The sequence below is a fragment of the Canis lupus genome, chromosome 37 (genome assembly GCF_003254725.2).
Source record: "Canis lupus dingo isolate Sandy chromosome 37, ASM325472v2, whole genome shotgun sequence".
NCBI lineage: Eukaryota > Metazoa > Chordata > Mammalia > Carnivora > Canidae > Canis > Canis lupus.
In genome coordinates, this window is record NC_064279.1 from 1,743,155 (window position 1) to 1,860,405 (window position 117,251).

At 39.4% G+C, this 117,251-nt stretch overlaps 1 protein-coding gene across 4 annotated transcripts; it reads left to right on the forward strand.

The window, feature by feature from the left end:
* Positions 1-39,229: 39,229 nt before the first annotated feature.
* GLS (glutaminase) lies at positions 39,230-114,349 on the forward strand. Of its 4 annotated transcripts, none has more exons than XM_025442019.2 (18): positions 39,231-39,858; positions 52,079-52,175; positions 52,532-52,653; positions 56,972-57,101; positions 57,815-57,894; positions 60,403-60,566; positions 63,989-64,047; positions 71,946-71,978; positions 72,068-72,126; positions 75,184-75,250; positions 75,782-75,832; positions 78,721-78,897; positions 80,745-80,876; positions 84,348-84,440; positions 110,215-110,276; positions 111,007-111,083; positions 111,196-111,259; positions 113,991-114,349. In XM_025442019.2, the coding sequence occupies exons 1-18, from the start codon at positions 39,437-39,439 to the stop codon at positions 114,145-114,147; spliced, it is 2,046 nt and encodes a 681-aa protein (XP_025297804.1). In that variant the 5' UTR covers positions 39,231-39,436; the 3' UTR covers positions 114,148-114,349. The 4 variants fall into 4 exon arrangements, with proteins under 4 accessions (XP_048962733.1, XP_025297804.1, XP_025297805.1 ...); XM_049106777.1 differs by lacking the exon at positions 39,231-39,858 and adding an exon at positions 40,289-40,456; XM_049106776.1 differs by lacking the exons at positions 110,215-110,276; positions 111,007-111,083; positions 111,196-111,259; positions 113,991-114,349 and adding an exon at positions 85,421-88,115 and having other exon boundaries at positions 39,230-39,858.
* Positions 114,350-117,251: the final 2,902 nt, after the last annotated feature.

Genomic DNA, 117,251 nt, shown 5'->3' on the forward strand with positions numbered 1-117,251 from the left:
GCCCCCAGATATGGTTGTCTTTTTTAAAATTCCCCTGGCTATTCGGGGTCTTTTCTGATTCCACACAAATCTTAAAATAATTTGTTCTAACTCTCTGAAGAAAGTCCATGGTATTTTGATAGGGATTGCATTAAACGTGTACATTGCCCTGGGTAACATTGACATTTTCACAATATTAATTCTGCCAATCCATGCGCATGGAATATTTTTCCATCTCTTTGTGTCTTCCTCAATTTCTTTCAGAAGTGTTCTATAGTTTTTAGGCTATAGATCCTTTACCTCTTTGGTTAGGTTTATTCCTAGGTATCTTATGCTTTTGGGTGCAATTGTAAATGGGATTGACTCCTTAACTTCTCTTTCTTCAGTCTCATTGTTAGTGTATAGAAATGCCACTGATTTCTGGGCATTGATTTTGTATCCTGCCATGCTACCGAATTGCTGTATGAGTTCTAGCAATCTTGGGGTGGAGGCCTTTAGGTTTTCTATGTAGAGTATCATGTCATCGGCGAAGAGGGAGGGTTTGACTTCTTCTTTGCCAATTTGAATGCCTTTTATTTCTTTTTGTTGCCTGATTGCTGAGGCTAGGACTTCCAGTACTCTGTTGAATAGCAGTGGTGAGAGTGGACATCCCTGTCTTGTTCCTGATCTTAGGGGAAAGGCTCCCAGTGCTTCCCCATTGAGAATCATATTTGCTGTGGGCTTTTCATAGATGGCTTTCAAGATGTTGAGGAATGTTCCCTCTATCCTTACACTCTGAAGAGTTTTGATCAGGAATGGATGCTGTATTTTGTCAAATGCTTTCTCTGCATCTATTGAGAGGATCATATCGTTCTTGGTTTTTCTCTTGCTGATATGATGAATCACATTGATTGTTTTACGAGTGTTGAACCAGCCTTGTGTCCCGGGGATAAATCCTACTTGGTCATGGTGAATAATTTTCTTAATATACTGTTGTATCCTATTGGCTAGTATCTTGTTGAGAACTTTTGCATCCATTGAACAGACATTTCTCCAAAGAAGACATACACATGGTCAACAAACATATGAAAAGATGCTCAACATCACTCGTCATCAGAGAAATGCAAATTAAAACAACAATGAGATATCACTTCACACCTGTCCTCATGGCTAAAATAAAAAACTCAAGATACAATAAGTATTGGGAGGATGTAGAGAAAAAAGGAATCCTCGTGTGCTGTTAGTGGGAATGCAAACTGGTGAAGCCACCGTGGAAAACAGTATGAAGTTTCCTCAGTCCTACCCTACGGTCCAGTAACTGGGTATTTTACCCAAGAAATACAGAAACACTAATTCAAAGGGATATATGCACTCTAATGTTTATAGCAGCATTATTCACAATAGCCAAATTATGGAAGCAGTTGTGTCCATTGATAGATGAATGGATAAAAGAGAAATAGTACATATTTGTGTGTGTGTGCATATATTCATTCAGCTATAAAAAAAGAATGAAATCTTGCCATTTGCACTGACATAGATGGGGCTAGAGAATATATTAAATGAAATAAGTCAGTCAGAGAAAGACAAAAAGCATATGATTTTACTCATATGTGGAATTCAAGAAACAAAACCATCAAGCCAAGGGAAACAAAAGAAAGGAGGAAACAAACCAAGAAACAGACTCTTAACAATAGAGAACGAATAGATGCTTATCAGGGGGGAAGTGGGTGGGGAAGTGAGTGAAATAGGAAATGGGTATTAGACCGGGAACGCGCTCTTTAACCAGATCGCTACATAACCAACGTTCCAGGGCACGTCTTAGTTTCATCTTGCGATGCCACCTCTGTTGCGAGGGGCCGTTCACAGCAGGCCCGCGAGGATGCCCCGCCTCGGACCTGCTGTCTCCACACCAGGAAGCTATCCTTGGAAATTTGTGCACTGACCCCACTGACCCCACTGACCCCAATTTGATCAAATTATGTATAAAATTCTTTTTACAAGAGATGGCTCATCAACAGGGAGGAGACCGCTGTAGGCGTTTAGCTTTTTTTAATATATATGATAGGGAGGACCAGCCATCGTCGGTGTGAAGCCCGAGGACACAACGCGGCGTCCGTCGTCAGAGTCTTTTTTTTTTTTTTTTTTTGTCAGAGTCTTTTAACAATGACCTCTCTTCAGAAGTTTTGCTTCCACATCTAGAGAAGGGTTCGTTTTCTTATTTCAAACAGATGAAATACTCTGGATGAAACAAGTCACTCATTTGCCTATGACCTTTTAGAAAAGCTGTTTTGTTAAAAAAAAAAACTGTAGCTGTTATTAATCTGGATTTGCATTGACTATGTTTTAGTGTATTTATAAATGGTGAACTCAGTTTCTGAAATTAAACTTTTTATTTGCAATTTTCTAAAAAAAAAAAAAAAAGGGAAATGGGTATTAAGAAGTGTCGTCCTACTGGGCGATGTGTGGGATTGTTGAGTCACTATATTGTACACCTAAAACTAATATAACACTGTATGTTAACTATATTGGAATTAAAGTTTAAAAAAAGAAAATAATCTGTTTGGTGTTAATCTGGCAATATAGGAATGTCTAGTCATCCATCGCCTATTCTTCTAATGGTATTAGCAAATAATTTTACTCATCATCATCATCAAGCAGTTGCCTGGTCTATAAAATGGGCTTAGATAAGATCATCTTAAAGACCGCTTTAAGCTTGAATGTTATTTTATTCTCTAAAAGAGTCTAAATGTCAACTTTATTTGAATCAATCCATACCCTTTTTTCAGTTTTTTTGAAAAATAATTGACATACATAGACTGCTGTGTAAGTTTGAGGTATACAGCATGATGGATTCATTTTTATATATTGTGAAATGATTACAATAGGTTTAACATCCATCATCTCATAGAAATACAATAAAAAGAAAAGTCTTAAAAATCTCCTTATGATGAGAACTCTCAGGGTCAACTCTCATAACTTCCTCTGTATCATACGGCAGTGTGAACTACAGTCATATCGTACATTACATCTCTAGTACAGATTTACTTTGTAAGTAGATGTCTGTGTCTTTTGACCGCCTTCTTTCAATCCCTCCAAACACAAATTTGTCTCTTTTTCTATTAGTTTTTTGTTTTTGTTTGTTTTGATTCTACATATAAATGCGATCGTACAGTAGTCTGACATTTTATTCAGCATACTGCCTTCAAGGTCCATCCGTGTTGCCACAAATGGTAGGATTTTTATCATTTTTTATAGCTCAATTGTATTCCATTGGCTATTATAAATAATGCAGCTATGACCATGAGGGTGCAGATATCTCTTCCAGTTACTGTTTTCATTTCCTTTGAATATATTCCCAGAAGTGGTGTTTCTGGATCATTTAGTAGTTCTAAGTTTAATTTTTTGAGGAACTTCTATACCGTTTTCTATACTGACTGTACCAATTTGCAATCACAACGATAGTGCACAAGGGTTCTCTTTTTTCCACATCCATACAAACATTTGTTACCACTTGTTTTTTGATGATGGCCGTTCTAACAGTAAAGCCATACCTTCTTTTCGTCTGCAGTCAAAAAACAAGACTGTTGCTTCAAATGACTATTCAGACCACTTCAAATGACCACTCGGTGAGAGAGTTTCACATTTTAAGGTCATGGCACTAAACACTTGTGGCAACAACGCCAACCTCGGGAAAAATGTGAAAAGCTGCCTTTTTCGAATGTCAGCATTACAACAGATAGAGAATTTGTCAGGATTTTCCTGGAGCATTAAAAATATTTTGAAGGAAAAAGAAGGGAGAAGACTACGGAGAGATAAAATAGCTGTTCTAAGAACTTAGAGGCGCGGACCTAGACCAAAGAAAACAGACCTAGTCTCTGCAGAATTAAGAGCACTGGATGGAATTTAAGGGCAGGGAGATATCAGGCCAATGTAAAGAAGCTCTCTCTAAAATTCAAGCTGTCCAAATTGAAGCAGGCTGCTGCCTGTGAGTAAACAGCTCCCATGCCTGGAAGGGTTCCAACAGAGTCTAGTGAGCCATCATTTGGAAATGTGTGAACAAGATTCCTGTATTTAGTCAAAGGTGGGACTAAACAGTATCTAAGCCTCTTTCTATTCCAAGAGACCTGGGATCATCTTCATCTTCTTCCACATTATTAAGCTCTAACTATCATTTCACTTCTTCAACATCTCTCATATTTGAAGCTAAAAATCTGCTAGACCTTTTCATGAGCTCCGTGCTCAAGGAAAACTTTACTAGAGTCAGTGCTCATGCCTCCCTCTTTGTTGTGAATTCCATTATTTCTCATCACTCAGCTCAAAATCTCTTCCCCAGTGAGCTTTTCCTACCCCAGCCTAGCAGAATCCTTGACTACCATTTAACAGTTTACACATTTAATAGTTTACACATATCCCATTATGCACTTATCATTCTATATTACAATCTTATATTTACACAACGGGTTTCCCTACTAGATGATAACCTCCTCCAGGGCCAAGATCATGCCTTACCTTGTATTACCAGCACTTGGAAGAGTCTTTCCCCTAGAAGTTGCTCAACAAATATTTAGTAAGTAAATCAATGAATTAATAATCATTGAGATTCCATATTTCTGTTAAGAGTTCTTAAGAATGAAAATAGAATGTTTGGTAATTGAAATCAGTATTTTTATATCTAAAGTAGTACCTTTCAGCTTTAAAATTTTTATGTTCTTCATCTTTCCTTCTGAAGGAGTGAGTTTTGTTACAGATGACTAAAGGGAAGTACTGACTACAACGTTAAGAGAAAAGTGAAAAGTTATTGCCATAAACTTTTGGCTCTGACAATATCCCACCTGAAGGGTTAATTAACATTGATGAGGAAGAGGCGAACTCAGGAGGTAGAAAGAAGAAAGGAAAAGGAAAGGAAGAAAAGGAAGACAGTGAAGAACACACATGGACAGGAAAATGTCACCATTGGAGGACAGAGTGAATGAACCACAATTTTGGATTATATATATCAGTGCCATTTGTGACACTCTGCTTAAAAAGTGATGCTTGGAAGATCCTGGAAGTCCTCAGTCTGTGGTCAAGAATAGAGCAGAAAGGAGTACAACACTGCTCCTGGGAAGGTTTATGATGGCAAATGAAGATGAACCTAGAGCTATGTGCTAAAGAGTGATGTTCAGCCTCCCGATGCAGGGTCTTTCCTCCCTGTAGCATGAGAGCTGCTTGTTGGCTCTCTTGGCTAGCACCAGCCTGAGGGAAATTTGAGAAGTAGACCAAATTTGACATTTATCCACTCTCTTATTACAGTGTCTTCCTTTTTATACCCCCAGCCATTATCTCCAGTTCTCTATTTCCCCATTGCCTCTTGCTTGCATGTGCCTATCCAGCCCTCTCCCCCACCTGTGACACCCCATCAGGGCACCCCAGTTATTTCATTCTCTGGGTTTGTTCTCCCAAGGCAGCCATAATACCATGTCCATTCTCTCTGGCCAAACTGAGTGGCCAGTCTGAGCTAAACTGTTAATGGCTGACAATTGATTGACTTTGATTCCCAATATGTTGCTCTCCCCACAAATGGATTCTGTTAGAGATTTTTAGTGGCTTAATCAAAAGGTAGAGTAAATATTAAATACTAAATAAAGGAAACCATTTAAAACGAGAGCCTACACTATGCCTCAAAATGAAGTTCTCATCCTCAAGAAGCTTGAGATCCTTAAGAAATGGATTTTGTATTTCACTGAAATAAACAGGACACACAGTACTTAAGACTTTCATTTCATGCTAGCGATTTTTGATAGCAGCTGTTGTTAATAAGGGAGGAGTATATTTGTCAAAGCAGCTAAGCATCTTGTATTAAAAAAAAAAAAACAAAACAGAATGTAAGCGGAATTTGGAAATCTGCCCAGTATGCTTTCTGAAAAATGGATGGCAATGGTTGACATCTCTTTTTTGTGCATCTTACAGACTCTCCCTCACAGGGGCACACCCTGCCTATTCTTGGGGTGACTCTAAAGACAATGTTGTCTAATACTTTAATGACACAGAAATGTGTTGTCTCCAAACTACACTGAAGGAGAATCAGATGAGGCAACTATAAATTATTAATGGCTGCTCTTATCAACCTGTTCTTCAAGAATACTGGTTGCTTTTATTTGTGCCTAAAAATTCTTTCCTCTGTGTTAAAAGCAAAAGAAAAAAAAAGAAAAAGAGGAAGAGGAGGGAAACAATGAGGGAAGGAATGTCCCAGCTCTTTCCTGATGAACAGTTCTACATCTTTGAGATGTCAACATTTTTTTTTAAGATTTTATTTTTTTCAGAGAAAGAGTGAAAGAGAGAGAGAGAGAGAGAATATGAGCAGAGAGAGAGGGAGAGGGAGAAGCAGACTCCTCACTGAGCCAGATGCGGGGCCCAATCCCAGGATCCTGAGATCATGACCTGAGCTGAAGGCAGATGTTTCGCCAACTAAGCCACCCAGGCACCCAGAACTGTCAACATTTTGAAATGAAAGGTTCTTGGAATATTTATTTTTCTTCCCAAGATTTCACTAACATGGGTTTTGATTAGAAGTACATGCTTACTTTATTTCCTATATATTTTTCAATAATTATGTACATATTTCCATGTTTCATTTTATGCTTTGCAGTAACTCTGGGTTGGACATCTGAAATAACTATTTCGAGTATTTGTTTTTCCTCTCTAAAGAAGGATATTTCCAATTTTGTTTTGTTTTTGCCCACATTCTTTTGACATTAAAAAGAAGACGTGATAAAGAGCTTTTGAGGAGATGAACCTCAGAAATGGCCTAGGATTCAGGGGTCAGGATGTTATGCCCACAAACCAAAGTAGCTGGCTGCCTGTCTTACAAATAGCTTTATTGGGGGATCCCTGGGTGGCTTAGTGGTTTGGCGCCTGCCTTTGGCCCAGGTCGCGATCCTGGAGTCCCGGGATCGAGTCCCACATCGGGCTCCGGTATGGAGCCTGCTTCTCCCTCCTCCTGAGTCTCTGCCTCTCTCTCTCTCTCTCTCTCTCTCACTCTATGTATATCATAAATAAATAAATAAATCTTTAAAAAAAACAAATAACTTTATTGGAACGACCCCATTCATTTATATATCATCTACAGTGGCTTCCTTGCTCTAATGACTAAGTTGACAGAGACTATATGACCCTAAATTTTTTATTACCTGGCCCTTTACATAATAAAAGATTTGTTGACTTCTAAGCCTTAGTTCTTGCTACCAGAAGCTTGGTTCACAGCTTGAAAATGAAATCATTTTCATTTCATAATGAAACCCACATCAGGGGCTTTGAACCCCACATCAGGCACCCCCAACTTTTAAGACCTGCACCTGAGAGATGAGCCTCCAAAACATCTAGCTTTGAAAACCAACAAGGCTTGCATCCATGAGGCCCACAAGATGGTAGCCATCTGAGGAAGAGTTTTTCAAGGACTCATGTGGTGGGACTCATCTGTCCCCGGAACCAGCCCAGGGGCAGCATTCTGCTCAGACTTTAAGGGAAAGAGCCTCCTTTGCATATTTTGAAGTGTAGGCCTGAGGGGCAAGTATGTAACTTAACACACACACCTAAGAGCCTGTAGGAACACTCTGTGGGGCAGAGGTGACTGTAGCTGCCACCTTCATGCTCTCCTTGGCTTTGCTCTAGCCAAAAGGTGCCATCTCTCACTTTTTTCTTAAAATAAATTTTCCAGTGGGTGCCATCTTTAGTCCCCCTTCTTCCTTGATACAGCCAAAGGGCCTTCTCGTGCTGGCCATCTGCAGTGCTGCTCCAGGATGCCACTATCTCCCACGGGGAGCTCGTCCATGTATCTTGTATCCTGTTTTTTTTTTTTTGTCTGGTGTCCTAGTTTTTGCAGCTGCTGCTCAGGGGATATTCCTCCACCGCCTGGCTCTGATGGCCATGTGGGGCTGTGTTCTGGATCCCACAGTCCTATAACAATGGGAGAGTAGTTCTTGGTAGCTGCCACCCCCAGGGCACTGCACGGAAAGTGGATTGAAGCACTTGCCCAGTCTTTCTGTGAAAGAGGCCCATTTGCATGTGCAGGAGTTTTGGCCCAAGGGACAGGCTTTCGGATGGTGCACACCTAGGGGTCTACTGAGTTGTTCTCAGGGAATATAGGCCAACGATGCAATCCTTGGGCTCTCCTTCTACCTTACTACAGCTGGGTGTTATCTTCCAGAAAAGAGCTTATGCACTTGTCTGGAGTCCTGATTTTTGCCACCCAGGGGACACCTCCAGGTCATCTGGTTCCGGTCGCCATCAGGGCTTACGCTTGTGATTCCACAGGACTGTATACATTTGCAAACTTAAAAAACTGGTGCCTGAGGGTCTGTTTCCAGGCAACCCGAATGAGTGTAAGTGCTGACTAAGATTCTCTCCTTTGGGACACTGACAGGTCTTAGCACATCCTCAACTACTGGGAGCTATTAAAAATATCATAGGCTACTTAGACAATCACAAGGTTTAAGAGACAACCAAGAACTAGGGCAGGGTTGAATGATATGATTCATTTCCCACCCAAGCCCAACCCTTTAAGATTGGGGGAGGTAGCTGTTTCATCTAGTGCGTAGACAGGCAAAATGAAGAAACAGAGGAATATATTCCAGATGAAGGAACAGATAAAACTTTAGGAAAAAAACCTTAATGAAGTGGAGATTACTAATTTCCCTGAAAAGGAGTTTCAAGTAAAGGTCATAAAGATGTTCGCTGAACTTAGGAGAATGGATGAACACAGTGAGAACTTCAACAAAGAGACAGAAAACATAAGAAAGTACCACTCCACCCAAAGACATTCAAAAAGGTCACTCCTGATTCCCCAGATAATTATAATGTCTCTCTTTTTAAATCCTTCTTGAAGCCCGTGCATCATTTTACTCTATTGATCTTCTTTCTATAAACTTTTTCCTTCACTGGCTTCTGAGACCACTACCTCTCTGACTTCTATCCCTTGGGTTAATACTCTGACTTAATTGATTTAAAAAAGGCCAGGAGGAGGAGCAAGTCTCACCTCTATTTAAGTGTTAAAGATAAATTTACCATGGAGTGTAAGATCCCTGAAAATTTGCACAAACTTGACATATTGATAGAAAACATATTTTATTTCATTAAGGGGAAATCATCTAGGTGATATGCTTGGCTTCTTTGAGAGTAAAATTAAATATCTTAATGAGGGCATGCCAATAAATGTGATGTTTGTATTAGTCTTTGATAAAATTCTATACTAAAAACTCTTAATAAAAAATCATCACAAAAAAATTTTATGGGTAAAGAACTGCTCTAAAAGCCCTAAATAAAAGATAGGGATTAATGGCCACTTGCATTTATAATTGGTGCATCGAATAAGCCCTGCCTTATAGGATGTACTCAGAAAAACAACTTTTTCTCTTTCATTGTCCACTTATATTTACTCAATGGGTCTGGTCCTTCCCCTGCTTCTCTGAAAAAACTGAGTTTTCTTCTTACCCTTACATAAGAAAAGTTTATTTTGCTGGTTTAATTTAAGATTCACTCTTGACTTGAGATAAAGAAGGTGGGGTTGATACTTCACAACTCTCTCGAAAAGAAAAGAAGAGAAAAGAAAAGAAAAGAAAAAGAAAGAAAAAAATTAAATTCTTCAAATGCCCAGTAAAACCACCTTTATGTCCCTGACATGGGTAAGGACGCTAAGGGCATTGTAACTCTAAAATCAGTAAGTTTGCGCTTAGCTTAGGCACCTGATACCTTAGGACATCAGCTGAAACTTCGACTTAACATTCCATTCCCCTTGAATGAAGGGATTTAAACAGTGAGGTACACCAGGGATTGGCCCTAAGGTGTTCTTATGAATCAGTTTGGTAAATGATTCAGAGGTGAGCATATGTGTCAAAGCTCCAAAATGGCATATGACATGAAACTTCCAGTTAGTAAAATGCCATGTGCAGGATAACCTACAGGAAGACAGCACCAGCCTGGGCAAGTGGGCAGAGAACTGGCAGATGGATAGTCAAGGATAAGGTAGAAGACGCTTTCAGGACAAATAATTCAAGTGCCATTCTCAGGTGGTCTCCAGGGTATCAGCCATGACCCCCTGGAAGGACGGCCTTCAGAAAGGTACAAACCTGGACACAAAATGAAGCTCCTATTTACAGTTCTTAAGTTACTGCAATCATTTGCATGTTTCAACTAAGGTTTTTTTAATAATCATTAAAGTCCTTTTTTTCAGTGAAAGACAAGGTGCTTGAATTGTGAGATTGAATTTCAGACTGCATTGGATAGCAGGAATTTGCTTTGGTCTATATTTCCATATATATTTGTAATTAATATAGGGATCTAAAACCTAAATTCAATCTTCTTCATGTATAACTACATAGAAGATCTTTATTATGAATGTCCTAATAAATTTCTTTTTGTCTATGTGAAGATGTGTTTGTATATCTTTATCCACATAGTTTCTGTTGTGCTGCTGGAGGGGATTCTGTAATGCAAGTATGTAATTACTTGAATTGTAATTAAAAGTCTTTAGGAGACTCTCTCAAGATCTTTTTTTTTTCTCCACTGAGAAGTTGAGGCATTGGGTAGCTGTACAATTTCCACTATTAAAAATAAATGCCCTTCAGACAGGAATTAGATAAGCAGGTTGTTTCTGCAAGAGTTGAACAGCAGCCAGTTTCACACTAACTCATTTCATAAATATTTCTCTCTTCCAAAAAAAAAAAAATTGAGAAGATGGATGGATTCAAAATTTTCCAGGAAGGTGCTAAGGATTCTGCTCAGGATTATCTCAGGGGGAAGCTTCCATCTGTTCTCTCTAATAGGTTAACTTGCTCTGCTCTAAATTTCTTTAACAGGACTTTGGAGCTTCTGCATAAGATTAAATATTTTTCTCATTTTCCTGTTTTTATTAAAACACATTAATCTGAAAAATCATTACCCTGCTCTATTGCTTATAGTATTACCTTAGGGTAGAGAAAATATTTTGTCAAGGAGAAAGATTTCATGACATCCCTATGGCTGCATAAATACTTATGTATCTTTTTAAGTGCCTTGATTGATTTTAGGTCGTCTCAGATTCCATCACATTTCTCTGCCTCCCTAATCATCTTTCTTCAATCCCTGGATAACTTCCTATTTAATCCTGCTTGTTGGCCCACAAAGGTCATGTTCAAAATCGTAATCACCTTTATGTAATGATCACATACAAACCCTAACCTTCCCTAAATTATTTCAATATGAACATGACCATAAACCAATGTGAATAATTTTCGAAGTGAACAGGATTTTAAAATAGTTCAATAAGAGGAATTCCACAAATCCTAGCATTAGAACAAGCACAGAACTTTTTTCTGCTGAGTCCTTTGAATATATAAGTGCTGTAATGTTTATCTATAAAGTCATTCACACTGCTTATACTTTCACTTTGCATTTGGTATTAATATGCTATACTGTGCATTCTCTTCTTGCTTTAATATTCATGCTAATAGCTCTCAAAACAGAAGTGGGTAGATTTTAATTTTTAGCAGTGCTTTTTTATCTTTAATACATTCTCACATTTAAATATGAAAAAGACATGAAAGTGAATGTCTAAAGATTTTTTAATTACAGGAATTTCTTGTATTATATTTGTTTGCCAAAAAACTCTTGGATCCAATAAATTCACAGTTTTAAATTATTTGTTTGGAACCTTAGGGACTTTTCTACTGTTTCAGTCTCCCAATTAAAAAAAAAGAAGAAGAAGAAGAAGTAAGCAAAGTCCATATGAAGGCACTCACCACTCCCCTGTGAAAGGTAGTACTTTATAATAATACCTTCCTCATGGACTCCTGTAATTTTCCATCACAAATTAGTATTCAAGTTCCTTTCAAGCAGATACTACTGTAATGTGCTCTAATACATGGTTGACTTTGGGGTAGAAATGGAAACTGCCCCAAATCACATTGTACTCTCCCACTTTCTGCTCCAAACACTTTTATATGGGAACATCGGGTTAAAAGCAATTAACCTTAAAAGAGAATGAGGAAGCCCCAGAAAAGCCACACCCAGTCTGGACAGAGGGTGAACATAGAAGATAAGACAGTCTTACCTACCTGCCTTGCTGACCAAGGGTATGGCAGTAGATTGGACACTACATTCATGTATAAGAAATACCCACCCTGAAGTGTGCTGAGAACACTGAGTTTTTATAGCCCTATAAGGCAGGTAGTATTATTATCCCCATATTTTACAGATGAGAAAACTATCTTTTAGGTCATTTTTAGCACCAGTTGGGGAATTGGCTAACTGCCTGACTGAGTCATGGTCCAGATGCTCAATCCTACAACCATGAGAGCCTAAGACGATTACCCAGTGTTTTTGGCACTCTTTGCTTTAGCTATGCCCAGCACACACTCTGAATATTTGATAGTATGTGCTTAAAAAATAACTCCACATTGCACTGATGATCATTCAAATCTGTGTTAACAAATACTTATTTTCAGTATTTGAATCATCAACTCGCATTTCAATACTAATTTTCACCTTGGCCATTTGCGCCAATATAAGGGAGCATTGGCATGGATATTGGAAGTGGGCAATTTGCCCACTCAGCAGGACCACGCTCTTCACACAAATGAGCCAAACACTGATATTCACTGTCACTTCATTCCTTAAAATTAAAGCTAGAATTGAGGAAAGCTACCACCAGGGGGCAATAAATATCTTATCATGTGGTCAGAACCAGCAGCCAAAAAAAAAAAAAAAAAAAAAAAAAAAAAGAACCAGCAGCCATATTTTGTTAAAATGACATGGCAGCATCAAGGAATACAATAATTGAGCACCAATACAGAGATCAACATAATTTTAAATGACAAAATCTTAGATTTAACTAGATATATTTTTAGACTAATGCTTAACTACTTTAAATTAGCTTACTCTAACTCAGTTCTTATCATCTATCTGAAACAGAAATTTGAATATTTGTCCTAAATCCACATCCTGAAGAGATCAGGTCCTTTCTAGAGAGGCTATACATTTTGTTACTTCAAACAAATTTGGTATCCGCTCATTCTCTTCTTCTTCTTCTTATTTTTTTATTTTGCTCATTCTCTTAGTTGCAGGTACAAGCAAGAATTGTATAGCTGCCATGAGAAACTTGCTTAGATGGAGTTTCCCAACTTCTTACTCATCTTGTTCTCTCTCTAGCAGGTGCAAGAAACTGCTGGAGGGGATAAGAAAGACACCCTCCTCTTCCTTTCTTGCTTTCTCACTCTTTTGTGAGTCATTCACAATCAGAACAGGCAGAGAGAGCAACTGATGGTCCCCAAGGTCAAGGATGGCTTTGGCTGTGATGATATTTCTCACTTCAGACTCCTAGACTGTTATCATTGTTCAGGGTCAAACTTTTGGGTATTGTAGAGAAATTATTATTGCTCTCTAGAGGCAGTTGGGGGTGGCAGACAGAACTCTAGCTTTGGGAGAGAAATGCTTGATTTGAGTTATTGCTCTATCACTCACTGAGTATCCTTTACTATTTACTGTAGTCTGTGGCTCTCAATTTTCTTGACTGTAAGAGGTGGATAATATTATTTGCCCTTACAATTCCTCCCCTCATGTTTTTGTAAAGAATCAAAACAATCCACGTGATGAAAACAAAGTATAGAACACCAAATAATACAAGGTATTAAAATTTTGAAAATGCCTGCGAGGCAAACTGACCAAAGATGGCTATTTTTATAATCCTGAGGCAAGAGTCATTGGGGAAGACAGCAGAATATAAAGCATAGAAATCTGTCTCCCCACCTAGAAAACAATTGCACTTACACGATATGTCTGATGTAACTATTTTGAAATTCTAAAATCTATTGAAGGTTTACAAATTCCAGAGGAAGGCTTGGATGATAAATTGTGGTTGATTTCAGACAACTTCAGATCTTAGCACAGTCGCAGCTTCCCATCTTCCACCCTTCAGAGCTGTGGCAGGCAACTGTACACATGTTCTAGAACAGCTTGCGTGAAGCTTGCTGGAGCCAGCCTGGGGGGGAATAAAAAAAAAAAAAACCATGTCCTCCAAATATGTGGGATCTGTTGTCTGATTGCTGGTTGCTGTTTCTGATCATAGAGGCACAAGCAAAGAGGCAGTGATCTTGTTGCTACACCTCCCTCATTTTTGCAAGTCTCTCTCACTTTAGTTGAAGGGACTTCTGGGGATTTAAAGAACTGACACCCCCTTTTTCCCTTCATTTTTCTCTTTTCCCCCTTTCAGAACCATACACTAAAGACTAGGATATTCAAAAGCAGCCACATATTTAGGAGAAATTAAAAAGTCACCACACATACCTAGGCAGAGGTACAAGCTCAGAAAAGACCTGAAAAGACCGTACATTTACATGTCAGACTGATTTCCCAGCACAGACATAGCCTACAACAAACCAAAATAGCAAACCTTGCAGGAGATGAGGGACAATCTTATTTTCCAGAGTTACCAAATTATTAGATTCTAATGTCCATTTTTCAACAACAAAAAATCACAAAGTATACAAAGAAACAGGAAAGTATGGCCCATTCAAAGGAAAAATTAAACCAACAGAAGCTGTCCTTGGAAAAGAAGTGATGGTGGATCTATTAGATAAAGACTTTAAAACAACTGTCTTAATAATGCTCAAAGAACTAAAGGAAGATGTAGAGAAGGTTAAGAAAATGACATATGATAAAATGGAAATATTAATCAAGAGAAAACCTAAAAGAAACAAAAAAGAAACTCTGGAGCTGAAAAGTATAACTGAAATGGAAAATTCACTACAGGGATTCAAAGGCATTTTTGAGCAGCAGAAGAATCAGCAAACTTGAAAATAGGACAATGGAAATTATTGAGCCTGAGGTACATAAAGAAAAAGATTGAAGAAAGTGAACAGGGCGTAAGGGACCCATGAGATACCGTCAAGCAGACCAATCTACAGAGAGTGGAAGTCCCAGAAGGAGTAGAAAGAGACAAAAGGGCAGAGACAATGCTTGAAGAAACAATGTCCCCAAACTCATCAAATTTGGTGAAAGACATGACCATAAACATCCAAGAAGTTCCAAGACCCAAGCAGGATGAATTCAGAGATGAACCCTGAGACACGTTATAATTAAACTGTTGAAGGCCAAAGACATATTTTCGAAAGCAGCAAGAAAGAAGCAACTATTCAGAAACTTTGGAGACCAGAAGACAGTGGCCTGATATATTCAAAGTGCTAAAGAAAAAAAAAAAGTCAACCAAGAATACTATATTTGGCAAAACTCCTTCAAAAGTGAGAGAGAAATTAAGACATTCCTAGATAAAAGAAAGCTGAAGGAGTTCATGACCACTACACTTAACCTGCAAGAAATGTTCTAGGGAATGCTGCAAATTGAAATGAATAAACACTAGATGGTAACTTGAAGCCAAATGGGGAAATAAACATGTCAGTAAAGGTAAATACGTGGGCAGTTATGAAAACTGGTGCTATTGTTGCAATGATTTGTAACTCCACCTTTTTCTACATTGTTTAAGAGACTAATATACTTTAAAAATGTTTAAGTTTAGGTTTTAAAAACATAATGTATAAAGATATAATTTTGTGACATCAACAACTGAAAGGCGTGGAGATGGAAATGTAAAGAAGAGCCACTGTATGTTATTGAAGTTAAACTGGCATAAATCCAAATTAGAGTGTTATAACTAGAATACTAAAGGTAATCCCTATGGTAACTACAAATAAAATGATGTAGAATATATATTAAAGGAAATTAGGAAGGAATTTAAACACTTCATTACAAAAACATCAACTAAACACAAAAGAAGCTAGTAATGCAGGATATGAGGCACACACACAAAGCCATAAAGCATATAGAAGGCAAGTAGCAAAATGACACAATAAGTCCCTTATCAATCAGCCTTAAAAAAACTTCTGACACATGCTACAGCACGGATGAAACTTGGGGACACTATGCTAAGTAACATAAGCCAGTCATAAAAGGACAAACATGATTATTTTGTTCATTTTTGTTCATGATTATTTTGTTCATATATGTTTATTGATGTTTCTACCTCCGTACAGTGTAAGCTCTGTAAGAGTGGGATCTTTCTGTTTTGGTGACCGCTGTTTCTGTACCATAGAGAACATAATGGCATATGATAGAGTTCAAAGAATTATTTGTTGATGAATAAATGGAAACTTTTTTTTTTAATTTGAGAGAGAGAGAGAGAGAGAGAGAGACAGCACATGCAAGCAAGCAGGGGAGAGGCAGAGGGAGATGGAGAGAGAGAATCTCATGCAGACTCCATGTCGAGTGCAATGCCCGACATGGCTCTGTCTCAGAACCTTGGGATCATGACCTGAGCTGAACCAAGAACTGGACGCCCCACTGACTGAGCCACCCAAGCGCTCCATGAGAACAGAATTTGATGCTGTTTTTAAGATGTAATTTCTCTCAATTTCATCCAAAACTTAAAGACTGGACTCCTGGGTGGCTCAGCAGTTGAGCATCTGCCTTCAGCTCCGGGAGTGATCCCAGGGTCCCGGGATCGAGTCCAGCATCGGGCTCCCTGCCTGGAGCCTGCTTCTCCCTCTGCCTGTGTCTCTGCCTCTCTCTTTGTCTGTGCCTCTCTCTTTGTCTGTGCCTCTCTCTTTGTCTGTGCCTCTCTCTCTCATGAATAAATAAATAAAATCTTAAAAAATAAAAAAAAACACTTAAAGACCCAATGACGGACTCGTCACTTTGTTCTCTATTCTTGGTTTAGGGTTAAAAAAAAAAGTGTTTTATAACAAATCCATATTTTACCAAATCCCATATATTTTTATATTAAAATCCCTTACTTATAGTCCCAGCCTCCATATAACATTTTTAATCAACTACTGGCTCTTCCAATTTATTGATTATGAACCTATGAAATACTTGAAAGAAATATACAAAAATCATCCATATACTCTTCATATATCCATATACTCTTCAGACTATCCATATAGTCTACACTCAATACTTTTTAATATCTTGTCGTATTTGCAATCTCTCCCTGTCTCCACACACACACACACACACACACACCCCTCTAAATAAGTTATTACAGTGATAACTATAAAATGTTAACTTTCTTTTTCTATCATTCCTTGCATATTTATTACCTAGTATTTGTCATAACCAAAAACTTCTTGACACTGGATCATATGAGGGGATATTTGTATTAACAGTGAAGTAGATTCAGAAAAAATATTTTAGTGGTCTTGATGTACTTTTGAGTCAACCCCATTTAGTGTAGTCCCCAAACAGAGAAAGTATGAAATTCTGAAATATTCATTTTCCCTCTTTCAGTACAAGTGTAAAAGTGTCCTTGTATTATTGTGTTGTTATTGTCCTTGAACCATCTAATCCACAGACATTTTAAACTATTTTGCTATTAACATTAAACCAAAAGGAAATAAATTGATGATATGTGTTTGAGATGTGAGAAACATTTTGAAATTGCAAGAAAGCTCATTCTAAATGTGTATAACATTTTCAAATGGACCCAGAGAATTAGAAAGGAAAATTCAGAGCCAACATTTATTGACACTAATTCTGTGAGGCACTATTGCATTATTGCCATGATGCAGTCCAATTATTCCCAACGTAATTTCTTAAGTTTAATTATATTAAATGGAATTTTTCCTCCAGCAGTTTGATTAACTAGTTTTTATGGGTTACTATTGCAACTAGTTTGATGGAGGAGGTGGTCTGGAAGAGGAGTCAGGAAAAAGCAGTTTGGAATTTGAATCCTCTACATGTAATCTACAAGAATAGTATGGAAATTACTTATTTTCAGGGTTTTGCCACTAGTCAAATTACGTGAACCTTAACTGGTGAGATAATATTTAGTTCTAAAATGTATTCATTCATTTGCGCACTCATCAAACATTAGCAGAGTTCCTCTGAGTGCTAGATCCTGGGAATCCCTGGGTGAACACAGCTCCTGCCATCAACTGTCATCAGTCTCCTTGGGCTCTAAGGAAGTATCTCTTTGGGGAAGTAGGTGGAAGTAAGTGTAAGAAAGGATAAAAGGGGGACGGAAGGGGCCCCTGGATGACTCAGGCGGTTAAGCAATTAAGCCTCTGCTTTGGGCTCAGGTCATGATCCCAGGAGCCTCGCGTGAGGATTAACCTCAGAGGTGACCAGTCTTGAAGTGAGAGGTAAGTAGGGCTTGCCACAAACAGCTCTGTAGTCTGGGCGTCATGCAGACGCTGGATGGAGAGCCCAGGCCAACGGAAACCCAGACTCAGTTTCACTTGTCAAACTTCATGCTTGGGAAGGCGAGGCAAGGACTTGACCTGCCCCTAAAAACAGGCAACTTTTTCCAATTTACAAAGAGACACTATATAAGCTATCTAGTCCTTAGATCCAAAGTCGTGCCTTTAAAACTAAAAATATTAAAGAGAGTGACAGTTGGCAGTGCTGATGCTCTGTACTCAATCAAGCGTCTTCCTAACAATTTTCTCATGTGTACAGCATTCAACTGTATATTTTCAAGACTTCTAGCTGTACGTCTTGGGCTTATAATAAGCTCTGGTGATAGATTTCCTCACATGAAGCTTAAGTTCTTCATCTACTTTAGGAGTATAGCTTAAGAATATTTGATATGTAATATGTTAAAACAAAATACTTGTGCATGTTTACTTTTGTATTATAACATTTTAAGAATCATCTTGTTATTACTATTACTATATATAACTCAAGAAAAACTCAAGTTTCAGTGTAAACCATGGTCATTTGCTATCTGAACAAGATTATTTTCATTTATGTTACTTCAAATCTTAAAACTTGTGGTTCTATATAAAAGAAGAGGAAGTGGTCTAATCTTTTTAAATATAGAATGTTGACATGGAGTTTAAAGTCTATTTTTATCCAATTTTAATTTTCTCTGAAACACCTAGAAAAATTCCTTGTGCTTAAAGAAAATACGTACTCATGCTCTTAAAAATTGTACTGTGAACTTAAAACACAAAACAAAACATTGTGTACAAATACACAGACATTGTGTGGGTGTGTATTTTATTGGGCCTAGAATCTAATAGCTTCTAGGCAAGTCAATCTAAGACATAGTATTTTAGATTCCTTACATGTCAAAAATTATTAAGAGTTCACTGTGCAGAGCTTCATGGAATTAAGCAGATAATAAAAAAGATACTGTTTCTGCCTGTTTCTGCCTTCAAAGGGATCAGGTGAGGGATGCCTGGGTGGCTCAGCAGTTGAGCATCTGCCTTTGGCTCAGGACATGATCCCGAAGTTCCAGGATTGAGGCCCCCATCGGGCTCCTGCAGGGAGCCTGCTTCTTCCTCTGCCTGTGTCTCTGCCCCTCTCTCTCTGTCTCTCACGAATAAATGAAATCCTTAAAAAACAAAAACAAAACATAAGGATAAGGTTATTTTGGCATGAAATATTTCTTTTCAGAACAATGATAGCAGTAGCAATATGGGTCGAATATGGGCAAAATTGTGTGGGTGATGTCTCCTGTTTTGATCTCTCCTTGAGGCACCCAGTTGTTCTCTTGGTCTCTCAGAGTCCTTTGTGCTTCACCTCTGGAAATTCTCCCCTTTCCAATTCCTTCTTTTTTTAAGGCTATATCAAAATTATTTGCTTATGATCTATTTTCTTAGGAATTAGTTGCCACAGTGACAGCTAAACTCATGAACTAATCCATGCTAAGGTATGTTCTAGTTTTATCCATTTGGGTAACATATTTATGTTTTACTCTCATTTTAGAGACAATACCTTAATGCATAAAAGTGACTTTACTGGTCAGGATTTCTATACATACTATGGGTTTTTTGGTGTCTCTGAAATAAATCATTTGAGGAGCTGCCAACATCGTTTCCCTGTCCTGAGGGTGGAGGAAAAAAAATGGGCTAAGTCTTTGAATTGCTTGGAGGAGGTCCTAATGACATGCTTACCAAAACCCATGAGGGGCAGGTGGTTTCTTCCCCACCTTTGTGGGACCCTCTGTTTCAACAAGCTCGGCCCAGTTTCCCACAATTTCTATTGGAAGAAAATATATTTCTCAAAATAAGGGTGCAAGTGGCATTCCGGACAGGACAATTCTTTGTATTATAGAATGGTATTGTATGTGGCAGGAAATGTTAGCATCCCTGGTCCCAACCCACTAGCATCTCTGCCCTGCTACCCCACCTGCCCCGTCATGTGACAACAAACATGCCTCCGACATATTTCGAAATGTGTGGAAAAGCACCGGTGATGGCTTTTAGCCAACCCTCTTAGAGCCATTAGAACCTTCCCTGCAGAAGGCACAACATACTCCATCAGGCACACCCTCACGGGAGGGGAGCAGCCTTGAACCTGTACCGACCATATCTCTGTTCAGGAGTACAGTGTATGAATGGGAAAAGGCAGATGTGAACTTTCCCCTCAACATCCTCAAACTAATTCCAGTCAACTGTCTTACTGAAGTCAGGAAGTCAGACTAAAAGGATGGGATATTTTTCTGAAAGTAAAGGCTTTCTTCAGATGACAGGTTAATAAGGAATCATTTGGCGGTTTGACGTTGAGCTTTCTAATATTGTGACAGTATCCCTGAACAAAACTATTCCCTTTGGGGGTAACATAACTTAGAATTTCATTTATTTTTAGAGTCACATTTGGTCTTATGCAAAAGATAATTTTTTAAAGAATCAGTACATGAGGAAAGATGAGAACAGAAGTCTCATGTCTCAAAGCCATGGTAACACACTAAAATATTGATTTTTTTTAACAATTGCTCACTTGACACAATTGCCAGCAAGTCAATTTGTTTTTAATTTTGTTAATTATTCATAGCCTTAGGATTAAATGATTTAAAGATATAGGTAAGAATAAGAACTATATAACATCATAGCAAAACATGTTTCAGTTTATGGTGAGTAGATCAAAGTTTCCGGGGCCATAAAGAGTTTTACTGGAGGAGTAAAGTCCTTTTGTTTCTTTTAAATAAGGCACGGTAATAGTGCTGTTTTATTAAATAATGCTCAAAGAACATGACTGACAAGAAAATTACGTGAAAATAAATTTTAAGACAATTTATTTAAAAGAAAACTATGCGGGAAACAAATTTTGGAACGATTTATTTAAAAGTCTGTGGTGACTCTAAGAGGATGGAAGGTAGGGAACATGACTTTTGAAAATATGAATATGTGTTTGCAGTATTAATGGTTTTCCTCAAAGTAAGGGTTAAGATGGACTCTTGTATTTTAAATATTGAACATTTGGTACAAACTGATGTTGACTTGGTATTATACAGGTGGTTACATTATTGGCTACATTGATAAGAAAGCCAATTATATTTCATCCCTAATGGTCTATGTGTTGGTTAGATGCCAATTTAGGAAAATGGTCACTCTACCTCAAGTTCCAGGAATGCAGGGGCCTGTTAACACTGTTCTATCTCCAGCGCCTGAGCAGAATGCCTGGCACATAGAAAGCCCTCAAAGGCCTGGATGAGTTGAAAAATATTCACTCCTTTTTTTCTAGTGTAACAGAAACACCCTTGATGATTCTCTACTTGAGCCATTTTCAATACAACTTCTCATTGCTAATAGTAACTCTCCTCATTATGCATTTATTGTGTGCCCAGCAGTAATGACCATTATTTCAATTAATTATTAAACCAATTTCATGGCATAAGCATTATTGTCGACATTTTCAGATAAAGGAGCTGGATCTTAGGTCAGTAATTTGCTCAGGATTACATGGCACCAAAATGCAAATCCAGGTCTCCAAGACCTGGGTCTATTGATAGAGTCGCTGTTGTGAGTGAGACGCTGGGGTAAGAGATAGATTTTATAAGATAAGCCTCTGCCCTCTAGTGAGAAAGAGGGTCGTGTCAACAAGTCATTCCACTCACTATTAAAAGGGCTGAAATAGGGAAAGTTATAAGGCAGCAACTAATAAAATTTAAGGGGAGAAGTAATTTAAATTACCTGAATTTAAAGATGTTGCTAATCACATGATGATTGAATGACAGGATTTATATGTTGGTCTCCGATTCCGGGAGGCAAGCAAGTTATGTAAGATGAGGAAAACTATCCCAATTCTGTCCCTAGGTCCCACTTCTCTTCAGGCAGCTCTGCACCGTGGGTCAACCCATGTATGTTGACCAGAGCTGTGGTGCCTACTGATGCTTACCTCAAAGGTTCCAGTGCATTCTTACAGTTCACACCACTTGCACCAATGTGAAAGGTGTCTCCCTTTACTTCTGAGAGTTACTGAAGGGGTGCCTTACACAAAGAGACAAAGCAAGTTCTTCTTCTACTGGGGATTCTTCTTGCAATGTCCGCTGCAGCTGAAGCTTGCTTAAGAAACCTGCTGGCATCTCTGCTGAGGACGGTTCAGCAACCCGTGCCCCACGACCCACTCGTGTTCTGACTTTATCCAACGAAGCCATGGTAGGTGGAAGGATGCCCCGTCTGCAGGCCACTGGCCTCCAGGGCCCCACTGCCAGCTCCACCCCCCTCCCTGTAGCTCACAGGAGAATTTCTAACCCTCTTTATCACCTTGAAGCAAAAATTTCACCCAACAGAAAGGAGAAGCAGTTTTCTGTGTATTCCCTATGCTGTTTAAGTTCTTCCAAGAAAAATAGAATTTTCCCCGTACTACCGAAATACAAGTAAACGCACATACACGCACACTCACATAGGGTACCCGGAGACAGAAATCTAGCCCAAAGCTACACCATCAGCCATTTCCCTTACCAAACTGGAACACTTAGTACCCTGTTCAGATTAAGGGTACTTGCCTTCTATTTGTGTAGTTAATAGAAACCACTCTGGGTTCCCCCCCTAAAATGGAGGAACAGTTTACATTAAATATGAATTAATATTTACTCGTAGAGACTAAAAAAAAAAAAAACCACACAAAATTCCACAAATTTTAAATTTCAATCTCAGCCAAGACACCCTATTACATAGAGGTGAAGAGATCAGGAGTCAAGAATATGAAGTTTGAGGGTTACAATCATACAGGTAATGGCAGAGCCAGGGTTAGAATCTGGGATTTTCAATTCCCAGTCTAGTGCTCTTTCTTTGGGGAGGGAGGGAGGAGGAGGTGAAGAGAGGTGTAGTTCGATACTTTTTCCTCTCTGGGAGAAAGAAGAATGGATTTCTCTGTTCTCCCTCAGCTAGTTTTTGGTCAGTTTTTGGTCATCTGCTAGGTATGTGTCATTTCTGGCTCTTGCATTTTCAACACAGCCGACTCTTGTGTACTGAGCTCTGAGCCTCTGTGGTTTTATGGAATGCTCAACATGAGCCTCCTCCAAAGGGAGACTTGTGCAGCACTCCTCATTCTAAAAATATGCTGTTTTGGTTGAAATGGTTAAATCACTAAGGCCCATTTTATTATAGCTTGAATTGTGCCTACATTCCTTTCAGTGTTCCTTTTCAAATTCTTGTCTTATAATCTGCCTCTCCAACCTTTACATTTTTATCTTTTGAACAAGCTGATCACGACATGCTCCACATAGCCTAAAATCAGTTACTTACGTTTCCTAATAAATCGGTTTCTCTAATTGTCATTAATGTTCAGTCACTCTCCCTTAGTGCGGTTGCTAGATATACTGCTGGGGGCCTGGAACATATTTCACCAGGACCAGGTGTAGTATTAATATTTCTATTCTGACTCCCTCTCCCTGGTGCAAGGAACAGCTCCTGTTCTTCATCTTCATCAGAAAGTAGAAACCTATGCATCTGCCACGTTCATAATGCTTTTGGCTTCTCTAAGTGAGATGTGGGGGAAAAAATGTTGGGGGTGAGTTTGTAGCAGCTGTTTTACCACATTCCTGTGAAAATGCCTACAGGCACAGACTGCTCCACTCAAGCCATAAAAAGACCTTGGGCCCTGGTAAATCTGCCTTGGCTGATCTCTGTCAGAATGCAGGGTCGCAGACCTAGTGTGCATGAGAAACACCTGGGGGTGCAGGTTGCTGGAATGTACCCCAGACCCTAGGAGCCTGTCCATCTAGGGTAGAGCCCAAGGACCCTTTAGCAACATCCTGGTGATTCCGATGCAGGCTGTCTCGGAGCATTCTTTGGGTTTTAGAATTAGTCTCATTTCATCAAAACAAATCTTTTTCTTAAAATTGTGGCTGGAGAGCCAGTTTTAAGGACTGCTGTATAGAGGGGATTAACAAACAGATGGGGGAGCAGGCCAGATTTCTCAAGTCTCTTCCTTCTCACCTCTTTGATTCTATGATTCTGCATTTTTTTTGGATTATATATAATACATCTGAATCCATGGAATTTAGGCTCAGTACAGAGAGATTTCTTGGCATCTTTTTCTCCCTACTAAAGATCCTGCAAAATGAAGGGTTATGTTAAAATGTAGAAAATATGTGTGTAGACGCTTTGGTGACTTTCTGGAGTTATTCTTTGCTAACTAAATAAAACCTCAGTCCACAGTCTATGGTCTCTCCTCATTCATATCTTCTGGGCACAGTTTGCTTGGCTTTACAAGATTAGGACCAAAGTGGGTTAGTTTCTGTAAATAGGAGCAAAGGAAAAGAATGTGCCCTGAGAATTGAGGCAAGCCTTGGAACCTGAAGGGGAGGGCTTGGAACATTGGGGGACACAGCAGGCTTACTTATGGGAGGAGCACACAGACCTTTTGTGATGTGGTTTTAGAGGAGACAAGGGCAAATTTCTTTAGTGGGCTCATGGTGGCTGAAGCCAAAGCCTACACTGTGTAAAGAGGACACTTAAGGATATACCTGGAAGATATTTCCTTAAATTCACTTTATTATATATAAAGGATCTCCATGAATGTTTCCAGAAAGCTGTTTTAACACGGAGAGGGGAAACTGCCATAGAAAGTTGGAGTGAGGGAAGTCGGGGGGGGGGGTGTGGTCGGTTAAGTGTTTTGGCTTAGGTCATGATTTCAGGGTTGTGAGGTCGAGGCCCACATCAGGCTCCACACTGAGCACAGGGTCTGCTGGAGTTTCTCTCTTCCTCTCCATCTCCCTCTGCCCCTCCCATCCCCCGAGCTTGCTCTCTATCTCAAGTAAATAAATAAATCTTTAAAAAAGAAAGTCGGAGTGAGGGGAAAAAATAATGTAAATGAGGCAGACAGCATAAACATAGTTGGCACCATGACTGTTCTTATTCCATTTATCTTATTTAATAGGCAAGACACACCATAAAATTCTGGAGAAAAATACCTATGTGGCAACCTAAGCTAATGAAAGAATAGAAATTTCATGTAAGGTTAAAGCACAGAGGGCCCTGATGAAGCAATCGCCACTGTGTCCTCATACTTTAGAGGGAGGGCCTCAGGTCTGGCTATTAAATGGTAAATATACATTTAAATACCCACACAGAAACCTCTCAGAGAACTTCCCTGAGAGCTGCCTTCCACATTGGGGGTTTCCAAACAGGGATAGTGTAAAGGAGGATGTCAGACCAGCACGGAGAGAGGAATCTTAAAGAAATTCCAAGCCAAATAGGAAAGAAGACTCAAGTGGACAAGAAACTTCAGGAGAGACTGCCGATCTAGACAGATGACAAAGGTCAGATAACACAGAAGGGATGGTACCTAGCACAGTGCTTGGCACCTAGAGACATTTTGTAAATTGGAAGGAAGGGAGGAAGGGAGAGAAGACAGGGTTTCCTAGTAAAAGCTTTCTAAGTTATTGGAAGAGGTGGGGTGGGCTATGAAGTGTGCTGTCATGACTAAAAAGGGTAACTGGGTCTAAATCTCTAAACCAAACAGAAAAGGGTATTGGTACTTCCTTCCAGAGACCTATGCAGAAGCACAACTCAGGAAGCTAAAGCAGGGGACTTAGCCCATCGGTAAATGACCCGAAGATAACGTGACTCAGATTAGAAACAAAGTACGAGGATGTGCCTGGCAGGAACATTTCTGCTGAGAGCTTGGACAGGGAGGGCCTTGAGGGATGCTTGTAGTTCATCTCTTCTTTCATAGTGAGTGGGCCCTGCACTTCCTCTTTCTCAAATCCCTCTTTCTACATAAAGTTTAATTTTGCTCCAGAACCATTTGTGAATGTTGAAATGCAGCAAACAGGGTGAGAGAGAGGAAGTGAAATAAAGAGGAAGTAGGAAGAGGCCAGGATACAAAGGTCTTGGATGGATGCATTTTCTTTCTCTTGGTTCCTGCATGTGGCTCGAAGAGGACCCCCACATTTGACATCAGGTTGGCCCGAGTAAGGTTCTCCAATTTTCCATGGGCAGTGAGGATGGGGTATCCCAGATCTTTCACTGTATCTTTGGGTGGACTTTATTGGTTAATAAATCTTGAACTCCAGCAGCAAGCATTTCCTGCATATGCTTTCTCCAAGCCAGACTGTGGCCATGAGGGAAATGCCCACACTACCTGGCCCTTAGAAACTTGGAGTCTGGTAGGGCAGAAATAGTCATACAGGATTATTTATTCACTTGAAAGAAAAGAACATGGTGCTATGAGAGTTCTTAAGAAGGAAGCATATTTGAGGAGATGACATTGAAGCCGAGACCTGAAAAGTAAAGATTTTGCCAGTAATAAAGAGAAAAGGTGAGAGTTTCAGGCAGAGAGAACAGCATGTGCAGAAGCAGTGATGGTTTCCAAATTACAATATAGGAAAAGGCCTTAGAGGCAGCAATTTGAGTTGTGGGCTAGAAATTATTTTCTTTTTTACTTATTTCTTTATTTGAGAGCGAGCAAGAGAGAAAGAGAGAGAGAGAGAGAGACATAGCTCAAGCACGAGTGGGGGCAGGGACAGAGGAAGAAGCAGACTCCCCATAGAGCAGGGAGCCTGACATCCGGCTGGATCCCTGGGATCATGACCTGAGCCTAAGGCAGACACTTAACTGACCGAATCATCCAGATGCCCCCGTCTAGAAACTATTTTCACATGGCATTTTGCATAAGATTTATAAGATATCAATTGTGCATCTCAAAGGAAAGACGGGCTCATGCATATTATGAGAGAGAAAGCACCCCATATCTCCTTTTGTGCTACTACCATGCAGGAGGCCTATCTGAAGACCTGAAACAAAGCAATTGTGGCCCGAACATAAACGTCAGGTGTAGACTGACTGAAGATGGAGCTGCAATTCAGATAGAGCTAAGGACACTCGTTGGGAAGGTTACAAATTGCTAATTTTACCATAAATGTAATGGGAAGCCATTAATGGTTTTAAACTGGAGAGTAACATGATCTGATTTTAGAGTTTAAGATCATTCCAGCTTGATAGAAACGAATTGGAAGGGACAAGGAGCTAACAGTTGTTGAGTTTTTGTATGGACCTGTCCCGGAGCAAGACATAAGCATTACTCGTTTAATTCTTGCAGAGGCCTCCAGAGGCGGGGGAACTGAGGCCCATCAAAGTTACATAAATTGCCCAGCGTTAACAGTAGGAGAAGAAAAAAAAAGCGTACGATTCATTTTATTATTGTGCGGTTAATGCATGGGGCATACCAATAAAATCTCAATGATTGTTTTGTCATAAAATTCTGTAGATAGGTGATGGTCACATCCAGAATGTAGTGAAGTGAACCACAAAAGGGTTTATATGTCTTTTTGCAGCAGGAAGTCCCTGACCCTGGCTGCTCATCCAAGATATGGTGGATGTAGCCATCTATGATTAAAGCTGTTATAGGATTTTGCTCTTAAAACCTTTCTTAATCATTGTTAAATGTGCAAAAGACCTCTTTCACTGTTTTGATCTTTTTGTCAGGTTGTTTTCCAGGTAGTGGTTGCTAGGAGTGAAAGAGCTAAGTGGAGCCTAGATGTCCCATACCCTTAAAAAGTACAAAAAAAAAAAAAAAAAAAAAAAAACCTTATGGTAATTGACATGAAATTTATTTTTGCAACTCCATTTGTACTAGTCCATCTGCTTTTTATTTACTTGTGGCTATCTCTTTTTGCTAATGATTCTCTGAAAGCACACACTAAGTCCTGGAGACGGTTGGAGGAGTCTGACTGGCAGGGCTCTTCAGAGCCAACAGTTGCTTCTCGTAACAGTGAGCATGTGCGTGCTGAGTGACCACAGGCCCCCACCATAAGCCTGGGTACCAGCCACACAGGATGGCCCGATGCATGAATGACCCTTGACAGGGTTGCCTGTATAGTCTGCTAATGTTTACCACTGCGGGAAACCCCACTGAGACTGAAGTTGTTATCGACCAGCTTACAGAGACATGGCTCCACATCTGGGACCAGTTCCCCGCCAGCCCTGAGGTTCTTGGCTGGGAACCCTGTGCCCCTTCTCACATCGCCCCTTAACAGTATCTTTGATTATTAACCTAATGGCGTGTGTACCCTTTTGCTCTTGCAAAACTGCCGCGTGCAAGGCCATTAATAGCTTTTGTCTAGCTACTAAACTTAAAACATTGTTTAATCTTGTTTGATTTTTACAACGGGTCACCTGCAATTCATATAGTATCTGTTGGAAACAAACAGACATGAGACCCCCATCAGTAAACGTCTAATAATCTCCAGATAGAAGTCACAACTGCATATAGCCAGAAGCACATGCTCAGAATCACACTTCAGATCCACGTAGCACCTTTGAGGTCACTTAAGCCACGCTTCCCTTTAATTGATGAGGGAACTGAGCCATTGACAGGTCAAGGGATTTACCCAGGTCAACCAGTAGGATAATGGCCGGGCTGGAGCTAGAATTCCAGTAGCCTCATTCTCGGTTCAGAAAACCTTTAGAGATCTATATCCATTATTAAACTCTTTAATACCTAAACATAAATTTAGTCCTCAGAATTAGACTTAAAATTTATTTATTGGATCTCTTCCTGTACAGGACTTGGTTTTCCTCTCAATATTTGGGCAGATACTAGGGAGTATACACACTTCAGGCACTTCCATTGGCCCAAATCACAAATTATCGAGAGCAAACTGTAATTACAAAGGAGACTAAGTCTATCTCCAGAATGTCCACCTTTGTTTCCCATCCTTTCTCTTCTCCTCTTTCTTTGAATTCCTCCCAGTATTGCTGGTATCTTAAGATATGTATCCCAACCTATTCATCAGCCCATGGCCTTCCATGCTTACCATTTAAGGTAACCCTTCATGTCTAGACATTTCCTACCTCATTTCCTCTTCTGTCTACATAAACTTACCTGTACAGTGTATCCTACCCTCTTGGTCTCTCCTCTCAGGTATGATGTTAGCAAAGCTCGTGTGCTAATCAATATACATGCACTCCTGTCTTTGCCTATTATGAGATGTCAAGTTATCACTACTCTGTCACTCTCTTGGATTAAGATATTATTTCTAGAAAACTCGATTAAAATATAATCAATGTTAGCTTGGAGGTAAAATCCATGAAGGCAGTACTATGTGAAAGCAATATACTCGGCTAGAATTAATATCTAAGCTTGTCTCTCCCCAAGTTAAGCATTTTCATTTGTACCATGCCTCTTTCAAATGTAGAAATGTAATAGCATCTGTTGCTCAATGCAAGTGTAGCTAATATATACTGAGGCTATAGATGACTCTGAATATTTTTTCTCCATCTGGAACACATTGGTCAGTGACTATGTAACTGTAAAACTGACTTAGGATGGATTAGGAAGACTTTTTCTTTTTTTTTCTTGACTTACCAACTTTGGAGTTAGTTGTGAAAATAAGAACTGCTGGTCAGAAATGGCATTAAATTAAAAGGCATAAAATACGCTTATTTGAAGTCATGTATTCAAATATATTAGACATACACTTTTGGGTAAATGGTCATTTTATGGGCTGACCTTTATGTGTGCAGCTAATAGGATTGGCTTCTCTATGATCCAATGCTCTTTATCCCACCTTCCTCTCACCTCAAACTAGATAGAATAATTAGGATAGAATGTTTTGCTCTGGTAAAAATAGACCACAAATCACAGAAGCTTAAAATGACAAACTTTCTTTCTCTTACCCCAGAGACCAAGGTAGACAGAGGAGCCACCAGCTTTAAGTATTAACATTTATAGTGGCATAGGGAAAGAGACAGTAGAAGATCATGCATTGGCTTTTTAAGCTTATAACATTTTCCATGGCCAAAGCAAGTTGCATGGATACATCCAACTTTAAGGGAGCAGAGACATGCAATCCAACACAGGTGGATACTAGAAATATTTAGTAGAGAGTGCTAATACCACTTAGGATTACTTGTAATTCCCTGAACTTACCATTTAATGTATTTCTTTTCTGTTCTCAAAAGCATGCCCTTGTCAACCTTATGCACCTGGATTTTTGCCTAGTAAATGCCACCTCCTTTTTAGAATATTTTGTAATCTCCCTGATAGAATTCATTTCTATATCATCTTTATCCATTGAATATACACATATATGTAATGTTTATAGCATCAAATATTAGATATATACATATATATCCACATCAAATATTATATATATATATATATATATATATATATATATCCAGACTAAGATATAGATAGATGATAGATAGATAGATAGATATACGGATATATTTGACAGAGTAAGAGAAAGAGAGAGAGTGCGCATAAGCAGAGTGGCAGACAGAGGGAGAGGCAGATGCAGGCTCCCTGCTGAGCAAGGAGCCGGATATGCAGCTCCTATCCCAGGACCCAGGGATTATAACCTCTGCTGAAGGCAGATGCTTAACCAATTGAGCCACCCAGGCATCCTGGAGACTAATATATTTTAATTAGGAGTTTGTCTATCTGTCATCTACCTCTTCAAACCAAAAAACAATGCCTTCCTCATTCATCTCCATAATTTTAGCTCCCACAGTGGTGGTTGATGCAGGTACATAGTCACTAAAAAGAAGATGTCCATAAGGTCCTTCTGCAGTTTGAATTTTTTTTAAAGATTTTTATTTATTTATTCATGAAAGACACACACACACACACACACACACACACAGAGAGAGAGAGAGAGAGGCAGAGACACAGGCAGAGGGAGAAGCAGGCTCCACACAGGGAGCCCGAAGCGGGACTTGATCCTGGGTCTCCGGGACCAGGCCCTGGGCTGAAGGTGGTGTTAAACCACTGAGCCACTGGGCTGCCCTGCAGTTTGAATTTTTAATGAATTTCTTCTTCTTTGTGAAATACAATAGAGGAGTAATTTACTCAAGATTCAAATAAAATTGTGAAAGGTTCATTTTTTAAATGTATTTCCCTTATTTTCTATTTAATAAACTCCTATATTACATTAATTAACACTCAGTTCAGTTATTTAAAATGATGGTGGAAATGTTGAAAGTTAAAAGATCTATATCTTTCTGTCTAGCTGGGAGAATGATGTACACAAATAATCAGAGTAATGCAATAAATATATTACCAAGCAAGCCTTGATAATGGAAAGGAAGAACCCTTTAACTCTGCTTAGAGAGGTTGGGGCAGGCTTCCCCACAGGAGATGACATTTGAGCTGAGTTCTTAGAAAAGGCAAGGGATATCCAGATGAGACTAGTAAGGGACAATGGTGGTGTAAAACCCATATCATCAAGAAATATGTGCTACTTTTAAGGCAACTCACTGAAATATTGAACAGATTATTTAACATTTCTGTGTCAATTTTCTCATGTGCACAATAAGATCATACCTACTTGCCAATCTCAAATGGCTGTTAGGAGGGTAACAACTGTTATGGAGATAAATGTGCAGTCATATGAGAAATTAGCATCATGAAGATGTAAGACGGAGACCTTGAGGGATCAGTGGAATTTGGATGGGTTGAGGGAAAGTGGCTTAGGACATACAAGATGGTAAGAATGACGTAAGCAGACTCCAAGGAGAAAAATCGGTTAGGTGAAGGAAAACTGGTAATTTCGGCAAGAATGGATGATAAAAAGTTAAGGCACAAACCCATAAGGCACAAGTACAGAAGTCTAGTTTAGACAAAAAACAAAGCTGGTTGCTTAATATGACTCAATATTTTTTTGTTGGGAGAGAAGGGAAGCAAATCTAGAGTTGAAGAAATGTCCAAACTGTGACAAGCTTTTTAATGCTCATTGTATCTCCAACTCCATCCTTTAAATCATGCAAGGCTGTTATATGTGGCCCTCAAACAATATGCAAACAGGTTAAACATAGATATATAATTTAGTGGGGCTAAAAAAATGAAAAAAGGGGATGTGATAAATTGTAACTCAAGGCAAAGAGAAAGACACAGAAAGAATCTTCTAGAGTGTGATTTTGAATCAATCATGATGTCTTTTTTTTAAATTTTTATTTATTTATGATAGTCACACACACACAGAGAGAGAGAGAGGCAGAGACATAGGCAGAGGGAGAAGCAGGCTCCATGCACCGGGAGCCCGACGTGGGATTCGATCCCGGGTCTCCAGGATCGCGCCAAAGGCAGGTGAAAGGCAGGCGCTAAACCGCTGCGCCACCCAGGGATCCCAATCATGATGTCTTAATGGAAATCCAGATTCCAAATGATTTAAGTATAAGGAAATGTATCGTAAATGTATAATAAAGAGGGCAGGCATCAGAATTGGTTGCTCATGAATGTCAGTAGCTCACGAATGTCATAGAGACTCCAGACTCTTTCCACCTTTCCACTCTGTTGGCCTTGGTATGTTGGGTTTGTCTTATGCAAGCTCCTCTTCTCAGTAGCAAGATAGCTGCAGCAGTTTCATGGGGAATGGAATTTCCATGGCTGGCTAGGACTAATCATCTGGAGTAGGATGTGTGCTGGGGAAGGAAGTTACATTGCTATCATTGCTATCAGGACAGGGCTGGAAACATGGTGGCCCACGGGCCAAATTATTCTTGCAGATGTTTTGTTTAACTAGTATGGTGTTAAAGAAACTGAATGAGCTGCTTACTTTTATAAGTCAGAAGATTTTATTTATTTTAAAAAATCATATTTATGTATTATCTTAAAGAATCCAAAGGTCTAGCTAACTGTGCCTGCATTCCACTTAGCTAAAGCTGGCTGGAGTACATTAGTTACTTCCCCTTTAGGCAGGATATTCCAATTCTAATTTACTGGAGCCTCATCATTCTCTAATACGTTATAACATGGTCTGCTTTACTCAAGTTACCTACTAGCCTTTTACTACGGCAGGGGATTATTTTTAAGAGCTTTGTGATGCTTTTGTATCCATAAACATATCTCTCGGAGGCATTTGTCCAAAGGCTCAAGAGAGCAGAAGACAAGGACCACATCTAGCTGGAGAGTGTCTTTGCCAACTCCACTGTATTAGTTGAGTGACTTTATTAACTTATAATTTCCATAGCCATAAAATTTAGCAAGTGACAACTGTCCCCAGTAGGAATGTTATAAAGATAAATAGTTTAACTTCAGAGGAAGGAAGGATATATTTTTATTCATATTTTATTAATAGAAGAATTCCTTTCATATTTATGTTTGAGGTAGCTAAGAGCCAAAAAATTTTTTCTGTAAGGTTTTCAGTTAAATATTAGCCATTCTCATCTTTTGTAAAGCTTTAGTTCAAGGATATTGTCTGATGTTGCATTCTTCAAGTGTATTTACAGAATAGCTATATTACTTACTAGTTGTAGCGCTCATCACTGATGAGTCAAAATTAAAGTTTAAAAGGAATCATTAAAATGTGAAAAATGGATTTGTAATATTTTCTACAGTTATCATTTTAGATAAAAGAAACAGCTTTCAACATTATAATAAAACTTTTTCTCTTTAATTATAAAATATTTCAAACATAGAACAAGAGGGAGAATATAACAAACACCTGCATATCAACCGCCTGGCTACCATATTTCCTTCAAATTTTTAAAATTATTTTTTAAAAAATCAATCATTACAGATACGTGTGAAGCAGTCTGTGTACATCTCTTCAATCCCATTTCTCATTATAAATAACCAGAAATAATAGCCACTACAATGAATTTGATGTTTATCATTCCTATGCACATTTCAAACTTAAATGACACACATATAAATCTATAAATAATATATTTTTTCCATGATATACCAATTTTGCAACCATAGTATCCTAATATACATATTTGGCTGAAACTTGTTTTTTCTCAACATTGTTTTTGAGGCTTATCTTCTTTAATACATTATACTGTATTAATATTAAATAATGTATGTTACCGTTATATGTAAATATCACATTATTTTAATTCATTCTCCTACTGATACATATTTAGACTGTTTCTATAGAGAATTTTTAAAAAAGTATTAATTTGTTGTACTATTGGGGGTGCATATGAATAAGGCTCTGCCTCAGAACATATCACATGGTATTGTTACTGTGAGAAGCAGCTTAATCACAAATCAAGCTTTCTTTTGTAGGATTGCTTCTTTGGACTTATAATTAGACAGAGGGAATCACAGTAACTGTAAATGTCAGGTGCTTAAAAAGTATAAATATATTTGAAGGAATCAATGCTATATAAAAGATAAATACTGATTTCTTTTTACCCCAGAACATCAAAATACATTACTGTGGATTCTTATGGTTTAAAAAAAAAAAAGTCTGAATTTTGTATTTAGCTCCATACTTCAGTGGAATTCAGTAATTGGTTTCTGGATTAGCAATATGATTTTACCATTTGGATGAGATAAATATACAAAAATCCAGGCTCATTTTTCTTTTTCAGAACTTAGAAAATGTGGCAAATTTCAGATGTTGAATCAACATTTGATTTCATAGCATAAAACCAACATATCACAATGGATATAAAGCTCATATTTCAAACCACTAATTTTCCCTTATTAAATCCAAATATATATGACAGATTGAAATATCACTCAAACATTTCCTTTTTTTTTTTTTTTTTTTTTTTTTTTTTTTTTTAATTTTTATTTATTTACGATAGTCACAGAGAGAGAGAGAGGCAGAGACACAGGCAGAGGGAGAAGCAGGCTCCATGCACCGGGAGCCCGACGTGGGATTCGATCCCGGGTCTCCAGGATCGCGCCCTGGGCCAAAGGCAGGCGCCAAACCGCTGCGCCACCCAGGGATCCCCCACTCAAACATTTCCTACCTGAACTTTGATTTTAATCATCCTTGAAAGAGAATGCCTATTCTGATGGTCCCTTCAGTGATACTCAGCTTCCACTGCTCTAGAGATTGACTGCCTATCTTTTAGAGTTCTCAAATATTCTCTGTAATCCATATTAGTCTCATGGTGGCCAAGTTATCTTTATTCAAGTTGGATGATACATCAGTCAACCTAAGTTAAGTTATTCTATGGTAATAATCCCTAAATTGGAATTACTTACAGGAAGGTTTCTTTCTCTTCATGCTATTTGTCAATCACAGTCATCTTCAACTTTGTTTCATCATTCTGGGACAAGGTGATGGGGCGTCCCCTCTTTGGGACATGCCATTCTTGTCACACAAGGAAAAGAGAGATGTTAGAGCTAAGCGATGACTATTAAAGTTCCTGTCCAATGTAGCACATATCACTTCCTTTCATATTTCACCGAACAAGTCAAGGCAAAAGGCCAAGCCTGCCAGACAGTTGGGTTGGAGGTAAAGTCTTCCCATTGGAAGGGACATAAGTATTTGGGAACAGTAATTTGATTTACCACAGAGGTTTTTTTCATTCTCAAGAAAGTATCCTTTTGATTGACTTGGAATATTTATAAAATATTATTTTTTAGATTTTTACTGAGTATACAAGCAAAACTTTCTTATCTCTGAGATGGGATTTAGTCCAATTTCATATTCTCTATTATGTTACAAAAAATAAGAATTAAAATTACTTTGAAAAATCAATAAATATCTAGATAACCCATCCATATAATTGTGATCTAAGTATAACCAATATTAACTTTATAAATTGAACTAATTTAAATCTTTACCATATCACTACAAATGACAGAAAATAACTGATTACCACCCCACTCTTGTTCCAGCCAACAGGGGACCCACATGAGAAAAGAATTTCATGGAATTAGTATTTTGGATGAGACCATTCAAGTAGTCTCTTCAAATCTGATGAAAATCTGTCTTACCATTTTTGTGTGATATCACAAGGAAAAGAGGTTTAATTTACATAGGTGGCAAATAATAGATTTTTAGATTTAATTATATAGACACGTACATTTTCTTTTCAATCCAGCAATTCTTCTTTCTGTAGTACTTTAAAAAATTTATTTGTAAATAGCTGGTACCTTGGGCAGTGAGTCCGACTTTGCTTAATCTTATTGTCTTTGCAGCAGCCTATTTCTATGTTAAGATACTTTGGTAATTATTGGTTTGTTTTCTAAAAATGGAGCAAATGATCCCATTTCAGGGAGCTAGCTTCCTCTTAAGTGGTATTTTACGATTAGATGGTTTAAAACAACTCTGTCTGGCTTTTCAATAACAGATGTGGCAACTAATGACATTGTACAACAAAATTTATTCACTAATGGAATAATAACAAGAATATTTATAGTTAGTACTTATAAAATGCTACTGGTATTGTTCTAAGTGGTGTACATGTATTGATTTATTTAATCTTAACTACCCTGTGAGATAAAATATTAATATTATCCCCATTGTATAGGTGAAGGATCTATAATACTTCAATACAGATCTAAATTCAGCTTTAGAATATAAGTCATATTTGACAGGGTTTATCAGCAAGACTAGGAAGTTGGCCAGCTAAAGCAGGAAACCAACAGAAGAAAGGGAAGTAGTAGCAAAAGCTGTTTAGAGGTTTCCTGAATCTTACTCTATTCTCTTAATAGAAGAATTTCAAACAAACAAACAAACAAAAAACTTACTCAATTCTTTTCAGCTGTTAGGCAAAGGAGAATTATTCTCTACTTAGCTTTAGGTCAACAAATAATAACCTCTTAGATTTTGTGAAAGGCAAAATCTGGAACTTATACATAGGTTACATTATGATTTTGAAACATTAGCCTTTTTTAATCTTCAAAGGAGCACCGGAACATAGGAATTGTTCTTCTAGTTAGAACAGAAACAAAGTGCATAAATTCCAGTTTTTCCTTTGGATGGTTCATTACCTTCCCAATGGCTATGGAAGCACTACCTCTTGGGGGATGGCTGCACTTATCTAGTAGCAAAGAGGAAGTCTATGAGTAGCTCTGACAATCCAACCACCTGTTCATCTGGAGACCCATTTTCTATTTGTGGATGTTTTGGTGGACTGCTGTGTGGGTGTAAAATGTTTTTATAGGCATAGATTTTGTTTTATATAATGATATAATTTAACATGTAAATGATTAATCTAATGGAAATAATAATTAACTCCAATTCATGGTTACCCAGTTGTCTTTGATTAAAAAACATAACGAGATTAAAAACAATAAAGAATTAAAGTATGAATGAGTCACGTTTTAATTTTATTTATAGTAGTTTTAAATTGCTGTCTGTAACTTTTTCATGGTTTTCGCAAAGAGGGAATTAAATTTCATCAGACTCTAAGTTCTTCTAAATATTAGGAGTAATGTGTCCATTTTTATCAGCTCATCTCTGAAAGTAGACACTGTAGAAAACAATCAATTACTAAGTTTGCTTTCCATGTTTGTTAAGTATACTCTAAAGTGTTTAAACTTTTAAACATTAGAAAGCAATTTCATAGGAAAATTAGAGAAACTAAGAGAAAAACCAGAAGGAAAATAATAACTGGATTTGTCAACAGCTTCGAGGTGGTTGAGAGAAAGGAGACAATCAAAACGGATATATCCAGTTATAGCTAAGAGGTCACACAACATTCAGGTGTATGCCATTGGCAAGTCCGATGGAAAGGCTAGGCATGGCTGCTGTTTGTCACCTTTCCTTCAGAAGTTCGTGTTCCTTTTCCTGAATATATTATTGCTTAACACTTCAAATTTTAGTGACAGGTGACAAATAGTAATAAAAGTCCTCCAGGTAATTCCCAGTTGTTTTGACTTCTTTTCTTAAAGGTAATTAAGTAAAAAAAAATTAAAAAAAATTTTAAAAAGGTGATTAGGTGATTTATGCATCATTATTTTTTCCAGGTTCCTTCCGGTTAAAGAGCAGACCAAAAACTATAAACATGGCAAGACTGCGACACGCCAAAGGTCACATAACCTGTAGGTACAGCCAGATTTCCTACTAATTCAGTGCTGTATTTTAAGGTTCACTACACCACTGAATCCGGCGATCAGGGAAGATCAGGGAATGACACCTGCCACACACACACACACACACCCTTCCTGTCTCTTAAAAATCATCCCATCACTGTTTGGGGATCCAGGCATCTAAACGTGATTCTTTCAAGAAATCTTCCAAACACGTTTTGTCGTGGAGCCGGATGAGAGGCAGGCCCCGGGAGGGGGGAAACTCAGTTCATGACCTTCCGCAGGCCCGACGGGGTGAGTGGCGGCCTGGTAGCAGGCCGAGACGACTTAGAGACCCGGTGTTCCGAGGCTCCCTAAGAGGATGGAGCAGGGCAGCCCAGGTGGCTCAGCGGTTTAGCGCCGCCTGCAGCCCGGGGCCCTATCTTAGAGACCCAGGATCTTAGAGACGCGGGATCTTAGAGACCCAGGATCCTAGAGACGCGGGATCTTAGAGATCCGGGATCTTAGAGACCCAGGATCTTAGAGACGCGGGATCTTAGAGACCCAGGATCCTAGAGACGCGGGATCTTAGAGACCCGGGATCGAGTCCCGCGTCCGGCTCCCTGCATGGAGCCTGCTTCTCCCGCTGCCTGGGTCTCTGCCTCTCTCTCTGCATGAATAAATAAATAAAACCCTTAAAAAAAATAAAGAGGATGAAGCAGCTTTTAAGATAGAAAACTTTCTGCGATTCTGCGTCAGGGACTCATTGCCGTGCAGAAGTCTCGAGATGCCAGGGTACAGAAAAAAAAAATAATAATAATTGTTTTTAAAAGGGAAGCAGCCGCGCTGTGGCATTTCTGCCGGCCTCGCCGGATCCCCAGCCCTCCCGATGGCTAAGTCGCATAGCTCAAAGGATTTCGCTCATTTTTTCCAAAACACTTCACATCTGGGGAGGGGCCAAGCATGGAAAGTTTCAAGCAAACGTAACATTTGGGAGGGAGACGAGGCTCCCCGGCGCCGCCGTCCCGGGCCCGCGGCCACCGGAGGTGCTGCAGCCCGGCCCCGCCGCGCTCCGCCCGCCCCGCCGCCCGCGGGCCCCGCACCGCAGCCGCCGCGCCCCGCCACGGTCGCGCCCCCGGGGCCCCGGCTCCGAACGGCGCAGCCTCGCGGCCGCCGCGGCCACACCCCGCCCGGCTCCCACGCCCCGCACGTCACCAGGCCCCGCCCCCGCCCGCCTCCTGACGCAGCGGCGCCCATGGAACTTGACCGCGGCGGCAGCCAATCAGAGGCGGGGTCGAGCATCCCAGCCAATAGGAGCGGGCGGAGGGGGAGGGCGCGCGCGTCCTCCCGCCCCCCAGCGGGCGAGCGCGGAATGTCTCGGGCCCTCCCCTGCGCTTCAGCCTCAGTGCGGAGTCGGCGGCGGCGGCGGCGGCTGGAGGAGCAGCAGCGGCGGCAGGAGCGGCGGCGGCGGCGGCGGCGGCGGCGGGGACCGCGGGACCGGAACCGAGACCACACCCACGTCGCCGCTCGCGTCGTCTCCTGCGCCCTAGGCGGCCGGCGGCCCCCGAGCATCCTCCGCTGCCGAGCCGGCGGCATGATGCGGCTGCGGGGCTCGGCGATGCTGCGAGACCTGCTCCTGCGGCCTCCCGCCGCCGCCTGCGCCGCCCTCAGGCGGCCACAGCCGCTCGCCGCGCAGTGCCGGCGTGCCCGGGGCGGGGGCCCGGCGGCCGCGCGGCTGCTCCCGCGGTGGGGCGGGGGCGCGGGCGCGGGCGCGGGCGGGGGCGTCCGGCCGGCGGGGCCCCCCGCGCGGGGCCTGTCGGGCTCCCCGTCGGAGATCCTGCAGGAGCTGGGCAAGGGCGGCCCGCAGCCGCCGCAGCCCCCGCAGCCCCCGCAGCCCCCGCAGCCCGGGGCGTCGCCGCCCGCCGCGCCGTCGGCTCCCGGCCCCCAGGACGGCCCCGGGGAGGCGGACGCGTTCGGCAACAGCGAGGGCAAGGAGCTCGTGGCCTCGGGCGAAAAGTGAGTGTCCCCGCGGCGCGGACGGGGCCCCGGTCGGCGCCGCGGCGGGCGGGACGGGAGCGCGGCTTCGAGGCAGAGAAAGAAAGGGATGCCGGCGGCCTGCGCGGCGCGCGCCATGTGAGGAGCCGCCCCGCCCGCCCGGCCCCGCTTCCCTTCCCTTCCCCTCCCCTCCCCCGCCTCAGCGCGGCTGCCCGGCCGCGCCGCGTGCTCCCCCCGCCCCCCCGCGGGGATGTCGCCTGACGTGGGGGCCCGCGCTTCCTGTGGGGACGGACGGCCGGGCGGCTCGCCCCGAGCGGGAGCGCGGTGCCGCGTGGCCCGGGAGTCGCGGCGGCGGGCCCGGCTGAGGCGACGGGCTGGGTCTCGCCTCCCCGTGGGTCCCCCGGGACCGTCCCCGTCGCTGCGCCGCGAGGCTCAGGCCCGCGGAACGTCTCCCGTGATTGAAACGGGCGCCTTCCTCAAGGCTTTCCAGCCGCGGGCTTTCCCGGACTGAGCCGCGTCCCCTCGGGAGACCGCCCGGGTGCGGCGGCCGGGCCCCGGGGGCGTCGGGGCGGCTTCCCTCGGGAGACGGCGGACGCCGCGGGAGCGACACTCGCGGAAGGTGCTTCCTGTCGCCTGTCGGGGCCTGGAGCGCGCGCGCTCGGGGTCGTCGGGTCCGCGGGGCCTCAGCCCGGGGCCCCGGAGCTGCAAGACGCGACCGCCAGTGTTCAGGAGTCGCCCTCGGGCGCCCGGGGCGGGGGGGGGGGGGGGCGCTTGAGCGCCCGCCTTGGGCCCAGGGCGTGACCCCGGGATCGAGTCCCCATCGGGGTCCCCGCAGGGAGCCTGCTTCTCCCTCCGCCTGTGTCTCTGCCTCTCTCTCCGTGTCTCTCGTGAATGAATAAATAAAATCTTTAAAAAAAAAAAAAAGTCGCCCTCGAAGGGCTGTATTCTCTCGATGACGCCTTCCAGTCGGTGTCTCTGCACTGGCTTTGCCGTCCCCCCCTTTTCACTTTTTTTTTTTTTTTTTTTTTTTTATCGCATGGGAAACTAGGCCTTTGTGATTTACATGTCTCCCAGAAATTTCTAGCTCCTTTGCCCTTGAATAAGAAATCCTCTCCTATCAATCACTTTGAAATACTTGAGCTCATGCTAATAACAAGGATGTGTTAAAAAATAAAAATTTAAAAATTAAAAAAGAGGTTCTGTACTGTACCCTAACCAGCGAAGAAAACGGGTCTAGAAAAGGGCGTCCTTCAAGAAGGAGTATTTGCTCAGATGCCCTGGGCGTTTGAATGACCAATAAGCTAATGTTGTTTATACGTTCAAAGGAGTTTATTCTTCTGCCACTGAAATTTGGAGTAATAGCTACACTGGCTCAGGAGCCATCCGGGTACAGGAGAATCCTGAGGGCTCTCAGTCCACGATTTAAAGAGTGAACCCCAGCTGCCTCCGGGCCGCATAAAGTTGAAGAGCACTGGCCTCCAGATTGCCAACAAATTTTTAAGTCTTGTTAAAGATGCTATTTCCTGAGTGCTCTGGTTTCCGAATGTAGCTTTCCTCCTCTGACTCCTTTTTGTTTCTGTGCTGTAAACATTTCTCTCGTTCTGAGAGGTCGCTTCAGTTGATCCTGTTATCCTTTCTAATGCTCAGCTTCCGAAGCATAGTTCATCCCTCCGTCAGCAAGCCATCTGGAATGCCAGGACTCAGGCCTCTGCCAGGTTTTATGGAGGATTATTAAAAGAAATAACCATGTGATATAATTAAATGAATTGACCTTTTGCAAAAGGCTTAGGACAATATTTGATAATGTGTTAAACGCTACCTATCTGTTAAATAACCTGGCAACGAAATTGGTCTCTGAATTTTAGGCTCACACGTGAGAAATTTTTGTTTTTTGTTTTTTTTTCAGTCTCTAGAAAAAATTTATCTTGAGAAATTATTAGACTTATATGAAACTATTTGATTTGCACTGTTTATCTTTTTGGCGTGCTTACCAGTAGGCTCAAAGTGAATTTAATAACAATAGAAATTTTACTAATTAACGTGGCTGAGAAATTTGCTTTCCTGCTTTACTTGTTCTATTTTTTTACCCTTACCATATTATATTCTGGAAAGAACCTACGTATCTTTTTCCTGTAGTCAGATTCTTTGAACCAGCGTCATCCTAGGCTGTGCCGTCTGACTTTTTCTTTCTTTCTTCCTTTCTTTCTTCTTTTCTTCCTTCCTTTCTTCCTTTTCTTTCTTTTTCTTTCTTTCTTTTTTTTTAAAGATTTTATTTACTTATTCATGAGAGACAGAGAGGCAGAGACACAGGCTGAGGGAGAAGCAGGCTCCATGAAGGGAACCCGATGCAGGACTCGATCCCGGAACTCCAGGATCACACCCTGGGCTGAAGGCAGACGCTAAACCGCTGAGCTACTGGACTCTCCTTTTACAGTCAAGAGAGCTTGACTCTCTTCTTTTTTTAAATTGTTCTCTTTGCTTCCCTGGCTCTTTTTTAGGATTGTTCATTGAGTAAACTGTGAGGCTAAAAGCCTTAGCTTCTTTCTCACTTGTCTGCCTTCTCAACAGCATGTGCCTTCTCTCAGCTTTGACTCTTATGGTGATATTTGATCTTTTATCCAGATTCTTTTCTCATATTTATCTCTACACGTTTGATGACCCAAATTTAAAATCTGTATCCCAATAGTCATTCTTCTGTCCCATTTCAATCTATTTTGTATACTGTTTTGAAGTTAATTCTAGAGTTCAATTTCAAACTACTATTCTTCTTCCAGAATACCAATACAGATTGGAACGAGCACTATATCAAAATCACAAACCATGCTGTAGCATTCAGTATTCTTGATTAACCTTTATGCCAAGTGCTTGCCCAACATGGACATTTTATACACTTCTCCATCAAGCATGCCATGCTTTCATTTCTGTAAAGCTCAGAAATGTGTATCCTCTCTTAGTGAGTCCCTGAAAAGGACTAGCAGGTGGGGATGAGGGACATTTTTGTTACCTTTTGCTTGGGCCTAAGACAGAAAGGACTAGGCTGGGAAAACATCAGCACATGTAGGCTCTTTAGTAAGCAGGTAATTTACACAGAGTACAGTATTGACAATACAGGATACAGTATTCATTAAAACAACAAGATCATTTTTCCCCCATCAGATTGGGAGATGTTAGGTTAAATGATGCGGAGGGTGTGGGCAATAGGAACTCTTACATTGCTAGTGGGTGTATAAATTAGTTCAGCTAATTTTGGAGGGTGGTTTGATGGTATCTGTCAAAAACTGCATATCCATGATGCAGTCAGTAATTGAATGTTGGCTCATCTACACAAAGTCCTGGCACTTAAAAATATATTTTAAATTAAATGTGCATAATTAAAGATCTATCAAGGTGCGCCTGGATGGCTCAGTGGGTTAAGCGTCTGCCTTTGGCTCAGGTCATGATCTCAGAGTCCTGGGATCCAACTCAGAGCTCTCAGTCCTGAGTGGACTCCCTGCTCAGCAGGGAATCTGCTTCTCCCTCATTCGCTGCCTTTTCCCCCCTGCATGCTCTTGCTCTCTAAATAAAATGAAATCTTTAATATATATATTTATATCTAATATATTTCTATTAATCTCTAATATGTATTTATATAGATAATAATTCTTCACTATATAAATATGTATATAGTGAAAGCAAATATTTTCAGCTAGCTTCAGATTGTGTGACTTATTTTGGTAGTTCATATTTATTAAAGGGAAAGTGAGGGACAAAAGGGAAAGTGAGGGGAAAAGAATCATATTGTATGCTGTGATAATTGGATCTCAAAGTAAGATTAAATGCATTTCAGCAAACACTGAATTGGGTCTATACAACAGTACTGATAATGAAGTTGAGACACTATTTGACAGATACAGATAATTTCAAAGTGAAAGAGCCTCTGGAAATAGGTGACAAATTATCTCATCCTTTAATAATGCATTTGCTTTTAATTTGTAAAAGTGAACATATTTCCAATTCACTGAAAGTCAGGATTGAGAGTATATTTAATGGGGGGCTTCTCAGTGAACCCCTCTGATTTTATTTGTGATTCTATTAAAATTTTTTTGTAGGTTACAGTTTATTAGTGAGTTTTTGTTTACTTTTTAATGGCTAGTTGTAATGTATACCACAGTATTTTGGCAGCCTAATGTTTATATTAAACCACACACATCTATTTAGTCATAGAAATATCTGTGGTGATCTGTAATTAATAAACTGCATGCTTCTTATTTTTAGATGAAGTTCACTGAAAGCGTGAATTAGATCTCAAACTTTACTTTCTTTGAGTTTTAGCTGCTGCTTTTCAGGCCTTACTGTTTACAAAGAAGTCTGCCTGCCTCAAAATCAGCTAACTCAGGAAATGACTACCGAATTTAATTCAGTTTTTAAATGAGGCAGTAGGTAGGGAAAAGTAATGGGTGGGTGGGGCACTATTTTAGTCTAAAAAACCATAAATGTCATCTTGAAGAGAACTTAGCTGAAAATGTAGGTTTGAGTTTTTAAAAATTACTTGAAATATGTAAAAAGATATATTACTTCCTTGTGATTATGAAGTGAAGAAAAATTATGGCTGTAGAAACTGAAAGTCTGATTGTAGGATTTGCATTTCTTTCAGGCGCTCAGTCTTTAAATCCTGTATAAATCAAGGAGTTGCCTGTCTGCCCTTAACACCTTTTAAGTCATTTGCTAGTAAGAGGAATGCTTAAGAAAGTTGAGTAAGCATGTATTAATAAAAATAGTTACTAACTATTGATAGCTCTAAGTGAGTTAAATAGCTTGCAGGTAGACACTTATGTTATCCTGGCATCTACTCAGGTATAAAATTGCTTTGGTTATGAGACACGGTGCAAATGACTAATTATTGTGCTTAGTGATTTTCCTGGCTACCTACAATGGCAGTAAAAGCATGTTAATTTGTCCTCTTGGCTTCCTTTTGGGAAGTATTCTCTGGTTGGTATGTAACATTATTGCTTACTGATTACTAAAGAAAACTTTATAGTGAATGCTAATTTTAAAGCATGAACTATTGATATTGCATGATGAACAATAAGTTGATGGCTTTCAGGATTTGGATATATGTATATTTTTTTGCCTACTAATTTCCATTACAGACTTCTAAAGATTAGAGGGAAGGGAAAAGAGAATCTCGAGCAGATTCTGCACTGAGTGTGAAGCTCCATCCCACAACCCTGACATCATGACCTCAGTAAAAACCAAGAACCAGACACTTAACCAAGTGTGCCACCCAGGTGCCCCTAAACAAATATATTTTTTAAATATATGATTTATTTATTTGAGAGAGGGAGAGGGAGAAGCAGATTCCCCTGCCAAGTAGGGAGCCCAACTCAGGGCTTAATCCCAGGACCTGGAAGTCATGACCTGAGCTGAAGGCAGATGCTCAACCCAAGTGAGGCACCCAGGTGCCCCTAAAAAAGATTTTTAAGTTATCTTCATGAGGGTATTCTGAGTGACACAGGCACTTAAATCCTTGGTTGGAGTTCTTAAAAGTAGAGACTTTTTGAGAACAGTTTTTAAATTACATGAAACTTTATATATACATACAAACTGAGTTGTGGAAAGATTTATTCACTAATATTTTTTAGCACAGCATTATGCATACTAGTGAAGAGTGGAGAAAAACTTGTGTTCAACATTAGTGGAATGGTTAAGTAAATTAGGGTACGTCCATCTGAGAGTCTCTTATTTAGTCATTTAAAATGTATATGGAGGGGATCCCTGAGTGGCGCAGCGATTTGGCGCCTGCCTTTGGCCCAGGGTGCGATCCTGGAGACCCGGGATCGAGTCCTACATCAGGCTCCCGGTGCATGGAGCCTGCTTCTCCCTCTGCCCATGTCTCTGCCTCTCTCTCTCTCTCTCTCTCTCTCTCTGTGACTATCATAAATAAAAAATTTTTTTTTAAAAATTAAAAAATAAAATGTATAGGGATACTTTTGGGGGTATAAGAAAATGGTAAGCCAAAAGTTAGAATACAAAATATTCTGTGTAGTATGATCTCAAGTGATACTTAAAAAATAGTGATACTTAAAAAAAAAAATGCTTAGAAAAAGTATTCAAGGAAAATAAACTGAAATGACATAAGCAGTTGTAGATGGACATTGTTTTTCCTGCCTCTTTAGAGTTATTAAGATTTCTCCTTATAAGTATAGTTGACCCTTGAATAATGGGGAGGTTAGGGTGTCAAGGTGTCGAGCCTTGCCCTGGCCTAACTTAATTACTGATAGCCTGCTATTGACTAGAAACCTCACCAATAACTTAAACAGTCAATTAATACATATTTTATTATGTTTTATGTGTTATATGCTATATTCTTGCAATAAAATAAACGAGAAAAAATGTATTTTTTTTGTTTTATAACAAATTAAAAGAATTCAGATAATTAGGCTTTATGTGTAAAATGTGTGAATATAGATGCTGTGTGTGTGTATATAAATATATCCTAAGTGAGTAAAGTTTAAAGTCTTTAGGGGACATCTATTTTTAGCAGCTCAAAACTGAGAATTAGAATAGGAAGTGACTTTAAAGACATCTAATTCCACCTGATTTTACATATTTTAAAAGTTGGCCACATATACTAAATGGCCTAACTAAATGACTAAAGTTCATACAATATTAGGACTTAGTTTTTTCATCCCCAGTTAGGTCAACAAAATACTGTACTGAATTGATTACTTTTTTAGGTACAAGATTGGAAGAAACCTGAAAACCTCATCTCTCCAGCTGATGTTTTTTCTCTTCTGTTATATACCCTGCAAATTGTTATTCATCTCTGCCTGTTTCCTTGACTAGAATTTTTTACCTTAGAATATATAGCACTTTCCATTTTCAGAGCTGTTTTGTTTTTGTATAGCTAAAGTCGGCCTTTCATTAACTTATACCTATATATTTTAGTTATTTCAAAGACATCATTTCTAGTATTGCATTAAAGTGATTACAGTAACAATTCACATAATATCTGTATTTTTACAACTAGAGTGATGTATTAAAGGACACTTGACTGAAAGAGTAGGTGGTTAGACATCAGGGACAGCCTGGCCACTTCCTCACAGAAAGATAGCTTTGGTGCTTCTTTGGCATGCTCTTGAGTATGGTTCAGTAAAGTCCAACAGAACAGCAGCCCTTATTTAATACAGTCTCATCCTCACTTCTTGTACAGGATGCAGTTTTAACAAGGTGGAACAACAGTTTAGTTATCTAGCATAGTTCCCCTATTAACATTTTGGTTAGAAATTCTTCAGTATGTAAGGAGTCTTATCTTTCATTATTCTGAATGAACTCCAGGTATTCCTCCTAAAATGGACGGCTGATTACTGAGTGTAGTTGGTGTGGTATACCAGGAAGTATCCAGGACTGGAAACCAAAGACCAGCTTTCCAGGACTAATTCTGGTCCAGCTGCTTAAGAATTGTGTGACATTAGACATGTTGCTTGGCTTTGAGACTCTGTCCTTATCTGTAAACCTTATTTGAGCACATAGGTTTTAAGATAGGAGATTCTTTCCTAAAGGTAAAGACTTACAGGATGTAAGGTTTTGTTTCTAAATTACACCATTAATTAGCCTTGAGGCAAAATGATTTGGAGAATAAGCAGAATTCATCACTTTGTCAGACTTATATGATACATGGTCAATTCCCATCAGTTCACCTTTCAATCCCATAGGTTTATTTAATTAATTACTTTTTTTGAAGTATGATTGACATGCAGTATTATATGTGTGTACAACCTAGGGATTCCATGTTTGTATGAATTGGGAGCTGATGGCAAGATAGACTTCTTGCCATGTGTTGCCATGTGTCACCTTACAGAGTTGATACAATATTATTGAAGATGTTCCCCAGGCTGTAAGTTACATCCTCATAGCTTATTTATTTTATAACTGGAAGTTTATACCTCTCAATCCCTTTCACCCATTTTGGCCTCCACCTCCCAATCCCTCTGGCAGCCACTACTGTTCTCCGTATCTATGAGTCTCAACTGGTTTAATCTGCTAATTTCCTGGTGTTGATGGACACTTACCAGTCAGATTACTTTAAATTCAAAATGATAAACTAAAAACAACTCCCAAGTTTTTTTAAAGGTCATTGTTTTAAAATAACAACATAAGTAAAAATACCATTCTTTTGGATTCTGTTGATTTTTTTTTTTTAACCTAGTTGTGGGGGGATAAAAAGGTTTTGATTATCTAAAAGGTTTAGCAGACCATACTATGTATTTGAGTTACATGGGGTTGACCCCCATAAAAAAAAAAATTAAGGAAGGTAATACACCAGCCTTGAAGGTTTATAGTTTAGAGAAGTCAGATAATATGAAACATAATTTAACAAAAAAGAACAATATAGTTGGTTTCAATTTTTTCTTCTCATTTTGTAGTTCTTAGTAAAGACTTGCTTTTTATTTTTCTTCTTTCATTTGATACTAGAGTTTTTAACTTAAAATTTTGAACTGGTGAGGGAGAGTTGCAGTATTCCTCCTAGTTACAAAGTATACTTCCTTGATTTCCCCAATCCATCAACACAAAATTAAATGCTTAGGGCAGCTTCCCTGGCTCAGCGGTTTGACGCTGCCTTCAGCCCAGGGTGTGATCCTGGAGACCCGGGATTGGGTCCTGCATGGGGCTCCCTGCATGGAGCCTGCTTCTCCCTCTGCCTGTGTCATTGCCTCTCTCTCTCTTTCTTATGCATAAATAAATAAAATCTTTAAAAAAATTAAATGCCTACTTTTACTTCCTAATACGTTTCTTGTGCTTCTAGTCACAGTACTTGCCACACTACTGTAGTCTTGGCTCTCCTGGATAGCATCCTTACTCTTATTCATTTTTATATCCCCAATGCTTAGTACATAATAGGCTGTATAAGAAAAGTACCAAACAAACTTAGTGATGCAGCCCAGTTCATGCTAAAAAAGAATGGAAAATCTGGTTGGGGGAAGCCCTCTAAAATGATTGATTAAAAGGATCATTGATGGCCTAAAGGGTTAGGAAAAGGAGGTTCATAAACAGAAGGCTTCTATAGAAAAAAAATTAAAGATGAGATAGGATTTATTTACAGGTTTGTGAGTCTAATTAAAAATAAGTTGGGGCTCTTGGGTGGCTCAGTTGGTTAAGCACCTGCCTTAGGCTTGGGTCATGATCCCAGGGTCCTGGGATTAAGCCCTGGTTTAGACTCCCTGCTGACACTCCCTCTCCCTCTACTGCTCTCCCTGCTTGTCTGCTATCTCCCAAATTAATAAATCTTAAAAAAATAATTAAAAGTGATAAGTTAAGAATAGGTAGTGCAAAGCCAAATATAGGGAACTGAATACCAGACTGGGGAGCTTAAATTACTCCTTTGGAGTAATTTCTTCCTGTTTGAAAGTTTGCCATTCGTTTTTTCACCAGAGTGTTGAAGCTAACTTATTCTCAGATCAGAGTCAGAGGATTTAAATGCTGAGATAGGCAGTACATTTTTTAAAAATCAATTTTGACCCATTTATTTTGTGAGCACATCTTTTTAGAGATGACTTGAATCTCTCTTATATGGATAAAAATTAGTCTCATCCAAAAGCAAGTAAATATTAACCTTTTTCTAGCTGTGACAATAACATGGTCATTGAAATTTTTTTGTGCTCTGTACCATAAGCTAAAGAAGAGTATATGTTACTTACTTAGCTTTTAGGCAAAGCAAATACCATTTACTGGTGTGGTAGATACATAGAAAGCTTATTCTGCAGTTTTTTAAAATGACAAACTACCGGTATCTGAGGTTTATTTGACAAACCATTTTCTGTAAATAATTGGTATGTTCTTTTCCACTGATGTTTTGATGGCTAGCTCAGTTTTTTAAAAAATATTAAGCCATCAGAATTGTTAAATGCTGTTTAATGATTTTGGATCAGGGTAAGATCTAGAAAAATTGAACCTTATGAAAATAATAACTAGCTAATAAATTTGAGAGCCAGTATACTGTAATGGTGAATAATTTGGACTCTGGATTCAGGGAACTAGGTTCTAAACCCATTTTTGCCACTGTGTAGTCTTGGAAGCTTCTTGACCTATCTGAACCTCTGTTTCCATTATATATATAGAAATTCAAATTGAAATCCAATAAAAAATTTTAAAAAGAAATTCATATTTCCAGGATATGTCATTAAGTTATGATAATCCGATGTGTTAGTTTTTAAAAACTTTGGCATGAAATTGATACATTTTAAAGGTCACTCTAAAAACTAAAAGTTGTTGTAACAGCTTTTATTATTATTTATTTTATTTTTAAGATTTTATTTTTTTTATTCATGAGAAACACAGGAGAGAGAGACAGAGGCAGAGGCAGGCAGAGGGAGAAGCAGGCTCCGTGCAGGGAGCCTGATGTGGGACTTGATCCCGGGTCTCCAGGATCATACCCCGGGCTGATGGCAGCACTAAACCGCTGAGCCACCTGGGCTGCCCTGTAACAGCTTTTAAAGCAACTTTAAATGATGTTAATACCAACATTAATGTTTCTTTCAGGAGAAATTTTATATGTGCATGTAACACTGTTGATGTTCTGTGAGCCAACATTATACTCTGTTGTCTTTTAAGATAGAACTGTATGGACTGCTAATAATAGGGAAGTAATTACATTAGGAAATTAGTACATATGGTCTTACTCAAGTATGGAACAATTAAGTAATTGGGTAATCCAGGAAATATTTAGATACCTAGAAAAGTTCTTTTTAACAGTACAAAAACACTTTTAAACAGATTTGAGTTGTGTAACAGTTTATTTTACAAAAGTAATATATACAGTTTTCCTGTGAAACTTGATACTATACCTATGGCTAGTACAGAATTGTTCTCCATTAAGTTCTAAAATTAAGAAAATGAGTATTCCATTCCTCCTTTTTTTTTAATTTTCTTTCTTGAAATACAGATTAAAGTTTTCCAGAATATTTTACACACACAGACACACGTATTTGTATTTCTCCCTCCTGTTTTAATAAATACTGATAGGTGAGGAAGAGATCATTTAACCTTAGATTTGTAATCCTTGTAACATCACTATAATATTTAGTAATTGATATTTAGAATATTGGAATGTGTTGATTATAGTCTCAGAAGTAAAAAAAAACCTCCACATTTTATAAGTTCATTATAATTTGTTTACTTGAAAGCTTTTCAATGGATAGGAAAGAATTTCTTATTTAATTGTTTGGTTAATTATGATACCTTAAACTAGTTTATTAGTTAATTAAGATTTTAATGTCTTTTTTATGGTAAAAAATTTTATTCTAACAGTTGTCTTTGTGATTTGTGGCATTTAGTCTGTATATGTAAGCCTAGATCACTTTAGAAATATTCACAATTACCATCAGTTGAGTACTTATTCTCTGCCAGTCAGCATTCTAAATGTATTGAACGTTTGAGTCAGCTGATCCTCACAAAGACCCTGAGATAAGCACTATTATCTCCTCTCAGATGAGGAAACTGAATCATGGAAAGGTACTTTAATTTATCCAAGGTGACTCCACTAGTAAGTATTATAGCTAGGATTCAAAAACTGAATTTATTGTCCAGTATGTAATTGCTGTCTCTCCCAGATTTTACAATTAGGTTAACTATTTTAATATATAAATATAGTCATTGGGGACATCTGCGTAGCTCAGTGGTTGAGCCTCTGCCTTTAGCTCAGGGCATGATCCCGGATTCCCGGGATCGAGTCCCGCATTGGGCTCCTTGCATGGAGCCTGCTTCTCCTCCCTCTGCCTATGTTTCTGCCTCTCTGTCTCTGTCTCTCATAAATAAATGAAATGTTTAAAAAAATTAAAAAAAAAAAATAAATGTAGTCATAATATTTAAAAAAAAATAAAAACAGAAGAAAGTGTTGACTCTTCTTACCTGAACATTTCCTGATCTCTATAATTAATATGGAGTGTTGTGTTAGGCTATACAGAGGGTAGCACCGTAACAGATGACTAGGCATTAGTACCACTAGAAATGGTAATCAAGATTTTAAGACCTGGGATTAAAAATATCTGTATTCATGAATAAATCCTCTTTTACTTTTTCAGTGTGGTTTCAGTAATACTGGTTTGATTTTGGTAAATTTGCATTTATCATGACAGTAGTCTTGATGATTAGATTAGCTCAGCTGTAGTCTGATTCAGTGATTGATTGTTCAGTGATGAATATACCTAAAATCCATTAGACGGTTCACACATGGATTAATTTTGTTTTCTTTTCTCCCCTTTAGTAAAATAAAACAGGGTCTATTACCTAGCTTGGAAGATTTGCTGTTCTATACAATTGCAGAAGGACAAGAGAAAATACCTGTTCATAAATTTATTACAGTAAGTTTTTATATTTTTCTATCCTAAACTTTTTAAAAATAGTAATACGGAATAAAAACAGTAATATTGAAATGTAGTTTTAAAGGTCATCTGACATGTAGATTCTGGCTGACACTGTTTCTCTTACTATGTTTTAAATTTTCATCATGCTCATTTCAAGGTAATCAGTGAAAGAAAATGAAAGAAACAATGACAAACTTGTCCAGAAAGTGGGTAATAGTGACACTAAAATGCCCATATACATATTCAGGTCCTGGGTAGAAGTTTTTATATACAGGAATAAAAACTTGTAGTTGGAATAAGCATATACATTATTTGCACTATGTATTTACAAACTCTTATTTTTTTAAAAACAGGCACTCAAATCTACAGGATTGCGAACGTCTGATCCCAGGTTGAAAGAGTGTATGGATATGTTAAGATTAACTCTTCAAACAACATCAGATGGTGTCATGCTAGACAAAGATCTTTTTAAAAAGTAAAAATTTCTGCCAAACCTTTAATGGTGATTTGCTATGCTATATGCTGATTTTTCTTTTAAAACAAAATTGCATTTTTGAAGGCCAGTGCTTCCTGTGTAACTGAAAAAAGGGGGAATTTATAAACATCAATTGCTTGAAGAACGTGGTGCGCATAACGTTCTATATTACATAGGGGCTAAAAGACTTCCTTGAAACTGCTCTGAGGCAATGTAGGCATGGATGTTTCCAATTTACAGTATCTGGAGATTGCATTCAGTTTGAAGAGAGCACATTCTTGTAATAGCTTAAATTGATCCTCCAGTTCATCTGCATGTATTAATAGGCTTTTTCAGTAGGGTCTCTGTTTCTTTCCTACAAGGTGACTTAGATGACATCATAAAATGAGAAGGCTTCAGACAGCATGTATTCCTTAGATTTACATATCTCCAGTGTCTGCTTCTCTCCTCTCTTCAGACATATTAATACATAGGCTTTTGACTACTTTTTTTTCCCCTTCAAAATATTTAAAAACTGAAGACACTTTGGATATTAATGCCTTGATTTGATTGAATGAGCATGCTTTTTTTGATTTTCCTATATTTGTTTATTTATGATTTATCTTCATTAATGTATTCCTACTTGTCTGACTTCTTAATGATTTAAAAGATAATATGTTTATAATGAATCCCAAGGAGGTAAATCATATTTTAAACTTCTAAGAATTAGGTAAGAACCAGTATAAAACTATAAACACTACTTTAACCCTAGCCTTTTTCTAGACCATGGGGGTAAGTTGAGGTAGATCCAAAGAATTCCAGCATCTACCTTGAAAATGAATTTTCATGTATATGTGTATTTTTACTTATTTTTCTTTTATTTTCTTTTGGGGACTTGATTTGTCCGAGATATCGCCTAGGATATCCTAGAATATTAAGTCATTTGAAGGTATAAGTATTCAACTGAGGTCCTTCACAGAGTTTCCTGGCCTGCTTTGAAGCACTGCTGATAGTTTTGGATTCTTATCTTTTCACCACAAGACTCTTGATCCTGCTACTCAGCTGATCTTATAAAGTATAGATTTTAGGTTAATGTTGGAACTCATGTTAGGAATTTTGAATCCTCAAAATATGTTTCTTTGTGGAGGGGAGGAAATAATTTATGGTTAGCTATGCCTTTGCAATAAGTATTATTTTTAGTGTTCGTGAACTGTCTGAGCAAAGTATTCTTGATTATGGTGCCTTCTGAGGTTAGTTTAGTGTATCTGAGAATGAGGTTGTCAGAGATGGGTGGTAAATCTGTTGATAATAGGCATGAGGAATTGCTTTGGAATTTTAAATGAAAGCGGTATTTTATACCTTTTTAGTACTGTTTAAAATTTTTTATGCTTTATAAACACATTGTTTAAATATGAAATTAAAAGTAACTTAAATATACTGATCATGAAGCTAGAAAACATAAGCATAAAGTTTTCTGCCCATAATTACATAAAAGAATAGCAATTACCATATTTTAAATACTAATCCAATTTTTAAAAATTGATGATTGTGATATAGGCAGTTCCCAACTTGACAGATGCTTAGTGTTTTATATGAATAGGCAGTGGAAAAATCTCAGTGTATAGGCATAATTCTTTTCATCTCTAGAATGAAGTAATTAAAACGTCTGACTTGGTTGAAGTCAGTATTTTGATATTTTACTTAAAAAACCTAAAAAACATTGTTGGTTAATATATTTAGCCTTTGAGGGTAATCTGAGAAACAGTTGTTACATATGATTTTTTTTTTTTTTAAGGGAAAATTAGTTCTAAGCATACTGTTTGGAGCATAATCTATTTGAAAGTTGGAGACTGCCTGTACCCATTTAGTTAATTAATTGTTTTTAATGCTAATAATCCTTAAAACTAATCGAAGTGGAAAAATTGTGTTGAAAATGAATGCCTTATTTATTTATGCATTTTTTAACCATACAAATATTAGAACTATTTTTATGTGTGATCATAATTCTTTTGGTCTTTTCTGTTTCGGAGGAAAATGAATGATAGTCTTTGCATTTGTATATTGCTTGATTTTTCTATTATGTTATTTTACTGATGAAAAATTATGAGATACTCTGTAAAACATGTGCATTATAGTTAATCATAAACTTCTAAGATGAAAAGATGATTATTATTTCCAGTTTACTGATGAGCAAATTAAACAAAGCATGAGAAATTTGTGACTTGCTGAAAAATATGAGCCCTTCCTTCTCAGAATTCATTTTTGTATAGGACTTCTAATTTTCTAGTTCCATTCATGACATCTGTATTCACATAACTCCCAATGAAAAACATTGACTACCTGTAATTTCCATCAGTTTGCAGTAGACACTGAATGGTTACATTGCTTGTGTTGGCCACAGTAATTCACCTGAAGTCAGTTACCACAGCTTTACCAGCACCTTCTGATAGAGGGCTAAAAAACAGCAAACCAGTTTCACTGACTGTACAGTTTTGTTAATTATAAAGCTTTCTTTTAAAAGTGCTGATTAATTTTAAATAGTTAGTTAGTAGTAAGTTAATAATTTTAAGTTTGTTTGGCAGTCCTCGTGTTTTTTCACGTTTAGCTTTTTGAAAAATTGGGATTTAGGTTTGATACAGATAGAATGATCTAAGATTAGGAATTGTCTTCTTTTCTTTTGAGAAATGTGTTCTTTAGTGTACATTTCTTACAACTCTCATGTCCAAATTGAATTGCTATTTATTTTTTAAATTTTTTGAATTGCTATTTAAAACATCAAATATTAAATCAGTGGCACACTTAATTTTTAGATTAACATTGGAACTATGAGAAAATTTATCAAAGTTTATTGAAGTAAATATTTGTTATCTCTAGGATGTCCCATTATTTCTCTTTTGGTTAATAATGGAAAGTAGGACTATAGTTTTTTCATGCTGTATTTGGGGCACATCTTCATCATTGGAAATAACCTGTATTATTTTAAATCAATAATTTTATACTGACCAAGTGAGTATATTCTCTGATTTTTAAATTAATAGTTTAAAATGAAATCTGGCTTTTAATTTTAATTTGATGTTTCATTTAGAACAATTAAAATACTGAGATATGAAAATTTCTCATTCACCACAAACTAAAAAATACTGAGTGTCTCGTTCTTCTTTCTTCATTTATCTATTTATAATTGATGCAAGTTATTTACTTGCAGGTACAGTTTTCATACCCATAAAGTAAGGAAATCATCTTTCTCAAAATGTTGATGTTTTCAGGGTTGAACAGATGAATAGTATTTCAAACTCACTTAAAAAAAAAAAAAGCCAATTTGGATGGTTTTTTTCTTCCCAAAGAAGCTAATATAGTATCACATCATTGACCTTTGAGGAATCCAGTTACATAACTTACCATAGTTAGTGGCTTAAGTTTCTCTTACTGAATTACTGAGACTGTTGAGAAGATGAGCTTAGAAGACGGTTCGCTGTAACATTACAAAGCTCTTCTTTATGGTTAGATTAATATACTGGTTTTCTGGCTTAAGCACTTTCTAGAACAAAGCAGAATGTTCAAATCATTAGATTTGAATCCTGCTCTCCCATCCACATGGTTTAACATATCTTTTAAAATAGTTTTTAACAATGAGACCTTTTTATTTTACAATATATTATATATCTTATAGTGAAAAAAAACAATATGATTCCATGTTTTTGGGTATTCATATGAAGTGAATTACTATACTACTTCATATATAATTTTATTTAAAATTATACATTACTATAAGCAATTTAATAGGTATTTTCTAATCTAAAGATCTTATCTCCATTTGTTAGCTGGGAAATAGAAATTTTTCAAACTGTAATTCAGGGAAAATATGTTAAAATATAAAAAGTTTAATTTTTTTTATGAAATACTACTAATAGTTATATAGGAACTGAGGAATATATGCCTGAGGTTACCTAATGGATAAACAAGATTTCAACTATAACATTATTACAGTCCAATTTTTGTTAACCAGATGTCATACTGAATGCTTGTCATCCTTGGTGGCCTAAGAAACTTGTCTTTAGATGCTCTTGATATTTACCCTGGTAGATGCTCTGCTATTTTAATCTTTGACACAATTTTTAGGCAATTTATTCCTTTAACTTGTTCACAGCTTACAAGCAACTGCATGAAAGACCGCTTGAAGGGAAGAAAATAATACAGAAAGTATAATTTATAGATTTTTAGTTACATAAAATGAGTATTTTCTCTATTGTTTAAATACTCTCCTAAGTAATACTGTTATTACCTAGGACTAATATTTGAAAGGCACCTAGTCAATTAATGTTTTTCTCACATTCCACAGATGTGTTCAGAGCAACATTGTTTTGTTGACACAAGCCTTTAGAAGAAAGTTTGTCATTCCTGACTTTATGTCTTTTACCTCTCACATTGATGAGTTATTTGAAAGTGCTAAAAAGCAGTCTGGAGGAAAGGTAACATTTTTGATGTGAATATTTTCCTAAACCAGTCAATTTATTTAGCTTAACTTGTATAGAAATTCAAGTTGTAGAGTTTTCTTGTCCTTTGCTAGTTAAGAAATTTAAGTCAAGCGAAACTACTGGATTAAATACTTTAAAAGTATTTTAAATATTCAGCTTTGTTGTTTGGGCTACAAAGAAGTCTTAAGAATTCTTTTTGATTTTCAGATGATGGAAATGGCTTTTACCTCTTTCATTAATAATAAGAGTATTTTAAGAATTTCTATGGATGTGATATTCTCGAGCATTAAGTTTTAAAAATTCTCTAAATAAAATACTAAGGACTATTTTATTTTTTCTTTGTATTGAAGGTTCTTAGATAATGAAACCCTGCTACCATGACTTTGATTAAAGAAGTTTTCTATTTAACTTAAAAAAAAAAAAGTCAAATCTTAGTTCTTCTTTTAGACTGTGCTTTCGTAGGAATTGAGAATACATTGGAAAACGTACAGGGTGATGGAGACTGGCAGAAATCAGTTAGATCTTATCTGTAATCCTCAAGTCTTTGTTGCCCTTAGTTTTTATGAATGTTATTATAAAAGACCACAAACCCACTCTGTGCTATAAAATAATTCTTCATTAGTGGAAGCTAACTTAAAGTAAATTTTTTGGTAGAAGAAATATTATCTGCCTATATTCTGTTAATTTTTTCCCAATATTTTGTATAGGTTGCAGATTATATTCCTCAGCTAGCCAAGTTCAGTCCTGATTTGTGGGGTGTGTCTGTGTGTACAGTAGATGGACAGAGGTGAGTTTATTTTAAATTCATGAAAACCAACTTGAAGCCTTAAATTTTGTGTAACAGTGAGCATGAGGGAAAATGGTGGTGGTGGGAATTAGCCGTTAACATAGGAATTCAAGAAAGAAAATAAGTTTAGATTTTAATTTAATTTTTAAAAACTCAAATGAAATAGTCTATACTAAATTTTATGAGGCATATCATCTCATTCACAGTTGTAGTCTTGTTGTTTAAGTATTTATTGTTCAAGTACCTGCAATTATAATTTCATTAGGAAAAGCAGACTTGTCAGAACATGAAATTTTTCACTAATGTATTGACCACTAATAAAATTGGTTTCCATTTTTCAACTTAACATTAGTTACTCAGCCTCCCACTGCCTTTGTTGCTCATGCTCCTGATATAAGTGCCATGATTGTTAAGACAGTATAATATGATAATGGGGTATTTCTGTCTGTCATTTGCAAAGTGAAAAGTCATTTTCAAATTTGCAGGATCTCATAAAATCCATGAAAGCAATCTTTGGGAAGTGCTTATACTATAGGCAGAGCTACTGACAAATGACGTCCTAGTAGCAGAATTATAAAAAGGATAATGATGTGAAGGCACTTCAAAGAGAATGATTTGGTTTTAAAATCAATGAATTACATGAGGCCCTTGAAAAATTAATGAAATTCTGGAATTTTTTTTTTCAAGAATGACTATTATGCCGTGAGTCGGATATTAGGATTTATTATCATGTTATAATTTGGTTTTGTCAAGTCAGGAAAATTATGCCAAAAAAGAAAAATCCATTTTTTAAATTCATTTGAAGACTTAGCTCAGAATTATAACTTTTGTATTCCTTTTATGTTTTCTTACTAAGGTATTATCTCTTTTTAAATAAAATGTTACTTACATAAAATAAGGTATAAACTCCTAAATGTATACAGCTTGATGAATCCTATGTCAGTGATGTAATTTTATCCTAAATTTTGTTAAAACTACAAGTCATTTAGCTTTATAATTCTCAGTCTTCTATACCTTCCAAGTGATATTTTTATTTTTACTAATCATCTTCTTCAAATAATACAATAAAAAGACATAATGGCTTAGTCCATTCATTCTTAAGGTATCTTGAGGCTCAAAATTCATCTAATACTGGCAGAGGTAAAATTAATACCTGGGTCTCTTGTAGTTTGCCGTTCTTTCCATTGTGACAGACTTCTGTTCTCATCTGGGCCTGTAAAATGTACTAACCACTCCTCGTGTGTTGAATTAAATGTTGGGTGATATGAAAGGACATAAATACATGAGAAGACATGGCTTTGTTCTTATGAACCAAATTCTAATAGGGAGTGAGTCCTGTTTTTGTATTTGGAGGAAATGATAATGCAAGGCTTGCACATGATTTTTCTCTTAAACATTCTCTGTGTGTAGAGATGATTTCTTAGGTTACTTATCTAGAGAATTTTAGAAGTTGACTTTGGATTAGAACATACATATATTTTTTAATCCAAAGGTAATAAGGCAGGTACTTGCCAGATTTTAGAATGATGGTCAAGTTGAAGTCAACAGTCTGAATTAGAAACTATTTATAAATATGGTAGGAAGCACATATAGTTTCCTTATCTATACATTCGTATTTATATTCCATAACATACTTAGAGGTAAGTTGCCCTCTGATGTTTCTTTGCCCTTTGATACCTCCTCTAACCCCATTTTGCCCAGGGGTGGTTATCAGTAGTACCCAGTTTCACTATGAATGAATTTCACTCTGAATGAATGAATGTTTGGTCTGTATTGGGACATAGTCCAGGGTACTTGGGATGCCAGTGAATAAAACAAAGATCTCTGTCCCTGTGAAGCTTACATTATAATAGGGTCAGTCATTTTTTCCATTTTTAAACCTATTCTGTACTTCAGGTGCATTCCAATTTGGAAACATAAAGCTCTCTTTTTGTTCCATTGTTTAGATACATGGTAATAATGGTGCCATTCATGCCAGCTCCAATACAGTTTATAAAACTGGGTGCTGTTTATTTTGAACAGGACTGGAATGTGGATAGATACGGTTCGTAGGATGAAGCATTTATAGTCAAGGTCTCAGAGCACGGTCACTCTGAGAATGCTATTGAATCCAAACTGAGCTGTTTAAAAACTAACTGGTGTAGCCATGGTTGAAGCTGAGTGAGAAAGTGGTGACTGACTGATTTGTAAAAGGTCCAGTTCATTTTATATGATTGAACACAGGTAGGCATAGGGAGAGCTGTACCCCTCTTGCCCTCTGAGGAAATTTTTCATATTACTTATTTATTTTCTAATTCTGAACCATGTTATTACCTGAGTACCTTTAAGCTTTTGCCCTTTTTGCAGTATTCTTAAAATTTATATTTATTCTTTGATAGCCAAGTAAACTTGTGGTCAAATTATGGGAAAACCTTTGTAAATTAGAATTAAAATGTAAAAATAACTCCAGTTATTCCAACATTTTTTTCTAGTTGATTTTAATTATTTTTTAAATCTACTTTTAAATAGGCATTCTATTGGAGATACCAAAGTTCCATTTTGTCTTCAGTCCTGTGTAAAACCTTTGAAATATGCCATTGCTGTTAATGATCTTGGAACAGAATATGTGCATCGATATGTTGGGAAAGAGCCAAGTGGATTAAGATTCAACAAACTGTTTTTAAATGAAGATGGTAAGAATTATGTAAAAGTTAAAAAAGAAATACCTGATTTTCCTATTTAAGTCTAAGAAGTTTTTAATTTTTTGAAGAAAAAAACACTCATACTTTATTTATTTTCATTTCTCATGGAAATTCTGTGAAACCCATAAACATAGTTTGTTTAATCACCTACTTTAAAAAAAATTTTTTTTGTGGGGTTCTCGTATTATTATTGGAAAGTGAGCTGGGGAGAAGATGGGACAAGGAGTAAGAGTTTCCTTTCACTTCATGACCACACAGAATATTCTGTGGTAAAATCTCTTAGTGTCTGGGATTTGCTATAAAATTGAATTATTTTTGAATTCAGGATACTGTATTGTGAGTATAGCTAGGGAGTGCTGGGTGTGATTATTAACTATATGTTAGTAATTATTGAGGCTGATGGCTACGTGGGTGTTTGTATTCTATTCTACTTTTTGCATATTATATATATTTGAAAACTTCCATCATAAATTTTTATGGTGGCTATGGTTGAAATAATGAGTGTTTTTGCTTTTTCTCTTTAATAACACTTAAAATTTGAAAAAAAAAATCCTGCATTAAATGATTGGATAGCTAACAAGTATTACTACTTAACAGGAATACAAAAGCAAGAGGGGAAGACAACGGTAGTTAGTACTTTTGTTCTGATAGAGTTTTTATTTATTTATTTTAAAAAGATTTTATTCATTTATTTATTAGAACACGAGCAGGGAGGGGACAGGTGGACAGAGAGAAGCAGACCCCCCCACACACACTGGGCAGGGAGCCCAGTGTGGGCTCAATTCCCACTGAGCCACCCAGGTGCCCTGATCTAGTAGAGGTTTTAAATCTAAACACCAACCTATACATTGGTTTCTGTTCAGTCTTTATGACATCTATGTTCCTCATTTTGCGATGAGTTTATAATTCAAAGAAAGTGCGGAAGTCTGTGGTTGCAGTAATGGTTGTGAGAAATATAAATATAGGTTTTGTATTTTTTGTTAGTACTGGATAAAAAATGAAATATGCCTTACACTTACTGTTTTTTACAATGATGTTGTAAGAATGATATTTTCTTAAGGCACGTGGGTATGGCTCAGTTAAGTGTCCACCTCTTGATTTGGCTCAGATAATGATCTCAGGGTCCTGGAATTGAGCCCTTCATGGGTCTCTGAGCTCAGCAGGGAGTCTGCTTGAGATTCTCTGCCTCTCCTTTGCCCCTCCCCAATGTGCTCTCTTTTTTCTCTAAATTAAATGAATCAGCCTCTTAAAAAAAAAGTATTTTCTTGTGCTTTTCTATTTGTTTTGAGAGCAATTATATTTTCTTACCTATTTTACCATAATCTTTCTGTCCTGATACTGCATTTGATTTTATGGAGATCACCCCCCTTGTGATCTCTCTCTTTCAAGTAAAATCTTTTAAAAAATTGAGAAATTTTTAACATTGTTATTGGGACATAGTTCACATGTCATATGATTCACCCATTTAGAGTATATAGTTCAGTGGCTTTTAGTATATTCATAGAGTTGTGCAACCATCACCACAATCCACTTCGGGACACTTTTGTCACCCCAAAAAGATACCCTGTACCGATTAGCAATGAATATCCATTTCTCTCCTACTTCTGGCAATTAGTGATCTAGTTTCTGTCTCTGTAGATTCCTGTTCTGGGGGGACCTGGGTGGCTCAGTCAGTTAAGTATCCAACTCGTAATTTTGGTTCAGGTCATATCTCAGGGTTCTGAGATCCAGCCCTGTGTGCTTAAGTTAAGATTCTTTCTGTCCCTCTGTTCTCCCCCCGCCCACCTCCTGGCTTATGCATGCGTGCACTTGCCCTCTCTCTCTTAAAAATTATTTGGCTCTTCTGGGCATTTTATATAAATAAAATCCTAGGATATTTGGTCTTTTATGACAGGCCTATTTTATTTTTAAAGTACTTGCATGCAGTGGCATGCATCAGTACTTCACTTTTTATTTATTTATTCATAAGAGACACAGAGAGAGGCAGAGACCTAGGCAGAGGGAGAAGCAGGCTCCATGCAGGAGCCACATATGGGACTGGATTCCGGAACTCCAGGATCACGCCATGGGTCAAAGGCAGACGGTTAACCGCTCAGCCCCCCAGGCATCCCAGTACTTCACTTTTTCAAAATTGCTGAATAACATTGCACTGTATGGGTAATAATACCACAGTAATAATACCACGTGGTGTACAGCCGATAATCAGTTGGCAGGATGTTTGAATTGTTTTTCTCCTTTTGACTATCATCTATAATGCTTCTGTGGTCAATGGTGTGCAAGTTTTTGTGTGCATATATGTATTTATTTCTTTTTTTTAATGTATTTATTTCTATTCCTATTGGGTATATACCTGGTAAATGAAATTGCTGGGTCACATGGAAACTTGAACAGTTGAAGAACTGTCAGGCTGTTTTCCAGAGGTCAGAGCTATTTAGTTATAGGTTCATCTTACAGAAGATACCTTGCTTAAAATTTAAGAAACTAATAATGTAGTAGTGACATAGTGAATTCTGCTGGATTTGTCAAGTTAGATATGAACTTGTTCCCTCCAAAATAAATCACTACCACAAACAAATGAGGAATTTTGCTATCAGATAACTGTTTTCAGTGTCCTGAGAGGTTCATTTGGTGTTTGTGCCATGCCATGAATGATAATGCAATCAGTTGAGATTTGAAATTCTATTTATTTTAAGAATAGGATAGGAAAAAAGATATGATTTTGGATGAACTTAAATTCAAGTAATTTTTAAAGTAAATACATCTTCATTGTCAGGGAGTATGGAAAGAATAGAGAATATAATTTAAATCCCCTGTAATATTTTTATCATAGGTATATCCCTTTATAGTGTTCATGTTTTCTTTATCTACATGGGTAAATACATAAAAAAAGAAAGCACTTTAAAAAGCAAAAATGGTTTCATATTAGATGTGCTTATTTTCAAGGTTAATTTTTAATAGTAATATTTGAGTGTTTAAGGGTGTGCCATATACATTTAAGCATTTTATATGTTTTAATTAATTCAAGCATTAGGACTCGCTCAAGTGTTGGTGCTATTTATTACTCCCAATATAGAGTGGGGAGATTGAAGCACAGGGAAATTCATTTACTTTCCCAAGGTCAAATAGCTAGTAAATGTGATAGAGTTAGGAAATTTCGATGTAGTATTATACTACTATTCACTGTCTTTCAGTACATGAGTCTTTGTTTTCCTGTATAATTATTACAGAAGTATATTACTGGTTTGACAAGTAAATGACTTCAGTGCATTCTTCTACCCTCTCTTCCCCCCAAAAAATAACTGTAACAGTATTTTACATAAGGAAAATAGATATATGTTCACGGGAAATACTTGTGCACCACAGAAAATGATATCAAGTATTTGAAATAATGCTATCATTTTTATATTTTGCAGATAAGCCACACAATCCTATGGTAAATGCTGGAGCAATTGTTGTGACTTCATTAATAAAGGTAAAATGTTGACAATTCCTTTTAACCTAGTAAGTTTTTAAAAATGAGACATAAAGATGAATCTTGGAATATTTATGTAGAATTGTGAAAAATTTTGGTGTTAAAAAAATTAATCTTATGGTATAAAACTAAATTCCTACTTATTTAAAAATAAATGTAATTTCAAAGTCAAAATTAAAAACAGATGACTCATTCTAAGTGTTACTCATTTACTCTTGACCTGAGGATCTGGCAAAAATTCAAAAAGAAGTCTCTGCTGACCAATAGGCACAGAGGTTATTCTTCCTAAAGTTTGGATATTTTTTTCTTCCTTCTCCTTTTGGTTCTTTGAAAATGAACAGATGTAAACGCAAGTAGAAGCATTTTATTGTTAACTTTGTCATTAGCATATGTAGGAACAAATATTCTGGTACTTTGTCTTAAAACAAAGTACATTTACCCTTGAATATCTGAAGTCCTTTCTACTCTAAGGAACTACATTCATGATTTTCATTTGAACTTGTTTCATTTGTTTTGCTTATTATCATAACTAAAATAAGTAAGACTTACTCCAATTATTAAGTTCTATTATTTTTCTTATGCTTTGTTTCACATTGTGTGTTTTGATTGTTTTAGTGTCTGGTTTTCCTTAATAATTGGAAACTCTAATGTTGTTTGGAATAAATATTTGAAAATGATTCAGTTGTATGATACTATTTAGATTTTTAATTTCTAATTATAAATTCATTTGTTCAAATAAATTTCATTTATGTTTAGAACATTTATATACTTTCTTCAGTAAATCTGTGCCTACCTTTTCCAAGCATGAAAAAAACCTAACTACATACATTAGTGAGGATGGGATTCCCTGATTACACAAAGGATGTTTGGATATAAATTACACCCTTGGCCCAATTAATAAAGATTTAGCTAATTTGTATACTAGAAATTCTCTCTTTCATGAATTTTATATGTTCATGAGAAAAGGCTTTAAAATGGAAGACTACTACCATAAGAATTATATATGTTGTTATTTTAGGGCAAATACTTTGTTACATCTAGCTGTTCATGACTGTTATACTTCAGATAAAAGTTGTGAGTTTGAGGTGAAAGAATATTTGTTTATTGTAGAAAATTATGATACAGATCTGTGCTAGGCAGTCCTTCCTTCAGTCCTTGCCTTGTAGTGTGAGGTGGACACAAGTATAAATGGGTCCTTACAGTGAAATTTAGTAAACATTGCGATGAGAGAAAAGTCTCATTAATTACTGTTTGGATTTGAACAAGTAGTAAATTAGAGGTGAGGAAAATTATGATACTACAACCTATATATTAGTGCTTGATGAGAAAACTACTAGAATGGTTCCAGACCTTTTTTACCTTTTTTGGGTCTTCCCAGAAAAATGTTCATGTATAATGATTTTATATAAACTTTAAGGAGTTCACAGACCCTTTGAAGCTGATCCGTCATCTTATACTGGAGAAAGAGTAACGTAGCACACCAATACTATTTTCAGGAAAGGGTATTTATAGATGATTTTAAAAAGCCTTCCTTAACTGCATGCAATTAAACATCTTTTGTTTATATGGGTTTCATATACTCTGCTGAAATGCTGCATGTGAGAAATGCATGTCTGGTCATATCACACCATCACTTCATCAGTTTCACTTCCCATGTTCAGTCAGGAGCCATAAAAGTCACATGGAGCCACATTAACATAAACACAGACAGTGAAAGAAATACGTATACACAACATAAGTGTGGTTCAGTGTTCCAACAGTGCAAAAATTTAACTGAGTCATCTGGTATTTATAAATTTGATCAGTGATTTTATTTTTATTTTTTTATTTTTTATTTTTTTTTAGTGATTTTAGATATATAAACATTTTTAATTTACTGGCACAGTTGAAAAATGAGGCTTTGGGATATAGTTTATTTTTAAGGTCACTTTCTTGGAATTTTTGTTTTGTTTTTAGAAGTGTTTCACAAGTTTCTTTTTCTTAAATGACGTTCATCCTAAGTGTTGGAGGGGTAAGCTTCATCTCCCTCTGTAAAACTGACTGCCCTAGAACATAACACTTTCTTTAGGCTGTTTTAAAAAAATTCAGAACTCCTCTAAAAATTTGTATGTGATCTGTGCAAGTTGTATGATCACGTATTTATGAATTGGTAATCGAAATTGAGGTAACAAAACCGTAGCGAGAAGGGTCTTCAAGTCCAGCCTTCTTACTTTACACAGATGCAGTGAGAAACTGAGCCTTAGGGACTGACAGCAAGTAGAGCCAGGCTTGAGCTAAATCTGATTTGTTTGTTCTTCATTAGAATCCGCTGTGCATATTTAATGTAGGTGTTTGCTGTTTCTCTAGATGACATCCTTGTCTTACCCAGCATGGTTATATTGTCCAAAAAGCAGAAATTTTATTTTCTTTATTTTAACTTGTACAAAAGATAACAATTTATTGGCTTAAAAGTCACATCTGATTTTTAGTGGGTGTAATATGGCATTCTTTGGACATTAGTCAGTCCCTACTATCTGTAAGGAACTACCCCTTTTCTCAAGGAGCTTGCATTTGAGTACACAAAGCGTGGATATATTTTACCATGGCTAACTAGATGTGAATTTTGTTTAGCTCTTTGAGTTAATGACCTTAAGGCTATTTTTTCTTTCAAACTTCAACTTTATTTAATGCTATCAAAACATTCTCTTCATGTTATTAGTCTTCTCCCATCCCCCCCCAAAAATTAAGTAGAGTCTTTAGTAAGACTCTTTATTTCTTAATTTTGTAGTATTGATATTTTTTCCTTGTAGGATTGGAGGTGATCCTCAGGAAATGGGGGAAGAGGCAGAGCAAATGTTCAAAAGGATTAGCAGATTGTGGAAAAAAAGGAGGATTTGGACAGAAGGAACCTGTTGCATAAATTCTTAACTACTAAACTTGTAGGAAAACTCCAAAATTTTAAATTTTAAACAAAGCTTATATAGGTAAATACCTTCAAAAAAACCAAATGTCATTTTGTACTTAAAATGCACATAATTTTAAAACTATAAACTATCCTTTCTTTTTCTTTGTGGTAACTATTAAGTTTAAAAGAATACTTTTTGATGCAGTTTGTTTTATATGATGATATGGTTGCTTGATTTAAAGGGAAGAGTAAAAAATTTAAAAGCACAGTTAACTCTGGATGAAATAGTATACATACATATTTTTTTTTCTTTGCAGTGGTAAAGCTACCTAGTTTTAGTTTAAAAGTTAAGATTTCCGGATGACTTCAGGATTAGGGTGGGAAAATGAGGACAACATATTACAAGATAATTGCTATACTTCTGCCTTTTTATTTTGAAGATAAAGAATAAATTTCATTGTCTTCTCTGCTTCTGTCTCTCTTTATTCTAGTGGTAGTTTCCAGGTTTTGTCTTTTGAAGAAGCTCAATTTTATTTTTACATCAGAACTATTTTTAAATTTAAAAAAATCAGACTTTCTCTTTTTAAAAGACAGTTTAATCTTACTCCATGAAAATAAGATGAGTTTAGTTTGTATGTATGTATATAATGCTCAGTTTGGTTATGTTAGCAGTAACCTGTTGGATGCACTTAAGCCACACTTTTAAGTGGTTTGTGGCTCTGGGGAGAACTGGCTGATGCCTTTCGACTTAGTGATTTTATTGTTACTGTTTTATTTACTCCATGTTTATGTCAGTTGAATTGTTTGAGTTTTTTTTAATGAAAGGCAGATGATTCATTGCCAACAGAGTTCACTTTTCCCTTTATATTTAGGATTAATCTATAAAATACTACATTTAGAACCTTATTTTTTACCTGTAATATCTATTTTAAGTTTTCCAAGTATTTTTTAGCTTTAAGGCATTTTCTGTGGCAAGATTAAACTAAGAGTAATTCTATAAAATCATTTTTGGTTACTTCTTCTTGCCTCTTTTTTATGCCTCTTTCCTGTGTGATCTCTAATTTTCAGTTGGCTTTTACACTCCATACTTTATGAATGGAATCAAGTGATTTCTTTACAAACTAAATGATTAATGCACTGACTTCAAATGAATCATTTTTTATTTTATTAGATGTTCCTGTTGACTGTAATATTTTCACCAGTGTTTTAATGTAAAATACATAATTCAGTTTAGGAGTATGTTGTAAAAAGCTATAAAAACACTCCAGTATATTTATATTAATTTTTTGAACAGCCAATGTTCACAAGTCTCTGCCTTTTTATCACTTTTTCTTTCATAAAGTTTTTTTCAGTGAAATGGAAATTCTTTAACTTGGTGTAGGTATGTTTACGGAGAAATTAATTTGTATGATTTTCCAGTCTCCGGATCTAATTACTACCCTTTTCAAACAAAATGTGCTTTGCTTTTTAAAAGTCATTTGATCTCCAGGATCCTGTAAGTCTTCTTTAACATATGAAAATCCTTTTAGAAATGTCCTTTATCTCTACTCCTCCAATTTAAATGTATATATAATCAGTCATTCCTTACAATCACAGTGCAGCTCATTCTGCCCATTGGTCCTTGCTCTAATACACACTTTTTCATACAAAAAATAAAAATCATTTAGAATAAAAATAAAAATAAATAAAAATCTTTTGGCAAATGGATTTGATAAATCATTTGGTAAATATATTTGCTCCAATTTATTTTTTTAAGCTTTTCTACTGTACTTACTATTTATCACTATAACTTTTTCTAAGATTAAAATAACATCTTTTTTTAAAAAAAAAATTTATTCATGAGAGACAGAGAAAGAGAGGCAGGCAGAGACACAGGCAGAGGGAGAAGCAGGCTCCAGGCAGGGAGCCCAACGTGGGACTTGATCCTGGGACTCCAGGATCACACCCTGGGCTGAAGGCGGCGCTAAACCACTGAGCCACCCGGGCTGCCCCTAAAATAACATATCTAATAATGGTTGTACAGTGATTTAAAACTGGGATAAATGTATCCCTGGTTATGGGAATTTTTTTCCAAGAGATAAAGGGGCATTTGATAGTTTTAAGACTATCAGTTTCCAAATCTCAGTTTCCATGTGTGTCTTTTTTAAAATTAGTCTATCATTGGTCCAAATTTCCTCCCATTTTTCATAAAAAGGCATACTTCTCATATGTCCCAAATTTTACTATGGTGCACTGCTTCAGGTTGTAAAAACCTCTGGGGCAACAATAGAAGAGAACACTTTTGAATTAGAGTCAGTGGTATTGAGGATATGAATCATAACGAGGGGAAAAAGCTCTCTGGTACTAGGTTGTTTTAGGTCTTTGGTTTCAAGAAAATGGACGGAGGATCTAATCAAGTTGTTAGAGCATTATAATTTCTAAGGATGGATTACTGTGTGACTTTTATATGTAATATGGTAGATATGTAAAGAACTGAGTGGTATTGCTATAACAAAACCCTTTCTATTTCTATCCAATTCTGTTTCAACAAGATTTCTCAACTCACACATCTGTCAAAATTTTAAATAGATTTATTTCCTTATTCTAGCAGTAGAAAATAATTTACTTATACGTGAACTAATTAAAAATCAATTACTATGTCAAAGAGAAAAATATATTCTAAAGTAACCATTGTAAGTTAACACGAGACATTAACATTTTTTCTTTAACTTTTTATGAAATATTTCAAACATACAAAATAAACATGATAGTGGAACTAGCCCCCATTTACCTGGCTTCTGATTTTCATAACCTCTCTTCCTCTACCCCTCTGTACCCTACTATTAGATAATGATAATGGATATTTTTTTACAGTTTATATTTTTGCTTATGGGGGGGTTTACTCTAGTTAATTTTGTAATGTGTGCTTTTTTTCCTAATGTTATGCAAATAAACTTTATACAGTTATTTTTTTTAGGAATTATAATAACTTGACATTTTGTAATGATTATTAAAGCCCACATATCCCTGAGGTACACAGAATCTTCCCAAGAGATAATGGGGGCAAATATATTTTATTGACTTGAGTTAAATACTATTTTCAGAGTAGATAGTAAGAACAAACGTTAATCAAGTGCTTTCACATTTAAATTTTGGGGCGAGACCTTCTTGGGTCAAGAAAAATCAGTTAAACACTTTATTTTGCTTGTTTATATAATCTGCCTAGGACATTTCAAGTAGCTTATCCAAAATGTTATATAATGATTGACATTAGTAAATATCAATTGTTTTTAAAGACAGCATAGAAGCAAAATTTAATTGTGCTTTAATGTAGAAAGTTACAAAGTAGACCAAGCATGTGCCCATAGCCTGGAGTTGAAACAGTTTTTTTTTTTTCTTTTTATTAACCATGACAGCTAAATAAAGAAAATTTGTATTTGTTTTGTAGTGCACAGTTTAGGTCAGAGAATGAAAGTTCAGTATAACTTGTTTATTTTACATTGATTAATTGTATAATGGTAATTATCCATGTAACATCCCAATACAAATGCTGAGATCCTTTTCCAAAAGAGTTGCTTCTTCTTTTTTTTTTTTTTTTCTTTTTCAAAGGTTAAAAAGGTTTTTGTGGTTTAAATGTTGTTACATATTTTACAGCATTAGGATCTATGGAATATTTTGACAACTGCAACAGTTCAATGAAGTTGGTAATTTCTTCTTTTAATTATTTTTCATTGAACAGCTTTGGAGTTACATTTCTACATTTTGAATTCTGGTGTATTATAAGGAAAGAAAACTTAAAATATGTCAAAGGGTACTTTAGAGAAAATACATAGATAGTGATTACAATATGGCGGTAGCTAAATTATTTTTACCTTGTTTAAGCTTTGCTAATGCCTAATTTTGATGATACAGTCTGTTCTTTGCAGCTACTGATTGTATATGTGATTGACATCCTTTCTTAAATAAGTTGATTTGTAAGGTTTCACAGATCAGTCACATTCCAGTCCATTTGTAAAGTGGATGAACCTGGCTTTATTCAGTTAAATAAGTCTCTGGTACAGTTTTCCCCCTCATAATAAAATTTTAAAATGTAATGTTTTGAAATTTTTGAGAGCTAAGAAATTTGTTTTTAAATTTTTAGTTGTCAAATTTTATTTTAAGCCTGTTTTAAAAATTAGAGATGTATTGTTTCTATTGGGTGCACATCACCAATTAATACGTTTGATTTCAGATCTACATCTTACTGCTTTGTAAACTTCGCCGAGGTAAAATGAAACCATTTGGCTACTTGAACTGATCTACGATACATAGGTTTTTCCTATTGACATTTGCAGTAGCTAACATGTCAGAAATAGAAGTGATGAAACAATACATCTTCCATGCTTTGAATTGGCATAATGCTAAATTCATATGTAGCTAATTTTTTAGAGACTGCGGAATATATATTTTTTTAGTTCAAGTATTGTTAAAACAAATGAGATATTAAAGGTAGAGCTTTCTTTACACTAGCAAAATGTATTCAGAATGTTTGCATATACTAGAATTATAAAAGATTAGTTTTGCAACATAACTCATTCTTCTAACTCTAATGCTGGTTTAAGGTTATTTTAAAAATATGAGTAGATTGTTCTTAATTGAAAACCATAATTTATAAATACTCAATTCTTTTCTAAGGGTGAAACTTTATTTTAAGTTTTTTTCTAAATATGAAATTAAATGACGTTCTAGAATATTTTATGTTGTCATGAAAGATAAGGGAATTTGGGGTAACTAAAATTTTTTAACTTTGGGTTGGGTAAAGATACTTAAAATAAAGCATTCCCTTCCATTATCAACATATTGGTGTTAATAAAAGAACATGTAAAAAGTTTATGTAAATATTAAATTATTGTAGAAGTATTTCCTAGTCTTAAAAGTACTAATGCACAGTATATTAATTATAATGATAGCACTTTGAAATTTTGATATTATATTCACTTAAAACTTAACTGTGGGGTGATATCTATATTAATATATTTGTCTCATTTCTTTGCAGCAAGGAGTGAATAATGCTGAAAAATTTGACTATGTAAGTGTAACGTGGAATTGTTTTCAAACTGTATTTATATTCCTTATTTATTTGTTTTTTGACTAATACTTTCTAATTTTGGTTTATAGGTGATGCAGTTTTTGAATAAGATGGCTGGCAATGAATATGTTGGATTCAGTAATGCAACGTGAGTCTGATTTGTGACATACGGTTTTTATAAATAGGCCAAGCCTCTTTAACAAAAATATCTGGATTATAGAATTTTATTTTAAATACTGTTTTGTCCCTCCTCTCTCCTTCCCTTTTCCCCTCCCTCTATATTATAATACACAGTATACTTAGAATTCATCTATTTTCCTTTGTTGGTCCTAGAGCTTACTTCAGTGAATAAATACTTAAAATTTGGTCATTAGAGGGAAATTAATTCTAAATTACCTGAGGGAGAACCCTTAAATGCTTTTCAGTAGTTTTGATAAACTTCTTGTGAGTAATTATAGAATTAGAAGGGACCCCAACTTTACATTAAATTAGTGATATTTAGTTTTCTCTTTGTACTACATGTCTTACTTCTCTCTTTTTTTAAAGATTTTATTTATTTATTTTGAGAAGGAGCAAGCCAATGTGCCTGAGTTGGGGGAGGGGAATGCAGAGAGAGAAGGACAAGCTGACTCCAAGCTGAGTTGTGGAGCCTGAAACCGGGCTCCATCCCTAGACCCTGAGATCATGACCTGGCTGAAACCAAGAAAGCAGAGACTTAACTGACTGAGCTACCCAGGCACCCCTATCTTACCTGTCCTTGGCTAATGACTTTCACCCCAATTTTTTATTTTGAAATTTGCCAGTCTACAGAAAAGTTGAAAGAATAAGCAATGAATATTTGGATATCTTTCACCCATATTTTCTTTTTTTTTTTTTCTTTCACCCATATTTTCTGATTAATATTTTGTCTCATCTGCTTTTCCTTAAACTCTTTAAACAGAGGCATTTAAAAACGTGTATCTCTCTGTATATGTACATATATGTAAATATACATGTAAGTGGTAGATTTTTTTTTCCTGAAATAATAGAAATAGTTACCATAATATTTCACTCTTAAATAACTCAACATGTGTATTCTAGGAATAAGGATATTCTACAGAACCACAATACTGTCAACATACTTAAGATCATAAACATTAATTTAAAAGTACCATTAATATGTACATGTCCTCAATTGTCCCCTAATTGCCTATTCTGGCCTTTTTTCCCCAGGAATTAATCAAAGCTCATGCAATACATTTATGTCTTTTTTGCTTTATTAAAATAGAAGAGTTCCCCTGCCCTACACCCTTGCTTTATAAAATTTTATTAAATGGCTTTCTTTCAGGAGTGCCAATCACTTGTCTTACAAAGCAGGAATTAACTCACTTTCTGTGAAGGACCAGAGAGTGAATCTATTAGACTTGTGGGCTATATAGACTCTGTGTTGCAGCTACTTGTTCTACTGTTTTAATAGGAAAGCAGCCAGAGACCATATGAGATGGTGTTCCAAAAAACTATTTATAAAAATAGGCAGCATCTGCCCCATGGGCTATAGTGGATATTCATTCCCCATGTTGAGTAGGTCTGGTTGTTTCCTATGGTTAAAGTTTAAACAGTTTTGACATGAATACTAACCGGGTAATACTTTGTACTACATGTTTCAGGAGGGGAAAAGTTTCAGGTTTGTCTCCCAACTTTTATTCATCAGCTTAAGTATCTTTTCTAGGAAGTTTTTCATGAATCTCATCTCACTTCTCTTATGTGCTCTCATATTACCATATTTAATTGTGCTTAATCTATTTCTCTCTGCCTTATCACCACTATTAGATTCTGATCTTCTTTATACCTGGATAGAATATGTTCCAGTTCACACTTGTATTTCTGTTATTTGGCAGATAATAGACACTTGATATGGTGTTTGATGAACAGAGCTATATGCTAGGTGCTGTGATAATTGCTGAGTAGTTAGTACATTATGTTGATTTTTTTTTTTTTAGGTATGGCAAGTTGACAAGTTTATTTTCAAGAGCTTTTCTACATCCAGCATTGTTTTTCTAACCAGAGGAACCTTAAAATGCATAGTTAGGTGGGACTGCCACCTCCCACTCCATGATCAGCCATACAGAGTGTCATGCTCAGCTCTTTTGTCAGCAGCCATCTAGACCCTTGTAGGTTGATTTCTTAAATGTACTACCAATGAATTAAATTAAAACTTACTCTCTTTCTTCTCAAACTCCTCTTTGTTCCAGGTTCCCATCAGTTGGTATCACGATCCTTTCAGTAGACTGCATTAAAAATCTAGACTTTTGTACCAGACTTCATTCACCCTGTTTCTCCTCTTTCCCATCAGGTTTGAAGACTTGCCAAACTATTCTCGTGTTTGATCATACATCTCCTTCCATTCCTATCATCACTACCTAAGTTTAGGCTTTTGGTGGCTCTTTACTACTCTAGTCTCCTAGTAACATCACTCATCCTTTCTTTTTTTTCCCTTTCCCAAATGATGTCATATTTCTCCTTCTAAAATGCAGTTCTGACGAGATAATTTGATTGAAAGCCCTTAAGCTTTCATTTTGTTGGCAATCAGGAGCAATTTTTAGCATCTATTAGTCTTGATAATGTCCTAGTCCCCTTTGCTAGTTTGATGTTTCTCCACTCTTCTCCATGAACCCTATTTTCCAGATACGTCAGAATATGTGTCATTCTATTCAGTGAAGTCCTGCCTTTTATACTTGTAACTTTGTTTATGCTGCATGGAATTTGCCACTACCTAGGCTTACCCCTGAGATCTGTTAATCCAACAAATGACTAAAGGCCCATTTCATGTATCCCTCTCTCAGTGAAATTTCCATGGATTCCCTCAGTTGGAATTAATTATTGTACTTTTGGAGGATCCAGAAGATGTTGCAACTTTTTAGTATATTGCTTAATAGTGGAATATTTAATAATTTTTAAATTAGCTTCTTTATTCACAAAATGTGAAGACTTCAAAGAGCCTTAGATCATTTAAGTCCTTTTACAGCTGAGGAATTTAAGACTGAAAGAATTGTCACTTAAATGACTTCCCCAAGACACATAGCCTATTGACAGAACTGGGACTGGAACCCAGAAGTCTTGACTCTTAGATCAGTGTTCTTTTTACTGTACTTTGCTATACAAATTAAACTACGGTATAGTCATACTCTTACAGAAAATAAATAAAGCTATTTTCTTTTCCTCCTAGGTTTCAGTCTGAAAGAGAAAGTGGAGATAGAAATTTTGCAATAGGATATTACCTGAAAGAAAAAAAGGTTTTTGAATTTTTGTTTCTATTTTAACTTATTTTATTAAATAAAACATATAAAGATGTATGTTAAGAACTCAACAATAGCTTTTAAGCAACTTACTACTCTTTAAGGTGCAGAAGTTTTTACAAGACACCCTTGAGTTAATGGTATCAAAATGTTAATATTAAATTGATTTGCTATCTGGCATTCAAGTATTTGACTAGTTATATTAATGCAAGTTTTGCTTAAGGATTAGCCCATTTTTTCAAAAGTGTAATGCCAGACTTTGCTGATTATAGTTACTTTTTAAATTTTAAGAGGGTAGTCCAGTAATTTAATTTATAAATTATGAATCAGCATATCATTGTTAAACTAGTATCTAGAAATCTGTATGTGATATAGTTTTACTTTATCATTCTTCATATTTCACACTTATACTCTTTTATAGATTATGTGCTGTTTTCTCAAGATGAAATATTTGTGTACATTTTAAATTTAATCTTTATGTTTTATGTGCATATATTCTTATTTTTAATTGTCTTTTTGTTTTTCCAGTGTTTTCCAGAAGGCACAGACATGGTTGGTATATTAGACTTCTATTTCCAGGTAACTTACTTTAACTCTCTTTGAATTAGAAGTGAGTCTGTGACATTTTGCAGAATATAGGTGTCTGTGAAATCATGGCTCCAGCTTAAGACAAATACATTTATCATTGACATTCAAAAAGAAAAGCCTTCATGAAAGACAATTTCATGTCTTTTTCTCCTAAAATATATTATGCCTCAAGATATAGGGAAAGTTTTTTTTCTATACAAACATTATATTAAAACAACAACAACAACAAACATTATATTTAAGAAGTGTCAAAAATGATGTGTAACTCCAGAAATTGGCTTATCCTTATTATGACTAAGTTGATTTCTTAACTTTTCAATATTGTTTGGAGGATTTTTTTTTTTATCAGAGGGTTCATAGCATCTTAAAGTAGTTTTTCTTTCAGTTAATTCATTTTTGCAGTATCATATGATGGGTTTTTTCTAAGTTAAAGTAGCTCTCTACATTCAGGAAGGAGGTGGGCCACTCCCATAGATTGCTGTGGTTATAGAACTCACTTATGTTTTGTGGGTTTTTTTAAGATTTTAATTTATTTGGGAGAGAGACCGAGCATGAGTGGGGATGGAGGAGCAGAGAGAGAGAGGGAGAAGTAGGCTCCCCACTGAGCAGGGAGCCCAATGTGGGGCCTCCATCCCAGGATGGATCATGACCTGAGCTGAAGACAGAAGCTTAACCAACGGAGTCACCTAGGTGCTCCAGAACTCAGTTTTAAATAGCCTCCCTGGACATCCCTCTTTTCTCCTTGTGTTTTCAGTTCAGTTCATTCAGTTCATTATTAAATCTGTAATTTAATAAATTGGTGCCTCTGATGGACCAATTTAAACTACGTAGTAACTAATTAATTAGTATCGATTTCTAGTTAACCTTACATTTGTCTGTCTTTACTTTTAAAGAAGTACTTGAATTTCAATTTTGTAATAATCTTAAAAAATATATAGGAGAGGTTGATAATGAAATAGATTTTGATGGCAGTTTTTCACCTGCTGATGTGAAGAACTGTGAGTCAAGAATACAGGCTATTCATATAAATTCAAGGCCTAATCTGGCCACTTTTTAGCCATATGACCTAATTTCAGTTACTTAGACCTAGTTTGATTATGTGTAGCACATGCTTGTCCTAACATTCTGCATTACCTTGAAGACAACCTGAGTTAATGTGTGTGAAATTTCTTTGAAGCTATAAAGTGTTAAATAAAATATAGCATCATAGTTACTTTTATCCTGTAGCCCTTATTTTTCCTCCAGCCCATATGAATTTCTTCTATACAGATAATGTTTCTTTTCCTTTGGTATACATACTTTGGCTGTTACAGCCTAGATGCTACTAATGTGAAATGTCTGCACTTCTGGGCAAAAGTCAAGAGAAGGCCATAGAAGCCTTATATTTTTGGAGAAGGGCTGTATGTAATTGAACATTCGTCAGGGTATCAGGAAGTGCTCTCAAATTGGGATTTGTCAAATTAGTATATCATCTTATGACAAGCAAAATTCCAATTAATACTAAGTATAAATTAGGAAATGATCATAGGAATTTAAATCTTACTGATTTTAGAAAGCCTTTCATGATTAGATCTCCTATAAGTCTTTGCTGTCTGGTTAAGTATAGTAAGTAGGTTTGGTAGTTTTGAAGAAAAAGGGAAGAGATTTTAATATACATAAGCAAAAGTAAAAGCCATAAGTGGTTCCCAGTCAGTTTCCTAATGCTCAGTAGTGAATTAGTTTTCCTTCCTGCTGTTTCCAAACACCTTTGGGCCTCTTGTAAAACTTGCAAGTTGAGAATCCAGTCTTTTCTTCTCCCCTTCTTATCCTCTTTCTCCTCTCCTTCCTCCTCCAGCCCCCACAGTTTTGGATGCTGTTGAGGAAAACTAAAATGGAGCATAATTACTGTTTCAGTTTTATGAGTAAATTTGGATTTGCTATGGTAAACCATGCATTATTTTGCACAATCAAAACTTCGCATTATTTTGATTTTATTTATTTATTTATTTATTTTAAAATATTTTATTTATTCATGAGAGACACAGAGAGAGAGGCAGAGACATAGGCAGAGGGAGGAGCGGGCTCCATGCAGGGAGCCTGATGTGGGACTCGATCCCGGGACTCCAGGATCATGCCCTGGGCCAAAGGCAGGCGCTAAACCACCGAGCCACCCAGGGATCCCCTTGATTACATTTAAATGCAAAATTTTCAAACTGTACTGTACCTGGACTTTGCCTTTTTTAATTCATCATAGTTTATCCATCACCCATAATCAATATCAAATAAATATTTGATTATTAATAAATGGTTTAAAAGGTAGCATTTTGATTTAGGCACACATAGTATCCAGGCTAGAGCTGTCTTAGAGTTATCTTCCCTTAATTTTTTGCATATTGCTATGTGGAGATGCTGAGCTTTGTTATAGTGTGAAATGTCAGGCATTTTAGCATTTTTTTTCCTTAAAGTGGCAATTTTCATGTAGATGCTATCATAATACTAATGTATGTTTTATCTTAATAATATATCATGACTCCTCCTTTTTCTTTTGATATAAAAAATAATTGTTAGTGTATCCAATAGTAAGTATTAATATTTAAGCAACTTTGAATATCTCTTGGGGCAATTACAAATCTTAGTGCTTAGGGGCTGGCTCTTTCGATTGTTTTGCCTAGTCTAAAAGACTAGATAACTGGGCAAATCAGTAAACCTTAGAGGGGCTTGAACTTTGTTCAAACTAAAATCTTTGGAATGTTATCAAGTTATATTAAAATTTTTCTTGGAAGAAAGATTACAGATCTGTATGAGATACCAAAAAAACTCAGATTTCCTTAAAAGTCAACTGTAGTATGAAAAATAATGTGAACCTAAATTTTTAGAATTCAGTTTTTTCTTCCTTTTAGCTATGCTCCATTGAAGTAACTTGTGAATCAGCCAGCGTGATGGCTGCAACACTGGCTAATGGTGGTTTCTGTCCAATTACTGGTGAGAGAGTACTGAGCCCTGAAGCAGTTCGAAATACTCTAAGTTTGATGCATTCCTGTGGCATGTATGATTTCTCAGGGCAGTTTGCCTTCCATGTAAGTAATTGTTTAATCTTAATTTTCTCTTGCTAGAAACTAGTCTGGACTAGTTCTTTTAAAAATACTGTTTGAACTTTGGTTCTCAAGCAGACATTAATTTTTGAGAGAGAGAGACACTTTTTCAAGGTTAATTTGTTACAGACTTGGTAAGGAATAGAGTTAAGGAGTCTGCAAGATATTCTAAAGAACTTGAAGTTTAATTTATAGAACCTCATCACTTGTACTTACAAGGCATTCCAATGTAACAGGGTTGGTACAGACATTATCTGCTTTTTCTTGTTAAATATTTAGCATTATGGCGATTACATATCTCAAGAATTCCTTAAGTTCAGAAGGAACGCATAATTGTAATGTTTAATATCTTTGGTTATGTTATAGATTTTTTAAAGCACTTAAAGTGTATTTAACAAAATATACTGCTTTAGGCTCTGTTGTACACTTGTGAACATTTGTGTATGCTTGTGCAATGAATGTATAGACTTTCTTACCTCATTCTGCCTATGTGAAGACATAATGCCCTAAAAAATTTTTTTTTAAGATTTTATTTATTTATTCATGAGAGACACACACAGAGAGGGGCAGAGACACAGGCAGAGGGAAAAAAGCGGCTCCCTGCTGAGTATGGAGCCCAATGTGGGACTCGATCCTGGAGTTCTGGGATCACGCCCTGAGCCAAAGACAGACATTCAACCACTGAGCCACCCAGGGTCCCAAAAAAAATTTTATTTGAAAATTTTAAAGCAAAAATAGAGAAATGCATTTAACATTACCCATTACTCAACCTCGATAATTATCATTATATGACCGATATTGTTTATCTTTATTCCCCACCCCGCCATAGTTTAATATGTAATTCTAAATAAGGAATTAAAAAAAAAAGTAGCATTATTACATTTTTTAAAAGATAACATCTTAATCTTTAATATCATCAAGAATTTAGTGTTCAGATGATCCGGATTGATTATTTTATAATTTCCTTGACTTGGGATGCAAATATGGGCCATATGCTGTGATAGTTGTATCTCCTCTTATTATTATTTTTTAAATCTATGGTTTCCCCCTTGATGTTTTTACTTGTTATTTTTAGTTGAAAAAACTAGGTCGTTTATCCTGTAGTTTCTCACAGTCTAGATTTTGTTTATTATATTCATACCATTGTCCCTTGTATCTTGTATTCCTTATAAATTGGTATATCCCATTCAGATGATTTTTTTTCTTTCTTAGATTCTGTGCAAAATTACTTCTAGCAATAGGTATTTAGTAGCTGAATGTTAGTAAGCCATTAGTGAATACTGTCCTGATGATACTAATTTTGTCTTTTATCATAATTATTGTCAAGTGTTCCATAATGTGAACTTAAAAGTTTTGAAGAGGATTAATTTGAATTAATCTTCTCTATTCCTCAGACAATTCTCTGACAGTATGCAGAGAATCTTTTTTTTAGAATCTTTTAAGAAGTTATAATTTCTCATTGTTTTCTAGTCATAGAATATTTTTTGAAAGTAATGTTTTATACTTTATTACATATTTATTATAGAATTTAAAATATAGTCCAAAAGAGTAAAATAAAGACATGCATACCCCACAATTTAGATATAATCTACTTTAATATTAGAGTATATCTTTTCAGATTTTTTTTCCATATTCAAATATATCTCAACCGTTCCATAGTGTTTTCTCATTCATTGTATTATAAACATGTCGAAAAATACGTACATTTGTAATGTTGGAATTCTACTGTGTATATGTAAACCATAGTAAGTTTAAGTTCCCTTATTGGGTATAACTTTTCTTTTTTTTTTAAATATTCACATCAATATCCTTTTTTTTCAAATTATTTTCAGGTTGGTCTTCCTGCAAAATCTGGAGTTGCTGGGGGCATTCTTTTAGTTGTCCCCAATGTCATGGGCATGATGTGCTGGTCTCCTCCTCTGGATAAGATGGGCAACAGTGTTAAGGGAATTCACTTCTGTCATGTAAGCATATTTTCTTAATGAAAATAATGGTCATAGAATGAAACCATCCAGTGATTCAATGTTTTAAATTTAATTCCAATGTAGTTAACATACAATAATGATATATTAGTTTCAGGTGTACAATATAAGTGACTCAGCAATTCTCTACATTACCCAGTGTTGATCATCATCATCCCCCTCACTTATTTTACCCATACTCCCACTCACCTCTCCTCTGGTAACCAGCAGTTTGTTCTCTGTAGCTGAGTCTGTTATTTGGTTTATTTCTTTTTTGCCTCTATATTTATTCTGTTTCTTAAATTCCGCATACGAGTGAAAACCATATAGTATTTGTCTTTTTCTGACTGGCTTATTACTTCACTTAGCATTATACTCTCTAGCTCCATGCATGTTGCAGCAAATGACAAGATTTCATTCTTTTTTATGGCTGAATAATATTGCATTGTGTGAATATGTATATGTGAGTGAGTGTGTGTATGTGTGTATATATACATATATATATATTCATCTGTTGATGGACATGAGCTATTTCCATAGTTTGGCTATTGTAGATAATGCTCCAGCAAACATAGAGGTGTATGTCCCTCAAATCAGTGTTTTCATATTTTTTGGGTAAATGTGAAATTGTGTAATTACTGGATCATAGGGTAACTTTTTTTTTTTTTTAACTTAAAAAACCTTCATACTGTTTTCCATAGTGGCTGCACCAGTTTGCATTCCCATCAACAGTGGTTTTGATTTGCATTACCCTGATGATGAGTGATGTTGAACTCTCATGTGTTGACCATCTGCATGTCTTTGGAGAAATGTCTGTTCATGTCTTTTATCCATTTATTAATCGGATAATTTGTTTTTTGGATATTGAGTTGTATCAATTTTGGATACTTACCCTTTATCAGATATGTCATTTGCAAGTATCTTCTTCCATATAGGTTGTTTTTTGGTTTGGTTGATTGTTTCCTTTGCTATGCATAAGCTCTTTATTTTGATTTGGTCTCAATACTTTGTTTTTGCTTTTGTTTTCCTTGCCTCAGGAGACCTACCTAGAAAGATGTTGGCTATAGCCAGTGCCGAGGAGTTACTGCCTATGATCTCTTCTAGGATTTTTATGGTTTTTAGGTCTCAACATTTAGGCCCTTAATCCATTTTAAGTTGAGTTTTGTGTATGATGTAAGAAAATGGTGCGCTTTCATTTCTTCTGCATGTAACTTTCCAGTTTTCTCAACACCACTTCTTGAAGAGACTATCTTTTTCAGCCATTGTATGTTGTTTCCTACTTTGTCAAAGACTAATTGATCATATAATTGTGAGTTTATTTCTGGATTTTCTCTTCTGTTTCACTGATCTATATGTCTGGGTTTTTGTTGTTGTTGATGTTTTTAAGATTTTATTTTGAGAGCGAGAGAACACAGCAGGGAGAGTGGCAGGCAGTGGGAGAGGGAGAAGCAGGCTCCCAGATGATCACAGAGCCTGATGTGGGGCTCAATCCCAGGACTCTGGGATCATGACCTGAACTGAAGGCAGATACTCAACTGACTGAGCCAACCAGATGCTGCTGTATGTCTGTTTTTGTGCCTGTACCATTCTGTTTTGATTACTATTGCTTTGTAATATAACTTGAAGTCTGGAATTGTGATACCTCTGGTTTTTTCTTTTTCAAGATCGCTTTGGCTATTTAGAGTCTTTTCGGTTTTATACAAATTTTAGGGTTATTCTAGTTCTGTGAAAAATGCTTTTAGTATTTTGATAGAAATTGCATTAAATCTGTAGATTGCTTTGGATAGTATAGACATTTTAATAATATTCTAATCCATGAGCATGGAGTGTCTTCCATTCCATTGCTTTGTATCATCTTAATTTTTTCATCAGTGTTTTATAGTTCAAAGTACAGGTCTTTCACCTTGTTGGTTAAGTTTATTACTAGATATTTTATTATTTTTGGTGCAATTATAAATGGGATTGTTGGGATGCCTGGGTGGCTCCGTGGTTGAGTGTCTGCCTTCGGCTCAGGGCGTTGACCCCAGGGTCCTGGGATCGAGTCCTGCACTGGGCTCCTTGTAAGGAGCCTGCTTTTCTCTCTACCTGTGTCTCTGCCTCTCTCTCTCTCTCTCTCTGTGTGTGTGTCTCATGAATAAATAAATAAAATCTTTTCAAAAATAAATAAATGGGATTATTTTCTTAATTTCTCTTTGTGGCTTATTATTAATGTATAGAAATGTATTGGATTTCTCTATATTGATTTTGTATCCTGTGACTTTACTGAATTCATTTATCAATTCCAGTAGTTTTTGGGTGGAGTCTTTAGGGTTTTTTATATATAGTATCATGACATCTGCAAATAGAGAAAATTTTCTTCTTTACCAGTTTGTATGCCTTTTATTTCTTTTGTTGTCTGATTGGTGTGGCTAGGACTTCCAGTACTATGTAGAATAAAAGTAGTGAGAGTGGACATCTGGTTCTTGACCTTAGGGTAAAAGTTCCCAAGTTTTTTCCCATAGAGTATGATGTTAGTTGTGGGTTTTTTGTGGATGTTGTATAATAATGTCATGTAAGTGGTACCATCCAGTGATTCTATTTCTTTACTCACTTCAGTGGTCTTTTGATGGTTGACATTCTCCCTACCTACCAGTTACTCATCCAGTAGCTTTCAACTGCTTCATCAGATAGCTGCCATATACTCATTTCCAAAGAAAATCGCATTTGTTGAATGCTGATGTTTTACTTGTCATGGTTTTAAAAAGTTTTGTTTTCAAAAGTTGAACTAAAGTTATTAAACTTGGAAAGGTGTTTAAATTTAAAGCACAACACAATTTATTATAGTTTAATATATCATTGTTAATATGCATGTTTATCCATAAACTACCATGAAAGTCTTTTTTTGAGGACATAAGCACTGGTAAAGTAAAATTGTTACTACTGTTGATTAGTTCAATATTTTATGTTGCTCCCCAAGTCTTGCTAATATTTCAGCTTTTGGTTTTATGGACATTTATTACTTTTTAGACTCTGTATTGAATACCATAATTTTTCTGAAAACTTTCTCAATTAAAATTCTGATTTATTCAGTTTTTTGTATTTTAGAAAAACTAGAGGACATTGGATTGCTTATAGATTACAATAGATTATAACTAGAATATTTATTTTTGTGATGCTTTATGGTTATTTGATAGAATAGTTCTTTCATATGGCCTGTTGGTATAGTGCCTGTTTTATAGGAAATGAAAATTAAACAATTTGTGGTGTAACCCCCAGGGTCATACTAGTAAGCAGTGTTCTCAAGATTTTATCCATGTCTTCTCGTTTTGATTTCAGTTCCCTTCTTGATGTATCATGCTGCTTTATTAACATACAGTGGTATTTTCCATGAGATAGTAGTTAGGTTAGGTTAGTATTAGTGTGATTTCTTTTTTAATATGAAAATCAATAGCCATTGAAGAGACAACTTCTTATACTTGTTCTGTTTATTTATAGGATCTTGTTTCTCTCTGTAATTTCCATAACTATGATAATCTGAGACACTTTGCAAAAAAACTTGATCCTCGAAGAGAAGGTGGTGATCAAAGGGTAAGCAAAATTCTTATTTAGATTATTATGATTTTTCTAAGAGAACATGAGATTCACCTGTTTGAATAGAACTTTGTTAGTGGCCTCATATATTTGCTGATCACAAAGGACTGTACACAAATTGTTGACATTTTTATCCTGGAAACTGATAAAGATATTGTTGTTTCATTTAAATTTCAACTGGTTAGCTTAGCAGCAGTGTTTCCCTCCCCACCACCCATTTTCCTATTTTAAGCGATATTTTTAAGAATTGATTCTGTTAAAAAAATAAAAAAAGAATTCTGTTCCAAGAAAACATTAGAAAGTGCTACATGCTATTCCAAAAAAAAAAAAAAAAAAAGCCTTGTTTTTACTCTTAATATTTGTTAGCTTATAGTCTTGAAGTTTATTTTGATGTGGATGGATATATAAATGGAAAAGGATTATACTACTAGTGAATGACCTTTGAAAGCCACATAGTAAGTTTTATTGGCCACTACAGTTGAGATACTTTGCTATAAAAAATGTTTAATGTAGAATTCTTGATACTCTTACTTTAAACTAATATTGTTTATCAGTGTGTTTGGCTTCATATTATTGCATATACCTGCTTTTTTAGAGCTGATATTTAAGAGTTGGGACTTAAATTTTAGGAACAAGATTTTTTTGTCTTCATAGTTATTCACTGGAACAAGGACTTGTTTTTGAGTTTTAATTAAATTCCTTTACATCCCATCTAGAAAATGTTTTATAGTAATAAATACCTAATTAGACTTGAAGCTAATAGAAATAGAAATTATTTTTAATGCATACCAAGAAAATTTTCCTATTGTTAGTTCCAATCAAAGTAACTTCTAATATATATGAGAATTATGCAAAGCCAACAGAATAGATACTTCCATGAGAGTCAACATGAGTAACATGGAACAAAACATCAAATGGTGGTGGGTGAAAATGTTAACAGATTTTAATAACATTCATTGAAAAATACCGTTTTATAGCTTGGACCTTTCTTCACTCAAGTGCACTAATAAATTATGTATGTTGCTTGAACAACTAGCATTCCTTTGGACCATTGGACTATGAAAGTCTCCAACAAGAACTTGCTTTAAAAGAGACAGTGTGGAAAAAAGTGTCACCTGAGTCAAATGAGGACATCTCTACAACTGTAGTATATAGAATGGAAAGTCTGGGAGAGAAAAGCTAAAGAAATGGGTTCTAGTTTCAGAATGTTCTTCATTTAACCTTTCAAACATCTTTAGCTTTTTTGCATACTATAAATATTTATTTGAGTTTTTTGTGTTCTCATCCTTGGGTGCTGGAGCCATAAAGCTTTTTTTCCTTTTAATCTTTGTATAAAGATAATAGATTAAAAAGTGGATTTGTTGGTCTTTAAAAAAGTATTTATAAATAAGTAAAGCATATTTGCTTTATCTTTAATGATGCAAAAAGGAAAAATTCCTTTAAATTTTTCATGGTATAATTAAAATTTTAACAATCTTCATTTTAAAATACTAACAAATATGTAATTTTTTGGTTCTAAAACCCACACATTGAACTCATAAGTTTCATTACATTTTGTTTTTTCTTTCCCAGTTTTACAACTGACATAATGTCTGTAGGAGCAATAGAAAGTTATTTCAATGCTAAATTCAAAACTAAAAAGGCAAAATTAATCCCAAATTATTTAATATAGCAGTAGATTATAAAATTAGCTTAAGGTTTACATTTTATGCCATTTTTTAGTGATAGATTGGCTTTAAATTTTTAAAACTTCATTTTAAATTTTATGAAACACTTTAAAATATAATCATGTCTTTGCTTTTTTTACTTTGCAATTCTTCTTTGTTCTGTCAAAATTGTCATGTACAGGAGTGTCTTATGTTACTAAAACATTCCAGCCAAAGAATCTCAGAAGTAAGATAATGACGTTTCACTGTTAAAAAGCTATAATGGTTACTCAGAAGGAGCAACAGTGAGTGTCTTCAAGTGAAATGTTTACCTGAACAATTTTATTTTCGTATTATCCACATTACTTTTTCTATGTTATATTTAAGTATGAATGGTGAAATCTTGGGTTTTAGCTTTTAATATTTTTATTATCATAATTTCACAAATGCTAATCTTTTATGATAAATTATAATAACATCTCAAAGTTAGCTTTATTTGAACTCTTAGAGTACTTAAATGAATTCAGTCTGATAGTAGTAAGTAAGCTACTAAAATGTTAGATCTGAATCCTTTTGGTTATAAAAATGCAATATTGAGAATCAAAACTTGTTTTTAAAAGAAGGATTATTTTGAATAATTTACAATGTTTAAAGTTTGTCTTGGCAAAGTGATTGTAAAATTCTGTAGGACCTATTCACACTTCTTCCGTCTTCCAGATATCTCTGCTTTTTCCCCACAATTTCTTTATCATAGCTGCAAGGAGTTTTTGTTTCTATTTTATTTATTTTTAAACTTAACAGATTTTGGAGGGCAGTGATGGTCTAGAAGGAGAACTTGATAGTTTTTAAGTGTCATGGCAAATAATGTGATAGATAACATCTATGAAAGTAAATAATGTAGTAAAAAAGGTTTCACTGAGTAATTTAGATACTGTTGCAAATATACAGAAAACTTGATCATATGATGTCTGGTGTTTGGGGACTATGACATTAGAAAAAGAAGTTCCCTTCCAAAGGTGTTGGTTAAAAGCTTTTTGGGCTAAGTTAAGTATTAAATTTAAATATTTAAATATATGTTAAGTTTTAGAGGATTTTTTCAAGGATTTTATGGTTACTTGAATATATCTCTAATGTACAAATGCATATCTCACTGGATGCTTCTGGTTTGGCCATTTATAGAGCAGTGTTTTTTTTTTTTTTTTTGAAGGCCTTCCTTGTTTCTCCAACACCTTTAAACAGTATCATTTGTACTGTGACTTCCACCAGAGCCATTTGCAGTTTGGGGAATGTCTTAATTGATAGATCAGAAAAAAGGCTTTATTTTTCCTCTATGCTCTAAAGTGTTAAATTTTACTATTTCATTTGGAGAGTGGTTTTACTTCATAAAATGAAAATTTAATGTTTCCCATTGTGTCCATATGTATAGATTTCAAAATTATGTTGTTAATTTATGGTACTTATGTTGGTAAAGAGCAAATGCACACTTAACAGTAAAGTAGTATTAACCTAACCTGTGTGTATAGAATCTTGTGAAGGATGAGCATCCAGAAATTTTGTAGGAGGGTATCCATATGGAAGAAGGGGGAAGGTACTGTGAATAGGCCTCCAAACTTTACTTTAAAAAAAAAAAAAAAAGGAAGAAAAATCTTTGCCAGATTTAAAGACATTCTTTAAATTGATTCCTTCAGTATTTTTAATACCTTTTCAAATAAAGTTCTTGAAAAGTACCCAGTATTGTGGATTTAACATTTCATGCCATTACTGATTCTTGATATTCAAGCATTTAGGAGTTAGCACATCTGTTTTTCTTTTTTTATTTTCATTATTAACATTTCATTTGAAATGCATATCCTTCCTGAATTACTTTATTTTTAGCATAAATGTTGTGCATTTTATCCTTAGTGTTTGGATTAAAACATTTGTGTTATTTAGCTTTCTTTCATTTGCTTTGTATATTTAAAAATGTACCTTTTATTTTCCAGTATGCCTACTTTTTGTATTGTACAATAAATTTATTTTAAGCTGATTTTATTGTTTTTTTTTGTTTTGTTTTGTTTTGTTTTGTTTTTTTGATGAAAGCAACTCTGGCATTTTAAATATAAAACAAGTATTTGGAATTTTAGCATTAAAATCTTTTATGAAGATACTATTAAAATGCTTTATATTTTTAATTCTGAGGCTGTTGAGATATTAGAAATACTCAAGGGCTTTGTTTGATTTTTTTTTTTTTTTTTTAAGCAAAGTAGAGTTGGTGGGGTTTTTTGAGGGATAGGTTGCGCTTTCCTGTTGGATGTACTAGAATTATTTGAATAAAGACTTTCCTCCCAAATTTTTTTGGGGTGTTCCATTTGACAACATAAAAAAAAAGTATACCCTATTTACTGTTTCTGCTTTCTGAGGAAGAGTATCACTGATTTTAATGGACTCTCAACTATCTGTTGTCCAGCATAGGAAAAAATATTGCTAAATAAAACGAAGAGTATCAATCATACTACTACTTTAAAATTGTCATTCACAGAGTTAATGTTGAGTGCAAGAACTATAATATAGAAATTTACCTTAACTACTTTTTAAGGAATTTAAGGATTTAAGGAATTTAATTCATTTTTAAGGAATTTTTCAGAAGGAACTTAGTTCTTCTGTATATTTACACAGCATAGTTGGTCAAATATAGTACAGTTGACTCTCAAACACAGGGTCGAACTGCATGAGACCACTTATATAACTTAATTTTAGGCCAGTGCTGTAATGTATTTTATTTTCCTTATGATTTTCTTAATGACCTTTTATTTTCCTAGTGCACTATGTATGTTTTAGTGTACTGCTTATATTCTTGGTCAGTGTAGGCTGTTAGTAGTTAAGTTTTGGGGGAGTCAAAAATTATGTGCAGATTTTCAACTACACAAAGAGCTGGTATCCCTAGTTCCCACCACAACATTGTTCAGGGTCAGCTGCACTTTTCCACCCCAACATTGTTCAAGGTCAACTGCACTTTAAATATTTCTATTTGATCAGATCTATCATTTGCATCCAGAGATATCCCAAATATATTAGAGAATTTTAAAACTATTTGAAGGGGAAATACCATTGTTTATAAGAATTTGTATTTGTGGGATTTTTGATAAAATTCTTTGGGGACTAGTAAATAAGGAGTTCAAGTGTCATAATATATTCAATATGTAATGATTGCTTACTTTTAAAGATACAGTTGGAATTTTTTGTTACTATTTTTAATCCATTTAAAGCAAAGGGAGAGGTGACTCAAAAGAGCTTGGTGATCTTGGTCTGACAGTGTAGAGTTTTATAGGCATGCATGTAATGTGGAAAGAAACACTGATAGATACCGATCTATATCCTGGTAATTTATGTATAATGTGTGGGTGTTACATGTGTATGTTTGTAAGTATATATATATCTGTATATGTCTGTCTATCCATCCAACCATTTATCAGTCCATCCATCTTCTGAAAATTAGCAGCAGTTCTTTACACATAGTGTCTTATGTATCAATGGTTCGTTGCTTCATTCCTATCCCAAGTTTTGTCATAGAAGAACTCTTTTTAATTTATTTTTTATTTTTTTCATAGAACTCTTAACGTTTTTGCTGCCCCCACAATTTATAAAATATAACATATTTCCCTTGTTCAATTTAACTCTAAAAGATTGTGATTCCTTTTGTTGTGCCCATTCACTACCTGCACTGTCAGGGCAAGGGGGTAACAGTATTGGGAAACTCTGTAAGAGGCAAAGCAAGAACTATAAATTTCATGTGGAAGTTGAATTTAAGGCAGTCTCCAAAATTTTTTACATGGAAGGATTATATTCAACTGAAAGTAATGTACTCATTTTCAACACCTTATGGAATAGATTTATTCCAAAAACTGCACAATTTTTATTTTTTAAGAATGTGCTTTGCTATTCTCTTGTGAAAATGTGGGTGTTTGTTCTAACTACTCTTAAATTCTAGAATGTAATTTTTAAAAAAAGGTAGCATGATTTCTGCCTAGTTCCTTTACTATTTTATAGTAAATGTTATGTTTACATTGTATAATAAAACCAAAGCCAGCTGTTGGAGATACAGCTGCTATGATGCATCGTGACCTATCCTTCAGTTTTCACCTAGATTTCAGAAGAGACTTTTACCTTAGTGTATTTTGCATTCTCTGTCATGGAGCTCAAAGGCAAAATAAAACAGGAAAATATATCCAAATAAACTAAGTTCAACCACTTTTATTTCATATTGTAGCATAGTTAAAAACATTTGTTTCTTACACAGATAGAAATGGAAGGAATTTAATTGGACTGGGAGAGGTTCTGTTACTCCTCTTCTCTCTTCCCCTGCCCAAGTAGTTTATCAAAGCGAATTCCATACAGACCTGAAGAAATTTAGAGTTCTACTTAGTCTCTTTTACTTTAGTTTTTAAAACTACTATAAAAGGCATCTTAGAGGGACGCCTGGATGGCTCAGTGGTTGAGCGTCTGCCCTCAGCTCAGGGTGTGATCCCAGTTCCGGGATCGAGTCCCAAGCCTGCTTCTTCCTCTGCCTGTTTCTCTGCCTCTCTGTGTGTCTCTCTCGAATAAATAAATAAAATATTTTAAAAATAATAAAAATAAAGGCATCTAGAGCAAAATCTGTGCAACATAAAACAGCTGGCAAAAATGACATTAAAGGGTCCTTAAATAATAATAGAAAAGGTACTTTTCTATTATTATTTAAATAATAGAAAGTACTTACTTTTTAAATAGAAGATGTTAAAAAAAATAAAAAATAAAAATAGAAGATGTTAAGGAGAATGATCATAAATCTTTAATGAAGTGATTCTATTATACTGTAATTTTAAAATGTTCTTTATATTTTGAAATATGAAAGATTATTAATTTTAAGGCTTACTTTACCATTTGTTTTGTAGATTGTAGATCCACTTTAGTGGTCTTTATAAGTTGTAGCTGTAGAGATTTTTAAGATCAGCAAAATGGGGGACCCCTGGGTGGCTCAGCAGTGTAGCACCTGCCCTCAGCCCAGGGCGTGATCCTGGAGTCCTGGGATCGAGTCCCACGTCGGGCTCCCTGCATGGAGCCTGCTTCTCCCTCTGCCTGTCTCTCTGCTTCTCTCTCTCTGTGTCTCTCATGAATAAACAAATAAAATCTTTAAAAAATAAAATATGCCAAATGTATAAAGTCTTTGTTGATTAAACTTTTATAATGGCTTTCTAATCAATTAGATTAACCTTTAACTAAAATGAGTGATAGAAAATAGCACTTGAGTGTACTGCCTTTTTTGGTGGTGTCTGGTATTTTTTGCATAAATTTTTATTGAGAACTGTTGTGTATGGGGTAAAAAAAAAAAAAAGAACAAATTATGATTCTTGGTGCCAAATGCTGTGATGATACAGTTCGGTTTGGAGGCTCACAAGAAAAAGTAATGAAATGACAAGTTTTGGCAATTGATCTCATAACACTGTTATTAGATTTTCAACTCTAAATCTCATTTACTAACTCAGAAATATTTAGTTAAATCTCAGTGATAAAGGACGACTTGGTATATCTGTTTTTAAGCCAAATTTTAATATCTGAGGATGTGAGTTTTCTGGACATGGTATTATTAAAAATAATTGGTTTTTTTTCATTATTTACCTTCTGAAATACTTCCAATGCTAATACCCCAGATGATTGAAATTATCTGTCAAGAAGGCTTAGCATTTTCCCTTTCTTTCTTTCTTTCTTTCTTTCTTTCTTTCTTTCTTTTTCTTTTTCTTTTTCTTTTTCTTTTTCTTTTTCTTTTTTAAGATTTTATTTATTTGACAGAGCGAGCAAGTGCACAATCAGGACGTGGCAGGCAGAGAGAGAAGGAGAAGCGGCTCCTAGCAGGTGCAGAATCTGATACAGGGCTCCATCCCAGGACCCTGGGATCAGGACCTGAGCCGAAGGCAGGCACTTCACTGACTGAGCCACCCAGATGTCCCTGGAAGGCTTAACTTTTAAAAGGAAAAGTTCTTAAACAGTTTTAGATTTGTTTCCATATTAACATGTCTGGTAATTTTAAATCTCTGTCCCGTAATTCCACTTTGGAACCCTGAGTTACAGTTCTAGTTCATATTCTCTAAACAGCTGAAGAATTTTTTATTTTTAAAACATAGTTCAGCCTTTCTAGATCTTTGATGTTCTTTCATTTATCATAATCTCATAATTTTTTAGAATTTGATGATTGAGGGGCACCAGGGTGACTCAGTTGTGTCCAACTCTTGATTTCGGCTCTGGTGTCATGATCTCAGGGTCATGAGATCAAGCCCCAAGGTCAGCTCTACCCAGGGCATAGAGCCTGCTTAAGATTCTCTCTCTCTCTACCCCCTGCCCTTCCCCCAGTTGCACGTAAGCAAGCTCTCTAAGAAATAATGTAAATAAGAATCCCATAACTGTGCTTGAAAGTTAAATAAATCCTAAAGTTTATCTGGTGCAAACTCCGACTTCAGTCAACCCCCTTTTCCAGATTTCTTAGCACCTTGCTTTCTCAGTTAACATATGTAGAATATTTTTTTTCTCTGTCTTCATGGAGTTTGGTCTGTTTTGTGTTTTGTTATGACAGCCGTTTGTTTATTGGTTATTTCTAATGAAAAGCATAATTGGCAATAGTTAAAATGACTAAGTTATTTGGCAAACTGATTGTCCCATCAGTGTTTGTTAAAACAACTTAATTGTATTTTTCTAGTAAACAGTCTTATGCCACAATTTATAAAGACTAGTAAAGTTAGAAGTGAATGTTACAATTCTAAATATAAAACATTACCCTGGAACCTTTGAAAGAAAAGTAAGTGTAGCAAAAATGTGGTTCTAAATATAGATGTTGCACCATTTGCTTTTTAAAATAAGTTCCTTTGGGGTTAGGTTATATATATAAGTAAAAAGGTCAAATAAGCAAAAGGTTATGGGAGTTCTAAACAAATGTTTTCTAGAAGAAAAAATCTTTTTCTCTGCAAATTAGCTTTTCTCAGCACATACTATACAAAATATCTAGCTTATTTCCTTTATTTTTAGTTTACATATTGGGATCTCTGGGTGGCTTCAGAACAAGGCACCTCATTTGTCAGTGTAATATATTATTCTATCATGTATATTGTCCTTAGCACTATTTTCCATTTCATAGTTCTGGATTGATTGATTTTTTAAAGGAAACTTAATATTGCTGTTCTTGAAAAGCATTACTTTTTAAAAGCCTTTGTTGACTTAGAAATGTTACAACTTAAAATATTATTTTAAAAAAAGTATGAGTTTCTTCCCAAAATTTATTATTTTTTTTTTATATATTTTTTTTCTTTATTTATTTATGATAGTCACACAGAGAGAGAGAGAGAGGCAGAGACACAGGCAGAGGGAGAAGCAGGCTCCATGCACGGGGAGCCCGATGTGGGATTCGATCCCGGGTCTCCAGGATCGCGCCCTGGGCCAAAGGCAGGCGCCAAACCACTGCGCCACCCAGGGATCCCTCTTCCCAAAATTTAAACTTGGCTAATAGGTAGCTCTTTTTCCCACAAGTTTATGTAGATAAAAACCTGAACTTTTAGGAGACTGGCTCTTACTGAGTATAATCTGCTTGTTTTCACATTATACTTACTAAAGTAGAATGGCCTTGAAGTACTCCCATCAGTTATACTAGTATAACTATTCATATTTGGACCATTCCATTGAAAAAATAAAATTGAAATGATAACTGTTAGCCTTTCGTTAAACTTCTCTTTCTAATTACTAGTTTTCATGATTTTGTATGTGCCTTTCACAAATCATCACTAAGGGGCTATTATTACAAATTATCCTTTGAGGGATTCATTTAATTCCATTAAATGAGATTAATTATGTTGTATAAAACCATGGTATAAATTATTCATTGGACTCCATCAACATTTTGTTGCTTTGTTCTTTTGCATAGTCACAATTAAAGATCCTAATTGAAAAATTCAAAATATATTAATTTCAAGTATTCTTTTTTAAGTTTTTTTCCCTCATAACTCATTTTTGGCTGAAAATGAGGTGACATAAAAATTACTTCAAAGTTACTCATAAAAATGGGGTTTCATTTCAAGCCTTTGTATTGCTGATATGTTCATTTCCAAATCTTGTTAACATTTGCTATTCTAGGGTTACTTTCTTTAAAAAGTTAACATAAGTGTTAAAATTCAAACTTTTTTCATTATAATAAAGTTTGTTGGTAATTTATTATTTTACCTTCAACTTTGAATGCATACATCTGTGTGTCCAGGTCTATGCACAAGATTTATAATATAAATAAAGAAATGAACTAAATAATGTTTCTACTTCTAATTGAAATGAATGTTATAGTTTTTGAACAATGAAAGTTTATTAACATCTCTTGATGAAATTATAGAACAAGTGATTTGTTAAAATTCTACGATGACTAATACTAATAACCCTTTTAAATCATTCCAATAAAATATTCCTGCATTAATGTCTCTTCTTTTTACCTGAAAGAGAAACTTTAGAGAATGGTTTTAGGAGGTGGGGAAGTAAAGCTTAACTTTCTATTGATGGGTTTGTGAAGTGTTTCAACTAAAACAGGATATTAAAACAAAACTTTTTAATAATAGTATGTATGATTTTTTTTTCACCTGAAGGAGAAACAAAGGAGAAAGAAAACTAACTTGCTGTTTTTAGCCAAGTAATAAAAACTTGAGAAGCTTTAATTTTTATTTTGTCTCTGTTGTGCAATTTTATTTTACATCCACCATATATGTCTGCCACAGAATCAGCACTGCTATTTGTTTGGTATTCCTTATGTTTTGGGCTTTGTCATGTATTAGTGCATTTACCTCATATTTAGGGACTCTGGATAAAGGGCTGTTGCTATGTTTGCCTCTTGAGTTTTGTAGTGTTTGCTTTGCAAAAATTCCCATTCATTGCTGTCATGAATTTTAGAATTTTTTTTTAGTCAGGAATTTGCAATCTTAAAAAAAAAAGGAATTTACAATCTTCTGCAAAAGTTCTTAATAGATTGAAACTTGTGGTTTACCTAGTGTTGTTTGGACTTAAATAGGATCAGTGAATACTGGAAAGTTGGGGACATAGAAACCTAATGTATACAAGGCATGAAGTTTTTTTTTTCTGGCCTGAACTTCTGATTCTTGTTTTCTAACTTAAAAATGCATATAAATTTTCTTCTCTGTTACCTACTTTATTATTTTTTAAAACATAGTATTTACTACAAGTTCTGTGACTTTTTCTCCAGAGTTGGGGTAAAATTGGCTTCAGGAACATGTACCATTCTCATTCATTTTAACATAGGACAGTAATGGTTAGTCTGTAAACAGTCTTAATCGCAGGCTTGAAGTTACCATTTGTTCCTAAAATTGGCAGTGATTTTAAAAAGGATGTCTCATTTATACCTGCTGCCAGAGACCTTGGAAGTCTAGAGTTCCTGTCTCAGTCCCTTATCACAAGAAGTTTAACCGATTAAGACTGAATATACAGTGATGAGTCCTCCAAATTGTGGGCCAAAATTTAGATAATCTGTTTGCTCAGATCCTGCAGTTTTCTGTAGACTTCCCCTTTTGCTTTCAGTATCAGTAATTTCAGTCTGCTCTAGCAACTGTACCTGCCCAATACACCACCAGCAAAAACCTGACAACATCAAATCTTGAATAGCATGACTTTTAACCAGTGCAGTGCTTTGAGAATTTTTTTAATCCTTCTAAAGCCTAAGTAGGAACTATTATTACCTCTATAGATCTGTATAGATCTTGTAAGTTCCCTAAAGTCACAGAACTTTTATATCTATAGCATTAGGATTTGTACCCAGACAGTTTTGCTTCCAGAGCTCATTGTTTTGACCATAGACTATATTATTTCCCATTGCAAGATGTAAGTGGAGCAACTTTTGTCTCCTTGTTAATAAAATTGGGATATTCCATGAGAACGTAAGGACAATAACAGTTTCAGAGTGCTTTGCTAGAACAAAAAGGGGAATTTCATATCAAACAAGGTTATCCTGTAATAATTTCAATTTTCATTGTATGTAATACAGGCAATGTCTCCATCACACGTCCCCAGTATCCTATGATCGTCATATGTGCATGTATTTATTTCATTCATAGAGAAGAACTTTCTATCTCCAAAGATACTTTTGTGATGGGAGGTTATTATTGGCGGGGACGGGGGGAGGCTTTCAGCAGACAGCACATTTATTCTAAAATGTTTGTGTAAGTGGGAAAGTTAAGTCCAATATTACTTAACCACAGCAGATAACAGATCAGCCCTAAATACTACAGTGAAATCGTTTTTTAATTTAGCTTTCTTATAAGTGCTTTTCATTATTTAAAAAGTTTCCTCATTGTATATTTCTACAGCACTAAATATAAATTGCTATATTAGCACTAAAAGCTGATGTTTGTTGTAACTCTTTAAAACTTGTAAGATTCATTTTTAAATCGTTTTAAATCTTTTTGTGTGTCTCCTTTAAATGTCTGTCAGCTAACCTTAATTTTAAAACTTTTGTAAACCGTGACTCCATAAAGCTTTTCTTAAAGCTCAGTTGTAGGGGTTTTCATTAATCTTACATAGAAGAATTCTATGATCTGGAACCTTAACATCCAAAAGTGAATTTTTCTTCGTTCACTTACTTTTAGGGTAAAATGTATTTTGAGACTAGAATGATTCAGTGATTAAAAACAAAACAGTTTGTATTTTCATCTACCATCATTTGTAGTTCTTGTATATGTGATTTATTTTAATGATAAGGTTAGAAACAAAATCACAGAAACATGCCATGTGTACTGGACTATGAAGAAACACAATTCTGCTATTAAATTATATCTAAAAAATGAATTCTTCTTAATTCTAATGCCCTTACTCAGGGAAGCTGGTAGTAAACGTACCTATTTTCCAATTAAATTGTTCCTCCAATATTGCTTTTATAATAATGTAGTAGGATACAAGAGTAGTCAAATAGTTCCTTCTTTATATGATGCTGCTCATCCACTAAAGTGGCTATAAGAAAAGTAACAGGATTGTTCTGGTTTCTAGGCCTCCAATTAATTATTATTAGCCCCAGTTTAATTAGTTAACAGCTTTTCATTTATAATACCAAGAATTTTATTTTCCTCTTGTGTGAGTTTTTTTTCTCTTCACTTCAGGTAGTACATATAGCTCGCCTACCAATATGTCTAATAGATCCCGCTATTTAAGTGCAGATGTGTAACTTTTCCTTTTTTTTTTTTTTTTTTTTTTTTTGCTTTTTTCCTACTAAGAACTAGTTGTCTCTCCATATTTCACAGGTTTTTGTTTAAGCAGCACACAATTAGTTTAAGATATTTAGTAAATTTAAATTGATGGAGTAGTTCAGATTTTATAAAAATTAGCTTTAGCATTATCCTATTGTTCATTCACTAAGTACTTCTTCAACCAATATTTATTTGTCTCTTTCCTGTTACTTGTTAGATACTGCAGAGTGCTTAGGATGTGTGGTAGTGAATGAGTGATCAAGCCCTTGATGTTTGCAACCTAGAAGGGGATGCAGGTCTTGAATAACTAATAAAATAGCTAAAATGGTGATAAGTGATTTGTTCAAACTGACCCATTTAGATCTAGATTTTTTTTTTTTTTTTAGATCTAGAACTTTTTAGCTTATTAAGGAGGTGAGACGGTATATAGCAAATGGCACTTTTTATACACCTATACAATAGACTTCATGAGATGAATGTACAGTGTAGTTAAAGAACATGCACACTGGTCTTCAGTAAAACTTCTAATGTTTTATTTAAGAAATACACAAATATAATAAATGATAGAAAAGTACAAAGTGCCAGCAGAGGGTATAGCAAAAGACTTCATTTTGTCTGGATGAATAGGTATGGTTGGTTTTTCCTCAAAGGTGATACTTAAGTTTTGCATGAGTTAGAGGACGGGTGAGGATTATAGGACAGTCTGCCTTGGAGGGACAAGAAGGAGCTCATTTGTGAAAGTGAAAGAAAGCAAAAATGATAGAAGAGTGAGGCAAAGTGAATGGAGATTGGCAAGATCACATGATGTAGGGTACTGTGTCCTAACTTTAAGGTACAGAATCCTAGGGCACAACCTCAGAGATTGGTTTAAGCATCTACATTTTTAAACAAGCACCCCAGGTGCTTCTGCTGCAGATAGTCCCCTGAACACAGTTTGGGAAATAATTTACATAGGATCTTACATACCACATTAAGAGTTTTGGACTATGTAAAATGCAATGGGAAACTTTAGGGCTTCTAAGAAGGGGAATGACATGATTTGTCTTTAAAACCCTGCTTTGTGGGCAATTGATCAGAGGCAGACAAAAGTCGAAGTTCTGGGCCTCAGGTGGGACGTGATAGTGGCTTAGAATAGGAAAATAGACATGAGAAAAGTGAGCAGGAGACGCATACAGGAGATGCAGTTGGCAGCACCAAGTGGTAGCATTTGGTGGGTGAAAAGGAGGAGATGTCAAGTGGACAACCAGGTTTTAGTATAAGTGATAGGGGAGATGGAGCTGCATTTCTAAGATGGAGAACATCGGAGAAGCAAACCTTGGGAGTACGGGGAGAAATTAATTTTGATTGTTTAACAATTAAAGGGTATATTTGACTAAATAGATACCAAGAGGATCATTAATAGGGACTTAGATGAATGGGGTTATTTTTCTAATATAACAAGTCGGGGTTGGGATCCCTGGGTGGCACAGCGGTTTGGCGCCTGCCTTTGGCTCAGGGCACGATCCTGGAGACCCGGAATCGAATCCCACGTCGGGCTCCCGGTGCATGGAGCCTGCTTCTCCCTCTGCCTGTGTCTCTGCCCCCCCCCCTCTCTCTCTCTCTCTCTCTCTCTCTGTGACTATCGTAAAAAAAAAAAAAAAAAAGTCGGGGTAGAAAATCCAGGAAGTGTGCCAGCAATAAGATATACTTAGGCTCCAGCCACCCTTAGTGTGTTGACGTTAGGCCTCCTGCCTGTCCCCTTACAGTTGCAAGGTAACTGTTCACTTTAGCCTCACTTGTGTGGTCAAAGTGGAAGAAGAAAAGGAGGAGGGATACCTAAGTCAGACGAGTTTCCTAGAAACCCATCTGACATGTACTGACCACGGCAGCAGCTACAAGATGATCTAGGGAAGGATTTCTAGATGCCACATTGCTGTGCCTAACTAGCAGAGATTCACTTAGCATGAATGGGGTAGGAAATAGGTGATAGGTAGGCACTTGGCAGTGTGAGAAAACTAACTTCCATTTGGCATATTTGTGAGATTCCCAAGTAGCGATGTGGGGTATCAGATGTAGGCCTAAACCTTAAGAAAGTGGTCCCTGTGGGAGAGTACATTTGAGACTGTCAAGCCATGTAGATTGCTCCAGGAGACAGTGCAGAATGAGAAGGAACCTTAAGGAACTCCCATTTTAAAAGTAGGATAGGGGGCACCTGGGTGGCTCAGTGGTTGAGTATCTGCCTTGGGGCTCAGGGCATGACCCCGGGGGTCTCGGGATCGAGTCCCATGTCGGGCTCCCTGCAGGGAGCCCGCTTCTCCCTCTGCCTGTGTCTCTGCTTCTCTTTCTCTGTGTCTCATGAATAAATAAATAAAATCTTAAAAAAATGTAATAAAAGGCTAGAACAGTAGGTCTCCCACTAGGGAAAAATGTCCCATTAGGAGAAAATCCAGCATATCCTTGTAGAACTCAAGGAAAGAGCAGATAGGCGTGAAGTATGATGAGGGATGTCTATTTACATAATCTCTAATTTTCTTTTCGTGTGAAAGTGCCCTTTTATTTTAGTAAATGATAGTAGAAGTTGGTAGGGTTTTTATTGTATGTGCTCAGAAAATAAAAAAAATTGGCAGCCCGTATTGGTAACCTCTTCCCCACAGTTAAAATTTCCTTGGCTTTGCGATCTAAAGTCCGAGAACTATTGGAGTGGAGCGAGTGTGGCTGCTGGTAGAAAAGACCCAGTTAAGAAGGTGAACCTGATACAGATACAGGAGAGTGGAAACGGCCGATAAAGCGCTGTCTCTGGAAAGAAACGGAGCTCTCAGCACAAGTGGAGGATTAGGTTTGGTGGGAGGAAAAGCGTCTCTTCCCATAAAATAGGACATCTAGAGGCAGGCAGGCAGGTTTGCAGACCTGGAGGGAGAAGTTGAAATTTGTCTGTTGGTTCCCACTTTCCTGAAGAGTATAAAAGGAGGTTTTCAAAAAAACAAAACAAAACAAAACAAAAAAATAGGCTTTCTGGGGAGAATGAGTTGGGGTTGGAGGGAGCCTGGTTTCAGGGCATGTAGAAGCTAAGAAGGGGTGTTCTCGGAGAGCAGGGCAGAGCTGAAGAAAATGAGCAGCATTATCAGACTACAGCTGAGGTTGATAACTGGATTTGCAGTGGTGCTAATCTGTCCGTTGCCACCCGCCTCCCTCCACCCGTTACCCTAGGTCTGCATTCCAAATTTAGGTTCAGGAGCTGCAGAAGATCAGGCAAGGGATCTTAGAGCATTTGCCAGATAGTGATTTTAACAGCAGGCTTTGGAATCTACTTTGGATTGAAATCCATTTAGGCTTTCTTTGTTTAGAATTTGATTCTGCTTAAAGAATATTTTATTTTATTATTTTTTAAGATTTTATTTATATATTCACGAGAGAGAGAGAGAAAGAGAGAGAGAGGCAGAGGGAGAAGCAGGCTGCATGCAGGGAGCCCGATGCGGGACTCAATCACAGGTCTCCAGGATCACGCCCTGGGCTGAAGGGCAGCGCTCAACCGCTGAGCCACCGAGGGATCCCCTGCTTAAAGAATTTTAAACTAGGATAGATTACACGAACAGGGGAGTTGTGTGTATTACTTTGCCACGGCCATATCTTCCTTGCTTCACATAAAATAGTGCTGAAAAGAATTACAACTGTTAAAATATGGATACATGCTAAGCGGTCTCCTGATAAAGGCCCTGAGAATGGTGCTGGAGTGATTTTTTGGCCGGGGGTGGATTGGGGGTGGCTATTAGTACAGATTTTTTCGTATAGTGTTACAGTGCATTATGTTTAAAGGTCTTAAAAATATCCTATTCTCTAGCAGCCTCCTGTGATACGTGCTGGAGGAACCTGTTTGATATCACAGTGTCTAGGAAAGTGCTTTGAAAAGTGCACAGCACTGGGCCTGTTTCGGGTGCTGCCGTAGAGCCAGCCTGTCGGACAATCCGTAGTAGAATTGTAAAATTAACATTAACAAATGTAGAGAATGAAGCATGGCTCTCTGGAGATGAGAAGTTTCTAAAACCAAAGCAGTAAGAGTGTACTGTGGTTGGAATAACTAGACTGTCCGCGTCCCTGTGCCTTGCTTTGTTGCAACAACGTTTAGGGCATGCAAAGGGGAGAGTGGTCCTTTAAATTGACCTAATTCTGCCTCTACTGCTGCCGAATCTTTGTTTTGTTTCTTGGCAGGAAGAGAAGCCCACCTCTTTTCAGGGACCTCGTGTATATATTTTTTATTTCTACCAGACAGCAAGAATCTTTTGATTCTGTTTGCTCCGATCCTGGCTTGTTTGTTTGTTTATTTGTTCATTCTTTGGTTTTTGTTTAAAGTATCGTGTATAAGAATTTGGTGACCGGTTTCTTCTCTTTCTTATTCTTTGCTTTTAGTTTCTTTGACTCTTTGGGGTTTTACCTACTTGTCTTTTTAGTTAATCATCATTGTAAATGAACATGGTACTTGCCCCTGCCGGAAGTGTGGCACCTTGTCCTCTCTATCTGAGCACCCTGATGTAATGTTAACTGCTCTTTATGGTGTTTCACGAATATTTGTATAAAAGAAAGAGAGCGGAGAAGACCATGAATATGAGCCTTTGATAGCTGTCTGTGTCATATAAATACTCCTAGGTTTGCCACATGGAAAATGCACTTCTGTTCTTCAGAGAAGTAACTGCCTTCTCCCTTGCTCGTTTCAAGTTTCCTCCTCTGTTTGTGGCTGACTTGTTCATTAGGATGCCGTTTGTCATTGCCACACAGAGCTACACCGCTAGCTCCTTCTATGCTTGGACCTAAAAGGAGGGTCGCTAATGGGTTTTGTTAGGGAATCTCCTGGCCCTGTAGATAGAGCCTAGTAGTTGGGAGCACTGACCAGAGCCCCAGTCAGGCCGGGATGAGCTCCCACTGTGCCGCTCACCAGCATGATTACTCTGCACAAGTTAATTTGAATGCATTACCCTTCATTCTCTCTCTTGAATAATAGCAGATAGTCCTGTTGAAAGCACTTAAAGCTCAGTCCAGAGAGAGTAGGTACTTCCTATTAGCTGTTTTTTCCCTAAATAATGTATAATCTGAATTTTTGTCTTCGTGGGTCATGATACAATCATGAGTTCTTATTTCTTTGATACAATCATGAGTTCTTATTTAAGAATAAGTAGAATTATTTAAGGTTAATCTGTTCATTGAGAAATGTTGAAAATGGTGTGCGTAGGAGAGTTTATTCATTAATGAAGCAGAATGCAGTTATTTGGAGCTGCCATTTAGAGGCTGTATTTTGTAAGTGTAATTTCTATGCTCTTCTTTAGAGTAAATTTTACTGTCAATTTATTCCTCTCTATTAAAATGTCTGTAGGAGAACCTCCTGCGTTCATGTAAAAATTTGGAAATGTCATGAAATTGCTGAACTGTTACTTCCTTAAAGGATTTTCTCTAATCCTCTGGTCATGTCAGTTTGGATTAATTTCGTCTATATATAGTAGATTAATAATTGTGTTTAAATGTCAGTGGGAGACATTAGTAGCCTATAGCCTCATACTCCTCTTCAACTTTCTAATTATGAAAGTACTGTGGTTTTGTTTTACATGTCCGTATGATATTAAATAAGCTCGTATTAAATATTTGTATGAATATTAAAAAGGGAAAGGAAATATCTTTGGTCACATACACATTGCTCAGGCTTATATTTCCACCCTTGTTGGTAAGAGATTAATTTACATTTGCTGACAACTTAAAATTTGTCTTCAGCTATACTATAAGAGGTTTGTATTTCTTAATCCGACCTTAAGAAAATTATTTATGAAAGAAGGCTAAAAACTTACTTTCACTTAAAGTCTCTACAAGGCCAAGTTGGCGTGAAGTTTTTAAAACAAAATTGGATCTGGAATGATGATGGTTTATTTAACAGATGAAGAAGAGTATCTGTTCCATGGCAACAGATACTGTAGTGAGTTGGAAATGAGAGAGCAGCTTACGTCAAGCTGGAAGTGGTAGGAACGGAAGGATGGTTTTTCAGTCACCTCCTTTTTCTTCATTAAAGCCTTTCCAAAAGGGCTGCATTAGTTTTTGTATGAAGACAGAAATTAATGATGAAAAACGAGGGTAACCACTGTGGTGCAGTTGCTAACAGAGTTGGAAGTAAAATACTTGGAGTAAAGCTAATGAATCGGTCCTCCTTTCCTTCCTCCCTCTTCGTCTCTCGTCTCTGACCCATCCCTTCCAAACCGCCCTCCTTCCTTCTGATATTTAGCAAAGGACCTTTATGGATCAGAGCTAAATTGCTATTTAATCCTTTGGTTTCCTTCTGTCCTTTGGGTAACAGTTTGAGCTCTGTTAAGGGCTCACATCACCACGGTCTGGTTGTAGGAATTAAGAATGCAGCCCAGCTACATTACTAATTCATTTGCCATATGACCTTGAGCCAAGGTCCTCCACGCCAGTGGTAGTAATAAATAAAATATACCTATAATTTTATCTTACAACCAGCCTGTGTCAGAAGTGTTTAAAAACAATTGCAACTTTTTAAAATGCTGATTTTTTTCAAGGTGGTTCACCATAGAAATGCAAAGAGATCTTACATAATTCTAACTGCTGCTTTGTAGAGAATTAAGACATTGGGGAGGAGGAGACAAAAGTCACACAACTCAACTTCTAACCAGGCTTAAAATGAATAAAATGATAGGATTGGAGAGTTAGGAATACCTTGTTTTAGAATTGTAAAATTGAAAGATCATCTCCAGCTACTTCTAGCTGTTTTTTTTGGGGGAAAAAAAGTATAGTTTTGATATGCCAAGCATGCTAGTGCTAAATGAACTCCTGTGAACTGTAGCATTTTTGTCCTACTGTTGTCATGACTTCGTATAAATAAACGAAGATAAGGTTGTCTGGTTCTGACAGGTTCCAACACAGATTTGATAAGGAAAATGTAGTAGTACTAGAAAACGTGCAGTATAAAGGGAAAACTGGTTAACCTTTAATTTATAGATATGTAGTGGCTACCTGCCCAAGTGAAGCTTCTCTTTACTGTGGAGAGGCATACATTAGACCCTGGGGCCCTTCGTGTACGTGGGCTCCTGTTGACCTGCGGAAGCTCTGCCACTTTGTACTGAGGAGCGTCCTCGAAGCAGACCCCTGCTTGTGTCTCGACAATTACTGTTAACTGTTTCCTACACTGGCTGCCGCTGCCACCTTATTCTTTTTGCTCTGTTCTTTATTTTTTTTTTTTTGCTCTGTTCTTTAAATTCAACTTGCCAATGTATAGTACAACACCCAGTGCTCATCCCATCAAGTGCCCTCCTCCGTGCCCATCCACTGGCCTTCTTGATGGCATTTTAGAAAGTAGCTTAACGCAAGTATCCATTAGGGAGGCAGGGGGCCGAGCCTTCCTCCAGGGCTGGCACCCCCCTCCCCCATTCTTTGCAAGGGTTGGGTACCTGTTGGCACGAGTCCTCTCCTCCAGTTTGGTTCACGATGCTCCTCATTCCCGAGACTGTGCCAGTGCAGCTGGCAAGATTTGCGGGACCCTTTTAACCAAGACCAGGAAGTGGACTGTCCGCAAATGAAGTCATGTTCCTTCCATCCGCGGTCTCAAAACTGTTAAAAGCTGTTGCATTTTTCTTTCTTGGCGTTCTACCCATGGCTTGTTCCGTGATTTATGCCAGCCTTAAAACTACAGGTGGCTATTTGCTGGAGATAAATGTGGTTTTCATTTTCAATGGTGCCAGTGTCTGTGCTGCCTCCTGGCATTTTTCTGTCCAGAAGTAAGTGGCACTCGCTGTGTGACCAGGCTCCTTTTCTTGATCTGTGATTGGGACCAAATTGAGCCCTGCAGCTAGCCTTTTGTTCTCATGGGAAGAGTACTAAGCTTCCATGCTACCCTTTAATAAATTTTTTTAAGGCAAGCTAGTGTATTTTCCCCCTGATACATCACAAAACCTTTTTTTTTAAGGGATTTTATTTATTTATGAAAGACACAGAGAGAGAGAGAGAGAGAGAGGCAGAGGGAGTAGCAGGCTCCATGCAAGGAGCCCGATGTGGGACTTGATCTGGGATCTCCAGGATCACGCCCTGGGCTGAAGGCGGCACCAAACCGCTGAGCCACCGGGGCTGCCCTCACAAAGCCTTTGTACATTATAGTTTTCTGGATTTCTCTGAGCTGAAACGTGCTTGTGAATAAAGTACTTTTATGCTCTCAGTGAACTGGTTCTATTCTTAAAATCAGCCTGTCCTGGGACTTATTTAATAAGGAGCTTTAGAACTTTGGAAATATTGAATAATTAAGTGACACAACATATTTTTAAAGAATCTCTTCAAACTAGCTCGGTCTAAATTCAAAATTTTAAAAAAGGGGCTGTCGTTCATGCACGCAGTCACAGAAATACATCGAGTTATTGCTCGGAAGGACTCCTAGACCATAAAGAATAAGAACTATGGGTGGTTAACATATTAATGGTACCCATGTCGGAATTCTGGATTTCTCTTGAGTAGTAGAGGAGATAGGATACATACGTAAACCTACCGAGTGTGATTGATGGTGTCCTCGGCAAACAGGAGGAAGAGGGGGCTTGTGATTGAAGAGACCGGAGTAGAGCTCCTGGAGGAGGGCTGGGAATAGCGCCGCAGTGGAAGCCGGTGGGGGAAGGCGGCTGTCGGCCAGTAACAAGGATGTCGTGTGGCTCAGTAGGAGCAAGGGTACACTTGGGGGATAGTGGGAGCCGTGTCTGGGTGAGGACCCCCGGCACCTGCTGTCACAGACACTGTGCAGACACCTGGCAGCCAGTGACCCAGATGATGAGTGTTGGATGGGGTGGGAGGAGGTGTGGCAGCCGCCAAGGGGCTTTCCCAGGCTCTCTGGCTAGCCCTCGAGGGAATGGAAGGGTCTGACTAGGAATCTAGATGTTCCCAAAAGGAGAAACAGGAGCACAGACACAAGGATACAAGCGAGCAGTAACTAAGGCCAGTTTTGCTCTGTTTGGGGTTGAGAGAGAGAAAAGCAAGGAGGGAGCCAGAGCGAAGAATCTTGAATGCAGGCATAAAGGACTTAAATTTTATCGGGAATGACTTGGGGATTTTTGACCCTCCCACGCTGACAAACCTTTAATGATCAGAGCCGTATTTTGAGAAGATGAGCAGAAATATGTGGGAAAGTTGCGGCAGGTGGAAGGACCAGAAGCAGAGGCAGCGGGGAGGAAGACAACCGATCTGGTAGTGATCTTTTTTTTTTTTTTTTTTTTTTTTTTCTGGTAGTGATCTTTGAAGTAAAAGTCAAAGGAGGTAGAAAAACTAATAAGGATGAAAATGTAATGCCCCAGGTGGTGGCAACAATTTGAATATTTGATGCTTTGGGAGAGAATATGGATTCGTCTGTAAACACATTCTTTTAATTATGGTGTAATTGGTGTAGAGCCTTGTGTAAGTCCAAGGTGTACGATGTGTTGATTGGCGTCCACGCGTGTTTAATGAGCACCTGTTCTGTGTGGTAGGCCCTGGGGCAAAGATACGGTCTCTGCCCCACGTGGAGCGCACAGTTAATGGGGGAAGGGGACGAGAAACCAATCTGAAGATATATATATAACAAAGATTTATATATACACACACACATATAGATATATGATGTGAAATTAATGAAATACATGTATATATGGTGTCAGATAATGATACACGCTCTGAAGAGAAAAAGCAAGTTAAGGGCTAAGGGATGATGAGAAAGAGGGTGGTATCGAAGGACCTGAGATGACATGTAATAGAGACCTGGACGAGGTGAGGCGGGCATCCTGCGTCGGGGGGAGAGCGTGCCGGGCAGCAGCGCTCGGGGAGAAGGGGAGCCCCGAGGACCCCCAGGGGCCCACCTGGCTGGAGGAGACTGGCGGGCCGAGCGGTAGGGAAGCAGGTGCGCAGCGCAGCTGGGGAGCAGGGCAGTCGGCGCCCTGACGTCCACGGGAGGGAAGCCCCTGGGGGTGCCGTGGTCTGGGTTTTCAGGAGAAAGCCTCCCCGGTGGCAGCAGAGGGCTGAGGAATGAGGAGTTAGGGGGCCGGGCAGTCCTGCAGGTGGGGGGGCATGGCGGGGGGTTCCACGCGCACCCGCAGGCAGAGCAGGCGTGTTGACGAGCTGGCCGTGGGTTGTGGGAAACGGCAGCAAGGCACGTCGCCGGGGCCTACCTGGTGGGTTTGCGTGATCAGGGAAAAGGCCGGTTCCCAGCTCTGCCTTCGCAGGAGCAAACCTTCGGCGCGTTTGTCTGAAGAAGGCCCCCTTGTCCCACCAGGTGGACGTGGGTGCTGGGCGCCGCGGGGGGAGAGGAGCACAGGCTGGGAAACCCGCTCCGGCGGCCTGGGGGGCTCGGCGGGGCCCTGATGGTCCCTGAGCGATCGGGTGGACTGAGCCGTCACCCCCAAATGAGGAGCCTGGGGGCAGCTGCTGGCTGGGGGCGGGAGATGCAGCTGCACTCCGTGTGAGTCGGGGTGCCCGGGGAGCGCTCTGGGGCGGCGGCAAGTAGGTGGCGGCAGCGGCAGAGACACCGCGTGACAAGCAGGCGGAGCTGTTGGGTCCAAGCTCAGGGACAAGATGCAGGTTCAGACTGTGGGCTGGGCGGTCCGTGGGGCGAGGGGCGCGTGAGGCCTCACAGGAGAGCCGAGCTGCGCAGGGAGGGGGTGCCTTGGGAGCACCTCCGCAGAGGGAAGCGGGGAGGACTGCAGCGCAGGCTCAGGGATGCGGGGGCCAGGTCCCTGGGGAGGCCGGGCTTCCGGGCTTGGATGGTCCTCCAGGGAGGGCTTTGGGGGGCCGCTGGGCCAGAGGAGGGTGACGGGGTCGGGGGGAGGCGTGCAGGGAGCTAGAGGGGCTGACTGCGGAGACGCGCCCGGAGAGGGGCCATGGGGTGCTGGGCGAAGCTGTGTCCCAGGACGGCAGAAGTGAGGGGACCAGCGGGGGAGGGAGAGGGCGAAGGTGCTGGAGACCCCCAGCAAGGCCGAGGGCCGGTTAGGCAACGGGGAGGACGCGGGTCTAAGGGAATAGGTAAGAAGTGGCCTCAGCAGTGGAAGCGGGGAGCTGGGGAGTGGGGTGCGGGGCCGGGGCGCAGGCCCGAACTGGTGGGGACGTGGCGGGGGCAGGAGGCCCTGGGGACCCGAGGGCGCGGGTGCTCGGGGGTCCCAGGGTCCAGCTGGAGAAGGCGAAGGGCCCTTGGGACGCCTCACACCCAGGAGAGCCCGTCAGAGTCGCCGGTGACACTTCCCGGGAGACCACTTTTCCCTGAGATGCACCGGACCGGCGCGGGAACCGGAGGGGAGACGCTTCCGTAGCCCCTTGGAGCACCGGCTGGTTCCACGGAGCTGCCCTCGGCTGGGGGTGCGGGGGGCGCAGGGCGGGGGGTCCCGGGGCCCTGGGAGGCCGTGCAGCGCGCCAACCCCGACGGGACGCACACGCCCGACGCCGGGCCTCCATCGTGTTGCTGGCCCAAGAGTCCCGGCAGCGGCTCCTTCAGTTTGATGTCCCAGGACAGCCAGGGCCTTGGGGGGGCTCGGGGCGTGACCCGGGTCCCGGGATCGAGTCCTGCCTCGGGCCCCCGCACGGAGCCTGCTTCTCCCTCTGCGGCATCTCTCGTGAACGGACGAATAAAGACTCTGAAGAAATAATAAAAGGGAGGCGAGCCGCCGGCCACGAACCTTCCCTCCGCCCGAGTCCTGCTTGCTGCCATCGAGGCCCACTCGGCTGGATCACCCCTGTGCCTGCAGAGGGTCCGAGGTCAGGGTGGGACCTGATGAGATGTGAACACCGCACTTTCAGGAGCTTCCCGGAAACTGGCTGGACACGGTGCGTGAAAGCAGGCCGCGGTCTCAGGACCTCTCAGGACCTCTCAGGACCTCTCAGGACCACAAGCCCTCTTGCTCATCGGAAGGACACCCGTCAAGAGCAGACACGCCTTGAAGTCTCGGAGCGGGGCGCTCGTTAGCAGGGACTTCACGTCCGGAGGGTTGGCGCAGCTTTGAGCGGACAAGGTCCCTTCGAGGACGGCCCAGCGTCCTCACCCCGACCCTGACCACCCGGGCCGTGGCCACCTGGACCTTGACCACCCAGACCTTGGCCCACTGGGCCTTGGCCACCCGGACCTTGGCCCCCGGGCCTTGACCCCTGGGTCTTGGCCACCTGGACCTTGGCCACTGGGCCTCGGCCACCGGGGCCTTGGCCACCCGGACCTTGGCCACTTGGGCCTTGGCCACCGGGCCTTGACCACTGGGGTCTTGGCCACCTGGACGTTGGCCCACTGGGCCTTGGCTTCCTCCAGGCCTTGGCTACCAGGTCTTGGCCACTGGGCATTGGCCACCTGGACCTTGGCCACCGGGTCTTGGCCACCTGGACCTTGGCCCACTGGGCCTTGGCCACCGGACCTTGGCCACCAGGCCTTGTCCACCTGGGCATTGGCCCCCCCGGGCCTTGGCCTGGAGCCGGTCGTTCTGAGGGAGCACCGTCCTGGAGCTGAGGGGTTAGCACTGAGCTTGGTCTCCGAGGGCCCCCGACGCCGGGGCCGGGGAGGCAGCGGTCGCTGGCCGGGGGAGGCCCCGTGACATGGTTTAGTTGTCAGCAGGATGTGGTGTGAGGCTTGTGAGGGCGCGAGTCCCCGCACGGCACTGAGGCTGGGTTTAAGGAAGGTTCCCGAGGATCGTCCCTGGCCCCGACGGCTGCCCAGGTCCCGAGTGTCCCGCCTGTGCCACGTCAGTGCACGGTCTCCTCCACGCAGCGCACCTCGACTGGTGGACTTTCTCCCCCGACCTGCTTCGCGACCGTCATGTGTGTGCTTTGGTTTGGGGAGGTGCTTGCGGGAGCTCCTGCGTGTGGCCCAGCGGAGGTGTCCGCGCACGGGCGTCGCGGCGAGTGACACGCTTCTGTCCCCGGGTTGTGGCCTCCTGAACTCTGTTGTCTTCACAGGTGAAGTCAGTGATAAACCTTTTGTTTGCCGCGTACACCGGGGACGTGTCTGCACTGCGAAGGTACGTGGACGTGGTGGCGCGTGGCGTGGTGCGTGGCCTGCGGCCCTCGGGGTGGGGGGTCACCGGCGGCGGCCGTCTGTCACGGCTCGAGGCTCCCCTCCGTGTCTAGTGGAGATGGCCCGGATCCCCGGGGAGCCCCCCGCCAGTGCCGCAGGCCTCCTGAGCAGCCCCCGGAGCGCCCAGACGTCTGCTCCCCCATGGGCAGCGGCCACCATCCGGCTCGTGTGTCCTTAGAGGGGAGTGCGGTCCCCTCAGGCCGGGGGGTGGGGGGCGACCGGGCTCCTCGCTCGGCGCAGGGAGAAGGGCCATGCAGGCTGCGCCCTCACCCTGGGCTGCCCGTGGGGCGCGGCCGCAGCCGCGTGGGAAGGAGCCGATGCCCCGTCCCTGGGGGTGGCTCTTAGTGACATGCACAAGGCACCTGCACGTGCACCTGCACACACCTGCACACCTGCACGCACACCTGTACACACCCGCACGCACCTGCACGCGCACCTGCACACGCACGTGCACCTGCACACACCCACACGCGCCCACACCTCCCATCCCACGGGCCTCAGCGTTGCCGGGATGCAGGGCCTGGCGTCCGTCTGCACACGGCCGGTGACAGACGTGCCCAGAGCCCGGGTCCTGGTCCGGCCGAGGCGCGCTGTCGCGGGGCCCTGAGCAGGGGCGGCCGAGCCCACGGGGACGGGGCCACGCGGGGCTGAAGGGCCGCCGCCCCCACTTTCAGGTTCGCTCTGTCGGCCATGGACATGGAGCAGCGGGACTACGACTCGAGGACGGCGCTGCACGTCGCGGCCGCAGAGGGTAAGCCGCCACCCCGGCCGCTTGCTTTGCTTTTCTGTTTTTTTTTATTTTCCAGACGGAACCTCAGCTTTATACTAAGTGCTGGCGTCTGCTTGTGTTGTTTTGGGTACAGGTCACGTCGAAGTCGTCAAATTCCTGCTGGAAGCGTGCAAGGTGAACCCGTTCCCCAAGGACAGGTGAGGACGCCGCCAGCCGACGCGGGCCCGCAGCTCGGGGCTCCGCTGTCCCGGGCTGAGCCGCCGTGTGGGGACCCTCTGCAGCCTCCATGGCGCCCAGAGGCCGCGGGCAGGGCCCCCCGCCCCCACCCTGTGCCCCCCGAGGCCCCGCTCCGCGGCACCGCCGGGCTAAGGGTGGGCCCCCCGGCACGAGGGAAGCCAGGCTCTGTGCTGGGGAAGAACCAGGCACCTGGTCCTGGCGGGGCCTTAACCTCCCGGGACAGACCCTAGAGGAGCGAGAAGACCCCCGTCGCAGGACGCGGACGGCCGTGGGCCAGGTGCTCTCGAAGCTGCTGCCCGTCCTCGGGGCCCCACGGGGCCGGCCTCCAACCACTGCGCTGGGCCCTGAGGGCACAGGAGGGCGCCCGGCGCTGGGAGGTACCGGCCCGGCACCCATCTCCCCCTCCAGCCCCAGGCCAACCTGCTCTAAAGTGGATATCCTGGGGGGGCGTCGGGGGGGGGGCCCGGGGGCAGCTGCACCTGAGTCCATTGTGCCCGGGCACCGTGCGGCATGCACGGGAGGGAGCTGGTGTGGAGCATGAGGTGGAGGGGGAGGGGAGGAGGCAGAGGACAGGGAGAAGGGGGAGAGGCTTGCCAGAGGAGGGAGAAGAGGAGGAAGAGGGGAGGAGGAGTGGGAGGATGGAGAGGGGGGAGGAGGAGGAGGGGAAGGAGGAGGAAAGGGGAGGAGGAGAGGCTCGCCAGAGGAGGGGGAGGGGGAGGAGAAGGGGGGAGGAGGAGGGGGAGGATGGAGGGGGGAGGAGGAGGGGAGGGGGAGGAAAGGAGGAGGAGAGGCTTGCCAGAGGAGGGGGAGGGGGAGGAGAAGGGGGGAGGAGGAGGAGGGGGAGGAGGAGGAAAGGGGAGGAGGAGAGGCTCGCCAGAGGAGGGGGAGGGGGAGGATGGAGAAGGGGAGGAGGAGGGGAGGGGGAGGAGGGGAGGGGGAGGAAAGGAGGAGAAGAGGCTAGCCAGAGGAGGGGGAGGGGGAGGAGAAGGGGGGAGGAGGGGAGGGGGAGGAGGGGGAGGAGGAGGGGGGAGGAGGAGGGGGAGGATGGAGAAGGGGAGGAGGAGGGGAGGGGGAGGAGGGGAGGGGGAGGACAGGCTCGCCAGAGGTTCACAGGCAGGACCAGGAGGTGGGACTGGACACGGGAGGACATGTCAGGAAGTCTGCGCCGAGCAGATCAGCTCCTCACTATTCAATCTTCGTTTCACTGTTTTTTCTTTAATTAGAAGTTTGGGTTTTCTTAGTTCGCGGCTTGCAAGAAATGCAGAGAAGTCACGAGACGTGCTAGCAGGGCCGTGGGGCTGGGGCGCTCTGCTTATTGCCCCCTCCCGTGACCCGCACAGGCCAGACTGTAAAGCCTCAGGCCTGAGACGTCCCCGTCCCCGTCCCCGCAGGTGTCCTGTCACCGCTGCGCTTCCTAGAGTAAGTCAAGAGCCCTCAGCCCCGGCCTTGGGCCGCGGGTCTGTGATGCCAGCGGAGGACACACGTGCTGGGAACCTTCACGGTGCTTTTCTGTTTTATCCTTCATATTTGAAGGTTGAAAGGTTTAGGCCTTTGTTCTCTTTTTGCAGGACTCCGGCCTCCAGGGGCCTGGGAGTGCCAGTGCCGGGGGCAGGCGGGGGCAGGCGGGCGTCCGCTGGACGACCCTGGTGACCGCGCAGCCAAGGCCACTCTGCCCCGTGGGATCGGTGTCGCCTCCAGTTGCAGGACAGGCCTGGGTGGTGTGGGGAGTGTGTGTCGGTTCACGGAGGAAGGGGGTTGGGGGCCCCGCCGTGAACACTCGCTCGCTCGCTAAGACGGAGCTAAGTCTGTGCTGCGGCGCCCGAGAGCCCCCCTCCCCGTCCCCGGTCCCCGGGCCACCGACTCCCCAGCCCGGGAGGCCAGTGTGGAAAGGGAGCGGCTTTCGGACACACGCCTGTAAAGTGTTACTTGCCTGACGTAAAGAAGGACGATTACCGGATCCTACCCCAAGATGTCGAGGCCACTTGAGGAGCCTTTCGGCTCCACCCCGTGACCCCACGGAGGAGGCAAGAGGTGGAAGGACAGTCGGGGCGGCGGGAGGTGGGGCCGGCACCCGGCGGCTGCGGGCGGAGGACACCCACCAGCCTGGGGGCCCCGCGCCCCGCCCTGCGCGTCCTCGCCTCGTGCCGTGGCCGGCCGTGCCCCGTCCGCTGTCCACTCGTCACCGGCCGCCGCGGGGTGCGCCCCACGACACGGGCGATGGGGAAAGCGCCGTTCCTGCCCGAGGCGCGGGGGCCCCTGGGTTCCCGTCCTTACCCAAGAGGACTGTGTCCATCCCTCCGGGGCGTGGGGCCCCCCCGAGGTCACCGTCCCTTCCAGACCTCTGAGCTGTCGTGACTCCCACAGGACGGGGCGACGGGTGACTCTTCCTCGAATGCTTTACTTGGGGGGGATCCTGTGGGCTTTTCACGAAGTTACAGTTTGGGAATCCGAGGGGCCCGCTGTAGCCGTCCACGCCAGGACGCCCCTCCGTAGTAAGCACGGGACACGCGAGCAAGGCCCTTGTGGACAAGGGCCTGTCCCTGCCCAGAAGACCACGTTTTGGGCGCGGAACCCCTTTCTGTATCTCAGTGTTTACTCGTGACGTCGCTAAAACGGCTGAGTCTGAAAGGCCCCGAAACCCGCGTGAGCATCTCCGCTCACGGCCGGGCCGGGTTGTGCTTGTCGTTTCAGGTGGAACAACACTCCCATGGATGAGGCGCTGCACTTCGGGCACCACGACGTGTTTAAGATCCTCCAGGAGTACCAAGTGCAGTACACGCCCCAGGGGGATGCCGACGACGGGAAGGAAAATCAGACGGTCCACAAGAACCTGGACGGACTCTTGTAACCGCCCCAGGCCCCGAGGACCAGCCGCTCACCTGCTCAGCCGTGGAAAATGATCGCGGAGCACACGTGCGTTCCTACCCGGCAGCGACGTCTGTCTCACCACCTGTCATCTCGGTGTGGCTGGAGCCCTCTTCATCGTACACGCAGGACGAATCTGACCTCTTTGGGGAAACAAATAGAAATAAAACAATCTCCCTCCACAATGTGAGCAGTATTTACCTCGTGCGCTGTGTAGTTTGACGTAAGAGCCATAGTTACCAACGCTAGCTTAGCTGTGCGGTCCCCACCTTTGATTTTTGTGTGTTTTGTGAACTTTCGATTTGTACGATTCGCTTAAGGCATTCATAGAGCAAGTTCTGTCGCACGGTCCGTCCAGGTGGGTCAAGGCCGTGCTTTAGAAGCGAAAGAGTGCGATTTCAGGACTTCTGCTGTAGATTTAGTGTGAGCGACTGAACAACTGTACGCTCTTGGGGTCCCGTGTGTTGGTCTCCCATCACCCGAGCTTCGTGACCGGACTCCGTGGCATAGGCCGATTCTGATGAGACTTCATCAGGGAATCTGTTTAAGACGTTTGGTGACCAAAACACGTATGTGAATGTAGTTCTGTGACACTTTTGAAAAAACCCCCATTTCCATCCCGGTGGCCCAGCTGCTCGTCCGGACCCCGAGCCGCCGGCCTGGCTTGGCTGCGAGCGCGGGCGCGGCCCCCGGGAGCTGGGGGCAGGTCGTCCCCTCCGACCGGGAGGGGTGTGCGGGGGCTGCAGACCGCGGCCGGGCCGGGGACACCGAGACGCCGCTGAGCCGCCGCGGCCACCGCCGAGGGTGCGGGACCCGGGACATGCTGGAGCCGTAGGGGCATCGATGGTCTGTTGGGGCCGGCGAACCACTCGTGTTCCGACCCTCGAGGGCGGGCGTCTGCCGGGCTGCAGCCTGTCCCACCTCGGGGGCCGCGGGGGCCGTGGGGTCTGCTTGGGAGGCCGGGGGCTGAGCACACGCACACGCACACTCGGGGACCTCGAGGCCGCGTCTGGGGACACGAGCTCCTGCACCGCGGGAAGCCACCGCTCCGGGCCCAGCCCCGCACCCTGCATGGCCCTCCCGGCGGCTCCCGGCCACGTCCCTCGTGCGGGCCTCGGGGGTACGGCGGGGGGACGGTGGGGACAACGGGGCCGGGGGCAGCTCTGCCCGCCAGCAGCTGCGAGGCTGGGATGGAAAGGAAAGCGGGGCGGACTGCTCCTTGGAAGCCGCTTCCATCGTTTGTCGGACGGGAGCGACATAACCCTCGGCTCCAGGGGGCCCGCCCTTCCCTCGCCGTGACCGCGACCCCCTCCCCCGTCCTGCACCCCAGAGAGCTCTGGGTCTCGGCTCCGGCCGCGGGGCCGCCTCTGTACGGGGGAGCTCGAGCTGCTCGCGCTTGTGCGAAGCTGCTTACGCGCTGCCGTTTCCGGGGCCTCACCCGTGGCCGCCCCCGCCCCCGCCCCTTGCTGCTCCCCGCTGCCCGCCTGGCACTGAACCACCTCACGTCGGACCGACCTCCCTCCTTCCCGGGGACTGTGCAGCCATGAATGTATTTGCTTCCAGAACCTCCCAAAGTGAATCTAATCTTAAAAATCAAGTTGTAAGCGTTCCGAAATTGGGAAATCTTTATTTTAAATGAAATCAGATAGTGTTGCTTTTTATGGCATAATAAATACGTGTATCAAAAAGAAATCTGTAAAAATGAATTTTTTAAGACAACTAAGGCTCCCTTACATCCCTGGGCTGTGGAGTCTGCTGAGCGCAGACTACCTGGTCGGCTCAAGGGTGATGCCCTCGATACTACACACGCACGCACACGCACACACACGCACGCACACACACGCACACACACACACACGCATGCACCCGCACACCAGTGCACTCCCGGAGGTCGCGTCTAGGGGCACGGGCAGACTCTGGGAGTCCGGGCCGCCCGCTGCCGCCGCTGCCGTGCAGGGGAGCAGCTCGGCCTCGCGGGCGCACGGCAGGCCTGTTGGCAGCACCCGGGGGCGGCCACCGTCCGCAGCAAGTCGGGGCCCAGGCGCCAGCACCAGCCCCTCAGCAGGAGGGCCGCTGCCCCCATCCTGAGAGGACAGGTCGCTCCCCCGAGGCCCTGCCCTCCTCCGGGAGCCGGCTCTCGGGCCGCCCCACAAGCGTCTGCGGGGCACCAGCCGGTTTGCGGGCGGGCGGGCGGCAGCCCCTTCAGCCCAGGAGCCCCTGCCTGGTGTGGGCCCGGGGTCAGCCCGGGGTCTTCCAGCCGCGGGGCCGGCGGGCGGCTGCCACGCCTGCCACCTCCAGCCGGGGAACCTGTGTCACCAGGTGACCTGCTTTGCGCCAGCAGCTGGACAGCGTGGTCCGCGTCACTGACCCACGGCCCCAACAGACGTGGGACGCCCCGGTCTGGTCCCGCCGGCCCGGATGCAGCGCAGACCCGGCCGCGAGCAGGCCCGCGCCCCCTTCTCCACGGCCTGCCACACGCCCCGCACAGACCCCGGCGCCCCGCCACCAGCGAGCCCCCGTGCGGGCTAAGGCCGAGGTGTCCTGCCACGCGTGGCGGCATGAGCTGCGCACAGACTCCACGGAAGCGGGACGTGGCCAACACCGACCACGCTGCCGCTACCACACGACGCCGCACCTGCGCGGGGCCGTCCTGGGGCCTGTCCCCTTCCTACGTCACTCATGAACCCTCCTGGTGGGAGGGGGCCCCGCACACCCCAGACCTGAGGGGGGGAGGCAGCCCGTGCCGAGTGGCAGGGCCCTCAGGAAGGCAGGCGCTGGGGGGCACAGCGGGGACGTGAGCGGCCAGCAGGTGGGTAGGCGAGCGCTTGGGAGGGGGCGCCCTGGACGGTCACGCCCGCGGCACGAGGGAGCGAAGCCTGGGCACCCGCCTTCTATCCCAGAGCCTCACCCCTCCGGGCCTCCTGCGCCCAGCCTCGCCCCTTGCCGCCTCCCCACGGGTCTAACATTTCCAAAGCTTCAAAAAAGTAAAGAAATTTGGCAGAGAGGTTAGGAGCGCAGGCCGGGGGAGCGGCCGGGGGGTGGGCAGCCGGCGGAGCGGGGCAGCGGCCCGGGTCACCACCCGAGGCG

Excerpts from the sequence above, each read along its gene's own strand:
- GLS (XM_025442019.2), top strand. The coding sequence starts at position 39,437 with ATGATGCGGCTGCGGGGCTCGGCGATGCTGCGAGACCTGCTCCTGCGG. Across the intron at positions 71,979-72,067 it reads ATGCTGAAAAATTTGACTAT|GTGATGCAGTTTTTGAATAA; the intron begins GTAAGTGTAACG and ends TTTGGTTTATAG. Across the intron at positions 75,251-75,781 it reads ATTACCTGAAAGAAAAAAAG|TGTTTTCCAGAAGGCACAGA; the intron begins GTTTTTGAATTT and ends TTGTTTTTCCAG.